General features: G+C 38.0%; 3 protein-coding genes across 3 annotated transcripts; all 3 read right to left on the bottom strand.

The window, feature by feature from the left end:
* Positions 1-22,406: 22,406 nt before the first annotated feature.
* Positions 22,407-67,772, bottom strand: LOC139134432 (transient receptor potential cation channel subfamily V member 6-like). The gene is made up of 4 exons (XM_070701292.1): positions 67,520-67,772; positions 65,118-65,335; positions 23,448-23,655; positions 22,407-22,780 (listed from the first exon to the last, which is right to left on the bottom strand). Exons 2-4 carry the CDS (start codon positions 65,322-65,324, stop codon positions 22,407-22,409), a joined length of 789 nt encoding a protein of 262 aa, XP_070557393.1. The 5' UTR covers positions 65,325-65,335; positions 67,520-67,772.
* Positions 48,489-61,829, bottom strand: LOC139135441 (transient receptor potential cation channel subfamily V member 6-like). Its single transcript, XM_070702823.1, has 13 exons — positions 61,664-61,829; positions 61,242-61,357; positions 60,634-60,747; positions 60,313-60,417; positions 59,602-59,753; positions 59,009-59,118; positions 58,622-58,722; positions 57,466-57,483; positions 57,028-57,127; positions 54,968-55,029; positions 52,825-52,940; positions 52,155-52,305; positions 48,489-49,008 (listed from the first exon to the last, which is right to left on the bottom strand). Exons 1-13 carry the CDS (start codon positions 61,809-61,811, stop codon positions 48,898-48,900), a joined length of 1,404 nt encoding a protein of 467 aa, XP_070558924.1. The 5' UTR covers positions 61,812-61,829; the 3' UTR covers positions 48,489-48,897.
* A 28,517-nt stretch (positions 67,773-96,289) lies between the features above and the next one.
* Positions 96,290-119,271, bottom strand: LOC139135442 (organic cation transporter protein-like). The gene is made up of 10 exons (XM_070702824.1): positions 118,792-119,271; positions 105,940-106,043; positions 104,987-105,141; positions 104,119-104,290; positions 103,141-103,303; positions 102,568-102,644; positions 102,104-102,312; positions 100,607-100,715; positions 99,933-100,142; positions 96,290-99,496 (listed from the first exon to the last, which is right to left on the bottom strand). The coding sequence occupies exons 1-10, from the start codon at positions 119,170-119,172 to the stop codon at positions 99,391-99,393; spliced, it is 1,686 nt and encodes a 561-aa protein (XP_070558925.1). The 5' UTR covers positions 119,173-119,271; the 3' UTR covers positions 96,290-99,390.
* Between the last annotated feature and the right edge of the window lie 24,908 nt (positions 119,272-144,179).

Consider the following 144,179-nt stretch of genomic DNA (forward strand, 5'->3'; position numbering starts at 1 on the left):
CAATTAATTGCAATACTAACATATCTCATTGTATGCTATCAGTGCTCTGTGTTACGAACATCTTAACAAAGTTTCATGGAATTTAGTGCAGTCGCTCTAGAAACAGAGCTCTTCTTCAAAAGTATTGTCAATGACATAGTCCCCGCTTTTTAAATAAAATGATCGTCATACGGCCATATTTGATCTGATCACAAAACAATTGACGCGCATATGTATGACAAGGAGTAATCCTTGTACCAAGTTTGAATAAAATTGCTCCAGGCATCTCTGAGATATCTGCGTGAACGGACGCACGCACAGACGCACGCATAGATGCACGGACATGACCAAACCTATAAGTCCCCCGGACGGTGTCCGTGGGGACTAATAATACAGGTACTTTCACACCCAAAGGCATCAACACAGATCAGATGAGAGTGCCCCAGCCTCTCCTACATATGTGTATACGATTACTAGTATATAAAAACATGATCAACAACAACTTGGTTCTGTCACTCAGAATTTTACATCTCATTTCGTACATCATGTTATCAGGGTGAGCATGAAAAAATCAGAACAAAATGGCTGCCTGGCGGCAATATTAGATCTTATGGTGAAGAAATTTGACTCGCACGTTAAGGCATAGTGCGTAGTCCTTGTGATAGGTTTAAAAGAAATCAGTCAAGGCTCTGGACATGAAAAAATCACTAGAAAATGGCCGCTATGCGGCAATACTGGATCGTATCATGAAAACATTTGACTTGCTTATGTAAGTCAACATGCTTGTAAGTCATGGACTGTTCTCCTTGTGCCAAATTTATAAGAAATTTGTCAAGGCGTGTCTTAGTAATGGCTCTGGGCATTTAAAAATCGCAAGAAAGCAGTTGCCTTGTGGATCGTATCACAAAACAAATCGACGTGCATATGTATGCTCAATAGCATTATCCTTGTGCCAAATTTGAAAGGAATTAGGCCCGATATGTCTAAGATAAAGCGTAGACGGACGGACACACGTACTGACGTCCGCAGGGACTTACAGGACATTATTCAATTGGCCTAGTTACGAACTGCTGTGGTCAGACTTAGGTCAATCAAAGATTGGGTATTCGGCAGATTACAAAAAAAATTATCAATGAGGACATGGACTTCTTTATCGACAAATTATATGACACTATGGGGACAGATACGTTGAGTCTTGTCTGTAAATAATCATATGTATAACAATTATCAAAGAAACGACGTTGCTTGTTAGATCTAGTCCTTAAAGGTCGATCTGTATATCTGTGTTTATGGTTCATTCGAATGTTCAGCAAATTCGTCGAACTCAAGTTAGATCCGCTCTAGAAGGCAATTGTTGATTCAATCTTTACAAGACACGAACTTGCGTCTGTTTGTTTGCTCAACTGTGTATACTTCCTTCTATGGATTTTTCAACGAACCGCCTTGAATACGAAAGATTTGTATTTTGCGTGCAGTCATTGACTCATATAGTTATCCTACTATTTGACCCTTTGGTAACAGGAAAACTCCCCGGTATGTACACAGAGGTTATTAATTAACTTACCTTCTGCTGTAGTAGTGTATGGCACTCTGCTGCTGTAAATACTGTTTAGGCTTGATTTTAGTAAACACTCGACCCCACTTGATATACTTACTGAATTTTGAGTCAAAACGTGGAATAGATACGATTTTCGACGAGCAGCAGTGACGCTAAATGTTCTGATTTGTCTCAAACAGACCGAAAGAGGTATTATACGCACTAACCACGGATTTCAAAGAGAAAATAGGCCCTTTGTCTAATCGGAGCATGTCTCTAATATAACAAGTAGACTATTTTATCAGATTTATAGTCTCTTTTGGTTTAGCCAATCTGACCACTAGAGATAGACCTTTACAATCTGGAGACACTCCTTCACCTGACGTCAGACCATCGCAACAAAAAACACGTCAAGTTGCCATGGAAGCGATGTGGGACACTTTGGCATTTTGATCAAAGCGTAGGCAATATCAGCGTTTGGAATTACTGCCCGTCTTGCACTACAAGCCTTGGGCAAATGTGACGTGCGGGTTAGTAAAAATTCAACTTAGGACGTTCTGAGCATTTATCTTTCTGGATATCCAACATTTTCGGTGGATCAGTAGACAATTAATGAATAAACATGTATTTTAAAAATGTATTTTAGACATTTAAAGATGATGGTCAAAACCGAAAAATCATCTGGTTCCATGCATTCATCTTTGTTCCAGCTTATACGGTAGCTTTATGGTCTCGACCTTGATAATCTTCTCCTGCTTAGAGACCCTCTCATGTTACTACGAACCATTAAAGCAAAACATACACTGCACAGTTGGTATGGGCGGTATGTGAGTCAATAGCACATTGGCACTGTTTGTATATAGTCGCTTTACTTTAAAGCGCCCCGTCAAGTTACCTGCCATTGGGTCTGTGCTCGAAGAAATCAGCGTGCGCTCGCAGGCACGATCAAAATTCCAGTCGCTGAGGCTGATTGGAAATAATTTTATCCTCGCCGTCAATATGTTATCATTTAAATATCACACATAATATAGTCTTATATAATTATAAGCTGTTTAGCATATCAACTCAGTTTACTTCCGCAAGGAAAGTATGTTGTACTGTCCAAATTTTGCTTCATAAGAAGAAAATCACAATTATTGTTGCATGGTAATTCGGATACAAATTTCAAAGTTGTCGAAAAAAATCATATTAAATTCGTCCTTTTCTATATACGCAAATTTATTTTACTAAAGTTGGTGTTTTTTGTAAAAAGTAGAATCTTAGCTTTCAAAAATGTAAGTTTAATGTCATTTCATGCGAGTTTACTCAATCTAGGACAGGATATAGTAACCTCTACACCTATCCATTTTTCACCTTATAGAGCAGTATATGCAAATCAAAAACTATCCCAGAGAGGTGGTGCATCCCAAAATATAGTGTGAACACTTTTTTCTTGTTCAGCAGGTTCTAAAGAATAATGAATACTCATGAAGTAGGTTTATGGAGGTGCCCGATGGGCCCCTCCAGCCCACTGACTACAGGAGAAAACATTCGCTGCATATTGCTAGAAAGACTTGGACTGCCAGTGCTGGAAAATTTTAAAAACCTGACTTCTATAAACCAGATATTGGTACAATGTCTTTTCTGCTCTATTAGCTGTTAGCTGTTGAATTATAGCTGTTATATTTCCATCTCTCTCTCCCTTAGGATGCACATTATACTTTTACACAGAATACTTTGATGGTTTTATTCACAATGAAAAGTGGCATCCCCTCTACTTCTGGTTCTACTTCGTTTGCCTCAATGGTTTCTGGATCATCATACCCTTCTGCATGATTGTCCAGGCTGCCAACAACCTCAGTGCTGCCCAGGCTAAGTACGATGCAGGGATGAGAAAAAGCAAAGCCCAGTGAGAACAATGTTGTACCCAGTGCCTACTTAGTCCAGTAATCCAGATATGTGATTTTCAGGATGGAAGAAGAAAATACTATACTAAATTATCAAGATGCATGATTTTAATGATGAAGAATAGATTACATAATTGTGTTTAACTTAAAGCCTGTCCCATTCGATGAAATATAAGATTGGTTTTTTTTTAAATATATTTGTTTTGCTGATTGTCAATAAGTACTGTGATATGCCATTGTTACTGTAAAATAAAGTTGAATAAAGAATTACAGTTCCATCCAGTATATGATTTTCAGCAATCTCCTTGGATCACTGGGATAACTGTCTGAACATATTATACAGAAAACTATTTGATAAATGTCAATCTATTTATATTGTCAGTCAGGTGGTCTGAACGCTTCATCCATATTAGTTATGAGTACTGATCAAGATTCATTTTATTCACTCTGACCACAAGGTCTAGGGATGTTGGCGTTGTGCTCAGAATGATAACATGCACATCATTCAAATGACAAGAATTTGCATAGTTTTTCCAAAGTTGGTGGAATGTACAAACTTGTTTTGCCAGAGGTCCTCATTTTTTACAGTTTCAAGTCATATGATTTTCATAAAAGAAGGAAGGATGCATCAGTTATTTCCAGTGGAGATCATGGCCTCTCTCAAGATCTGATGGTCACAACCTTGCTTGACAAGCTCATAGACAGTGGAGTGGACTTCCACTGTCTATGACCAGCTCCGCTGTGATGTAAATGTATTGTGTGACATGCAAATCAACAAATAAAATTAAAAAAGGGCATACAGCCAGGTACTTCATGATATTATATTACATATCTTTGGTATGTTTATAAAAAATATCTTAAAATTCTTTTGATTACAGAGAGGTACAAATAAGAAAAGTTGCTGGTATCTACATTTTGAAGTCATTTTCAGTATGTCTATGTGATGTTACATTCCAGAACAGGCAATTACACGCCTAGGGCTATTTATGAATTTGTATTCTGTCAAGATTAAATATGTTCAACAACACCTTGAGTGAATATGTTCTGCTTTATGCAATATTGCTGGTAACAAGTCTCATGAATCAACATTCTACACATCATGCTTAGTCTTAGTTTAGAGGTGGCACAGGTGTTTAAATGCGCATACAGTTGAAAGTTTCATTTACCTTCTGAAATGCAGTTTGTGTGTTTGCTATCTTTTTAAAGGTGCATTTAAAAGCTTTTGGCCTATAAAGTATATATTGTATAGGAAGAACCCATATGGGTCATACATATTGATACTGGGAACAGCCCTCATGCAATTACAAGAATTCAGCTGATATCAATTGATCTGATACCATATGAAATTATGTCACAGATATACAATAACGTACCCCTGAATACCTCTCTTTGATATTGTAGAGTCCACTATGTTGTGGCCAGGTCTGAGAAAGCAGTCAGAAGACACAGTCGCCTAATACTATAGATGACTACTTTATTACTAAGCTAATAGTATCTACATTCAGTGAAGCATACCACTTGGGTGAGAGACCGTGAATAGAGTCCAGTGATGTGAAGTGTCTCTGTTGAGGGTGGAAAAGTCTTTGATTCGGGAAGGGGTGGTTTTTCTGTAAAGAAAGCAGTTTTGGCAGGAACGGACCACAAATCAGGAGAAAGGCACATGATGACTTTAACACATTGTCTCAGCAGATAAAATCTGATCGAATCTCTGGTTGGTAAAATAAACAGTGATAGGAAGTGGTGCCTCAAAGCCAAAAGCTTAGAAGGAATGCTATCTGAGTATCTATAGTAAGACACTGCACTTATAGTGACGTAATACATGAATATATTTCCTAATATTCTCAAACAAGTAATATCTACTTACTGTAAATTCAGAAATTCACAATTCAGAATATACAATAGAATATTATGATTATACTAAAACAAAATTTAGAAAGGGGCCCAGACCACCAGGTTTATCATTTTCATTATTTCATAATATTCATCCATGTCTATTATGTATGAAAGCAGGAACATGCAGTTGACATGAAAATGAATTGTTAGTATGTGATCGTGGTGGTAATACTCTCAGGGAAATGCATGTTCCCAAAATCATGGTGTGTATATACATATACCGGTATATATATATATATGGTAGGTCTCACCGTCTGTGGCGTGTGTGTGTGTGTATGTGTATGTCTGCATCAAAAACTCAAAAACTGCATCAGCTATCATCCATGTATTTAGTGTACAGGCGAACCCAGGGATGGAGATGTGATTTGTTGAAATTGATATGTAAGTGTCAAAACTATGCAAATGAGGTAAACAAAGGCAGGTCCTGCAACTTACTAAAGTTCGGTAACCACTGGCTAGATTTGGTTGGAACTTGGTATGCAGGTTCTTTTAGGTATTTAGGTAGGTCTGTCCAAATTGTGGTGAAATTTTCATATTTTTTTTTTCCGGCAATTTTTTCCATTTTTGAAAAATTAATCTCTGAAACAAGTTGTCCAATTGTTTTGAAATTGGTATGCATGATCCTTGGATTAACTTCTGTCAGATTTATTCAAATAAAGGTGTTTGGGGGGCAATTATTTCCATTTCTGGTCAAAAAAGTTCTCAGAAACCAAGTGTCTGATTGCTTTGAAACTCGATATGTATATTTCTACGGTCAACCTTAGTTAAGTGCGTTCAAATTAAGGTGAAATTTCATATTTGTATTTTGGGGGCAATTTTTTCTATTTTGGGCAAAAAAAAAATCATTTTCTCTGAACTGCTTGTCAAGTTTCTCTGAAATTGGTACAGCATGCATGATCCTAGTTTTGATCGCTGTCAGATTTGTTCAAGTTTTGGCAAAATTTTCATATTTGTTTATTTTTAGCTCACATTTGGTTTTACCAATGTGAGTTTATCGTATAGGCTGAAGTCGATGGCGTCTGTATGTATGTGTGTATGTATGTATGTATGTATGTACAGTATGTCCGTCAACATCAAAAACACGCAAACCGCTGCACGTTTCAGCTTGGTATTTGGTGTGTGGATGCATCCTGGGCTATAGATGGGATTTTGTTCAAATGAAGTCTGCATTGCCAAAATTATGCAAATGAGCTTACAAAATGTGAAAATGGTTAAGAATTAATAACTCAAGAACCGCTTTTTTGATTGCTTTAAAATTTGTCTGCAAGTACCTTAGGTGAACCTTATACAGTTTTATGAATATTGTGCAGATATCCTTAATTTTGTATTTTTGCTGAATTTTTTTGTGATTTTTCTCATTTTCAGTAAAAATTCTTCTTTTCTGAAACCGCCAGCCCAATCGCTCTCAAATTTGGATTGTCTCTTTGCAAGGGTGTTACTCTTCTAATTTGTTGAAATTATGACAAAATTGGGAAAATTACTATTTTTGTGCAATTTTGTCATTTTTGGTCAAAAAATCTTAGACAGTATTTCCTTTTTAAAACCACTGGACAGACAGCTTTCATATCTGGTACACAGACGTACAGAGATGACAATAGTTAGATATGTGGAAATTGTCCTGAAATATAAAAAATTGTATTTTTAAGACAATATTGTCATTTTTGGTCAAGAAAACTTTATCTCAAAATTACTTGTTTGATAGCTTTGTAATTTGGTATAAAGTCCCTTGTTTGATAGCTTTGTAATTTGGTATAAAGTCCCGAAAAGATGTTATCAGATAAATTTTCTGCTCAAAGTGTTGGGAAACCCCCAAATTTGTATATTTTAGGTACTTTTCTCAGTTTGTGACCTTAAATGACCTACACCAACCCAGGATATGTTGTGAGACAATTTTGAAGGCTGTGAACATAATTTTGTCATATTTGGTACCAATTTGTAAGAAAATTTGATCCAGAAAACAAAGCTGAGGTGATTTTTTTCATTTTGGACCAATTTTGCAACTTTTCTATGTAAGACATACAAGAACTGATGAGAAATTTTGATCCAGGATAATTCCAGATGTTGTAATCACCGCCCACAGTGGAAGGCATTTCACTATCTGTAACTAACTTAAGTGCTGTTTACATTAGAATGATAACACTCATGGCATTAATTAAAAATCTCCAAGGTTGTAAATGTACTTCCTGTCATTTGGTCTTATGTAATACCAAGGGGTGGAACATTTGATATTCAGGAGGGGGAGGGTCATAGAAGATCGATGATGCAGCATTACTTTTTTACCAGATCCCTTGTGCATTTTTGCCCACTCCTACCTTTTCTTTTTTATCTAGCCTTCTCTGTTTTTTGTTGTTGACATTTGCTTATGTATTTAGGATCTGCTTCTCCCATTGCTATAGAAGTTGATATGCATGTTCCTAAAGATGACCTCCAGTACCTAAGTTGGAGACCTTATTTGCTTTTGTCATTCTTGTTTTTCTGGTTTAAATATTTCTTGAATGGACCAATTCAAACCGAATTTGAGCACATAGTGTCCTTGACGGTATTTTTTCCCATTTGGTCAGAACATCAACTCTGAAACCACCTTGTCTGATTGCTTTTAAACTTGATAGGCATGCTTTTAGTGGCATCCTTAGAATAATGTCTTCAAATTGTGAATTTTTACATATTATTGTTTTTGGGGGTCAATTGTTTCCCATTTTTGGTCAAAAAACCATTTCTCTGAAATCATGAGTGCGATTGCTTTGAAATTTGGTATGTTCCAAGGGGATGAACTTCACTGAGTTTGTTCAAATTGTGGTGAACTTTGCATATTTGCATTTGGGTTATTTTCTCCCTTTTTTGGCAACAAATCTGTTTTAACATCATTGGTCCAATTGCTTATAAATTAGACCTGAAGGTTCTGAGGAATGATCTACATTATTGGTTCAAATTTTGACAAAACTACAATATTGCATTTTGGGACAATTTTTGCTGTTTTGAGTCCAAAACACAATGCCAAATAGTTCATTTTGACCAATTGCAAAAACTTGAGAACCTCTACACATTTGATTTTTGTATTTGATGTGTAGATGCGTGCTCAAGTGCAAATGGTAATTTGTTCAAATGAAATTATGATACAGCAACAGTATGCTTCTGAGGAGCAAAAGTGCTCTCTCAATAACTGTATCAGGATTTACAAATTGGTGGTGATTTGTACAGAAACACGACAAAGACTATCAAGCCTATGCAATAATTAGCTGTTTTCTTAAACAACTACTTGATGAATTACCAAATATTATTTATGTTAATTCCATGCAATACAATATTACAAGACATCTTTACTCTTTTGTATGGTAAAATATATCATTATTTCGATGTACCAGCTGCATGTTGTGTTTATGTGTGTGTCCATTGCATAATTTGTCGACCATTACTTACTATCCGTTAGTACTTTATGGACTGCATCAAAATCTGTTCAAATGCACTTCACATTATGACTATTATAAGATAAGGCCCGTAGAAGCTATTTAATATCATAGGTATATTAAGATCAATTCACTTGGGCCTGATTCATTTAATCCAATGTGAGCAAATTGTCATTGACGGTATTTTTTGCAAAAGATGATCCGTGAAAGCACTATAATACCTCTTTGAAATCTGTTAAATGTACAGCCATGTCAAAGCTACATTGAAATTAAGAAATAAATAAGGAGGTCATTAAGATCATCTTTCCCCAAAAAATTATCATGTTGCTCCAGATTGTAATATGGGTAGGTTGTTGAGACAACAATAATAATAGATTACATTGATATGTCACAGCAAGCTCGTTGCTCTGTACAACATCAACGTGGTTGTAACTGTATTTGCAATTATCTCACCCACTCCCAGATTTATTTTGCTCCAATATTTTTCATCAAAAAGTGTCTTTTTTGTCGGAAAATTCCAGATAAGGGGTGTTGAGAAATTTTGTGGAACAAGTACGGGTACACAGCCTTCTCTGTGAGTGCCACCTTCGGATTTACATGTACCTCCAAATTTAGAGTACCATTGCTCAATGGGATTTAGAGGCATTAGAAAAATTTCAGCACAAAACAATTTCTTATCATGTCAATGTGATTGCTTGTCATTGGATGTAGTTTGTCATGATGTATACCCAACGGATCATAGTTGGTACCATTGTAATGTTACTAATGAGTATTTTACAAGACCTCCTTACCCCTTTTGTTTAGCCTATTCAAGTTTTAAAATCCTAAGGATGCTTTCAAAAATAATGGTCAGGGGAAGGGGCTGGAGAAATCGTGATCGAAATTTTTTTTCCCCAGATCCCCTCAATACCCTAAAAATTTCAAGTCCCCTATCTGTTTGATCAAAAAATTTCCTTGTCCAGTCTCCAAAACTTATCATATAGCCACATATTTATTAGGGATGAACACACGGAAAAATATTATATATTGCGCAGTTCTGCTCGCGAATGTTCGATATTACGTGTTATCAGCAGTTTGAAGAGTCATATTGCTAAGACAAATTCTTAAGCTAATTCATTTTTAAATGGATCAGTAAACGTTTTGGATTATCAGTCTAAGCGACTTGAGTGAATCCATCTTTAGCCAGGTGAATGATACCTGCTTAAAAGCACACTAAACGGCGATCACGAGAGAGTTTGCAAATTGTGAATTCATGGCTACAGCGACCTATAAATTTTTTTAGTTTTCAAAAGTACAAGACATATATGAAACAGTTTTGCAAATTGACTGGAAGGTTGAAACATTCAATCAAATAAACGCATGTGAGTATGCGTCACTGTCATGAGCGTCATACGACCCAAACTCTTAAGGGTCAGAGCTGTCTCTGTCACCGCCGGTATGCAGTCACAGTTACACTGCCTGTTTACACTTCTGAGTAACTGTGCAAATTATGCGACAACACTTTCTCTCCCTGTATAAATGAACTGCTCCTTCGACATAGGTATCAGGATGGCTGAAGAAGACGTTGTTTGGAGTTAGGATGTTGTGGCGTCATCACTTTTTGGCACATTCTGTGACTTCTTAGTGTTCGCGGCTGTTTTTGGTAAAGCAGATCCCGGCAAATAGTCACTCCACTTTATCACAGTTTTCTTTTCACTCCCGGCACCTGGTCTTTTCTGCTCTATCAGTTGTTTTCTGGTGGTTTTCGGTACCACCTGTTATGACAAGGTAAAATATTCTTGTATTCAGACGACATGAACAAGTCGACATGCTTTCCGATAGATGCATTTACAATACAAATTGAAGACAATACTTGATACTATAGTTCATACTGTAGGAAGTTTAATAGAGTTGACATGAAGCCTAGTCGGTGTCAAAGCTGAATGAGAACCGGATAATTGCACCTGAATTAAACAACACTGGATTATAAAATCAACGTATCATATGGCTCCCAGGCTTTCGTAAAAGTTTCCCTAAATGGCTTTTTAAAATTTTGTATACGGCATTCAATATAGAAAGCTCGCCATGAAAGAGGGCACTTGCGATCATTCGAAATAAGGAGCACTTGCAAACATTGCTTTCGTATACAGAGTCAGAGTGCCACTATTTGCATTGAAATTATTGCAATTATTCCTCTTAATTCTTCATCTTTAGATCGATGAGCAATTCACAAGGGACTAAAAAATTGTGAAAAATACCTACCATCCACTTTTGAAGGGAGAGTCTAGTCCGTCTGGACGAGTCGCCAGGCAGCCTCTGAGGATGTACCCAAAAGTTGGTTTTAAAATCATAAAGGAATCGCAGTATTCGCTACTATCCTTAGCATGGGTGACTGAGGTGTTATCGACTGAAGGTTGGTTCGTACTTGATGTCCTCGATGTGTTGCTGAAATGATCATTTATATATATATATATATATATATATATATATATATATATATATATATATATATATATATATATATATATATATAATATTTGATTCCGTAATGATCAACTCACGTTGCCACTTAGCTGATAGTTACCTCCGACAGTGTTGAAACATATTTAGACACTGTATATTTAATATTTAGACATATATTATAGTTTGTCTATTGCCGATGGGTGAACGCACACCATTGTATGTGTGAGTATATATATATATATATATATATATATATATATATATATATATATATATATATATATATAGCTATATATATATATATATATATATATATATATATATATAATATAGAAAGCATATATATATATATATAGAAAGCCATAATTAGATGTTCAGTTCGTGAATTCGTTTTTACCTGGTCCCTTTGAGCCAGTAGTTTGGTTTGACTCCTGGTACGGCATAGGCCTTGCGATATTTCTGCAGGTCTGCTTTGCTAGAGGAAAGCTCCAGAACCATTATTATTCGCGCCCACTGTAAGATGTAAATGAATTATGTAATTTGGGCAATGCGTCATTCAACGTCGGTTGAACTTATAAGGTAATTATCACACCAAAGTACGTCGATTCTCTACACTGTGTGGTAACACTGCTCTGACATTTTCAAATGTTTCGATGCAAATTTCGACAACACACATCATTCTTCGCACCATCACTTTAGGGAGTCATCTGTCACCGTGTATGCCACGATGTAAAGTGAAATATGTTTAGAGACTTATCTTTGAACAAATTCATCATAAGGCAAGGAGAATACACGATTTTCTGGGAAGATAAGATATTCACATTTTTCATTCTTTTTGTTCTACTCTTTCGAACTTTTTTCAGATTGGTAATTATCCGCAAATTAGGAAACTCGGTCATGCTTGACATTTTTCCATACACTGGAGGACCCTAAAAGCATATCTTGGCAAGAATGTGTAGAAAACCGACAAAATTCAGAGAAGTAACGTCACAGAGAATATACCCTGATTTGTAGTTTTTGCCCATGGTACCAAGTTCTGTCCAATTTCTCTTACCTGCCTGAGCCATTCTCTCCAGGCCCTGCGTTTGATGGTTTGGTAGGTTTGTGCCATTTTAGCTGTGTTCATATAAACAAATAAATGCGTAATTGTCAGGACTGCGAATGTTAATACTATGGAACAAATACCTTAAATTTACCCTAATTTTTGTCTATCTGTGCTGTGCTGTCTGTGTTTGTTACATCGACTTGTCACTTTAGAACTTAATTGTGACTATGATGGAGCTTATGGCTTGTTCACTGTGTTCTGAATTACTTATATACAGTGTTAACTCTATGGAGACAAGCACTTCGATTTAACACGAAAAGAAGAGGATGAACACTTTAAATTCGTCAAAGAGCTACAAAGAAAACCCACAGAAGCGGTCGATTGCAACAGCACTGTAAAAAATTGAGAATCTGAATAGCTGCCACCGAGATGCACTCACCTTACCTAAGGATATTTCATTTACACCTGTTCCATTGGAGTAGTTGTCAAATCCAATTGCTTTTAATGCCCAGTTATTATTTTTAATGCAACATGCTTTACTCAATGTTCAGAATACATAAATCCATAAATAGAAAGTGCAGTGATTTAATCATAAGGCGATACCACACATTATTTCCCAATCGATTTACCAAACTATTTTGACCTGCTAATTACAAACATTTAATGACAATAAGAACATTTCTGGCTGACCATCGAGTTGTTTGAAGTCTGGTATGTCGACTGCAAAGTTCCTGGCACAACACTTATCTTATGCCTGTTGTTCATACCCACAAGTCTCCAACGCCAAAATTAATTATCATACAGCTGACATAGCAATTTATATTAAAACTTACAGTGTTGTGCGTTTACCCATTGGCAATAGATGAAATAAATATATTGTCTAAATTGAAGTGATTGTCAACACTGTCAGGCTTACAGGCGAAATGGACGTGAATAGTCTGAAAAAGTGATATTATCTTCGTAATTATTGAAAATAAGCCTCAATAAATCAAATTATGAAATTTTGATATCACCAAAACAAAGTTTGCAATTCATCCGGGTTGAGTTTTCTTTCTGTGGAGTATACGTCCGGGGCGTCCAGGTACTAGAAGTATACGACCGGGGCGTCCAGTATTCTAGAAGTATACTTCTAGTAAATTGGACGCCCGGCCGGCCGCCTATGTCACACATAACTCATACACGTACGATTTTATAGAGTGCTGCTCCGGAGAAAGGAAAATCAACCCGGATGACATACAAACTTGGTTTTAGTGATATCATGATTGTGATTTATTATTTTTAATATTACAAAGATAATATGATATATTTTTGGACTATTCACGTCTATTTCGCCTGTGTCAGGCGTAACTATCAGCTAAGCGGTAATGTGAGTCGACCATAAAGGAATCAATTCTGCAAAAGTTGAAGGTCAGACATAACATAATGTCTAAAAGAAGATCAGACACAGTGAAAACAACACTAAAAACGCACAGCTCGCTAACTGCCCAAGACATATCACTTGCACTCAGGTGTAGTTATTAGTCCCCACGGACACCGTCCAGGGGGAGGGGACTTAAAGGTTTGGTCATGACCGTGCGTCCGTCCGTCCGTCCGTTCACGCAGATATCTCAGAGATGCCTGGAGCGATTTCATTCAAACTTGGTACAAGGATTACTTAATAAGTCATACAATGCACGTCGTTTTGTTTTGTGATACGATCCAAAATGGCCGCCATGCCGCCATTTTATTACGATTTCTTCATGTACAGAGCCATAACTCAGATATGATTCAACCGATTTTATTCAAAATTGATACAAGGACATTGATCTATATCATACATATGGCCGCATGGTGGCCATTTTGTTTCAATTTTTTCATGTACGAAGCCATAAATCAGGCACGTTTAAACCAATTTTATCCAAAGTTTGTACAAAGACATTGACCTATGTCATGCATATCCACATTGATTTTTTTGTGATACAATCCAATATGGCCACCGTGCAGCCATTTTGTTATAATTTTTTCATGTACGAAGCCATAACTCAGGCATATCTCAACCGATTTTATTCAAAGCTGGTACAAGGACATTGACCTATATCATACATATGCACTTTATTTGTTTCACGATATGATCTAATATGGCCACATGGCCGGCCATTTGTTTACAATTTTTTCATGAACGGAGCCTGGCATAACTCAGGTATGTCGCAAACCGATTTTATTCAAAGTTTGTACAAGGACATTGACCTATGTCATGCATATCCACATTGATTTGTTTTGTGATACGATCCAATATGGCCGCCGTGCGGCCATTTTGTTACGATTTTTTCATGTACGCAGCCATAACTCGGGCACATCTTAACCGATTTTATTCAAAGTTGGTATAAGGACATTGATTTGTATCATACATATGCACGTCAATTTGTTTCACGATGTGATCCAATATGGCCGAAAGGCTGCCATTTTGTTACAATTTTTCATGTCCTTAGCCATAACTCAGGCACGTCTCAACCGATTTTATTCAAAGTTGGTACAAGGACATTGACCTATGTCATGCATATCCACATTGATTTGTTTGGTGATACGATTCAATATGGCCGCCATGCAGCAATTTTGTTATGATGTGTTCATGTACAGAGCCATAACTCAAGCACATCTCAACCGATTTTTTTCAAAGTTGGTACAAGGACATTGACCTATATCATACATATGCACGTCAATTTTTTATGATATGATCCAAAATCTGCAATATGGCTGCATGGCGGCCATTTTGTTACAATTTTTTCTTGTCCTTAGCCATAACTCAGGCACGTCTCAACCAATTTTATTCACAGCTGGTACAAGGACATTGACCTATGTCATGCATATCCACATTGTTTGTTTTGTGATACGATCCATGCAATATGGCCGCCGTGTGGCCATTTGTTACGATTTTTCGTGTACGAAGCCATAACTCAGGCACATCTAAACCGATTTTATTCAAAGTTGTTACAAGGACATTGATCTATATCATACATATACACGTCAATTTGTTTCACGATATGATCCAATATGGCTGCCTTGAGGCCATTTTGTTATGATTTTTTCATGTATGGAGCCACAACTCAGGCACAGCTCAACCAACTTTATTCAAAGTTGGTACAAGGACATTGACCTCTCATGTCATAAATATGCATGTCTATTGGTTTCACAGTCCAATGCAATATAATGGCTGCCTGATGGCCATTTTGTTACGATTTTTTCATGTACAGAGCTATAACTCAGACATATTTCCACTAGTATCATTCAAAGTTGGCACAAGGACATTGACCTATGTCATACATATGCACATCTATTTGTTTAACGGCATGTAGCAGTATCATTTCAATTATTGAATTTTCGTAATTAGTCTGATATGTCAAGAAATACTGCATCAAATTTCATGAAACTTGGTACAGATGTTAAGTTCACATTGTTTTAACAGTGAAAAAGACATTTATCAGTGTCAAGTTAATTAATTTGTAATTGCATATGTAATGAACTTTCCTAATTAGAGTGATATATCCACAAATACTGCATAAATTTGATGAAACTTGGTACAGATTTTGATCTCATAGTGTTGTAAATACAAATCAATGACACTTAGTGGTATCATTTATATATAAATTAATTGCTAGTTTGCATTTACATAATGGATTTTTGTTTTTAGGATGAATGTCCAAAGTACTGCATCAAACTTTATGAAATATGGTACCGGTGATAATCTGTCAGTGTTAGGATAGGATGCAAAATGTTTGGCAGCATCCTGTCGATTAAGTACTAATTGATTCATTTTAATGACCTTTTGTAATTAGTATGGTGGCTTACATTGGTTTTATGTTTTCACCACCATTGAACACATTTTTGACCATTAGGCCCATCCGTATCGCAGTGTTTTAATCACAGACCTAATTAATGACGAGGGCTCTTTCCTCGAAGGAATTGTAATTAAAGTACAAGTTGGGACTGTGTCATCGTCAATGACTTGTTTTAACTACATTTGACCTCCCGCACGACAGTGTTTCAACTTTTGCAGAGTTGATTTCTCTGTGATCGACTGGAAATACTGCTTTAATAGCTGATAATTATACCTGACAGTGTTGGCAACACCTCAATTTAGACAATTGATATCTCTAGTTTGCGTAATGCCAGTACTTACAAATTTCTTACGAATGAATGAACGTTTTAAACTAAACAATTATATGACTCCGACTAAAATAATAAACACACTTATGAGCTAGCAGATTCAGGCGCATCATTTAACTAATGGCTAATGTCTTTATTTTACAGATTCATAGAGTTATAACTTACCAATTAACATATTCATTAGTAAAATTGGAATCAATGCCATGAAGACAACAAATATGATCTTGGTCATTGCTGGTAATCTGCTCAATTCTATCTCGTCATCCTGAAATTTCACAAAAAATCCAGACAGGTTACGTTGACTAATGGTTCAGTAAAGGATAAAGTTTTCGAACAGACTTTGTATTTTTTATGACCTTACATTGTCATCGGTCTTGACATTGTACTTTTCCATTTTCTATATGAACAACACTCACTTTTGATTTTTAATGTCGGTTTGTCTCAAATGTTGCCAAACGCTTTTCAGGAAACTATTTTGCAGCATCGTTGGTTTCGTTGTTTGCTTCCGTGTCAAATAGTTATTAACACAGGAAGTTGCTGCGCCATACTGGCAAAATGCTTACCACTGGAGTCAAAACATAGTCGACACTCACCTCTCCACTGATCAGGATCTGAAATAAAAAAGGAAGGAAAGTTATTGTTGAACATAGAGACCAAATGAGAATACATTCAACTAGAAACTTTTTCCGAATTTTAGGGCTGAATGGAGAATGCATTTTTAGAGAGGTCTTCAAGTTTACGAAATATCATAGGCTTCATACAATATAGAGTAATCCTTATTAGAGAACATCTACAAATACAATCTAAAACGTATATATTTGCTAATTAGGGAAATCCTATAGCTAACAAACAGCTGGTTCCTCATGTCAATGTCTGTAAATAGAAATGTCTCGTCTTTGACAATTAAAATTAATTCGCGGTTAACCGAGACAAAGTCTGCAAATAGAAGCGTCCTTGTCTTAGACACCTTAAATTATTTCGCGGTTAACGGAGGCAAAATCTTTACAGTGTAAGGAAAAAAGTGAAGTCTCATTTTCAATTTTAATAGGGGCAAAGCAAACGTGTTCATTTCTCGTGACATTCTTTCTTGATAGCCTGTAATTTTTGCAGGACATTTTCGTGCAGAACATTTTACATATATTGTATCCAAAATTAATTTTTGCTACACATTTTCTAGTTTAAAAAATAAAGATCTTAATGCCAGATGGGAATTAGCACTTCGCAATGACATCTGGAAGAAGACTATGGCCCTTTTGGGATTTTTTTGGGACAGAGATGATATTGGTCGAAGAAGTGGAAATTATTCGGGACTTTTCCTTCATGATGATATAGAACACCAGTTGCAACATGGATTATCAGGCACGATGTCACTGTGTATGGTAACTGAAATCAGCGATCGATTGCTGATTTCTCGTGAAAAGAAGCACTACATTCCAAATGTTCAATGTTTTGAAAAACGCCATGCTTACTTCAAATTCACCGAAGGTCATGTGGAACAGATACATCCAGCTGCCGTATAATGTACCAAACGATTCAATCCCCCCCATGTCCTTGAACGGGTAATAGAACACTATATATAAGAAAGAAGGACATCGTTTGTACATTTCTGAAGTATGAAACGTATACGTAGATAAGATAATGTAAACTTGTTCGATGAATGTTATGACTTTTTTATTACTTGCTTAAGAACCTTTGCTCCCACTGTTGCTGTGTTTGAATTGCCATAACATAATTGTAACACAGCGATAACAGGCATGGGAAACTTAAAAGAATTAGTTAGCCCCAAATGTCGATGATGACGAAGTGACAGGTACATACCAGAACAGAGGATAGCGATTATTACGACCCATATCAGACTAAATGGAAGGAGATCGCCAAGAGTCATCTTGTAGATAATGGTGACAAAAGGCCCGAGTTCTTCTGTGCCCCTGTAATGCAATACACACTAATACCAATGTTCCAGTGCCCTGAATCATGCAGAATTATGTGGATGAAATAAATGATGGAACTGTGATGTAGGAAAAATCCAAGGTACATTGTGGAAGGTGAATATAAACTATGGTGATGTCATGTTCCTGGATTAATTAATTCAGATAACATTGAGGCTACCATTATTTTCATAACTTCCTGCTCTCTGAGATGGTGTTAAAGCGAAATTTTGGTGCCCAACGTCTTACTGCAGCTTTTAAATATTTTCATGTACTTAAACGTACCCGGAAAATTGCTTTCGAGTACATATGTTTCATTAAATCAGAAATATCCTATTGTCATCCACATTCCCACACTAAAATGCCAGGAGATTTCTTTCTGAGATACTTACATTTTAAATAAGAAAGATTCTATGATTTATGTGACGTGTCAAAGAAGCAACTTGCATGACGACTCACCTGAAGAAAAACAACAAATAGCTCCAAGCCATGGGGACAGCTAGTGTAGTCAAAATATCCTCCACAGAACGCAGTGATACAAGTCTGAACGGCAAACACAGGAGAAATAGCATACAGGACACCAGAAATATTGATTTTGCCGGTATGTAAATCTGCAATATACAAATTAAGGTGGAGCTGCATGTTGCAGACACAGATTTTTTCAAAGCAATATTTCTCATCAAAGATGACAAGGAAACCCCCATATACTATATATTTTCAAAAAGCAGAGACTGTACAGTTTAGTAAGGTAGCAGTACTTTACTCGAAGGAAGAAGTGGGTGTATATTTAGGGTGAAAAACCTCAATTTTGGTATAGATGATAAAAATTTTGCATTTTCTATCCTTACTCTACAATGGCAAGGGTTGAAAGACAGACACTCAAAAAAAGTGATTAAATCATGATTAGCAAAATGTAAGAACTTTATTGTCAAACAAAATAGTCGTTTGTGTTATATAGCATTTAAAGAACATAATGTGAAAATTTCAGAATTGAAAATGTGACCCAGCCAGAGTGGAGATAAATTCTTAAGAAATTTGAAATTGGGAGGAAAAAGAAGCCAGGAAATCGGGTGATTTGCATACATTTGCATAAATTAACATTCTTTATCACGCAACTTACGACTGCTTGACATGCTAAGAGGCGAACTCAACCAATATTTAGCAAATTAATTAAAATCTAATGAATATTTGCGAAAAAGTGATTTTTGAGCAATATACGCTGTGTTGGGTGCAGCGCCCCCATAAGGTTCATTGATTAGAAAATGAAACATTCTTTGATGTCCTGTGGTACGAAAGCTGACTATATTTTATTGCATGCGAGAAATGAAGTGACAACTCGATAAATAATTCAGATCTCCCATTTAGTTGTTACCTGTTCTGAACGCTATCCATCGATTAAGTTTTTGCAAACTAAATTATCACCCCGCATGTCTGTTACAGTGTTGCCACTCAACAGGTCTCCTTCGAGTCTTCTAGGTATCACCTAAGTGACATTCGTTTTGAGCATTTCGATGAATGTCAATGAAGTTTAACAAGCAGTCTTCATTACTCGCTGGAAACATGAACAAGCTATCATTGTCATAATTTAAAGAAACACATTTATGGGTGAAGAACCTTTGAAATGATGGTCAATTATAGAAACGCAGCGTTTGTACCGGCCGGTACTGTCCGCGGATATCAAGTGCAATATATTTCACTATTGGTATTGCTGTTAAAATGGCGAAATCAATTACTGGTACGAACCTGCACTCTCAAGTATCTGCTTTTCAAGGCTGCGATATTGATGCGTTCAAACATCAGGTATAGCGTTGAGTAGATAAACACGATCACTTCGGCAATATATCGGACCTGTATGGTGTGTGAATATGTTCATAAAGTTGACATCATAGATGCAAAGACTACCTTCACTGCTAGCAATCTTGAAATTAAACCAATGATAGCATCGGTACCAAACAAGTAACGTCGTCGCCTTTATAACAAGAGCTTTCCATTCGGTTGTTAGTAATTCTGTTTAGCAATTTCTTTTTATAGAGCAAGTTTTTGCGAACTAAATATATCACCTACTATGTCTGTAACAGAAGTCCCACTCAAAAGGTCTCCTCGGGTCGTAGATACACTGCTATACTTAACATAGTGAGATGGAAAAGTACCAGGATGAAATGGGTTCTTAATTTTTGCTGTAATTGAACATGAACGAAAGCAATTTTTAATTGTTACTTGATAACGATTTACTTGCAATTGCAATGCATAACATAAAGACAGCTTTCTGTAATCAAGCGCTCCCTTATCAAAGTAAAATGCGCCTCTGGGACAGCTGTTTGGACCCTCAAATCTTTACCAAATCTGCACGGTGACCCCGAATATTTATTCTCTCCTTTTAAAAGGAATGATTTGAAGTTCCATAACGAAAACTTGTGACCAATTTAAATTTATGGTACTATGCGCCCAGAAAGTGAAAGACCTAAATTTTTGCTCAAATTTTCCACAAGGAATCTTTCAACCATTCCCTTCCAAAATAAGATTAAAAATCGGGGCCACCATGCAAATTTTGGTACTAGAGAAACAAATCACTTAGGGCTTACCTGTGTTAATGTATGGAGAAAAATGAAACTTTCGATTTTCGAAAAAGTAAGACGGTGAAAATTTTTCTCACACCAAGCACTTTAAAATGAAACCACAAGTGGTAGATCAGAGGTGAATAAAGTTTGAGAGTCCGAATATCTGTTCCCGGCCGAGGCGCATTCTACCTCATAAGTCCCTCAGTGTTGAGGCGCGTGCCCTTTAAATCGCGAGTGATGGTACGTCGACTGACTAAATACGTATCTATTCATTCAGCTAAATGACATTAAATATTATTCGTAATGAAATCATTAGGTCGAACATGTCGATAAAAACCGATGAAGTTCATAAGTAGTCTGTCTAAGTTGTTGTTGTTGACAACTTTTTACCTTGGCAAATTCTTTCCATTTCTCCTGTAGCAAAAGATAGATCACGCCACTCTCCAACATATCTAAATGTCCATCTTCGCCACCAAAGACAGTCCTCCACAAGGCTGACTTCAAATCTGTCCCGATAGGAGTGTGTATTAAAACGTCAAAAGACTACAAAAGTACCAGATAGTTTACATAAAAACTCAATAATAGCTAAAATATCAGAGATTGAAGCAAAAATCTAACCAACACAAGTCCACACCCCTTTAATACAATTCAATCTAAAGGCTACTGATTCAAAACAGTTGTATAACTTTCAGCTTGTTACATCTTTTAACATGACATATTGCATTGTAAAGATTGTGGTTATCCGCGATAAACCGCCAGTTGTTAAATATCAACCGATTGTGTGAACTTGAATATGATAGGATAGGCTTACCGAGTTCTCCATCTTCTTTGATGCTATCTACTCCTTTCAGGGGATAAGTAACACACTTAAGTGGCCCAAACTCCCACGCCGTGTCACTGCTATCGTCAAGTATGACTTCGAAGATTTTACTGCGTCCTTCTTCAACGGCAAGTCCCATTACGGCAAGGCCATTATTGTTTTTGGTAAGTCGATCGGGAATTACAGTTTGTGACGCGTAATATTCTTATACATGTCCTATGGAAAATAATTATACACTGCATGAAAACCCAATAATTCAGATAAATTCACATTAATGAGTTGCCTGTATTATAGCATAATACACGTGAATTCACATGAATCCACATGAATACAGGCTTGCTGAATACAAAAAATGGATTCTTGACTGTATTCATCTGTATATGCACTCTTCAGCTAAAATACAGGCAATAATCATGTTAATACATTAAGTATTATAGGGTTTCTATGCAGTGATACAAGGATGTAATACCTAGTACAGTTGCACTTATCTGCATGGAGACTTCTAACAACATGCCATATACTTATACACAGATCAAAACTTATTTCAAAGATAAATTTCCAAGGAGAAAGTTTTTGGCTCTGTTTCACCACCCTTATTTCTGCCTTTGATGTCGCTGAAAATGAATTGCTATGTCAATCTATTGGGAAAATACTCTTTTGCAAAAAGGTGTGAGATGCAAATGGCATAAAGCCGCCAGGTTTAGAATCATGGAGTATTCATGAGATATGATATAGAGAGTTGCAATAAGCAATCATATGCAGGACTGAACTTCATTGTAGGTAGCCATCTCCAGTTATTGGACTCACCAAGTTGTTATGGATTACTGCCATGTGAAGGGCGGTATTACCATAGGAATCTTGTGCGTTCGGATCAACCTGTCCTTGTTCACTTGCCCTAGGCTTTTGATCGACAAGGTAGTTGTAGATGTCAATATTGCCGACCGAAGCAGCAAAGTGAAGAGGGTATTCACCATAATAAGCATGGCCACCGTAACCTGAGTGTTTCACTAATAAACCGCCCTTTTGATTGTTGCGTTTGAAAAATCTGCCTGTAGCTCTCTGGTCAAGGACTGCCTTTTTCTCAACGAGCATTTTCACAGACTCCAGATCGTTATTTACGATTGCCAAGTGCAAACAGCTTTCTCCTGCGAGAACAAAATAAAATTTATGTGAGTTTACTTATATCGAATGTTCAATAACTTTATAAAATCCATGTAAACTGATCAATTGATTGGTTTACATTTAGGTAAAATGCGATTCGGGGACATATATTCCAACTCTCACATTTTTACAATGCTTTTCTTAACTACCGCTTGTTTGGGCAAGATTTAAAGCTTTTGGAGTAGGAAGTAGTTTCATCATCTTAGTTTTCGAAAATCGAAAGTTTTACTTTACCCATGTAGTTAACAAAGGGATGGTGGCCATTTTGAATTGCAAAGATCACTAAATGTCAGATAATTTTTATCTCTGGAACCAAACTCTGCACAGTGACCCCAGAGTTTCTTCTGTTTTGGTGAGAGAATGGTTTAAGATTTCATCATGGTAAGTTTGAGAAAAAAGTTTCAGTCTTTCACTTTCAAGGCGCACACTACCAAAGGCTTAAGGAATGTTTTCTCAATCAGATACTCTATTTTAAAAATTTAGCCACATACGTATTCAGGAATAATGTTACCCGAGATTTTTGAAGGATGATCTTCTTCTCTTGACCGCAGAGAATGTATGGCGGTAAGCCATATAAGTTTTGTTTTGCAAATATCTGTGTGGATAATTAACTTTGTCTTAGCTCGTTAGGAAGATATTTATCCTTCTTACCATAGTACTCGTCCTCTTCATAGATATCCAGAACCAGATTTGGATAGCATGCTAATATACTTTTTGCGATTTCTTTGTGATCTTCTGTGCCTTTTAGAAAACAGACATGTAAAATAGTTTCTCCAACTCCACCACGCAGTTCTTTTTCCTTTTTCCAGCATGCTTTGTGCGTTTCATTTGCATCTAAGTCTTTACAGTTCTCGTAGGGCTGTGTAGAGGAAAGTACGTATTGAGAATTTGTGTATGAGGATAATGACTACACTCTGATTCTTAGTCTGTCACCTGATTTTCAACTTCTGTTATGATTTCGAATGTTAACCTCGGTTTTCACAAGAATTATTGGGTGGCAAGGTAGTTTATTTATTTAACTATTCGTCTGTGACCTAAATGATACTTCGATATTTTTTCATAGTTTATAACTTAAGGTGTTTAGACACGACAGCCAATGCCCTGCCTGTGTCTGTGTAAGTGTCTGTCTACTGATCAGTGTATCTCCATGCACTTGTCTTTTGGTTAACAACAACGATTTGAAATCAATCGAAATTATATTCATTCGGAAATTGCCAGAACTAATTAGAGTTTGGCACCTTTAATAGTGTATGAGATTACTTATTTGGGACGTACAGAGAGTTTTGATTTTGACAGCTGCCTACTGGCACAAGACCACTAATTAATTTCCCATAGGCCACCACAGTAGCGTTGAGCTCGATTTTCCTATTTTAAAACATTCAGCGGCACAAATCCTCTTAACAGGTGTTAGGTCAATGTCAGCTTGACTACTGATTAATTTTTCGTGTGGGCAAGTCCACGGAAATTTTGAGATAGCGATGAAAGTAGCGCCCTCAGTGGTGTTTTTGACAAAATTCAAGCTTATTGTTATGATTTCTATTAGCCCTAGAACTCCTCATATTACCAACAAATGCTTCAGCCATTATTCACAACAGTCTGCATTTTGATTCAGGCAGAAAAATATCTTTACAAAAATTCTTGACGTTAAAGTTCAAACTAAACAAGCATCCATGCAGATATCAAAACGTCAAGGTCTGCACTATTTTTCTTCCGAACTATCTTCGTGGGTAACGAACCCGGAAGTGAATTAGTGGGCTTGTGCCTACTGGAGCACTATTCCATAAGGTTTCTCTTGAACATGAAGGTAACATGAATTCCACTACATATAGTGCTTTCTGGTTGTGCACCGTGTTTCTATCATTCCATTGGCTACGGCCACTAGGTATAACAGTGTTACTTTTTCATGCCTGACGCCATTTTTAGCGCAGAGAAACTACGACACTTTAAAAAATCGATTTACAAATTTATGACTATAGAAATTTTTCTTTTGAATCTAACTGGTAAATGCAAAAAATCGTACATTTTGCTCGACACACCTGAAAGGATGTATTGCACAGGACAAAGGGGTTTGTAAGCGTGTAGTGAATGTGTTTTTAACTTATCAGTGCTTGATCTTATACGTCAATCCTACATGCAAAATGTGAGTGAATATCAGTGCATTGATTTGAATAGGAACATCCGGGGAGTTAGCGGGCCATGTGAATGATGTAAGGACCGGTTTCCATAATTATCAGATCCATTGAAGCCCTTCGACGTTTTCGACGTCATGTTAGACGCTTAACGCTAGGTGTAAGATATCTATCCCACACTGCTATTTTGACTTTCTTTGAAAGCTGTTTGATGATGCTGGTCAATAAAGGTAAAATTTTTTGAGAATGCCCTGCTTGTAACTAAATCTCATATAGCGTTAACTGTCAACAGGCAGTCCGTAATAAAAATATTATTGCTTTCACTATGGGTTTATTTACCATCGAGAATAAGACAATTTGCCCTGCTGACGTCAGGCAAATTTTCACCTGCTTTTGGGCACTTTAACTCATGTATTCAGGCAATAATATGTAAAATTGCTCCAGGGTCTAAATAACACTGCCAGGGCTTGTACAACAGATGAATGTTTCCTTGGTCAGCCTTGGTGATGGCCCCTGAAAGATCCCTGGCTCAGTGAAAATCAACACTATGGCTGCATCGGTTTGACATGGGGTGCATTGGGTTTGGACAGTCTCGCACCAGGTGGCCCACATCGCCACATCCAAAACAACGTCGAGGTGTTTTGCGGCTGGCCGCATATTGTCTATCCTTTTGTTGCTTAGTCTGGGTTGGTTGGCATTGCTAGCGGAGCTTGAACCCTGTGTGCCATACCCCAAAGTGGAATAACTTTCACCTCTAACATATCCAGGCGTTGCATAACCGAAATCAGAGATGGCTCCAATTGTCTGGCAAACTCCCTACCTGTCCCGTCTATGATCTCCTCTTCAGAAAGCAGTGTCCTCTTTGAGTTGTCTGCCATCTGTTCGTCTTCCTCAGCAATTATTTGGTGGGCAGCAGCTGATCTTGAACGTAATGTCGAAGGATGGGGCTGCCTCCACTCATGGACTTCTTCCTCAGCCTCTCGTGCAAGCCCTACCATTTCATCAAAATCGTTAACTTGGCTTACGCGATGACGAATACTGTCTCTTACACTATCATCTCGTAAACCTGTCCAGAATGTGTTTCTAAGCCATTCATCTATCGCTGACTTGGGTATACTACCCTTTCACTGTACCTTATTTAATTCTTCCTCCAAGTGGTTTGCCATTGGGCCTTAGTTAGTGACCACTACCTATCTGACTTATAGATTTATATATGGCGGGTGCCACATGTGGGCAGGATGCGCTTACTATTTTCGAAACACCTGACATCACTTATTGGTCTTCTGGCCAGAGGTCCATATATCTTTCTTTCATGAATATGACTTTGTTTGTGTACCGTCTATTTACTGTCTGTGCCGTCTGTTTTGTGTCTACGTTTACAATATTGTCTTACGAATTCTGACCTACTATCATTGGATGATGGATTTGTATGATTGCGAATATTTTGCAAAGTCAGCTATACTCTCATTGTCTCCTTGAAGACGTTTACTATAAAAGTTCGCCTGTAAGGTTTCTGCTGACTGAACATTACCATAGCGTTTGCGTAATTTTCTCAACATTTGGTCAAACGTGACTGTCGTTCCCATTCCACCAACTAGTCAGACCGCACCGCCTTTCAATGACGCTCTGACAGTTCATAACATCGACATGGCAGACTCTTTATTTCCCTGTATGTACGTCATGACTTCCCCTTCCCATGTCTGGAAGTCTACATCAGACTTTCGGTTGACATCACAAGAAAATGTACCTAACTTGTGCTTGTCTCCCAAGTACACTGCTGTATAATTAACATCGCTGTCTCTGTAACTCATAGGTGTAGCGTCAGCAGTTTGCCACTTCTTACCTTAAGGGCCTATGGTCGTCTTTTCTTCCTCTAATGCACTGTCTAGATGGGCGATTTCGTCTTCCTACAAGAGGTGGGTGTGTTGTACTCTCCTGTACTCGGCCTTGTTGATCTGGGGCGCGAAGTCTCCCCTGTAGCACATGTGAAATTGGGCGATCTGGATCGATCTGGTCGCGTAGGCATACTCTCTGCAACACAAGCTCCTCCTACCGCACCACCACTGACTCCACAATCAGCATCCCTGTTTTCTTTCGCACACCTGTACTGTTCTCTATGCTCCCAATCGCGCTGTTCAATTTCTCGTTGTCTATACCTCTCTTCTACTTCTTTCTGAAATTGGACATTCTTCTCATTCTCTTCTTCCCGCAAGGCTCCCTTCCAAGCCTGTCTTGCTTGTATGTCTTTCATCTGACAACCATTGCTCCTTCGCCTGGTTTAAGCCTTCACTCTCTTCGACCCTCCATCTTTGTTCTCTTGCTCTAGCCTGAGTGAAATCTCTCTCTATATATTTGTTTGGGTAAGGTCTTGTGGCTCACCAGCTCTCCGACCAACTGCTGTATCTGCTGAAGGGACGGACGACACTCCTGGTAAGCTCCTCATCCCTGGCCAGCCATGCCCAACGAACGAGGGGTTGTTTCATCCAATGCCATTCTATTCGTTGTGCAAATCAAAGTTGCGAATACAGGCCACACGCATAGCGACATACAGAGCACGTGACTTACAGTAAATCACCTTGAAACTTATGCAATACTTTACACTTGATAATGCTATGAAATGTTAATATTCTTAACAACAGACAAAGCTGGTTAAATAATTATTTTATCAACTATTCACCACCTGATCTGGATACTGGGCACAACCTCTTTTCAGTTGAGTCAATGCTCCACGTTTGGCGCCATTTATATGTCACACCTGAGAGTTGACAAAAGTTTGTTTAAGTTGTGCCAGGTGTAACTATAAGAAAATATTTTGTCAAACGGCATGAAAGTCTGTGCCTAATCTGACAATCAAAATGTTCCTAACTTTTGTTCAACCGAGACCTCTTAACCTGGTCGTGATAGTTCGCTCAGATAGGTGGTATTTACTTCTAAATGTACAACAGAAAGCGATCTCACAATTATATCAGTTGGCATAACAGTTCCGCCAACAACAGTATTTATTACCCATGGATAAATCAACAACAACAGTGAGTATTCACAGGTACAGTACAATGATTGACAACTCGCTAACAATTGTAGCAAAGACTGACAGTAATACATCAACGAAATTGTTTCCATGATGTCACAATTTGCTGGAATAATACTGAAAATATGATAGCCATGTGCTAGTAAGCCTTAATATCTTTAAACTTGCTGTACTCACAACACATAGAGATACACAGGTGTCTCAGTTCACATGGTTTGCACTTACAAAACTCAGAAGCTCAGAAGTGACAATACAGTATTTCCGGTCACTATGGCAAACTTTGAACACACTGCAGTTATTTTATAAGTGTACAGAAAATAACAGTAGCCTTTAAAAGCTAGGCTTGGCTCAAAACTGATATTTGAACAATACAACAGTTTGGTGAAATTCAGTAAGCACTTAACGTTAATCTGAAATTGGTTGTAGTTCTACTATACTAATACAACAGTATTTCAGTGTCAGACAACTTATACAAACACTCATACAATTCTAAGCCTTCTTGTCGGGAAATAACAATCGCCCACTTTTCGAACCAATTTCACCCCGATCCAATACTATAAACGTCCCTCCAAGCGGCAAAGAATCACTCATACGAAATCGACTTACACTTGTGTGTGTGTGAGATTATTAAAGTACGATTTCAATTCCGCCGGAAGTTCGGATTCGTAAGTAAAGTTTACATGGTTCGAAGGATGAGGACAGGATCCTTGTTATTCTACAAGCATTTATAGATAATAAACCTGATCTTTGCTGTTCCTGACGTCCAGTCCGGTAGCGCGGCGTAGCGTTGAAGGTGCACAGAAGTTCCATATAGGCGAGTGAGTTCCCATTCGCACCAGAGCTTCCGGTCTGTCCTTTCACTTGTAGCTACGTCACTCGCCCACATGTGGTTGGGGCTCAATGGATCGTTCTGTCAGAAAATGTCTCTCTTACCACAAATGAATGCTCTCTAAATGTTCTTGAGTCTCACCCATACTAGATGGTGTGATGTTTGAGTCAGTTCTGACGTTCACAACGTCAAAACAGAAAGTTTTAATTCGACTGTACACAAGTCACGTCCGGCCCCATGCCGTCTTCCAGCTTCTTCTTGTACGTCACCAGACATGTGACATAATATACATCATAGCGCGATAATCACTGTCGCTGAGCGGCCCAAACTTTCTAGGCTAGTGTTCTGTTTGCTGGCTACCGCAAAAGACCAGCAATGTTTTTTAATTCATCGTCTCCGTCCAAATGTAGGAAGATTTATAGAGTCTATATCTCCAGTAATATAACATCGCGCAACCTCAGAACAATTCTATAATTATTGTGTAAGTGTACTGAGTACACAAAATACATTCACTCAATCATACGTGTAGAAGCCGTCTGACAACATATGAAAGTTATTTTTTCTCTATTGATAATAACAATGAGTGAAATCACACACGTGATACCTCCCTCCAAAAAGCATGTCATCCAATCTCCCCAATTCCACCATCGATGGATAATCGGCTGACTGGGAGTGTAAGGGAAGACATGCCAACAACTCTCCCTGGAACTGCCCCTACATGTAAATATGTACCACACAACTCTTTAAAGTGGCTTTGACTACAATAGCTAAACTTCATCTTAAACTTCTTCATTACATTGCGGTCTAATAAGGATGTATTTGCTCTTCCTTGACAATCTGGAGGTTCTACCTACAAGTAACCACCCTAGTACGTAAGGTATACCAGGTAAGCCCCCTCAAGGGTGAGGGTAAATACATGCAGTAAAACAGTTACATAATACGAATGTTGACAGATGTGACCAAGGGTCATCCAAGGACAATACAGGTGGGCACCGTTGGGGTGACTCTACAACATTACACCAGTAACCCTGCAAGCAAAAGAGATTGAAGCCATATAGGTGATGAATGACTGACTCCTCTGCTGCAAACAGTCAGTGCTGACTGCACCTAAATAAAACAAAATACTTTAAGAAATTCTGTTAAGATAAAAGAACAAAACAAAACATAGACTTTGGCAAACACACAGGCTAGCGACTTGACAGGTTGCCGCCATCTATATGTTTGTGCTGCACATAATTTGTTTGACCAATGTCCAACACGCCTCCACATCCAACCCATACCAACACATCTCTGGTACTCTTTGCCTACTCGTGCCATGGCCAACTATCTCTCCACCACATGTCACACTGTCCCAACTTGCTAAGCCATATGAGATGGATAAATGTCAACTTGAAATATTGCAATTACGCTAAACTATAGCGTGTATGGGATGGCAGGACCCTTTGAAATACTCCATCACAAACGGGTTCCACCTTACATGGTAGCTATTTGGCACACACACATACCTGTAAATAAATTGGCGAGTTGAAGCGGTGTACACATAATTTAAAATTTGTTTGGTAACATCACTCTATAGTCATCCATTGTTGGCCATCGGTAATGGCATATATCGCCAGTCTGATAGATATGAATTGTTTCCAAAAATAGGTGGCTTCGGCTGTGCAGTCAGCATGCGACGAATCTCATCCCTCTTGCAGACTCCAACATTACTTGGTTTTCTCTCAGAATTTCTCCTTGTAGCCAGTTTTCTCGCAAAAAGTTGGTGACTGTACACATCTCTGTTTCCCTTACCAGGTAACTCGGTTTTCATTCTAGTCCCTTGGACCACAGGGTAGCAAGGCATCTGAAGTGGTTTGCATCCCACTAAATCATTGTTTGGCACAAACACTGGTGCTTCTGCATTCAACCCGTGGTCGACAACATATCCGCATTACTGTAGCCAAAATACTGTGGTTTCTGTCGATTTCTAGCTGGATACCGCCGTTTTGTAGCTGTGTCATCTGCTACTTCTATTCCAACCTTGACGCTAGGGGAATCAGTCACATCTTTATCATGTTTACTTGGTTCTGACGCCTGACTGGTAACGTTCACCACATCCTCTTCGCAGTGCACGGAACTCACTGCATCACTCTGAGCAGTTGCATTCACAGGTGGATTGCTGATTTGAGTGTCTTGCATATCCGTTTACTTAGCACTCTTGTCGTCGTCTGTACCACATGACATCTTAGTTGCATTGTCTGGATGAACTTCTGTACCTGCCATTCCCACATGATCATCGGGTGAAGTGGGTAGCGACACATCGCTATTTAGTTTGTTGTCTAACGATGCTTCACCCATCTGTGTTGACTTGTTTTGTTGTTGATCGTGAGTTGGACTGATGCCTTCTGTATCACCATCAGAATATGACTCTTGTTCGGGTGGATTGGCTTCTGGCATCTGTACTTCTGCGTGTCTTGTTGGACTACTTCGTCGTACTCTTATTCTCTGAGCCCAATCTCCATCACTGGAAGAACTTTCACTTTCTGCGTCGCTTGGTTCTGCAGCTGCCCTATTTGTATGTCTAGTCGGAGTTTGTATGCGGGTATTTGACCGAGAGGGTTTTCTCCTTGGTAAGCACATAGGGCGGTCTGGAGGAATTGCTGGTAGTGCATAGCAGGGCATCAGTAGATTACGATGGACTGTCTTACGCTTCCCTCCAAACTCTGGCTTCAGTACGTAGACTTGGATGTTAAGGCTCACCCTTTTCACGACTATATAAGGACGGTGTTCCCACTTGTCAGCAAGCTTCTGTTTGCCTCGGATAGACACATTGCGCACCAACACATGATCGCCTGGTTCCAATTCAGCTTCTTTTGCCTTCTTGTCATACAGGTACTTGTTCTTCTGCACCTTGCCAGCCATTCTGCTACCAGCTATCCTGTAGGCCTTTGCAAGTCTTTTTGCAACACCTCCGCGTACTGGTCATATGTCCCTCTGCTTCATCAGTATGCTCTAACCCAAGGTATAAGTCTATCGGCAATTTTGGGTGTTGTCCATGCATCAAATACCAAGGGGAATAACCTGTGACCTCATGCGTTGTGCAGTTGTATGGGTGAGTCAGCATTTTGACTTGTTGAGCCCAATTCTGTTTTTGTTCTGGCTGCAATGTACCCAACATGCCTAGTAAAGTCTGTTGAAGCGTTCGACAATTCCCACACCTTTAGGTTGGTATGGGGATGAATGTGACTTCTTCATGCCCAACAAAGTACAAAGGTGAGCAATCGACCGGCTTTCAAAATTCCTCCCTTGATCACAGTGGATCTGGTAGAGATGCCGACTTCCTGCAAGAATGTGTCGATCAAGACCTTCGCAGTTGTCTTGGCAGTTTGATTTCTAGTCGGCACTGCTATGGCATATTTAGTAAAATGGTCCGTCATGACCAAGATATCCTGGTATCCTCCTTTTGATCGCTCAAGGGAGAGGAAGTCTATGCACAGTAACTCTAAGGGCATTGTTGTCATATCGGCACCAAGAGAGCAACTACACGACCTCCAGCGGCAATCTTCCGGCATGTGCACCTCTCACATCGACGGATTCTATCTATGATGTCACCTGTCATACCCAGCCAGAAAAATCGTGACCGCATCAGTTCTATACTACGCTCCTGTCCTAGATGACACATCTCGTCGTGTAATGCATCCATGGCAGTCTCTCTATGGCTGGGTGGTAAGTATAGCTGGTACATTGACCTGCCACTCTTTTCTGTTCTTTGCCTGTACAGCACACCATTACACAAACCTATACTTCTTCCATTCTTGCAATGCTGCAGATACTTGGCGTGACTCTGATGCACGTTGCTGATGGTCAGGCGGTTCACCTCTTTGGACATAGTTGTATATCGTGCCGATCGTCGGATCTGCCAGTTGTAGATCTTTCCACTCAGCACGACTAATGGTGGGTAATGTCGTAGTACCTTCTGGCACCATGTCAGCCAATGTCTGGACATAACATCTTGGAATTTTGCTGATGATTTCAATGGCTGGTACCATGGGGACAAGTTTACTTTCAAGAATTTCCACGACCATCTGGCTTCTCATTACTGTTGTTTCTTGAGGGGTTGGAGGGACCCAATCAAGCCAGTGAGGACGTGCTTCTGCATCTGTTGAGTATCCTGACTGTGGTTTCCTAGAGAGCGCATCTGCGTCTCTGTTGAGTACGCCACGCTGGTATTTAATCCGAAAGTCATAATCTACCAACCTTGCCACCCAACAATGTCCAGTAGCATCTAGCTTGGCACTGGTGGTAGTGTACACTAGGGGATTGTTGTCAGTCATACCCAGGAAATGCGGCCCAGCAGCATGTCAGAGAACTTATCACAGCCCACTTTAGCACTAAAAACTCCAGCTTGTGGGCTGGGTATTTCCTCTCAATTTTTGAGAGCTCACGACTGGCATATGCCACTACTCTCTTTACATTTCCTTCGTGTACCTGGTATAGTGCTGCTCCAAGCCCGAGTAGGCTCACGTCAGTGTGCAGCTCCAAAGGCAGTGAGTAATCAGGATATACGAGGACGGGTGGGTTTGTGAGACGTTCAACTAAGGTGTTGAATGCCACCTGACACTTTTCTGGCTTCTGTCATACCATCTTTCCGCCCTTTGTCCTGTGCTTTATGTAGAGTCCCGTGGTCAAGTCATTCAGGGGCTTTGCGATTTTTGAGAAGATTCTACGAATCTGCGGTAATAGCCACACACTCAAAGGAAAACTTTGACTTCTTTAGCGCTATGGGGTACAGGCCAGGTCTTAATTGCTTCAGTCTTCGCTGGGTCAGTCTTCACCCCCTCATGCGACACAATGTGTCCCAAGAAGCTGACCTCTTGCCGGAAAAACTGGCACTTAGAAGGTAGACTGTACACGTACGATTAACAAAGTCTCTGAGGCACTTCTCCATTGCACGTTTAAAGCTGCTAGCACTGTTACACAGCCCCATGGGTAAACGGAGACACTCGTAATGCCCAACTTGAGTCACAAAGGCTGTTTTCTCGATATCATCTTCATGCATCAACAGTTGCCAGTAGGAGGACTTGAGGTCAATGTTGGAAAACCAATCAGCTCCCTTCAAGCCTTCCATACTTTCCTCGATCTTTGGAAGCGCATAGGCGTCCCGGATCGTTTTGCTGTTCAGGCGTCTATAATCAATACATAGCCGGGTTGTCCTGCCTCTCTTTCCAACCAAGACAATTGGCACTGCATACGGCTAGTTGGACTCCCTTATGACGCCACAATCCATCATGTCTTGTATCAATCGATGAAGCTCCGCGTACTTTGCTGGCGTCAGTTGACGATGCCTTTCTCGTGTAGGTATGTTGTCCGTGAGTCTGATGCGATGTTTCACTAGGTCACATTTCCCAAGATCTGTATCACCAGCAGAAGACGTACTCAAGTTCGATGAAACAAATCACGCACAACTCCAAGACGTTCCTTGGTCAACAATGCTGGGTCCAGGTCAAATTTGACACCCTTTATAGTAGTGCCTTTAATGTCATCACATGAGTCACTGTTGGTATCAGCCTGTATACTGTTTACAGTTGCATCCGGTCTACTTATAGGGACACTCTCGACAGTTGTTACTGCATTGATTTCCGCGATAACACTGCCAGGTCTGATTGTTATGTTGTGGTTGTTACCATTGTATAACCTGACAGGAACTGTAGACTGATCAACTTGGCAAGGCATCACTGTAACAACTGGACTGGCCGTTGCTGCACAACTGTGTGACACTGCAAGTTCAACACTTACTATGTATTCATCATTTGCAGTTGCACCTGACAATTTGCCGGGCACGATGACGATACTTTCAGGCAGATAATAACTGGTTTCTTCAGAAGGGCACGTGCCAACCCAACACGGCCATCCTTGCTAGCGAAACAGTATTTGGACTGAATTCTATCATAGGCTTGCCTTCCTGGGACGGACATCTTGTCAACTTTATTGTGATTTGATTTCCTGATGACTGCCACAGCTCGCATACATGGTTCTAACACATGCCCAGTGTTATAGGTATCCAGTCTCAGTATTCGGTGTCGGGCATAACTATGGCGTCCATCGTCTGTTCTACGCCATATATCTGTCTGCATCATCCGCAGGGTTAGGCCAGTTGTATCACATCCGATGGTGTCGTGCTGTCATCTCCGTTTGACGCATGATACCATTTTCTACATTGTAACCGCCTGCGCTGATACCTAGCAGGTGGGTCACGTTCTGGTCGAACATTTTTGGTTGACTTACGAACCTTGTTATTTGACTTGCAATATGCCGATGATGTATGTTTAGAGTTGTCTTTTGTATTTTTTGGACAGTCCCGGGAGAAGTGTCCTTCCACAGCGGTAGCATGTTGTACTCTGTTGCTTAGGGTTTGGACAGTCTCGCACCAGGTGGCCCACATCGCCACATCCAAAACAGCGTCGAGGTGTTTTGCGGCTGGCCTCATATTGTCTATCTGTTTGTTGCTTAAGTCTGGGTTGGTTGATGTTGCTAGCAGAGCATGAACCCTGTGTGCCATACCCTGAAGTGGAACTTACTTTCGCATCTAACATATCAAGGCGTTGCATAACAGAAATCAGAGATGGCTCCAACTGTCTGGCAAACTCCCTAGCTGTACCGTCTATGATGTCCTCTTCAGAAAGCAGTGTCCTCTTTGAGTTGTCTGCCATCTGTTTGTCTTCCTCGGCAATCATTTGGTGGGCAGCAGCTGATTTTGAACGTGATGTCGAAGGATGGGGCTGCCTCTGCACATGGACTTCTTCCTCAGCCTCTCGTGCAAGCCCTACCATTTCGTCAAAATCGATAACTTGGCTTACGCGATGACGAATACTGTCTCTAACACTATCATCTTGTAAACCTGTCCAGAATGTGTTTCTCAGCCGTACCTTTCGCTGTACCTTATTTAATTCTTCCTCCAAGCAGTTTACAAAGTCAGCTATACTCTCATTGTCTCTTTGAAGACCCTTACTATAAAAGTTCGCAAGTAAGGTTTCTGCTGACTGAACGTTACCATAGAGTTTGCGTAATTTTCTCAACATTTGGTCAAACGTGACTGCCATTCCCATTCCATCAACTAGTCGGACTGCACCGCCTTTCAATGATGCTCTGATAGTTCGTAACATCGACATGGCAGACTCTTTATTTCCATGTATGTACGTCATGACTTCCCCTTCCCATGTCTGGAAGTCTACATCAGACTTGTGGTTTACATCACCAGAAAATGTACCTTACTTGTGTTTGTCTCCAAAGTACACTGCTGTATAATTAACATCGCTGTCTCTGTAACTCGTAGGTGTAGTGTCAGCAGTTTGCCACTTCTTACCATAAGGGCCCATGGTCGTCTTTTCTTCCTCTAATGCACTGTCTAGATGGGCGATTTCGTCTTCCAACAAGTCTGGACGTGAAGAGGTGGGTGTGTTGTACTCTCCTGTACTCAGGCTTGTTGATCTGGGGCGCGAAGTCTCCCCTGTAGCAGGTGTGAAATTGGGCGATCTTGATCGGTCTGGTCGCGTAGGCGTACTTTCTGCAACATGAGCTCCTCTACCCCACCACCACTGACTCCACATCAGCATCCAAGTTTTCTTTCGCACACCTATATTGTTCTCTATGCTCCTAATCGTGCTGTTCAATTTCTCGTTGTCTATACCTCTCTTCTACTTCTTTCTGAAATTGGACATTCTTCTAATTCTCTTCTGCCCGCATGGCTACCTTCCAAGCCTCTCTTGCTTGTATGTCTTTCATCTGACAACCATTGCTCCTTCGCCTGGTTTAAGCGTTCACTTTCTTCGACCCTCCATCCTGGTTTCTCTTGCGCTAGCCTGAGTGAAATCTCTCTATATATTTGTTTGGGTAAGGTCTTGTGGCTCACCAGCTCTCCGACCAACTGCTGTATCTGCTCAAAGGGACAGATGACACTCCTGGTAAGCGCCTCATCCCCCGGCCAGCCATGCCCAACGAACGAGGGGTTGTTTCATCCGATGCCATTCTAGTCGTCGTGCAAATCACAGTTGCGAATACTAGCCACACGCACAGCAACATACAGAGCAAGTGACTTACAGTAAATCACCTTGAAACTTATGTAACACTATACACTTGATAATGCTATGAAATGTTAATATTCTTAACAACAGACAAAGCTGGTTAAATAATTATTTTATCAACTATTCACCACATGATCTGGATACTGGGCACAACCTCTTTTCAGTCAATGCCCAACGTTTGGCGCCATTTATATGTCACACCTGAGAGTTGACAAAGTTTGTTTAAGTTGTGCCAGGTGTAACTATAAGAAAATATATTGTCAAACGGCATGAAAGTCTGTGCCTAATCCAACAATTAAAATGTTCTTTACTTTTGGTCTACCGAGATCTCTTAACCTGGTCGCGATAGTTCGCTCAGATAGGTGGTATTTACTTCTAAATGTACAACAGAAAGCGATCTCACAATTATATCAGTTGGCATAACAGTTCCGCCAACAACAATATTTATTACCCATGGATAAATCAACAACAACAGTGAGTATTCACAGGTACCCCTGTATTGTACAATGATTGACAACTCGCTAACAATTATAGCAAAGACTGACAGTAATACACCAAAGAAATTGTTTCCGTGATGTCACAATTTGCTGGAATAACACTGAAAATATGATAGCTATGTGCTAGTAAGCCTTAATGTCTTTAAACTGGCTGTACTCACAACACATAGAGATACGCAGGTGTCTCAGTTCATATGGTTTGCACTTACAAAACTCAGAAGCTCAGAAGTGACAATACAGTATTTCCGGTCACTATGGCAAACTTTGAACACACTGCAGTTATGTGTGTGAGATTATTAAAGTACGATCTTTCAGGTATTTACTTTGATTTGGAAATACAACTCCATTGAAACTCACTGGCATATTTTTGAAGTGTAGGATCTATATCTCGAAGTAAGTCATCAACATCAACCGGACTGACTCTAGGCGATTTAAATTTCTTGGAGACGGAATGGCTGAATGACTTGGTTTATTTTGTTCGCTGCTTTTAAATGAACTGAAACCATCAGATATCAAGAAGTCATTAATGTGGGCGGTGTGCAGTGTGGATTTAATATTCTCTTATGTAATTCGTGCCTATATGTAAAGTTCCGACAGAGTGAACCGTTGAACGGAAAATTGCCATTGCACTTTTTAGTTCGGAAATTTCCAATTTATGAAAAGATTCGAACTTTGATTAGCATCTTGGCAGAACAAACTAAGACTTTTACCTCAAAATGACCATTTATTCTCCTTAAAAAACAATACTTTACTTCAATAAAGTAATACGATATATCTACAAAAGTTGCTAAATAGTACTTCAGTATGGTGCCTAATCGATGTGATTATGTCGACGGCCGAGCAAAGTCTTTTTATTTTAAGAAATCAAGCCCTGCATTGTTATCTTTTTAGCGTTTTGTCGGTATCGAGGCCACAAAGATTCAAAGAAATTAATAAACCTGGGCTACTGTTAATCATGGACAGTAGAGGGTCTTCCCCTCTATTGTCTATGTGTTAACGAACGGGTAGGTTTTTTAATTTGACTACGACGACCAATAACTACAGTCAGTATGCAACCTCGTTACTGGCTACTATGTTTTTCAGTAATTTTTACGTTGACATTGGGCAATCTTTAAAGTTACAGTACACCGGATTAGTCTTTTAATTTCAATTTGAAACGGGAACTGAAGTGGCAAATATCTTTTTTTTATGTTTTTTAATCTAAAGATACTATCAGACAAAAAAACCTACCACTTTAAAGATTACTAGTTTTTTTGTTAAACAACCAGCATTATTGGCCTTGGATAATAAGCAATTAACTATCGTATGACAAATTATTTTGTCATTATTGACATGCTAAGCAACCACAGTTTTACGTAACATGAAAATGATTATGAACTGGTGCTAATAACTGTGAAATGTCTGTGAACGTTTGCATTACAAAATTGATAATACTTGTTCACTAACAATTCATTCATGAAGCAGAAATAGCTTTTTGAACTACTTCATAGTTCTTTAAACAGCTTAAACTCTTAATGATGATGATGATGAGGGTGAAGGTTATGGTGTTGGGGATTTTTATGATTGTGATGATGATGACAATTAGAGGTTATTACCCAATATCGCCTGTTCCTGTGTCGTATCAGCATGAGTGTCATTTGTGCTGCGTCAGACACGAGACGAAGTCGAGTGTCTGACGCAGCACAAATGACACGAGGAACAGGCGATATTGGGTAATAACCGATTATCATATACCCATGCCCATAATTTAGGGAATTTTTACTAATAGAACGAAAAACCTTTAATTTTGAGGCTTTACTTTATTACGCCTTGCGCATAAATATCAGAATGTTTATGTGAACAGGCTTCATTCATAAAGTATACGACGAAGATGTCAACATCACGCGCGACATCGCTGCAAGTCGTCCATATCTCAATGAAACCCAAGAAGAAAGACACCGGGATACAAAAATCATCATACAGAAGGAACATTTTAAGGTGCAATATGCTATTACAACTGTAACCGATCAAAAACTGCTCAGCTTTAAATCTATCCTGATTTCGATCGTCGTACGGTACGGCACGGAGTTCGCGCGGAGGAGGACGCCATTTTGTTAGTTTACCTTTAGAGTTGCCATGTCAACAGTCGTCGCGCGCGCGACATCGCTGTCACGCCACGCGCTCACTACCTGTTCGGTGGAGACCGTGCACAGTGCCAGTGCCGTGCGAACGGCAGAATGTTTGCTAGAACTTGACCAAAAAAATACCATGGGAAAACATTTCAAGACTCAACGTGATATTTCCGTATTTTGCAACCAGAAATACCCGTGTTCCTCGAAACCCTTCAAGTTTTTACGTCGGCGACATTGCTTCGCAGGCGGGGGGCCGGCAGCCATTTTGTTGTTTACGTTGTTTACCAACAAACTGCTAATGTAGTTCGGGAAAACTCTAAAACTGATGACGTTCATCGTGCATATCTCGACGTTTACCATGAAATATCACGGCTGATATTTTACGTTGAACGTCACTAGGATGTAGCAATATGGGCATGGGTATGTGATAACGACGATTATCATCATCATTATCATCATCATCATCATCATCATCATCATCATCATCATCATCATCCAATATTTGCGATTACCTTTATCAGTTTGAGACTTCCGTTTTCATGGTAAAGATATTTTTTTAGTCTTTCTTTAGCCGTTTCCTTAAAGCAATTCTTCTCGGGATCTTTATCTTTAATAAACGAATCATATAAAGTTCCGCCGCCTTCAAGATTTATCAGCTGATAAATTTCATAATTTTTATGTTGCTCCTTCCAGGCCATAGTTGATTCTGTGTTACCTTTAAACATTGTGCCTGAAACAGGAAAGGGAAAGAGTGAGAGAGAGAGAGAGAGAGAGAGAGAGAGAGAGAGAGAGAGAGAGAGAGAGAGAGAGAGAGAGAGAGAGAGAGAGAGCAGTCAAATATGTAAAATTACATTGTTTAAGGCCCTTGACAGCCATTAATAATAGGCTTACAACATAGATGAGAGATTTATATGCACATGGTAGAAATATTTTTATTGTCTTAAGTTTGAATGAATGAAACGTGAAATGTTATTTGCCCTGAACTCTGACGCTGTGAGATTTTCATAGTTCTCATGAAATCCCATCATTACCACACACTAGGTATATATTTTCTAACTATCCCCTGCTATTTATGGTGTTTGTGTACAAATGGGAACCCAAAGAAGTAACCGATGAGCCCTATTCACCAGCTGTCCAGTCTCAACCTGGTCCAATATACAGACAGACAAAAATGTCACTTACAGATCAACAAGAAGTAAGGGGTCTTGGAAATTTAAAGATAAAACTTTCTATAAAATTTGAAACTGTAGTCGCCCCTCTACTGTCTCAGCTTAACCTTGTTGTCTAAGTGGTCCATAGGCTCACAAAGGTAAAAACTCACCCTGAGTTACAGAGTTACTCTGCATTTGCTGTGAGTGTTACATAAAGCTTGAATGACAACGGTGTTCACTCATAAGTTAAACGCTGAATTATAGGTCGCTACTTGACATCGATGTAATTTTTACAGGCATCAGTGACTTCAAATATTCCGAGTTACCGCAAACAGATTGAAGCATTATATTCAAGAATTGTGGATAGAATCTGGAGACAAGTCTGTCGCATTGAAAAATGTGTCCGCCATCTTACTTCCGCAATATTTCCTGTGTAGGGACAGTAAATATAGAAAGGTGTAGATAAAGAGGGCTTGGAATAAGAAAGACCAAGACGGAAGTTACTGCTTTATAAATAATAATGGCTAGCACGACACTAGATTCAGTTCAACAGATAGAATTACAACAGACAGCTAATGTTAAGTGGTCAAAGTAACAGCAGATGTCATCATACTGCTAAGGAGCTTTGTATATCAGTAAAGTTGATACATTTCGGTCTATCGCGGAATAATTGGAAAAAATAAAATCACATTAAATATTGAAATCACACGGTTTAACTTGGCGATCTCTCCTGCCGAGTTGACATTATTGGCCTTTACAGCCTTTACTGCTAGTACAGCCGAAGAGACCCTTCATGTTCGCGATTGAAACCAACGTATTTCATGTGACGATAACTCGGGACAGCAAACATATGCTGTTACCTTGTGATAGACGCTGGTTCACGGCACGTTTGAATATTGTGTGTTGCCGCAACATATAACATTTTTAGCATACGATACGAAATAGCATTCATGTGGCAATCGCAAAAAATTATATTATTTATATATGTAAATGTTTCTATTTGTCCATTGTACTATTCCAAAAATGTCACATGAAAACCCATAAATGTCATTGTAAAAACGATGTCGAGATGATTTGTAAATTGTTGGTCCGTGGGAACTCTTAAAAAACCACAAGTTGATCGGTATGAATTGTGGTAGGTTCTGAACGTTGATTGACTCGGACAGTGGCAGTCGATCTTACGTCAGGTTCTCTTGTCTTTTACTCTTTAGCAAAATGGGAAAAAGCAATACTATTTTCAAAATCTTGGAAACAAAAGGATTTTATTACAGTGAGATTTCGACAATAATCTGCATGATTTGTTCAACAAAATCAGTTAGACCGGTTTCAAAAAGGAACTTCCAGGACATTAGGATGTTGAGCTGAAATATCGCAATTATATTGAAAACATGCCATCCATGAGACTAAATCGACAGTTATTGCTAAAAATGCCTGTCATGATATCACTATCAAAGCAAGAAACAAGTATGGAACACTATCTATCTATCTATCTATCTATCTATCTATCTATCTATCTATCTATCTATCTATCTATCTATCTATCATCTATCTATCTGTCTGTCTGTCTGTCTATCTATCTGTCCATCCATCCATCTATCCATCCATCCACCCACCCATCCACTAGTGTGTCACTACATTTCGCACTGTTTATGATCCTGTGTACACAAACTCTACATACAATGTCTGCGAATGACTTATATTTGCGAATATTTAAAAATCACAAATAGAAAGACATTTCAATTTCAAAAAAGCATCTTGAACTTGGAGCCTGCCTGGTAAATATCGTTTCAGTATCAGTTATCACAAATTGCTTAATGACTTAATTAGCCAGTGACAAATCTCTGTGGTTAAATCAAGGTAAATCAAAAGATAGGGCATTTGGAAATGTAAAGAGAGAATCGGCTGTCTTTTAGAAAAATTATATGAACTTCGGTATAATTAAACGTTAGTGTTATCGGTAAAGGTCATTCATATATTGCAGTGTTCGCAAGCGACCTAATGCTCAGTACATCTAATATGTATAAGGTTTAAAGGTAGACATCGTACAAACATACATGTGTTTGTGTCCTGTGTGTCGTTTCATTCGAAATTTCAGTAAATATTGAAGAAAGCTTGGACCCACTCCTTAAAATGTATACATTGGGATAGATAGATAAGATAGATTGTGCCTGAGCTTGGACCCCTCCTTAAAATGTATAAGATAGATAGATAAGATAGATTGCGCGTGCTTGTTTACTCTGATGTATACACCTCCTTCCGTGGATTTCACAGTGATCCCAATTGAAGTGGAAACGTTAGTCTGCAGAAAAGACTACGACTCTCGTGCTTTCGTTTTGTATTCGGCGTTCAGCATCTGGTTGACTGATGCAGTTACCTTACTATTTGACCCTTTAACAAGAGGAGCACAGAAGCTATGAACCTACCTTGTGCTGTAGTGGTGTGGGTCAGGTGCAGTAAATACCGCTAAGTCTTGACTTTAGTGAGCACTCGAGTTTGAAGTCACAACACGGAATCTGTGCGATGTTCGACAAGTAGCAGTGGCGAAATATTCAACTGTGTTTCAAACAGAAAAAATATACGCACCGACCACAGATTCAAACACGAAAACAGACGCTTTGTAATGTCGAAGTATGTCCCCAATGTAACAAGTAGGCTGTTTTGTCAGATTTAGTCTTTTATAGTTAAGCCAATGCGATTCCACTATCCTTTACAACCTGGAGACACTCGACCTCAAACAAGTGCAACAAAACACATTGTAAGGTTGCTATGGAAGCGACGTGGGACATATTGGTATCGTGATCAGAGCATAGGCAATGAAATATCAGCATTTTAAATTACTGCCCGTACTCCCGCCATGGACTGTTAACTTCTGCGTCGGGCTGGTAAAAATACAATCTTACTAGACCAGTGGTCGAGACTTAAGTTTTGAAAATGAATGAAATAACGTCTAAATCTTTCTGGATAGCCAACATTTTCGATGGACCAGCAAACAATAAAACATGTATTTACAGTAATTATACTGTTGCGAGTATAGAAGTTTGTCGTCGCGACGTCTGGTTATCACGTGACAAAGACGTAACGCGCGATTAAGATACTATGCGCCTCGAAAAAGAAAAACTTTTGCCAAAACTTTACTCCAGGAATCTCTCGACCATTCTCTTTCAAAATCAAGAATAAAAAGCGGAGGTAACCGTGCAAAGTTTTGTACTACAGAAAACAAATAACCCAAAACTAACCAATATTTAAAAATCGAAATGGCCGCCATCCCTATGTTAACTGTAAGGGGGAAAAATACAATTTTCGAATTTCGAAAAACTAAGCCAGTGAAAAAATAATCGCAATCATACCAATCCATAATCCAATAACACTAGGTAAGAATTCGTAAGACAACAGTTGTAAACATAGACACAAAACAGCACAGAGAAGACAGTAACTAGACAGTACACAAACAAAGTCAAATTCATGAAAGAAAGATATATGGACCTCTGGCCAAAAATTAAACCAAGAAATGAAAAGTTTTCTTACAGCAAGAGCTTCAAAATAAACCCCACAAGTGGTATACCAGCAAAGAATTGTAAAAGTTTGAGAACCCGAATATCTGTCCCCTAGACACGTACTACCTTAATATTTGGTGAAACAAAACCTTTGTAGTATAAGCTGCAGTGTAGCAGTCAACATGTCCATAGCTGATTACATTCTCCATGCATGCATTTAATCTGATTTTGACGAATACTAAACTGCCTTTCCTCACGAAGTACTCAAAACTTATTATTTTTTACTTAGACAAAACTTCTTGACACACAAGCGAGAAATAAAAATAATGTTCCTACCAGATAGAGCTTGCCCCGCTGCATTCAAACGTCTATTCCCAGTCATGTCTTCAAGTAGTCGAGTTCATCGACACAGTAACCAGAAAGCAGATTTGGAATGGCAACTTTGTCGATTATATATTTCTAAACTGAAATTATTTTCGTTGTTTTTGTCATCCGTGAAATATGTTGTTTAAATTAAAAATTGCAAGTTTTAAAAATTCTGTCGGACATTTGACCAATTAACTGCAGCCTACTTTTGAGACTCCAGAAGAACTTCGATCTAGCTCTGTGCTGCAAGTAAAATTAGATCTAGACAAATTATCGAACTGCCAAAGCAAGACAGACATTGCAACGTGAGTTTGATTCACCATAACCTGAGATCACAAAGTCATGACGTAAAGTTTGCAAACATTTATTGTGTTAATAACGCGTACTTGTCCACCACGTACGACGCAGTGGATCATCGCTCGAGTCGAGCATCATCCATAATAAATTATTGGACAACGATAGATACGACATTTATTTGGCACGCTTCCATCGGCCCTCACTTTATACATTTTCTCTGATTCTATATGTTGTCCACATTTTTCAGCTTCGGTTATTGTATTTCATAAATATTTGCAATGTAATGTTTTATTAAAAAGTAAATTTCAATTGGTTGTAAAGTAAAAGTGGGTTCACATCGCTGTTACTGCCATCGCATACGGCACTGGTGAATGCAATTTTCCGTAACAATTCAAGTATAACCAAGCAAAGCCGAATTCCAACTATACTAGTATCTACCAATTAATCACTGTATTACATTTATAATAACCAGATGTGAACTGAATGTGCTCACGTCTTTTATAACAGGTTCATTAATAGTCAATAAACAGACTAGAAAATTTTAGCATTTACTCAACAGAACAACTTGACCTACTAATGTGACCCCTGAATGGAAGGAATGACTTTGAATTTGGCAAAATCACAAACTTAGTTATCAAGCATTGAAATTGACTGCTGATGACTCAACATGTATTGACATTCATCAGACACTACTGGACGCATGAAATAATACAGATGACATGAATTACTGCATGCTTTTTGACTGTTATGAAGTTGTGTAAAACAATTGTACCTTTGTCCTGTCTCATGTTAAAGTGACAAATCAACGAGCATGGAGATGTTATGCAACATTTGCTGACCTCAGGATAATCACTAATCACAAGATCAAAGACAGACATTGTATCTTCTGACAGCAGCTCAATTGAGCACACGAGGCGAAGTGGAAGACAGACTTCTGATAAGACTAGACGTGTATACGGTCTACTGCCAGAGTAACTATCTCTGATGAGGATTTATTGTATTATGTTTTTCAATATTCCTGTCAATAAACCAAATTCATACCAATACCACAATACCATAATGCTGTAATTTTGGAGTAATATAACTAATTACAAAGTTCATTAAATATACAAATGAACCCTTACTTAACTCCACACTGTCGGATCAGTATCAGCAGCAGATTTTATCACATTTGGTGAAGTTATTTCGGAGTTATATGACCAATTACAAAACTACATAAAATATGCAAATGAGCTGTTTGTTAACTTGACACTGCCAAATGCTTGCCAGTACAGTTAGATATTTATCACATCAATTTCTGTACCAGATTTCACTGACTAAGATGCCATAATTTCAGAGTTATATACCTTATTACAAAGTTCATTAAATATGCAAATGAACCCTTAATTAACTTGACACTACTAAGTGCTTTACACCACAGTTAGATATCAGTCAGATCAGTATCTGCAGCAGCATTCATCAAATTTGGTGCAGTTATATCGCAGTTATATGACTAATTATAAAACTTCATAAAATATGCAAATGAGCTATTTATTAACTTGAAACTGCCCAATGCTTCTAAGTATAATTAGATATATATCAGATCAATATTTGTTGCACGTATCATCAAGTTTTGTGCAGGAATTTCAGAGTTATGTCACTAATAACAAAAGTTCATTAAATATGCAAATGGGCAGACAATTGACATGGCACTCATAGCATCCTCATAATGTTCTGAGATCGTCATCTTTGAAAAGTTTCATGAAATTCTGTGCAGTATTTCTTGATATATGTCTACACTGTCATTACCGTCTCCATAGGGAAACAATTGTAAGGAAAAAATTATATTGCATAACTAACCAAAATCTAATCAGTTCTTGCAAGTAGCATATGGTACCTTTGTACTAAATTTGACTTGAATCTGTCCAGGCGTTTTTTGAGTTATCGTGTAAACAGACACACACACACACACACACACGGACAGACAGACAGACAGACATCGCTATGACATTAGCCCATGTGTGAACACGTGCGCTAAAAATTGTTAGTTTTAATTTCCTTTCTTTTCCATAATTAACCGTAAGATTAGAAAGAAAATCTAGAAAAAGTAACTTGGTAGTACATCGATGTCGAGAGGCCAAGGCCGCAGGTCATTTGCGTAACGATGGGCAGCTAGCCAGTAATTTCAGGAAGTTGCACCTTTAAATATGGTATTTTGCGGGACAAAATGAGGGAGATGATAAAGAAGAACAAGGTTCAGAACTAATGTTCAATGCCATGCACATATATAAACCTGCGCTAGACTCAACACGCAACGAAATTCCGATTTCCCTAACTTTTGATGATGATGATGCTGAAAGTGACGAAAATTTTAAAAGGCAGATGATGTTGTTGATTTTTGTGAACTTAACATGTAACTACATCACATACAGTTTTTACGCAGTTTAATTATCAATTCTGAATGTAAATTCGCACTGTGTACTAAGTCTTTAAAAATACTAGTCGGGTATGGTTTCTGACCTGACAAATAGGCATATTATTCGGACTGGCAACTTTTTAAGGGACAACTGACTTTTGAAAGTTATAATCTATCAACAACTTTCAAAATCTGGGTAGAATACATGAATGCAAAGTTGTACCATTTGAGATCAGGACAGTGTAGTTGAAGCAGATTAAAGGACCTTATGTTCACCTATATCGGGTTGATGTTACACTTAGTCAAACAGTATGAAATTTGAACTCTATGGAAACTAGTGTGTCTGGAGCTTAAGGTACCAGGTAAGGAATAATCTAGCAAATTATTTTTTTTTTTTTGAATATTCTACTACAGATCCTTACATTTAATGATCAAGGTTTGTTTCAATTGGTAGGACGAGGCCAGATCAGTGCGACAGACATACTACAACGATTTTGCCGCAGTTGCTAAAATAAACGCAGGTGTTATAAAGCTATAAATATCAATGAGTCAACAACGGCCCGGTAGAAATCAATGCCCAGCTAAAATCGCTGCTTCAACGTTCAATTTAATCACAGCACCACATTGGTGAAATGTCAAAAGGGAGGGTATAGGCATAACGCTAGTTTTAAAGTTCTTTCATATGAATATTTTTAAACGTGTTAAAAAAAAATGATGGACAACAATAGAAAATCATCCGGTTTCATGCATTCATCTGGTAGCTTTATGGTCTCGACCTAGATAGTTTTCTCCTGCTTAGAGACCCTTTCATGTTGCTAAACACCAGTAAAGCATAATAAACGCTTCACAGTTGGTATGGGTGGTATGTGGGTCAATAGTACATTGCACTGTGTGTATACGTAGTCGCTTTACGTTTAAGCGCCTCGCCATGTTACCCACCATTGCGCCTGTGCCCTCGTTGGGCCCCGGCGCAGGCACCATCAATATTTCCGTCGCTCATGGGCGGATTGGAAATGATTTTGTCCTCGCTGTCAATCTGTCATCATTCAAATATCATGCATCATATTCTTATAAAATTATAAGGTGTGTAGCATTTCAAGCCAGTTTACTTCATCAAGGAAAGAATGTTGTACCCCTACCCCTAGCTCGCGCGTACTCATACGATACACTCAACTCAAAATTTGACTCCATAGAAATAGTGCATTGTTAAATATCTAATGTTAACGCTTTTTTCTTGTTTAATATATAGGAATAAATAATCTAAACTCATACAGCTGTCCAAATTTTGCTTCATAAAAAGAAAATCAAAATTGTTACATGGTGTTTTGGGTTAAAAAATTCAGAATTGTCTCTAAAAAATCATTTTAGAGTCGTCCTACTCTGTATACGTAAGTTGGCGTTTCTATAAAAAACAGTTTCTGAGCTGTCCAAAAATATAAGTTTTATGTTATTTCATGCTAGTTTACTTAATCTAGGAGAGGATATAGTACCCCTAGCTCTACCCATTTTTGGCATTTAGAGCGGTATATGCAAATCAAAAACCACCCCAAAGAGGTAGTGTACCCGAAAACATCAGGTGTTAACATGTTTTTTCTTGTTCAGCAGGTTCTAAAGAAGAAAAAATACCAATGTAGTAGGTTTATTGGGGTGCACGATGGGCCCCTCCAGCCCACTGACTGCAGGAGAAAACCTCCGCTGCACATTGCCAGACTTAGACTGCTAGCGCTGGAAACTGTGTCTGGTTCTATAAACCAGATCCTGGCAAAGAGTCAATCCAATTTACGGTTGTCTCTTCAATCTTGGCACCATGTCTTTTCTGCTCTATTAGCTGTTTCCTGGTGGCTTTCGGTACCACCTGTTATGACAAAGTAAATATTCTTGTATTCAGACGACATGAACAAGTCGACATGCTCAGTGATAGAATCATTTACAAGACAATTTGAAGACAATATTGCATGGAAACTGAACATTACACTGTAAGAAGTATAATAGAGTCGACATGAAGCCCAGCCAGTCTCTACGAGGCGCCAAATGTAAAAAAATTAATTTACACAATCAAGCTCTTTTTAGAGATAGAAGAGGTGGAAAATGTATATATAGAGAGGAATTATGTATATATATATACATGTAGAATACATACATACATACATACACATATACACACATATACACATACATACATACATACATACGTACGTACGCACGTACGTACGTATACGTACATCGGACTTTGATACAGCTCGAAGATTTTACATTAAGCCTCGTTTTCGAGGCTGCTGCTGACTTCTACAGTATCTGACAGCGCTGCAAAATCTTATATCAGCCTCGGTCTGATGAAGTATCGCTGTATCAGAACGAGGTTCTATATGTAAGAAACTTACTCAGCTCAGCACAGCTGCAAAAAGTTTATATCATCCATCATTGTGCATGGGTTTATTGCACCAAGATTTCAGTATTAAATTTTTGTCTTTATTCTCGTAACTGTGTAGACCGCGAAAGTTCGTTGCACAGCTGACGGACTGCAGCGGTCTCAGTGAACGATCGGTGTATGGTTGACGCCGTTGTATGGTTGACGAGTAGCCCTGCGTACAGGTCTGTGTGTTCCCGGCCGTATAACGCCGGGAACACACCCGGGGAACATACAGACATGTACACAGGGCTAGGCTGCGAGCAGCCCAGATCAGTGGTGATCTCACCTGATAGCAATACCACGATCATTGTTGTGGCTATACCTTACTAGATCAAAAACCGGAAAGTTCAAATACACTTTAATAGCACAAGCGCCAGCACTATCCCAGAGCACTATGCGTGTATTGGCTTTCGTCTTGCCAGGGTCTAGCCGCGTACGATACCGGGCAGAGTTCAATCACGCTTTCTGAGCACAAGCATCACCAGGTATTACACTCAATCCAAGACGAGTCTGTATTTAAAAGTGTCCCATGGAGTCTGTGTATAAAACTTCCAAGCTAGCTGTATGTAAAATTTTCCCACCGAGTCTGTGTATAAAACTTCCCAGCTGGCTGTATGTAAAATTTTCCAACCGAGTCTGTGTATAAAACTTCCCAGCTGGCTGTATGTAAAATTTTCCAACCGAGTCTGTGTATAAAACTTCCCAGCTGGCTGTATGTAAAATTTTCTCACCGAGTCTGTGTATAAAACTTCCCAGCTGGCTGTATGTAAAATTTCTAACCGAGTCTGTGTATAAAACTTCCAGCTGGCTGTATGTAACATTTTCCAACCGAGTCTGTGTATAAAACTTCCCAGCTAGCTGTATGTAAAATTTTCCCACCGAGTCTGTGTATAAAACTTCCCAGCTGGCTGTATGTAAAATTTTCCAACCGAGTCTGTGTATAAGACTTCCCAGCGTGGTGTGTCTTCAGAACGAGTTTGTATATGTAAAATTTTTCCACCTAGTCTGTGTATGAAAATCCCAGCGTGCTGTGTCTTCAGAACGAGTTTGTATGTAAAATTTTCCCACCGAATCTGTGTATAAAACTTCTCAGCTATAGCTCTCTTCAGAACGAGTCTGTATGTAAAATTTACCCACCGAGTCTGTGTATAAAACTTCCCAGCTATAGCTGTGCCCTCAGAACGAGGCTGTATGTAAAACTTTGCTGTGTGTAGTTGTATTATCAGATCGAGGCTGATATATATAAACTTTTTGCAGCTGTGCTGAGCTGAGTAAGTTTCTTACATATAGAACCTCGTTCTGATACAGCGATACTTCATCAGACCGAGGCTGATATAAGATTTTGCAGCGCTGTCAGATACTGTAGAAGTCAGCAGCAGCCTCGAAAACGAGGCTTAATGTAAAATCTTCGAGCTGTATCAAAGTCCGATGTACGTATACGTACGTACGTGCGTACGTATGTATGTATGTATGTATGTATGTATGTATGTATGTATGTATGTATGTATGTAGTATGTATGTGTATATGTGTGTATATGTGTATGTATGTATGTATTCTACATGTATATATATATACATAATTCCTCTCTGTTCATAAAATTTATATATTTCTGTCATTATTGTATACTTCAAAAAGAACCCTTCTGCACTCGAATCCTGAATGACGATTAGTTTTCATGCCAAATTCACGCAGTTATACTAAAGACCCTGTTATAATATACTTATGATTACGAATATTCTTAATAAAAAACAATATTTCTGTCATTATTTTACAAAAGTACCCTACAGCACTCGAATCCTAAATGATGATAAGTATTTATGCCAAACTCAGGCAGTTGTAGCACAGACCCTAAGAAATATGTCAATATAGTTGCAGCAGTAGCATTGCACGGTAACTTGATGGGCGCGGTCACTGTACAGCTGCCTCGGTAGACTCTCTGAACAGTAAATAATGAGAAGGGGGCTTACTTGTATGTATGTATGTATGTATGTATGTATGTATGTATGTATGTATGTATGTATGTATGTATGTATGTATGTATGTATGTATGTATGTATGTATGTATGTATGTATGTATGTATGTATGTATGTTATGTGTATATGTGTGTATATGTGTATGTATGTATTCTACATGTATATATATATATACATAATTCCTCTCTATATATACATTTTGCACCTCTTCTATCTCTAAAAAGAGCTTGATTTGTGTAAATTAATTTTTTACATTTGGCGCCTCGTACAGTCTGTGACAAATCTAAATGAGTGCACAGATAATTACACTTCGATTCAACAACACTTGGGTACTCCTAGATAAAATTGATTTTATCGTATGGCGCCCGGGCTATGTTTCACCTAAACAGCTATTCAAACTCTGTGTACGGCATCAATATAGAAAGTACCAAGTACAAGAGGACACGATCATTCGAAATAAGGAGAACTCGCTCTGCTAAATACTGCAATCAAATATAAGGTCAGACTGCTATTAAATTTGCTATGAAATTATTGTTGTAACCCTTGCACCATATTCCTCACATTAGATCAACGAGAACTCCACTGGTGACGAACAAATTAATGAAAAAATCCCTACCGTCCAGTTTTGAAGGGAAAGTCTAGTCCGTATGGACGAGTCGCCGTGCGGTTTCTGTGGTTGTACCCTAAAATTTGGCTTTACAATCATCAAGGAGTCGCAGTATTCGCTATCCTCAGCATCGGCTTTAGAGGGTGAAGGTTGGTTCGTACTGTAATGATAATTCAAGAAGTAAAGGCACGCTCATTTTAAAGAGACATGCTCGTACCGCAGAGTCATGACCTCAACTAAGAAGGGATAACTTTTTCGTAAATATTACCATGATCTCGATACGAATGGAATAAACTCGAAACTTTATGCGTTATATATTGTCAGTAAATTTTGAATGTTCCGCAATAAACGAAATTCTTTTTCCGTCTATAGAAAATTTACGCTTTGGTTACGGTATTAAAATAAAAGGTGTAAAATCCATCCTTTGATATTTACTTCGGTAAATCTACGTGGAACAAAACATTAAAGAGCACATGATAAATGTCAGTCCGACAACATTGGTAAGTGTATATATATATATATATATATATATTATATATATATATATATTATATATATATAATATATATATATATATATATATATATATAATATATATATATATATATATATATATATATATATACTTGTAATTAAAATGTGTTTAGATCTACAATTGATTTCATGGATTCGATTTTACCTGGTCCCTTTGAGCAAGTATTTTGGTTTGGCTCCAGGGACTGCATAGGCTTTCCGATATTTCTGCAGTTCCGCTTTGCTGCAGGAATGCTCCAGAACCATTATTATTCGGGCCCACTGTTGAGATTTAAATGGATTATCTAATTTGAGTTACGCGAAATCTCATCATTTCAATTCGGTTTGCGATATAAAATCTCTATGCCAAACTTACAAGGTATTTATCTCACCAAAATACGTCGATTCGCTACACTCCACTTAGGGACTGGTCAGTTTCTTCGGCCTGGGGGGGGGGGGGCGGTGGATTATTTTTTGCCGATGTCAAAAAGTGGCTGACCCCCCCTATTCCAAATTTTAGGTAAAACAAAAGGTGGACATAAATTGTATATATATATATATATATATATATATATATATATATATATATATATATATATTTTACATTTTACATATATTTATATTTTAAATAGTCATTCTATGTTTTAATGAAATTGTTGACATGTCAGTTGTAAGATAGGAATTTCAAAGTGTCAATCTTAAAGTTTGAATACAGTACATTTTGAATGAGTTGTATTTTGAATGAGCTGTGAATGTATTTCACACTTTCTATGCTTAACCAGATGTCCTGAACTGTTGTACAGAAATGGATGTCAATCATTAATATCAACGAGGAAAAAGCAGTGAATCAAAAACTTTGATGGGTGTTGAGACTAATGCCAACCATATAATTAAATCTCTTGAGGAGCCATAGAGAGCTTTTTTAGCCAAATCTGATGTGTACAGTGTCTGAGAGGACCTTTTCTTGCAACATTGAAACCATAAAAGCACAGCTAATAATGACAAAAACTGCCTTTTTAACTGTTATTTTGTTCATAAAAAAGCATCTTTCTACAGGAAACCTGTGACACAAAGGAAAATAATTGCATCAATGAGAAGGAAAGATATCTTGTCATTTTTCTATCTCTAAAATAAGTCACTGTATCAAATCTATATTGTGAAATATCTGTGCATGTTGCTTTCTCATACTGAATTCTCACAGAGAGAACAGAAAAGTATCAGGAATTTGTCATCCTTTTCATATGGAATGCAGATTTCATAATGGTACACTTTCACTTAGCAAACATCAAGATATCTCTGATTTAATAAAGTATGGCGCCCGAAGGGCGCGCCGAAAAATATGAAACATCCTGTTTCTGATATATATGCCTTGTATATTAAAGTCATGCACCTGAAGGGCATGCTGAAAAATGTCTGATATATTAAAGTAATGAGCTTGAAGAGCATGCTGAAAAATATTGAACATACAGATATCTCTGATGTATGTACGCTTGATATGTTAGAGTTGGGCGTGCTAAAAAATATAACTGATTATTAAAGTTACGCGCCTGAAGCGCGCGCCGAAAAATACAACTGAATGATGAAATTTGTGGCTGACACTAGCATTTTAGGCAATGATGAGCCTGTGTCAAAATTCAAAAACACACTGACCCCCTATTGGGCATTTCAAAAACATGGTGACCCCCCCCCCCTATCACCAAAGTCAAAAACAGGGTGACCCCCCCCCCCATGAATCCACCGCCCCCCCCCAGGCTGAAGAAACTGACCAGTCCCTTACTCAAGAATTTGTCCTTTGCAAGAATGGTTCACGTGTTGCATATACTGGTACAGAGACAACACAGAAAATTCCCTGAACTGCAGACGCAAATCGATAGTCGCTGTGTGGTGTTATTGTTCTGATATGTTAAAACTTTTACATGAAAAGTATTGCAACGTACATCATTCTTAGCAGCATCACGTTAGAGAGACATCTCGAACTTTTCACGTTACGGTGTAAAGTGAGATATTTTAGGAGATTTATATTTGAACAAGTACATCATTAGGCAAAAATATTACATGATTTTCTGATATAGGTAAGATATCCTAATTTTTTATTGTCTTCATTATTTTATTTCGACTGGGGATGTTTTTCTCAGCCTAGTTATTTTTCCCCAAATCGGGAAAGTCAGTCGGGTTTGACGTTTTTCAATACGCTGGAGGACCCTCAACGACTACCAACGCAAAATGATGTACATAAACACACGAAATTTAGAGAAATGACGTGTCTTCATTTTTTGCCCATGGTACCAAGTTTATCTGATTTCTCTTACCTGTCTGAGCGATTCTCTCCAGGCCCTATGCTCGATGGTTTGGTAAGTTTGTGCCATTTTAGCTGTGGTGATAATACACAAATATAAATGATGAATGTGTACTTGCCAGGAGCTAAAAATTGCATTTACCCTGTGAGTATTTGGGTAGTGTAGGCAATTGATCGATAAGACTTAAGGTAGTATGTGCCTCGAAATTGAAAAACTTAAACTTTTGCTCGAAACTTCTTAAGGATACTTTAAATTTACTAATACGTGTATATAAAATACTAAAAGGACTGGCATTCATGCATAAACTCTAGGGAGAAAAATTAAAGTTCTATTTTTTAATGTAACATGGTTTACAGTAATTCAATCAGAAGATGGTACGATATATTCTTCTAGATTGATTTATCGAACTATCATGACCTACTGATTAGAAATATTGAACATTTCTGGCCGACCAATCGACTTATTTGAAATCTGGCATGCCCATTGCCAAGTTCCTTGTCCAATATTTATCTTACACCTGTTATTTATACCCCCGAGTTTCCAGCCACCAAATAAAAACTAAAGTAAAAATTAAATTCAAACTTAGCAATGAGCGTTTTTCTGAATATTTCTAATCTGTCTCTAAAGAAGGTTATCACTCACTTCAAAAGTATTTTGTGACATGGCAATGACGGAACGATGTTTCAGTCTAAGCGACTAACAAGTTTCTAACGAACCAATCAACGTTTTAATAAAAACTAACCGATGTTTCCGATTAAAATAATAAATACATTTATGAGCTACATGTAGCAGATTAAGACAAATTATTGAAATAGTGGCCAATGAAACCAGTGGACATGTGTAACCTCCACAAATGTAATAATCTCCACAAATGTAATATCAACCACAATTGTAATAAAATCAACCACAAATGTAATAAAATAGTCAACCATAAATGTAACAACCCACAACCACAAATGTAATAAACAAATTAACCATAAATGTAATAAAACTCAACCATAAATGTAATAAACTTGAACTTGCATATGTGATCATTTGTTTATCAATGCCCTGAGTAAATAATAACTTTAATAAGACTAGTGTAATGTTATCGCATACTTTCCTGAAACTAGGTTTCCTTTCCGAAACACAGAATAGAATACTTTGAGAACGCTAACAGAAAACGGCGGTACTGATCTAACCGTTAGACAATGGAAGTGGAACAGCAGTTCTAGACACATAAGGAAGCGTCAAAATAACTCGTCAACCAGTGATACCACACAAAGTTTATGACAGATGACTCAGAACAAATAACAGAGAAATATAAAACCTTATAACAGAAACTTACGACATGAAACATGTTGACGAGAACATATATTTCAATCTAGTAAAAAAACAATACGAACACTACCTTGAACACAATAGAACAAAATTAGACATCCTGGCATCCCTAGTGAAGGAACAAACTTCAAGTAGGACAACATAGGAATACAGACAATCTATCGATTATTCCACACAATTTATCCACTGAAGACGAATTTGAGGCGACTGATTAAGAAAGTACGGCAATTTTCGAAAAAAAACGGCGTTAAAGGACCGTAGTGTTATACAGTCTTCCCCACTCTGGAGTAGAGACTGCACTGACACTCATATTACAGCTGTGTCTCGCCATGGCCAATCAATTCTGTACACAAAACAGGGAAACGTAAAATACACTTTCAACAATACAAAACACACTAAACGCAAACAATTAAGAAATGAATAATGTGTGGAGTTGCTTTCTTTATAACATAGATCAATATTTAAGGGCTGATTCCTCAATTGCAACGATCAAATAGATTTATTACATTTATGGTTGATAAGTATTACATTTATGGGTGTTTTTTTATTACATTTATGGTTACCATTTATTACATTTGTGGTTGGTGTTTTTATTACATTTATGGTTGATTTTTGTTACATTTATGGGTGATATTACATTTATGGGTGCATTTTATTACAATTGTGGTTGATATTACATTTGTGGAGATTATTACATTTGTGGAGGTTACAGACGTGTCTCTAATTTACAGACTTATATAGTTCTAACTTACCAATTAACATATTCATGAGTAAAATCGGAATCAACACCATGAAGATAACAAAGAGAATCTTGGTCAAAACTGGTAATCTGCTCAATTCTATCTCGTCATCCTATAAATTTAAAACAACATCCAAACGGGTGGAATAACGCAATAAAGGATGTTTAATACATCGTTTATGTAAGTTTGCGAACACACTTAGTATTTTATGATGTTACATTGTAATAGGTCCAGACACTCTACTTTCCTATTTTCTACATGAACAACCCCCACTTTTCATCTTTACTTCCGGTTGTCTCATATGTTGCCAAACACTTTTCAGGAAACTATTTTGGAGAAGGGTCCATTTCGTTGCTTGCTTCCGTATGTAGAGTTGTTCATTAACCAGAAAGTTCTGTGTCATACTGACAAAATGCTTACCACTAAAGTCAAAACAGAGTCGATACTCACCTCCCCACTGATCAGGGTCTGAAATGATAAAAAACACGGAAGCAATTTTATGGTTGAACATAGAGACTAGATGATAAGACAAGAAACTGGACGCTTTTTCCAAATTTTAGGGCAGAACGGAGAGTGCATTTTGTAAAGACGTCTTCAAGTATACGAGATATCACAGGCTATTTGCTTTATTGAATAATTCTCATTAAATCATACATCTTTATAACATAAACAAGTTATTAAAGGGTTTCATTGTGAAATAAAATCTACAATCTAAAACGTATATTTGTGCTAATTAGGGAAAACTATCCAAGATAGTTTTTATTCTCTGCGGTTTGCAATATTTTATTTCGATGGTCGGTCAGTATTTTACTGTATTTGTTTTAACTTGTTGCAGTTTTTATCCTCTGCTTTTTAAGAAGTATTTTATCTCTCGCTGGTCGACCTAACTTTTACTGTATCCAAGAGTTAGTTCTTCATGTCAAAGTCTGTAAATAGAAACGTCCTTGTCACAGACACGTAAAATTATTTCGCGATTAACTGAGGCAAAAATCTTAAAAGTGTCAGGAAAAAAGTGTAATCTCATGTTCAATTTTTAATTCGGACACAGCAAATTCGTTCATTTCTCGTGGCTGTCTTTCTAGCTAGCCAATGATGTTTTTTGGTTGCTGTGTGCACAGCATTTAACAGTTAATTGCATCCAAAATTTATCTTTTGCCAAACATTTTCTGTGTTTAAAGGTATACAAATCTAACAAATCACAGATTTTAAGCGGGGGGCCGCTTTTTAAAAACAGCGCCCTCACATGGGCATTTTGAATACCAAGGAACGCCCCTTTGATCATATATGGGCATATTTGGATTACAGATGACTGTACACCTTTAAAAGTTGAATATGTGAATGCTAAATGGAATTAGCACTTTCCAGTGACATTCGGCAGAAGACGCTGGCCATTTTGATAGATGTCGGGGAAAGAGATCGATATTGGTTGAAGAAGTGGACATTCTTCTGGACTTTCTCTTTATGATGGTAAAGAATACCATCTGCAACGTGGGTTTATCGTGCACGATGTCGATGTGTATGATTACTAAAATCAACGATTACAGACTTTCGGTGAAAAGAAACAGTGCAGTTCCAATATTCAATATTTTAAAAACGCCAGTCTTACTTCAAAGTCTTCGAAGGTCATGTGAAATAGATACATCCAACTGCCGTAAAATGTATCAAACGATTGAATCCCTTCCATGTCCTTGTACGGGTAATAGAACACTGTAAGTAAGAAATAAGAACACGGTTTGCATATTTCTAAATTGTGAAGCGTACACCTACCGAAGATTGGCTATGCATAGACTTTTAGGTTTCAAAGATTGTTGTAATGTAAATTTGTTCGGAGAATGTTGCTTTCTATTTACTTGCTTGATAGCATTTGCATTCATGGCTAACTCGGTTTCTAATTGCTATACCATAATTATAGCAAAGCAATAACAGACAATGAGAAACTTCAAAATCTTAGATAGCCCTAAATATCCATGATAACGAAGTGACAGGTACATACCAGAACAGAGGATAGAGATTATTACGATCCATATTAGACTAAACGGAAGGAGATCGCCCAAAGCCATCTTGTAAATGGTGGTCACAAAAGGCCCGAGTTCTTCTCTTCCCCTATGATGCCAATTAAATTAATACGAATGTTCCAGTGTCATGAATCACGCAGAAATAATGTGAATGGAGTAAATGAGGAAAGTGATATAGGAAAAATCCACTGTGAAGCGTTAATATAATCCTTTGTGATGATATTTTTCTGGATTTAGTTATTTCAGATAACATGGACTCGAGGTTGTCAGTGTTTTCATAACTTTCTGCTCTCAGAGAAGATGTTCAACTGATAATTTGGTGTCCTATTGGTTATAAGAGCTTTTAAAAGTTAAAGCGACATATGTCCGTATACGCAAACGCAACCGAAAAATTGCTTCCGCCTCTATTTATTTATTAAGTCATGTAAAGTAAGTCAGAAATGTCCTCTAGTCATCCATATTCTCACATCAAACATACTAGTAGAGGTCCGTCTGCAGTAGCTTAGACTTTAAAAAAGAAGTATTCCATAAATTATGTAACTGTCAAAAACAACTTTCATAGCCCACTCACCTGTAGAAAAGCAACAAATAGCACCAAGCCATTGGGACCGCTAATGTGGTCAAAATATCCTCCACAGAACGCAGTGATAAAAGTCTGAACGGCAAACAGAAGAGAAATAGCACACAGGATACCAGAAATGTTGATTTTGCCGGTATGTAAATCTGCAAAACAAAGATTCATTGCTTAGTAAATGAAAACGATGCTATTCTAAACTTTGTGTTTGACATCCTGTGGTATGAAAGCTGACCATGTTCAATTGGGTGCGACACTGAAGTAACAACTATAACGACCCCTTCACAACTGGGGCTCTCCCGTCTGGTGATCGATTCTGAACACTTTTCATCTATCTTAGTATTAAGTTTTTGCGGACTACAATATCACCTATTATGTCTTAACATTAGTCCCACTAAACAGGTCCCCCTCGGGTCGTCGAATATCTCAATCCGTGTCTGCTCATTCAGCTTAATGATATTCATTTTTCGTATTTTGATAAAAGTCAATGAAGTCTCACAAGCAGTCTTACAGTAGTTACTATACGCGCCGAAATTATCATTATTATAATTTGAGGAAATGTTCTTTATGAGTAAAGATTCTTTAACATGAAGGAATCAACTACGGAAAAACAGCGTCTATACCGGTACTTGTGCGGATATCAGGTGCAATATATTTCTCCATGGCTATTGCTGCTTAAATGGCAAAAGATAAATAACTGTCACTAGCCTGCAATCTCCAGTATCTGCTTTTCAAGGCTCTGATATTGAAGTATTCAAACCCAAGGTATATCGTCGAGCCGATGAGGACGATAACTTCGGCGATATATCGGACCTGTGTGGTGCATAAATATGTACATAAACCAGACATCACAGATGCAAAGTAACATGCATGAAAGCAATTTTAAAATTAAGCTAATGAATGCATCGGTATGAGAAGTTAATTGTTGACAAAATAATGCCGCCTTTACAACATGTTTGGTTGTTAGCTATTCTGTTACCAATTCACGTTTTATAGATTAAGATTATGCTAACTAAAAATATCACCTACTATGTCTGTAACAGTAGTCCCACTCAAAAGGTCTCCCTCGGGTCGTAGATACACCGCTACACTTAACATAGTGAGATAGAAAAGTGCCAGGATGAAACGGATTCTTAATTTTTGCTGTAATTGGACATGAATGAGAGTGAGTTTCAGTGTTCTTGTTACTTGATAACGATTTACCAGCAATTGTAGTGCATAATATCAAGACAGTTTTTTTTTGTAAACAAGCGCTTCCTTTATAAAGTAAAATGCGCCTCTCGGACAGATATTTGAACTCTCAAATCTTTACCAAATTTTGCACGGTGACCCCGAATTTTTGTTCTCGCCTTCGAAAGGGAAATGATTTAAAGAACCTTTACGGGAAGTTTGACCAATTAAAGTTTAAGTCCCACAATGTTGAGAGGCATACCTTTTAATTCGCAAGTGAACGAACGTCGACTGACTCAATATGTATCTGTTCATCCAACTTAATTACATTTATTTTTAAACTGTTACGAGGAATCATCGTTTAGGTCGATCGTTTCTATAACAGTCAATGAAGTTCACAAGCAGTCTCTCTAAGGCGTTGTTTATCAACATTTGGGTGGTCTTGGCTGTGTTGACAACTTTCGTACCTTGGCAAATTCTTTCCACTTCTCCTTTAGCAAGAGATAAATCACACCACTCTCCAATATATCTAGATGTCCGTCTTCGCCACCAAACACAGTTCTCCACAGGACTGAGTTCAAATCTGTCCAATTTGGTGTTAAAACATCAAACGACTACGAAATTACCAAACATTCATTAGGTAACAATGCCGGAGATTTAAGCAAGAATGGAACCAACAAAAGTCTAACCCCAATGTAATACATGTCAAATCTAAAAGGCTACTGATTCAATACAATAGTACAATTTAAAGCCTCTTATAACATTAGACCCGATATCTTGCGTCGTAAAGATTAAGCTTATGGTTATCCGCGGTGAACCGCCAGTTAAAAATATCGATTTACGACTAATATGATTGTGATATATGAACTTGAATATAGGATAGGCTTACCAAGTCCTCCATCTCCTTTAATGCTGTCTACTCCATCCAAGGGGTATGTGACACACTTAACTGGCCCAAACTCCCACGCCGTGTCACTGCTATCGTCAAGCATGGCTTCGAAGATTTCACTGCGCCCCTCTTCACAGGCAAGCTCCATTACGGTCAGGCCGTCATTGTTTTTCGTAAGTTGATTCGGAGATAAAGTTTTGTTACGTGTAATATTCTTATACATGTCCTACGAAAAAAATCATTACACGAGGATGACATTGTATGGTTGCGCCTATTCCTCTGTATAAAATCCCTAACATCACAACGTATCCATACTCTGAAAACACGATCGGAACTAATTTGGGATCATTGGATAGTGCAGTAATGTTGGTTTAATCTGCATATGTAAGCTCATCTGGTTTTCTCTGTTTTTATCAGTCATTTGTAATATTGCAACTTTTAGCTATTTATGAACCTAAAACTTTTGATAAAAGTGAACAATTAAAAGATCCAATCATCTCAAATTAGTTCCAATCGTGTTTTCAGAACAAAATCTCTCTCAAAGATAAAACTTCCACAGGGATTGGAAAGTTGTGGACTCTGTTTCACTTCCCTTATTCCTTCCATCGATGTCGCTGAAGATCAATTGTCATGTCAATCTATAATGAAAATGTTTTTTTGCAAAAGATGTCAGATGCAAATGTCATGAAGCCTTCAGGTTTACACAGGAAAATAATTTCCAGGATTGAACGTCATTGTAAATTGCCATCTACAGTTATTGGACTCACCAATTTGTTATGGATTACTGCCATATGAAGGGCGGTATTACCATATGAATCTTGTGCGTTCGGATCAACCTGTCCTTGTTCTCTTTCCTCAGGCTTGAGATTGACAAGGTAGTTGTAGATTTCGATATTGCCGACCGAAGCAGCAAAGTGAAGAGGGTATTCACCATAATAAGCATGGCCACCGTAACCTGAGTGTTTCGCTAACAAACCGCCCTTTTGATTGTTGCGTTTGAAAAATCTGCCTGTGGCTCTCTGGTCAAGGACTGCCTTTTTCTCATCGAGCATTTTTACAGATTCCAGATCGTTATTCACGATTGCCAAGTGCAAACAGCTTTCTCCTGCGGGAACAAAATAAAATTTATGTGAGTTTACTTATATTGAATTTTCAATAACTTTATAAAATCCATGTAAACTGATCAATCGATTGGTTTAGATTTAAGGTAGAATGCGATTCGGGGACAGATATTCCAACTCTCACATTTTTACAATGCTTTTCATAACTACCACTTGTTGGGGCAAAGTTTAAAGCTCTTGGAGTAGGGAGTAGTTTCACCGTCTTAGTTTTCGAAAATCGAAAGTTTAACAAAGGGATGGCAAAGATCACTAAATGTCAGATAATTTGTATCTCTAGTACCAAACTTTGCATAGTGACCCCAGATTTTCTTTTTGGTTTGGCGAGAGAATAGTTTAAGGTCTCATCGTGGTACGTTTGAGATAAAGTTTAAGTCTTTCACTTTCGAGACGCATACTACATTAAGAAATGTTTCCTTAATCGGATACTCTTTTTATAAAATTTAGCCTCATAAGTATTCAGGAATAATGTTACCCGATATTAATGGTGGAAGATCTGCTTCTCTCTGACCGTGTAGAATGTATTGGCGGTAACCATAGAAGTTTTGATTTGGAAACATCTCTGTGCGTTAAGAAGATATGATATTTGTATTACCATAGTACTCGTCCTCTTCATAGATATCCAGAACCAGATTTGGATAGCATTCTAATATACTTTTTGCGATTTCTTTGTGATCTTCTGTGCCTTTTAGAAAACAGACATGTAAAATAGTTTCTCCAACTCCACCACGCAGTTCCTTTTCCCTTTTCCAGCATGCTTTGTGCGTTTTATTTGCATAATCTAACTCTTTACAGTTCTCGTAGGGCTGCAGAGGAAAGTACGCATTGAGAGTTTGTATATGAGGATAATGACTACACTCTAATTCTCTCGTCTGCCACCTATCTCCAACTTCTGATATGATCTAAAATGTTAACTCCGTTTATACACGAATTATTGGGTGGCAAGATTATATTTATATTTGTTTTTAACAACTCAGCGGTGACCTAATGATACTTCGATATTTTCCCATTGTTTATCAAGTGTTCAGACACGGCTGTCAATGTCCTACCTCTGTCTGTGAAAGTGTCTGTCTGCTTATCAGTATATCTCCGTGCATTTGTCTTTTGGTTAATTACCGTGAGGCAGTTGCTCGAATCCCAGAACTAATTAGATTTTAGCATCTTAGCATGTGAGATATTAATACGTATTTGGAACAGAAAGTTTTAATTTTAATGTTCGCATATTTGAGCGCTATCCCATAGTTTCTCTTGTACTTGGTGGTAACACCATGTACTAATGCCTTGCGGTCGATTTTTATTTTGTTGGGAGAGGTCTGTTATGTTAAAGTGACAATGGCATAATGCCTGCATTTGATAAAATTGACGTAATTTAAGTGCAAGCCCGATTCTACGCCCTTGTATAAACTTTTTAAAGTCTTGAAGGGATTCCTTTGAAGGAAAATATTCTTGTGTATTTACTCATTTTCATTTCTACAGAATAAGTCACCTTTGTATCACCAACTTGTTCAACAGCCTGTGTCTGAATCTTTGAAGAATCTACTAGTAGCTGTAAATACGCAGCGGTGTCGTGGCGTATCAATCTCTCTCAGATCAGAGTTCATCGCCTCAGGACTGCTGCGAGCCGACCCATTGGCTTTTTCGGTAGCTTACTAAGACAATGATCGATGTTGCTGATTTAGCTCACAAAATAATTAAGTGTACTAGTATTTGAATAAATCAACCTGTACCTGCTTTATCATTGACTGTTTATCATTCATTCTCTACTCCTGCTATTACTTCCTCGACAATAAGAACATGTCAGTTCTAACATTTTTTGTGAGCCGTTGATGGCTTCTGCGACGTTCGCCCTCTCGTGTTATACACATTGAATATGCGGAGGTCAAAAGTTCAAATTCGAGCACATCAGAAAAGCACATTGATATATCCCCATATCCTTTGCAGCATTTAAATTGACAAATTGAAGGGGCCTTTTTCGGTCATGACCTCTACATGTTTATTTACACAGGGGGTCTTTTAAGAGTCATGACCTATGAGACTTGAGGACAAAACAAGCCCCCTTGCGCAGAATGAACCATATAAGCCCTTGCCTTAACTATTCACCCCCTCACACTAATAATACGGTAAGAATAATGGCCGCCCAGAAGTAAAGAAAAATTTCATGTGAACACCATATTTCCTGGATGGCATTACTGGCTGCATTTTTTTATCATCAAGAACGAGATACGCTTCACTTTTACTCCTTCATACTGGCCTGATAGGCCATCAGAAGTCACTCTGCATTATCCAAGCAACGCAGTCAGGTACGATACGAAATGATTCATATAATGTGCGAGTACCTCTATTTCTTTTGTTTCCCCATCTTCAGGTGAGTAAAGATATTCTTTCAATTTTTCTTTGATAACTTCCTCACTCAGAAACTTGCCTCCTTTTTGATAATCATTTAACAATTCTCCTCCTCCTTCGATCTTTATTAACTGGTATAGTTGGTACTTATCATGCTGTTTCTTCCATTTATCTTCTGATTTGCTGTTGCACTCCCCCATTATCACGTGATCTGGTCGGAGAGAGAGAGAGAGAGAGAGAGGAGAGAGAGAGAGAGAGAGAGAGAGAGAGAGAGAGTTGAAGGTGAATTTATAACAATAAACACGATTGGAACTAATTTAGGATAATTGGATGGTGAAGTAATGTCGATTTCATCTACAAATGTAATCTCATCTGCTTTTCTTTTTACGTTACACACTTGTTTTTATGAGTAATTTGCAATATTGCAACATTCAGCTATACGGCACCTAACACTTTTGAGAAACTTGAAAAATATGAAAATCCAATTATCCCAAATTAGTTTCAATCGTGTTAATAGTTTAAAGAACTAGAACGAAGTATCAAGTTCAATTTCAATTTCATATATTGGTTGTTTGTGTTTACTGTATTTTTGTTTCACTGTCTTGAGTATAGAGCCGACTAGGCACGGCGAGACACAGCGGTTGTAATCTACGTGTCAGTGCAAACTGTGCTCCAGAGTGGAGAGACTGCGTACGACACTGCGATCCTATGTTTCGAAAAATTGCCAGACTTTCTTTATCAGTTGCCTCAAGTTAATCTTCAGTGGATAAATTGTGTTGAATATTGGAAGATTGTATTTATTCCTATGTTGTCCCACTGGAAGTTTGTCAACATCATAGGACGACACAGAAACAGACACTGCATGAAAACGCAATAATACAGATAAATTCACATTAATAAGTTGCCTGTATTATAGAATAATACACGTGAATTCACATGAATCCACATGAATACAGGCTTTCTGAATACAAGCAATGGATTATTAACTGTATTCACCTGTATATGCACTATTCAGCTAAAATACAGGCAATAATCCATGCTAATACAGTAAGTATTATAGCGTTTTTATGCAGTGAGAGAAACAAAATATGCATATCACGTCAACAAGAATGTCGCATTACCAAACCAAAATGAACATTGATACACATAGCAGTCTCGAATTCATCTGATTTCACCTTTCAAAACACAGAATACAATACATCTCATGTCACAGGCACGTCATAAGAACACTGTCAGAAAACGGTGAGATGCCAATCAAACCGTTAGATAAAGGAAGCGGAACGACATTATGTACAGTAATGGTTACATAATAAGAAGCTTCAAAAATCACTCGTCAACCAATGATTTCACACAAAGTTTACAACAGACAACTTATAACACGGAAAAAATACACCGTTTTGACAGAAACGCACAACATAAAACATGTTGACGACCATATATATCTATCTCTCAATCTAGTAAACACAATACGAACACGAACTTTGAACACAATAGAACAAAATTAGACATCCTAGCTTCCAGAATGAAAGAACAAACTTCCAGTGGGACAACATAGGAATACATACAATCTGCCAATTATTCCACACAATTTATCCACCGAAGATAAACTTGAGGCAACTTATAAGAAAGTCTGGCAAACTTTCGAAATATAGCGTTGAAGAATCGCAGTGTCGTACGCAGTCTCTTCACTCTAGAGCGCAGACTGCACTGACACGCAGATTACAGCTGTGTCTCGCCGTGCCTAATCGGCTCCATACACAAGGCAGTGGGAGAAAAAAATCACACTATCATACTTTAAACGCAAACAACCAATATGAACGATGTGAGGGGTTGCTTTCACTTTACTAACTAAGAATGTCATTCAAATTTTGGAGAAGGGCATTGAACAATATGTGAACGATGTGTGGAGTTGCTTTCACTTTACGACGTTCACTTAATTTGACTGATGCACAGGAAGAATATGCCGGTCCATCCCCAGACACAATAACTGAACGCTCCCTGTGTGTTGTCTGTAAATAATCATATGTATTTCAATTGTCGAAGGAACGTTGCTTGTTGGATCTAAGCTGATCTGTATATCTTTGTGTCCCATGTGTTAGTGTTTCATTCCTAAGTTCAGCAAATTCGTCGAACTCAAGTAAGAGCCACACAACACTTGTTGACACAAAATGGTGATTGATGATTCGATCTATAAACGACACGAACTTGCGTCTGTTTGTTTGCTCAACTGTGTACACTTCCTCCTGCGGATTTTTCACTGAGCTGCCTTGAATACGAAAGATATGTATTTTGTGTACAGTACTTGTTTGACTCATAGTATATATATCCTACCATTTGGCCCTTTGGTAAGAGGAAGAATCTCTGGTATGCACACAGAGGCTATTATTTAACTTACCTTCTGTTGTTATGGAATGTGTCTGCTGCTGTAAATACTAAGGTCTGACCTTAGAAAACACTCGACCTAACTTGATAAGCTTACTGAGTTTGGAGTCAAAACATGGAATCAATACGATTTACGTCAGCAATGACGCCAAATGTTCTGATTTGTCTCAGACAGACAGAAACAGATGTTATACGCACCAACCATGGCATGGATTTAAAGACGAAAGTAGGCCCTTTGTGATATCGAAGCATGTCCCTAATATTGCAAGTAGACTATTGTGACAGATTTATAGTCTCTCATACTCTAGCTGACCTGACTACGAGATTACTATACCTTTTACAACCTAGAGGCACTCCTTCACTCGACGTCAAACAATCGCAACAAAACACGTTGTAAAGTTGCCATGGACGCGATGTGGGGTACTTTGGCGTCCTGATCAAACCGTAGGCAATACAATATCAGCATTTGAATTTAGTGCCTGCCCTCCTGCCCTAGACGGGTAAATTTGACCTGCGGGCTGGTAAAAATTTAGTCTTACCGGGCCGCAGGTCGAGAAACTTTTATTTTAAAATGAGTGTAATGACGTTCCCTCAATTTATCCTTCTGGGTACACAACATTTTCGATGGATCAACAGACTATTAATAATCAAAATTTGTGTACCGTAATTGATGCGGCGACACAAATAGAATCCACACTGCGACTTTCTATGCTATATCATTGCGCTCGATCTTTTTAGCAACTTTTGTGTTTTCCAGGTGTACCGTGACCGCAACCCTTCTTTGAGTGGTGAATGAAACAAGAAAGTAAAACATTCCCGCCTCATTGACTTTAGAAAATGGGGAGAAACTCCCACCACCGTTGCATTGGCTGAATTTCTTGATAAGAGTACCCACGTAGTTCAGAGAAAACTTCGTCAGAGAGTCCGCTAAACGTGGAGTGAGACAACAATGCTGTGTGAACACGGAACTCACTTGTTTACAGGTAATAATGGCTGTGCGTTGAATTATGCCGTCTAGTTATCACGTTACAAGGTTGTTACGAGTGCTGTTCGAACAAAAGGTAATATTATGTGCGACTAGACCTCTGTAGTTAGCCACAGGGAAACAAACACCATGTCGATCGCTGGTCACTCTATCCATGCATGCGTTTAATTTGATTTTGACAAATATTAAGCTGCCTTCCTTCACAAAGTACGTAAAGCTTATTTTTTTACCTAAATACCTTATAGACACTTTCAGATTTTTATTTTGTTCTCAGTTATAGAAGTCCCAAACCCCTTTAAAGTATATATTTTCAGAAAGCCTATTTTGGGAAACCCAACCATGCATAGAACACAGTCATAATTTGCATAATAGTCACGTGACAAGCGTTTTGCTGACCCTTCCAAAAATCGGCTTTTCCTCCCTATAGCGAACACGCTGCACGATTTCCCGTTGAAATTTATGCATTGACAAACCTTAGCAATACCCTTCAAATCTACGTCTGCGATTTTTTCTCCGAGTCTCCATTCAAATTATATGGCGCGACAATTATAATTCCTTGAAAAGCACCTTAGTCTAACACCTTTAAAAGTGCATAACAAAAAAACAAAACAAAAAAAACCCGGCATATAAAGGAAATCCCACACACTGATTTTAAGGATATTACCTCAATGCACAAATTTCAACCGGAAATCGAGCAGTGTGTTCGCTGAAGGGAGGAAAACGATTTTTGCAAAACGCTTGTCACCTGACTATTATGCAATTTATGATTGTGTACTGTGCACGGTCGGATTTCCCAATATCAGGGCTTTCAGAAAATATATGCTTTATTGGGTTTTTTTGGACTTCTATAACTGAGAAAAAATAAAAATCTGAAAGTGTCTATAAGGTATGTATAGCTACCTTAAACCTCGACAAGCGACAGAAATAAATGTTCCTTGTGAGAACAGAAAGAGAGTACAGCTGGCTGCATGCAAACGGCGATTCCCAGCCATGTCTCCACGTGATCGAGTTCATCTACACAGTAGACAAAATGCAAATTTGCAATGACAAGTTTGTCGACGCATATATTTCAAACTCACGAAAATATTTTTGATGTTTTTGTCTTCGTGAAATATATTGTCTAAATTTTAAATAACGTCAATTTACAAAGTAATTACAAGTATTAAAATATTAGTCCATCGGAACTTTTACATGGTTATTGTAGCTGTGCTGCTTTGAACTGCCAAAACAAGACATACTTTTATTTTGCAATATCAGTTCGGTTATCCCAAGCCTGAAATCACAAAGTCACGACGTAAACATTTACAAATATGTATTGTGATAAACATGGGTATTTGTCCACCACACACGACGCCGCCGGGAATCATCACTTGAGTCTTGGATTATGAGTAACTTATTGGACAACCATAGGTACGGCATGCATTTGTCACGCTTTCATCGGCCCTCTCTTTACACATTTTATCTGATCTATATGTTTTCCACAGTTTTCACTTTTTTTAATCGTATTTCTTAAATATTTGCAGTCATATTTCTGTTTTATGAAAAAATTAATTTCAATTGGTTTTAAAGTAAAAATTGGACTCTTACTGTTACGTCCATCATATATGGCACTGGAGATTCTAATTTCAGTACAATTCAAGTACAACCAAGCAAAGACGTCGTCCAACTGACTAGTATCTACCAATGGATTAGTATATTACATCTATAATAACAATGGTTCGTTTTAATTACCTTTATTTTCCATAGTGTACCATAGAGAGAAAGAAAGTCAAGAAAACAGTAACTTGGTAGAGCATCGAATCGATGTCGAAAAAGCCAATACGCAGGTCATTTGAGTAATTAGCAAGTAGTTAGTAAAAGTCGTTTTTTTAAATAAGTTATTTTGCGGTACAAAATTAGATATCTTTTTGATGTGAAGAAGCAAAGGTGCAGAACGATGCTCAATTGCTTGCAGATACATAAATTGCGCTGAACTCCACACGAAATGCAATTCCAATTTTCTAAATTTGGATGATGCTGTTGAAAGCGACTAAAATTGTCAAGGTCAGATGATGTTGTCAATTTTTGTGACATGTTACTACTTGACTTACAGTTTGATTATCAATTCTGAAAGTAAATTCGCACTGTGTAACTTTAAAAGTACTGGCCTAGAATGTTTTCTGGCCCATCTAATAAGTGAAAATTATTCGGAATGGCAACTTTTTAAAGGACTGCTGACTTTTGCTCTTTGTATTTAATGATTAAGGTTTGGTTACACTTGGTAGGACGAAGCCAGGTCAGTGCGACAGACGTACCTTAACGATTTTGCCGCAGCTGCTAAAATAATCTCAGGTGTTATCAAGATGTAAATATCCATAAGTCACGGTGACAGGGCCCAGCTAAAAAACGGTGGGCCAATGTTGTATGGAATCAAAGTGCCACATTGGTGAATTTTCAAGAAGAAACGTGGGGGTATGCACAATGCTAGCTACATGTAACGGATATATTGTTACACGTTTTAAATCAAAGATGGTTGTCAAAACCGAAAATTATCCTGTTCCATGCATTCATTTGTATTCTAGATTAATACCTGTACCTTTATGGTGTCGGCCTTAATAATCTTCTGCTGCTTAGAGGCCCTCTCATATACTAAAACAAATCAAAGCCCCTGTAGCTGTAACTCTTGAAATTTGTCGACCTGAAAAATGCTTTCTATTTTCTCTGGTTTTCTTTAAATTCTACAGATTTAAAGGATATAGTCTTTTACCACTGAAAAATTGGACAAGTAAATTTAAATTTTAACCATTATTTTGATTTCCCGCCATTTAAAAAAAAAATTGTAATATAACAAAGAAAACATAGCGTATGGTGTCCCAGTAGAAAACATTCGGCACTATGCATTATATCAGACTAATCTGTTGTTTCTGTGAAGATTCCAATGCATATATGCACTGCATACAGTGTTTTTGCTCTATTTACATGAGGGCGCCATTTTATGTTTGGGCAAACATTTATTATTTATCTTGCTCAAAATTGCACATGTAGTCACAGTGGACAGTTTATTCTACCTGTATAAATACCCCTCTATGACTACACTCCGATGAACTTTTTTTAGTTTGGAAGTAAAATCACAAAAATAATGATAAAAGATACAGCTATCGGGCCTTTAAGCAAAGCATACGCTGCACAGTTGGTATGGGTGGTATGTGGGTCCATAGCGCATTGGCACTGTTTGTACGTTGCCGCTTTACGTTAAAGCGCCTCGCCAAGTTACCTGCCATTGGGCCTGTGCTCGTGACAGAAATCAACGTGCCCTTGATGACAGGCCCCGGCGTAGGCTATATCAATATTTCAGTACCTCATAGGCTGATTGGAAATAAATTTGTCCTCGCTGTCATGAGTTACCATTCAAATATCATGCATCATCATATATTCTAAGGGTCTCGTGATTTGTCGATGCATTGGCTTGTGGTATTGAGGAAAAAGTGATATGAATGATTAGGCAACAGCGCCACCAACATAAAAAGAGTGAGGTGAATGACACACTTTCCTGTGACATTGGTTTTGAGACCAATGATTTGAATAAACTAAAGCCACATTTTCAAAATGACAGCAACTATTAGCTGTTTATTTACGAGCAAACGAGATACTTTGGCAAGCAAACCTTTAATTGGTAGTGTTTGAGTGTTTGATGTGAGAAAAGATAATCTTGTGTATGCAACACACCCTCTAACTTCGATGTCGCACACAGGCGCGTCTTCTTGACAACTCATAAAAGTCCTCCCTTCTAGAATCAGATCTACATTGAGTACGTTCGCCTGTACTTTTCGTAAGTGATTGATCTTTTAATATCAACAAATATTTCAATAAAGAGCAGATGAGGGAAATTACATGAACTGTTATCCTTGTCCATCCTATAGGCCTAAAACAAGTAGCTGCTGAATTACGTTTTATTCATACTCTCACAAAAAGTCCTTACTTCGTGTGTTCATGCAATATTTTATTATACACTCATCCCCGATCACTGCGCTGCGAGATGAGCGGATACCGGCCGAAATACTCCAAGAAACGTTGATATCACATCTCCGACATTTATCCTAAGGAAGGTCATCTCCCTCAATTGAATGGGGAAATTTGCAGTTCTTCTTCAATTCAAAAATGACTCTTTGGCGTAAGTCTGGACGTCGTCTACTTTACAGTAGTAGTCGGCTGAAGCACTGTAGAAGGTATTCCCAGTCCGGCCGAAGGCGGCGCTACTTCCTAAGATAGAGAGAAGAAGATATTGCAGTTTCTGATTGCGACCGAAACCGCCAACAGCGTTGATCACTTCAATGGTTACGCACAGAGTAATGTCTGACTCCCGTGAACAATGGTCACTGACTCGGAGATAGATGGCCATTCCGATAGCAGAAGGAACAATGAACTTTGACATGTTTCATAGTTTTTTGAAAAGTGAACCCGAGTATAGGGCTAAGGGACCGTTCAGTTTTTACGGCCTGGGTGGGGGGGGGGGCGGCAAAATCTTGTCGCCGGTGTTCAAAAAAATATAGACCCCCCTGCATATTTCGCGAAAAAATGATGACCCCCCCCCTTGTCAGACGAAAAAATTGATGACCCCCCCCCCGCTAAAAAATAACCAAAACTAATATGTCAAATTTACCCGCACGGTTTGGATTTAAAGTCCGGTACGCAGCGCACTTTATTCGTCTAGCAGAGATGCCAGTGCACAAACTTCTCAGCCACATCCATGCAAACGTCTGTTACTTAGGACGACTGTAAGGCAATTTTAACTTCATTTCCATAGACAACTCATGTCCATGGACATTGTATAAAGTAAACTTTCTTGGAGTGGTTCGCCAAAGGCAGCCCTCCGGTTAAGAGGGTCATGGGCCATTACGTAAAGTCAACTTTATTCTAGTGGGCAACCAAAGGTAGCCCACTGGTAAAAAGAGGGTCGATCATGGCCATTGCACGAAGTAAACTTTACTAAACAGGGCCGCTGAAGGCGTCCGGCTGTTATGATGGTCATGGGGTATTTCAATAAAGTCAATTTATTGTAGTGGGCCGCCGCAGGCGGCCCGCCGGTAAAGAGGGTCGATCATGGCCATTGCATGAAGTAAAACTAATTGGAGTGGGCCGCAAAAGGCGTCTGCCCGTTAAGAGGGTCATGGGTAATACATAAAGTATATTTATTGTAGTGGGCCGCCGAAGGCGGCCCGCCGGTAAAGAGGGTCGATCATGGCCATGGCATAAAGTGAACTTTATTGTAGGTATTATGTTTTTGAAAATGTGGTGACCCCCCTTGGGCCTACCAATATAAAAGTGATGACCCCCCCCTTCGCGGATTCCAAAATTATGATGACCCCCCCTGGATTTTGCCGCCCCCCGGCCGTAAAAACTGAACGGTCCCTAACCTTTGAACCAGCGGGCGAATAAAGAGTCGGACGGTTCATTGGTGTAAGGAATCACTTGTTTTAGAGGCAATATGTAATGCATTGCAGCAGTTCTAAATAGCATAAAATATAACTCTTCCTCCTATGTTGTCCCAACACTATAATTAATTTCAAATCTTTGTTTAGTTCATAGAAGATCAAATAGTACGTCCCTTTTCTCTACAGATATCACGTATACAATTTTGACGGAGCGGCGTTTTCTTCATGTCAAGTGTGTTAACTAAAGATCCAAGTCAGAGTTTAAAATGATTTACACTGGAGTCTTTGTACATATTCAATGTTTACCCTATCAGTTAATCGGACGATATCGAGTTTCATATCTTGCGTTTAAGAGTATTTACTGTATCACCGATTGGTTTGGGCCGCAATTGTTACGCATTGTTTCCTGTGCACCCTTTCACCAACAAAATATAGAACGACACTATTTTCAACACCAGGTTCAAATCTGATTTCAGCACGGCAACCGTTAAAGGAGAAGGTCCAGCTGTGTCAAGATGCATGGCTTGACCTATTTTCTTCCAGAACAAAATCAAGGAAAATATGAAAGAGGATTGATGGTGGAGTATGTGATTGCTCTGATTCTCATGCCCACTGGTCATGAAGCCATTGATGATCGTTTGAAAGATATCAAATAGAAGTCATATACTGCCATGCCAGAAAAAATCGTTCCTCTGAAATTTGGAAATTTCGGGTTTTTTTAATCCAGTAAAAATATAGACTCATTGACAAGTAGTCATTCATTGTCTCAGTCTCTTTCACAACAACAGCCGATTCCATAATGTGCTGAATGCAGGCTATGATTTGCATCAATCCAACGAAGACGACCATCAACAACTATACATCATTCAAAGTAAAGGCCCTGTCACACCTTGAGGATTTAGACAGCGTATGCCAACGTATGGTAAATTTGGCGAATACGCGGGGTACGCTGGGCGTACGTCGAATGGATAAGTTTTGTATAAGGTAAGAGCATGCTGAACGCTGGTATACGTCGTTGTACGGCGAGGTCGTCGAAAAGTTTTGTGCATGCACAAAACTTTTCGACGTATGCCAGCGTATGGCTCATACATCCCGCATACACGGGCAATAAGTTGTAGGTGGGTTATGTACTCGTTGACACACGTTGACACACGTTACTTGTGACTTATGAGTCGAAATGCATCAAGATAATTGTCTAGCGTACCCAAAACATATTTTTAACTTGTGAGTACGTTATGAATACACTATGTATATGCCCAAAATTGAAAAATACATCGTAGTTCAGCGTTATCCAGAGTTTTAGAGAATTTTGTAGGTCGGCATACGCTGGCTAAATCATCAAGATGTGGCAGGGCCCTAGGCAGTTCCTATTTTACACTGAAAGGCTGCCTCCTTGTTGACTGCTCTGTTAAATGACTCGGATTACAGTGTAAACCTTGCTGGGACATTTGTAATGAGGCCAAAACATGGAGTCAAAGTGAAATGAAAAAGCTCAAAAATTACGCTCCTGCATTCAGGAAATTTAGGAGAAAGGAGACAAAGGAGTAAGCTTAGGCCCTATACTTTTTCGTCGCATTTGACCTTTTGAATTTTTTTTTCACATTTCCTTGTTCTTTCATCGTAGTTAGACATTGTTAAACATGGAGAACTGATAAATCAAATCCGACCAAAACATCGCCTATTCCCCCAAAATTAACGAGGCCTGCGACTGCTATGTCGATAATTTTGTAATAATTGTTATCTAAATAACACAACATTAAAAACTTAATGAGCGCCAAACAACTGATAAACGACCCTCCACATTTTTAGAGACGGGCTCAAACCATATTTGAGCACATCGGTCGCAGATTCATGTAAGGTATACACGTCTTGTCAGCGGCACACAGAATATCCCATGAGAGTACACATGAAAGTTGCTGAGATATAATTCCCCTCTACTGAAGTACAACGTATAAATTGAAATGAATCTAAGGTGACTTGTTTTAAAATAAATGCTTTTATATTAATCATGCTCCTGATATGGGCAAATTATCAATCAACCCCTGAAGTAGATTAAAGTCCGTATTATTGAACTGCTGGAATTCTAAAGATTGATCACATTAGACGTTAGGAGTGTTCTTGATAATGAAGGTCATGTAGTAACAATATATTGTCACTTCATGTATTCAAATTGTCATCAATCAAACCGCAAGTAGGTTAAGGCTGGGGCGACAAAAATTATCATGAATATGCATTAGGGCTCATGGATGTTAATTAAACAACACTACCAACATATGAGATAACAACAGAAAATCTCTGAAAAATCACAACACAAACAAAATTCGCAACTAGAACATCATCGAGCCGACGAATTAACAAAGAGCATACTCGTGTTCACAGCAAAGATATCCCGTAAGCACTGTGTGGAAACTTTGAACACATAGAAAAGTGCGAAACATTAAGGAATTTGTTCCCCAAACAACCGATCATCGCACACAAACGAAATCCAAACATCAGCGATACACTGATAAAGGCCAAAGTCCACGGCATTAGGGAACAAGGCGACAAAATGTCAACGAACAGAGTCGGACACAAAACGATCTAAACATAAGTATTCTAGCTTCTCTTCAAGAGGAATGCGGAGATCAACAACATAGATACAATATAAAATTACGCCAGGGATATACTTATATCATAGAGGTACATTAGCCCTGCGTACGATGCTGTGTGTTCCCACGTTGTACGGCATCCTACCACAGCTCTGCTGACTCTTACAGGAAAATACGGCGACAGCGCTCCCAATTTTGACCGCGCACGAAAACTACCCTTTCTAACTATTTTCGGCCGAAATCAACTCGCTTCTGCTCTATGCGTACCAAAATAACTCAATAGCTCGCAAACTGCAAAACCGTTAACGTTAGTTGTCACAACGATTGTCCTGAACCTACTCTGTTATCATATCTGGAAAAAAGTTTGAAAGTTGTTTAGAAGTTGGAATATGCCGATAGATAATATAATCGATTATGACGGGGGAAATGTTGATACAAAAATCACGTTACTCCATTTATGCAACTTAAATGACATAAACTGAAAGGGCTATCAAAACTACGTATATGTCTCGAATTTCATCAAAATATATATGACCATTAGTTTTTGAGAAATAAATTACAGCCCGAAATTCGGTCTGGACCCCTGCCTTATCTCACTTGCGATCGAGAAATAATTCATACATCATTCAAATCCTTTGTTTATCTCTCCAGATCTATCATCTTCGCTGAGCGTAATGTGAAGGAGCTCTGTTCCGCCGGGCAGTTTACCAAGTTCATTGTCCGTTTGCTGTCCTTTGTCCATCATGCTTACTTTTCCTCTTTTGCCCCGATATCGTTGCTGAAATGAAACAGATCAACAGATATCGAGATGAACTATTTCGAAGGATCGAAGATATATTTTTTGTGCATTGACAATGCATGTGCCGATTTTGTTACAATCGGATGCCCCAGAGCTGCTGAAACTGTAATTGAAAAACTGTGATTTACATTTCCGCCAGTTCAATTACACTGGATTTTTCATGGTCTGATCATATTGTACTTATTCTATTTATGCGATATAATCTATTTGGCGTACTGACTTTGTAAAACACAGTACATTCTTGTATTGAGACCATTACAGTCATTGCCTGCATCCTAAATATAAAGTATCTGTGTATTTTTGAATTAAATTAGCAGCTTTGAAAAATCATTCCATGTAGAATTGACAGCATTTTCTACAGTCAGACTTCTTGTCATGCTGCATGTACACAAATACAAATTACACGAATGTTTCGAAAAAAATGAGATCTCCGACTGGAAGATCCATGCCTCGAACAACATTCATGTACTCACGTCCCAAATGTTTGACCCTCGTACAGTGTGTTGGGTAGTCGCTTATTCCGAGTTTCTGGTAGACTGAGAGCCAGCAGTCCGGCTATTACTGACGTCACACCCATGACAATGAACGGCAAGGGACCCCAGTACACGTCGAGTAGAACAACGAAGGGAGATATGATGCTACCGATGCGAGCTGATACAGATGACAAACCCATACCCGAGTTCCTTTATGAAATTAATTGAATTCACATGAGAAAAATATAGTTATATAGGGTGCGAAAATAGAAAATCCCATAAACAATGCGTGGTTCATCGTTGTTCTTTGCGAACTTTAAAAGATTCAGAGACAAAATATAATTGGCCTATTGGTATACTATGACAATTATACTTATTATCTGAACACAGTCTTCGAAGCAATGAAGAGAGAATTATGGAAACACATATCTTCCATGGTTTTCGAAACCAATGGTAGCCTACCTGACAACAGTCGGGTAAAGCTCAGCACCATACACAAAAACAGTGACAAAGACTCCGCCTATACACGTTTGAGCCGCCATTGCTACTGCAACTGTGAGTTCATCAATTTCTGTGAAGGGAAATAAATCGGGTGTACGTTACTGCGACGTCCTTCTGTGCAGATTTAACAATCATTGATAAAGCCACATTGAAAAAATTCAGTAGCTGCATGATTGAATTTTGTTGGTCGTTGCAATGGATTTAAGATAAGTCATTTGGAAGAACCTGCGGTGTAATGTTTGATTTTTTAACATTCTATTGCTGTCTAATAGGGTTTCATAGGCTATTTTTTCATGGCATTTTGTTTGTGTAGGATGATCTTATAGGATTTTCAACATAAATGTATGCCATTAACGACTGAAAAAACGTCTGTTACCAGTGAAATGATAGGTAAGTGCATGCAAACCTTTGACGAACTACATTTATGACCTGGCCTCACTGGATTCAATAGAACTAATCGCTTGGGGACAATGTAGTTTCAAAATTGACAGACGCTGCTGCCAGCATACCACACCAAATACAAAATTTAGGCTCTCCTCACTTCATCAGCCTAGACGGCACTTTAATTTAGCGTTGTAGGATTTCAACATGAAAAGTTTGCCATGAAAAACAAAAAACCCAACACATTTTTTTTGGGGGGGGGGTAGTGCATGAAAGATTTTGACGAACTACATTTATGAGATGGCCTCGCTGGATTCACGTGAACTCAACGCTTCGGGAAAATGTATTTTATTATTGACCGACGTTACTGTCGGTACAATAGCTTCATCAGACTAACATTGTAGACCGTGTTCTTTTTTAAAGCGGTCTTTTCTTTCCATAAGCCATTTTTTCCAATCATCTTTAATATTATACTGTATATGTTTTTAACACATTGCAACAACACTGAAAGCATGCTTACTTGGTAGAACACTCAGCATTAAAGCGACCCCACCGACGACAGCAAGTCCACACAGTGTCCAACGTCTCCCGACCACCCTCATTAGCAACCATGATAACAGGATTCCGGGAAACCGACAGAACCAGAAATGATGAATGTCACATATGGATTACTACCCAGTTTGTCGGTATTCAGAGCTATTCCATAATAGACCAAGCTGACTGAAAACCTGACAGATTATAAATGGAATTCAATGTACATGTAAGTAAGTAAGTAAGTATGCATGCATATGTATGTATGTATGTATGTATGTATGTATGTATGTATGTATGTATGTATGTATGTATGTATGTATGTATGTATGTGCATGCTTTCGTGCGTGCCTTCATCTATCTATCTATCTATCTATCTATCTATCTATCTATCTATCTATCTATCTATCTATCTATCTGTCTGTCTGTCTGTCTGTCTGTCTGTCTGTCTGTTTGTCTGTCTCTCTGTCTATCTATCAATTGATCGATATCGATCGATCGATCAATCGATTGCTGTTGGGTGACACAGATAGTCTAATGTTTTTAAACGGTTTGTCATCTTCCCAAACAATATTAATCACGTTTATTTATGTCCAAGATTGCATGCTTAACATTTGAAGTAGCAGCTTATTGCTTCTCAATTTCGAACCATACTAAAACAATGTGCGTATATATTTCTTTAATCTTTTGTTGAGTCGAATAGCAAAGTCGTTAAGAGTGATGGAAATTCAGTCCATACCAGTTAAAACACATGACTATGGTTCTGAAGCGTAGGGTTGGAGTCCTAATCAGATCTAGTACGGTATAGCGTTTTGTCTGCGGCAGAAAAGAGCAAAAATAAGCAAATATAGTTAAGAAGGGATGTTTTTACAAAATACTGGCGATGACATTCCGTCAATAAGATCTTTAACCCATGAACACCCGAGATGAGTGTAGTAATATTAGACGACTTACTTAAAAGACCGGTTTCTACAAAACATGCAACATTGTTGCCTTCTACATGAACAAAGCACCTTTACTCAAAATATCTCTTGCTTCAAGTAACTGCTGTTGCTACGTTTCTTTAATTTTTCATGAACGAGTGATACAAGATTTCCATGGCATAACCCGTCTAAGATCGGTTTGCTATTTACATGTATCAACATTCATAAAGTATATGTCAAAGAATGAAAAAGCTTCGAGGTATGCTTTAAGCAAAGTCTAAGAAAATGAGATAGAAGTGAAAATAGGTAAGATCAGTCTCTGAAGTATTAGAAGAGCGTTTGAATGGCAGCCTAGCCTCATCCCACAAAAAGGTAAAATTTATGTTAGCTTTAAAATTTCGAGGTAGATTTGTCTCAATGTACTGTTGGTTATACGGATACATGTGCACTTCATATGCTCCTTAGGGGAATATTACTGTGTGCAAGCAATGTCACGGACCTTTTTAACGTACCTCTTTTTGAGATGCTTCGCCTTCAGATTTCGTGTTAGCTTTACTTCCTTCGAATACATTTTCCGGTAGCGTTGTCTTGTTGAATTGTGCGAATCGCTTGAGTACTTTCTCGGCTTTCTCATATTTACGTTTCCGCATCAACCAGACCGGCGTCTCCAGAATAAAACTGTGGAATAAGAACTGAAACAATCAACACAGTGGTACGTCATATGCTTCCAGATACGTCCACATTACATAGAAAGATTTTCAACAAATGAAAAACTATGAAACCCTCTGTTTCGTAGAATCAACTGTGCTACACATCAATGCTTTGATGGATTGCATAGAGTATCCCCTAGAGATGTTTCCACATTGGTAATTTTTGCTGTCAAACAAACAAGAGTATAGTTGCAAATCCATTATTTACGTGTGATCAGACAAATGGAGAAAGCGTTACGTACTAAATAATTTAACCCTGATCGATAATGTGAAAGCTGCGTGTCGGTACTGGCTGCTGTTTTCCTATTCCTATTTTCTGCTTGATAAACCATTCTTCGCAGAATATGTTTTGATCTCAAAAGTTAAGTCGACACCTGAATAACATTGTTTCTAGCTCGTTTTGGCTTTTGTATTATAACTCATGAAGTGACAGACTCGCTATGCATTACTCTAATAAAGCTTACGGGGATATAACGAGTGGCAGATCCAACAGAAATATGCTACACGTCTGCTAGGTATTTGATACTGCATATATATCGCATCTTTCTTTATATTACAGTGGGGTTCCCTTTCGTGACGTTACTTCTTGTAGAAGTCACCACGACTTTTTCTCTTTGCACTTACAAAAAGAAAGGCACATAGATTATCCAAAAAAGACCGGCTGTCAATAGTAAGCGTCTCCAGTCACCTCTCCATAGTAATGCTATGATACCAAATAGAACGTAGTGCACTGTAAAGCCACTGTGTACCAGACTGCCACACATAGTTCTGTGTCGAAGTCCAACCGTTTCCATAACTGTGGATGAAATAAAGCGAATGAGATTAGCCCTTCCCCCATCCAACAACAAAGCAAAACAAAAACAAAACGTAAAAAACAAATGAAAGCAAACGAACATAAAAGCAAATATTCAATTAGAGCAGCTAGAGTTGGGGCAAATAAGACTCTCTGTCTCCTTGGAAGACTGAGTCCATCTATTTGCTTCCAAGCGTAAGTTCAAAACGAATTCGAACTCAAAACTAAAAGTCATGAATTTGAGAAAACTTCAGTGAAATATTTGGTTGTACACCTTGATCAATGGCTCAAAGAAGAGTCTATGGCAGGGAATGACCTGAAATTAATGCCTGTCTAAATTACTTTATCAGAATTTTCAAATTCTTGGATTGTAACATAACACGTAACTTCCCTAATTCAATACCATTACGACATTGCCAGTATATTTTGGTTTTCAAGTTACACAACGCGTAAGAGTTCAAACTTACAGTGCTTCCAAAATAAATTAGTCAGAGTTGTTCTTAAGGCATACCAAAAACTAGGCTGGCTGTCTGTTGAACAAAAAGTAGACCTGCTTAAATTACATCAAGTTTACAAAGTGGACAAGCCCCAAATATTTCTCTGAATATTTCATTTAACAGTAACCTGTCATTCACAACAGACCACATCAAGTTCGTATTTCATTTGATCACCGGCTTATGGTTCCTGGACAACATTCATTCCTGATTTCAAAAGCTAAATTGTGGAATTATATTCCATGCATGGTAAATATAACCCAAGTCATTGCTTAAAGGCTTTCAAAAAGGAGGCTGAAATTTACCTGTACAAAAAAAACCTCGAAGGCTGATCAATGTGTGTTTTGCCCTATTACTTTATTGTTTTGGTCTTTTGAAGTTTCGTATTGTCTGCTAGTTTTAGTCAGAGTAGCTTGCATAACGTGGATTTTTGTCTATAATAATTTGAGGACCACAATGGAAATAAATAACTTTCTTGTGTTGTTCTCGACAAGTGTTTTTTTGTGAATTTAAATGTTGTTTTCTTTGGGGTCTCTTTTGCTTCCTACTTTTCTTTGTATGAATAATATGCCAAATAAACCAAACCAAACCAAACCAAAGCATTGTACATCACCGTTTGACGGTAAACTTACCTATTACATTTCCTGTAACGAACAGCGAATGCGGAAAGGCACCCAGGAAAAACTGACCAACCACAAACACGGCGTAACTGGGAGAAAACGATGTAACTATCGCGGTAATGATTGTGAGAATTAAATTCACGAAGAATATTGGTTTTCTTCCGAATCTGTATAAAATTGAATCCGGGGAAAAATGATTTCATAATTTATCCTGCTTGTAAGAATTCAATTCGAAAAGATAAACAGACGAGAACACAATATAAATAACTCACCACAAGAAAATAAATAGAATGGACAGATTGAAAATATTCAGTATTACTACCTTTCTTAAAAACATTTAACATAGTTTTTGATTGTCTAAGCGTGCACTTTCCCCAATATTCAAATTGATTCACTCACATTGAAATTGTTCGAGCTGGTAGATTGTCGATTGCTCTGATAATATCCACTCCGTATTATAATAGTAGCTTACTTTTTGTATATTCGCCTCTCACGTTCAAAGATAAAAAAGTACAAAATATATTATAGAAAGGTCCGTTGTCAAACGTTTGACGAAAGGGATTTAAACTATTCTACAGGTTAAATGGAACTTGTATGAACATTTATTCTGAAGTGGGAACGTTTGCCCTCGTTTCATTTTGTTCGCACACTTTCTAACTTCGGCTCAAGTGTTGTTACATGACATACTCTACGTGATTCTCCTGAGAGAAAAATTGACGATATCGAAATTACTGTCATTTTATTTTTAAGACGTTGATAGTGTGGTCTGGAGTTCAAACATTTACTCACAAATCTGCAAGTTGCCCGAAGATGAAAACACCAACGAGGTTTCCAAGGGGAACAATGGACTTTGTCAACTGTTTCATCCAGTCTTTTGTGCAGACCAAGTCATACTATTATAAATGAATAAACTGCATAGTTATATGCGCCTGTTGCGAAAAGATACTACATGCATTTGAGAGCAGCACTGAATCATCAAATTTATTGGCCTCTCGAACGGAATGACAAGCAGTTGATAGTCACGATTGATAACAATCAAGGGTAACCAGCAACACTGAAATAAATGAGATATGCAATCTTTGTTTACGAGAACCGTACGGAAGCGTATTCGTGCCATTTTTTTGAAAGAAAAAAAAATTAAAAATCTCGTAATTACGAGTTTTTGATTCTCGTAATTACGAGTTTTTGGTTCTCGTAATTACGAGTTTTTGATTCTCGTAATTACGAGTTTTCAATTCTCGTAATTACGAGAATACAAAATCGCGATTCTCGTAACTATAAGCCCTGATTCTCTTAGTTATCAGACAATCCTTAACAACTCAGTCCTTATATAGTCTTGAGCTTTTGTTTCTCATACATATTGTTGCTTATTGTTCAACGAGAATATGGTGTTTTCAATATGGTGTTTTCAATATGGTATTACCTTGATTTATAAGGTTTAGTAAGCAATTATAATTCACTCGTAGATGAATAGATAAATGAACGAACTTTGGACTGTTGCATGGCTACAATTGTAGATATTCAGTATGTTATCCATTACATTAAAAGTCAAGCATAATAGCGCGTAGATTTTGTATGGCTGGATAAACAACAATCCGTTTCTTTGCATCGCTTCCTCCTAATGTAAAAGAATAGTACACAAACATTGATTATGATCTAGATGTCATTGAATGACCGAATTGAAGTGCAACTCATTTCAAGAACCCAAGAAATGATTGAAAATGGCAAATAAAAGCGAATAGATGTTTATTTTTATCACAGGTGTTATCAAGTAGAAGTGGAAAGGAAATCTCAAAATAGACGACGAGTTGAAATAACGCAGTGAAAGTTAAATTTTCATATGATTCAATAAACATTGAAATTACAAAATCATCATTATGCAAACATTCTGGCAATTTGAAAACCTCATAATTTTGAGATTTTAGAAATTTGCGACTACTTGACTGTAGTTTTGACCATGTATTCATTTATTCGCAATGACAATGACGGACTATAGATTCTCATTACAAGATAATTCTCGTAATTACGACTTTTTAATCCTCGTAATTACGAGTTTTTGATTCTCGTAATTACGAGTTTTTAAATCTCGTAATTACGAGTTTTTAATTCTCGTAATTACGAGTTTTAAAATCTCGTAATTACGAGTTTTTAATTCTCGTAATTACGAGTTTTAAAATCTCGTAATTACGAGTTTTTGATTCTCGTAATTACGAGTTTTTGATTCTCGTAATTACGAGTTTTTAATTCTCGTAATTACGAGATCTGAATCTCGTAATTACGAGATTTGAAATCTCGTAATTACGAGATTTAAAAACTCGTAATTACGAGAATAAAAACTCGTAATTACGAGTTTTTGATTCTCGTAATTACGACTTTTTGATTCTCGTTATTACGAATTTTAAAATCTCGTAATTACGAGTTTTTGATTCTCGTAATTACGAGGTTTTGATTTTCGTAATTACGAGTTTTGATTCTCGTAATTACAAGATTTCAATTCTCGTGATTATTAGTTTCTGACTCTCTTAATTATGAGCATTGATTCTCCTACATATTATGAGACTTAAACTCTAATGACTCGTAGTCTTTCTATGGTGTTTGTGCTCTTTAGTGTGAACCTATAAATTGCTTATACATATTGCTATTGATCATAATTCAACGAATACAACCGTTAACGTGAATCTTGACTTCATCAGGTGTAGTGAGCAAGTATAGTAAAATCGTTAATGAATAAAAGAATGAATAAACTTTTGGGTTGTTACATGGCTTACAATTGTAGATATTCAGTAACTTATCCATCAGATCAAAATCCACGCCAAGCACATGCCAAGCATGGCCTATAGATTTGTCTGTCCGGATATGCAATACATTCAGAGCTAGAGTTAAAGATGCATAAGTATGCTATTATGCCAATACTTCAGTCCTATAAACACCTATATTTGGGTCTTCTCCGACAAGCTTAAATATCTCCGCTCTCAGGAGATAACACCGATACTACATGTGCCTGCCAAAGTGATGTTAACTTTTACATTTAGCACAGACCGTCAGCCTTTTCATGTTGTGTCTGCACTAGAAATCATGATGAGAAACCAGCATCTTCTGAAATATTTGAACTATCCTACTGTATGATTTCTATGTATCTGTCCGACATCCCCCTTCATATATGAAAAACATATCTTAAAGAGCAGTAGACCTCAACAAGGTTTGAAAGATTTCAAAGCTTCATTGCTCGCAAAAATAATCTAAGTATGCACATAGACAGATAAAGAAAAGTATGTGTATGATGAGTGTCCTTGCATTGTTTCCTCTCAACATAAAATAACGAATGTTAAAATAACGAATGTTATGTATTTGATGACCTAATTGAAATTTATATTAAATCCCTTTCAAACACATAAATGGCAAATAAAATGGGAAATAAAAGCAAAAAAGGTGTTGATGAAGTGATGATGTTTAAATAGAAATGAAAAGGACATTATGAAATAACACAATGAAAAGTAAATTTTCACTTGACTCGTGATATTACGACATGTTCATTACGCTCACATGCTGGCCTTTTTGATAACTACACAATTTTAAAATTTTAGGAATATCCAATCAGCCTACTCGACAAAAACTTTTGATCATAAATATTCAATCATAACGACAATTCTCGTAATTACGAGTTTTTATTCTCGTAATTACGAGTTTTTATTCTCGTAATTACGAGTTTTTGATTCTCGTAATTACGAGTTTTTGATTCTCGTAATTACGAGTTTTTAAATCTCGTAATTACGAGATTTCAAATCTCGTAATTACGAGAATTAAAAACTCGTAATTACGAGTTTTTATTCTCGTAATTACGAGTTTTTAAATCTCGTAATTACGAGATTTCAAATCTCGTAATTACGAGATTAAAAACTCGTAATTACGAGAATTATAAACTCGTAATTACGAGAATCAAAAACTCGTAATTACGAGAATCAAAAACTCGTAATTACGAGATTTCAAAACTCGTAATTACGAGAATTAAAAACTCGTAATTACGAGATTTTAAAACTCGTAATTACGAGAATTAAAAACTCGTAATTACGAGATTTTAAAAATCGTAATTACGAGAATCAAAAACTCGTAATTACGAGATTTCAAAACTCGTAATTACGAGAATTAAAAACTCGTAATTACGAGATTTTAAAACTCGTAATTACGAGAATCAAAACTCGTAATTACGAGATTATTTTACTTTTTTTCCTATAAAAATTGCACCAATACGCTTCCGTAGTTTACGAGAACCGTACACAAATATTTATCCCTAATGACTGTATGTATGTATGTATGTATGTATGTATGTATGTATGTATGTATGTATGTATGTATGTATGTATGTATGTATGTATGTATGTATGTATGTATGTATGTATGTATGTATGTATGTGAGTGTGTGCGTCTGTGTATGTGTTTGCGTGTGTGTGTGTGTGTGTGGGGGTGTGTGTGTGTGTGTGTGTGTGTGTGTGTGTGTGTGTGTGAGGCGACAACACGTTCCGCGGAGAAGGTACGTACGCAGAAAATGCATCCTGCCAATGTGTCCTGTCGGAAGTTCGACGAGGTGGCACAAAAAGTAACGAAAAAGTTTAAAGAGTCCGAAATCACTGCGCAAAATACCACCAGATACAGGTATGAGCACAATCGAGACTAGCGTTAAGATAATGTAAGTCTTTTTTTATCCTCAGGCAAATCATAATTGGGTGATAATTTATAATTAATATAGAATAATTAATAAACGCACAAGTTATACTTACTTCTAACACAACGGTGTTTTCATACCATGTTTGATCATACACCCATCCCTGATCACAACTGACTGTCTCTTCGATTCCTGATGGACATAGACTGGTAAAAATTCCCTGAGACACATTTAAATCATACCGCTGGCATTTATCCCAAGAAATGCCTTCTCCTTGCAGTGAGTAGGGAATGGTGCAATTCTTCAGCGGTGACTTGTCAACGAAAGTTTGATTGTCGTATACCTTACAGTAGTGGTCAGCTGAAGCGCTAAAGAAGGTATTCCCTAACTGGAAGAAGGCGGAGCCACCACCAATCAGCCATATTACCATGAACTGAAGTTTCTGATATCGACCGAACTCACCGACGGCCGTGATGATTTCTTCGAACTGTTTCATGGTTCGGCAGACGGGTGAGAAAGTTAGAAAACAGATTTTCTCCATCTGTTTATTTGACCTTTTATTGAAACCGCTCACCACCTTCAGAATCAGCTGATTCTTCTGCTGATTAAGTCATCGTAATCTTATCATTGGCCTTATATTTCATATTTTATCAGTTTTCTTTATCAAGTGTTATCAATTTGAACCTTTCAGCGATATCAAAGAGAGAGAGACCTGCAGCTTTATACTTGAAAATATCGCTGTGATCGTATTCACCTTGACCTAAAAATTATATGGTCTTTCAATCGCCGTTTCAGTGATCTTCATACATTTTCGTGAATCACTTCCAGAATCTTCCAAAGATCAATCCCTTTTACTTAATGATATTTTTCATGCAACTGACACGTTAAAAAGAACGAAAGGTGATATTCCTTTGGGCACACACACACACGAAGTGGTCACCGTTGAAGGAATTTTGCAAATGTCACAACGACTTTGAAATGAGCAGATCAACTCTGCATGAGAATGAAATTGATCAAGAAAGTAATGTTCACATTAAAGTAAATTAGCCCTATTTTCAAGTGAGACTTTGAACGAAATATCGTTTGAAGTAATCCTGGTGATGTGCATGAGTAGGCAATGTTGTCAAGGTGACACTATAGTGAGTTTAAGCCAGTGTATGTGAGATCTGACTCATAAGCAAAGTCTGCTCAGATCTGAGGTCAGCTTTGGTGTACCTGTCAACAATCTTGACTCAAGTGTCAATTTCTTAAGGGGACACATGTTGTAAGTGGTAACCTTGAAATGATAAACCAAAACCATGTATTAGCTACGGTGTACGACGTCTTTCCTTATATATAAAATCAACGTTTTCAAAAGAATGCCATCTTGGCACGCGGACTATTATCTAGAAAAAATAATAACCATGGAAATCTAGGCCTCGAAGACACTTTTCGAGATTATTCCTATCGACAATGATGTGTATATGTCTGGAGGTTTGTCTTATGTCTACACAACCTTTAAATTCTTGACTGTACACAACAGGTACCTACATAGGGTCATAAGGCGTTACCAGTCATAGCAAGAGTGCATAAATTTAACATTATGAATACTGTTCATAAAAATTATATATTTCTGACATTATTGTATACTTCAAAAAGAACCGTTCTGCACTCGAATCCTGAATGACGATTAGTTTTCAAGCCAAATTCACGCAGTTAACTACAGACCCTGTTATAATATACTTATGATTACGAATATTCTAAATAAAAAACAATATTTCTGTCATTATTTTACAATAGTACCCTACAGCACTCGAATCCTGAATGATGATAAGTATTTATGCCAAACTCAGGCAGTTGTAGCACAGACCCTGAGAAATATGGTCAATATAGTTGCAGCAGTATAGCATTGCACGGTAACTTGATGCACGCGGTCACTGTACAGCTGCCTCGGCAGACTCTCTGAACAGTAAATAATAAGAAGGGGGCTTACTTGTATGTATGTATGTATGTATGTATGTATGTATGTATGTATGTATGTGTGTATGTATGTGTGTATGTATGTGTGTATGTATGTGTGTATGTATGTATGTGTATGTATGTATGTGTGTATGTATGTGTGTATGTATATGTGTATGTATCTATATATCTATGCATATATGTCTATGCATATATATATATATATATATATATATATATATATATATATATATATATATATATATATATATATATATATATATATATATATTACCATGAACTGAAGTTTCTGATATCGACCGAACTCACCTACGGCCGTGATGCTCTTATTCTTGACCAGTGTTTGACTCTTTTGTCTAATCAGTGTCTTCTGCTGATTAAGCATCGATAATCTGATCATCGGTCTCATATTTCTTATTTTATGAGATTTTTTTATCTAGCGTGCACTTGACACTTTAAGCGATATGATCGATAGCTATCCCCTGACTTTACTTGAAATTCTTTTCGCTGTGAAAGTCAGTATTTGTCTTTCCATAACCCGACTATTATGGTCTATTCATCACATTTTCAGTGATCTTAATACATCTTTTAAACCCCTTCTTTAAAAGTATATATTTTGCAACTAACACGTACTCCAGAAGGAAATTGAACAACAAGCTGGGAATAACTAAATTAACCTGAAACTTACCTGGGCCTTTAACATGAAACTGGATGTACGATCGGAAAAAGTAAAAGTAATGTCAATTTTTTCAAATGGGGATTTTTGAATACCTACATATGTGAATAGTCCAAAACTGGGAAAAAACATGGGGTCACCGCGCTTGTTTTTTTACAAAATGACAGTAAAAATTCACGGTTTTTCACAAAATCACTGAAAATCAATAAAACGGGTCATCATTTTCATATTTATATCATGATTGCATTTTTCACGTTTACACTGTAAAAGAATAAAGAAATTATACACTGAGCTACTTTGAAGATTTTACTTACATTAAAATTGAGTAAAAAAGTCATCATATTTATTTTTTAACCAAAATTGCAACAAATATGCCCCAAATTTTAGGAATGGGAGAGGGTAATTTATTAATTATTGATAGTTTCTACTAATGTCAATTTTCTCAAACTTTGCCAAATAATAGCTCTTTTTGTGAATTTTTCAAAACCACATTTTGTTTAGTAGGTCACCGAGCTCGATTTTTCACAATTTTGCAAAATCTAACTAGGATTTACAGGTTCTGGCGATAAACCATGCTCTCCCGAGTTCGTCGCGCGAGGGCGCTCTTCAAATGCTGCTGACCTGCATGCAGTGGCTACCTGCAGTGGCCTTGTCATGGTCATGATTCAAGCCTACCTGTAAACTTTAATGAGAGGGAAATGACAGAACAAAGCAAAGACTTTTAGCTTCTTCTACTTTTCAGAGTCTATATATTAATACAGCATACAAAAAATCACGTAATATTTATTGCCGTGACGTTTATCGGTGGGGATTAGGTTGACTTCGCTGCAGGCTAAGTAGGCTAAGTTGTCACACACTACGTGGAGCCAGGAGCCGAGGCCGTGAACTTGGCGTTTCTCCAATACACGATGACAATCGTAAAGGCAAGCCCACAACTGACACAAGTGTAAAGATTTTCTGCTAGTCCACTCAAATCTACAATGCGACGGCCATTCTTCCCACAGTTACGAGTGGAGTGATACGTACCGGCCGCCGCGTACATTCTTCCATTCTCCGGTAGGTCTACTAGCGACACTATCATTGGAATTATAACCACGACGTGTTCTTGTATAGCGAATCAGACGTCACACTTCTGACTTACGCTGTACAGGCTACGGTCATGTTGCATTTTTTTATCTCTTTGCTGAATTCTCGTACCTTCCAGCGTGTTTTGAGGGCACGCTGAACATTTTCTCGACGCGATTTTCCTTTACCTGCAGACAACATTTTGTACAACGCAAAAACGTTCGGAACGTCACTATGCGCGCGTGGTTACTATGGATACATTTCTGCGCGGAAATCGGCGCAGTACGCTTATATTTTTCCGATCGTACATCCTTAACATGAAAATATAAGTAGCGTCTTCTAAAGGCTGTGGCGTTAGCCTACAAACCAGTTGCCGGTCTAATTTGATGTGACAGGAAAGCAATTTGAGGATGTAAAGGGACTGGTCAGTTTATTCAACCTGGGATTCCCGTTGTTTTTGACTTTGGAGATAGGAGGTTAACATGTTTTAAATAGGGAGGTCAGTATGTTTTTGAATTGAGGCACAGGCTCATAATCGCATAAAATGCGTTACACCAGCCACACATTGCATCATTCAGTTACAGCTTTCGGCGCGCCCTTTGGGCGTAACTTGAATATATATCTGAGATATACATGAGAAATATCTGGGTGTTTGAAAATCAAAAGTCTGTTTTGCAAAGTTTACAAAGCGTGCTCATCATTATGAAAAGTGAAGTTTATATACAAATCATGACAAAATATATCTGCAAAGGATTTATCTGAGGGACTGAGTGAATTTCCAGGTATTTCCTTTTATATTTTTTGTATATTATGGAAATAACGGGCGACGCGCTGACCATTAACGTTTATTTGTGGGCAAGGGCGAGAGGAAAGCCAAAAATAAACGGGCAAGGCTCGCCGAGCCCGTTAATTTGACTTTCCTCGAGCCTGCGCCCACAAATAAGCGGAGTCTGTTATTTCCATTATATTATCAGTGAACCCATGAAAACCGTCAAAATTTCCGAAAATTTCAGGAGCGAACGACAACTGGGCCCCAGAAACTGAGCAATACGTGACGCACTGTCACGCGCGCTGTAAAAAATTGGCAAATCCGGGGATGTTTTCAGAAAAAAAGTATCTCAACTTGACCTACAAGTGCTCTATTTTATTTTGTGATTGATTATGATTTACGTTTCAGCTGTAAAGTTACGATACTTTGAGTTGTTAATCTTATTATTTATATTCACGGGCATGTAAACAGACCATTACTGTGTATTTGTGGTCAGTCACGTGGTTCAGCTCGACCAATCAAAATGCGACAGGCAGGGCATGGTAATATAATGATATTTCAGTCTGAAATGAAGTACTATCATAATAATAATTAAAAATCTGATCCTTTACTGCTTTCTCAGTATGAGAAAGCAGCATGCACTTATAGTTCATAATACATTGACATATTTTACGAAGGCAAAGACATTTTTTACACGGTGACATATTTTACGAAGGCAAAGACATTTTTCATTATCACCGATGCACCTTAAAGAGAAATTATTTCCCTTCCTGTGACAGGTTTACAAATAAAAGTTTTTTTCAGTAGTAACAGGAAAGTTAACACACGCGTGCGCGCGCACACAGTCACACAGACACAGACCGTGACACAGACAGTGACATAAATACAGAGACAGACAGACACAGACATGCGCGCGTGCGCGCACACACACACACACGCACACACACTGTTGACGGTATAAGTCTTCATCCGTTGAAAAGTAAGGCTGCCAGGCCGGGGTGTCATTTACTACAAGGCCAAAGTCTCAACATGAGGCGATAAGGAGAAGGTTTACATAGCTCTGAGCTAATAACACTAGTACTTCGACACGCTTTGCTAATCACATGCAATCGTTTCGTAATAAAACGTATTTGGTCTGAAAACAAGGACCAGGACTTTGATATATCATGGTCAATTATTGCCGGAGCTTTAAGTTTCTCTAACATAAGTAAAGAATGTAATCTTTGTCTATCAGAAAAACTATATATAATCAATGGTGATAAATTTACGCTGTTAAACAAACGCTCTAACTTGGTATAATGTCACCACCTAAACCGTAATAGTATTTACTGAATTTTCAACGCCTCCTTTAAGACTGTTGCGAAGTGGTATATCTCAGTTAGAGTGAAACTCTGAGAGAAACTGGACTAGATTAAAACACTTTTCCCGCGGCCAATTTGCAACACATTTTTTTACGATTGCACACGGATCGACTAAGGTCATTTATGGCAGTCATTTATGGCAGTCATTTATGACTTTTTGTAGCGCCCCAGGAGGTCATTTTATTTGCACAAGTAATGTAGTACAGCTTAAATGGAATATTTTTGATGAAAGGCGAATTTCCGTCCTTCTTAGAACTTTTTTCATCTGGAATCAACTCACTGGTAGAAAGTGCGAGTACAAATTCCCCATTCAACGTAATCAGCGTCTTCTGCGCCAACCCCGTTCTTCTTTTCTTCCCTTTTTCTCATGAACAGACAAGATGTATCATCTGGAATCAACTCACTTTTCCGTCTTGTGGTGAGATTCTGGTGGTGGTACATGCACCGTCTCTCCCTTCTTGTGGCGGTCAATTCCGTTTCCACCGTTCTGTAGGACCGCAAACTGGTCCTAAAATAACCCATAAGGGAAAACTTTAACATACATTTCATAAACGTGCATATCGCAGTCAGTTTGCAGAATTCTTCTGCCCATACACAAATACTTGATTGATTGATTGATTGGGCATTGAAGCTTGTCTATTGTTTTGTTGATTTCGATTTTGATGGGGACAGTGTCGGAAATATATACATTTTTGTTGACTCATGCAAAAGAGCGCGAATGATCGTCTTGCGCCAACTATTCATAGTGTATGATGACTTCCGATGTGTAAATTTGGATGATCAGAAATCTGGGTATTCTTATTAACCAACGTCCTACAGTTTGATCGAATATTTTCACGTTCAAACATACACTTTCCAATATTGTTGGAGTAAGTGCCCGAAAATATATGAACTTGTTGACTCGGATGTGACACATAGTAAGTAATCTTGTGTGGAAAAGAGGTGAAAGGATGAAAATCTGTCTCAGCGTCTTAAACCTGTTAAAGGATTTTAACATCTGAAAGGGTTTTCAGAAACGACACGTCTTCAATTGACAGTCAGGAGAAGAAAACTTTCCCTACCTGATGTGACCTTTAATAAGCAATTATCGGTGAAACACTTGACACTAATTTTTTACTAAAATTACAATGTTGTTAACTTGCTGTTGACATTTCCGACTTGAATCACAGACTTTGCCAGAGCATAATCCTAGTGTTGTTTGAAACTTCGTTTTTTTCTTCTCGAATCGCGCAAAGATGGTAGATAAACAAAGAGAAAATTTCGTGTTCTTTGCGTATAACATTGCCATCTGCCGATGGCGGATGACGAGAATTGTCCACTCGCCTCAACAATAAGAGAAAGAATTAGTCCGCCCGCAAAGAAATTGCTCACAAATATTCTTGTTTGGGGGAAACAGTTCCTTTGGCTGCTTCTAACACAACATACCCAGTGAAAGTTTCAGAGGTATAATTCAATTCTCACTGTGCATTTTTCTGATTTAAAATGTTTAGACTCTGCAGGTTGAATATATTGGTGCAAATGTCTGACGACAGATTGTAAGGCCATGTGGTATTCGACAACGATTCAAAATATGCATTGGTGTTTGTGATTGAGCATTCCGTTCCTGTGCTTGTTGTTGGTGGCGCTGTCGTAATTCATATACCAAAGGACATCCTTAAGGGCCAATTGCTGCAACTTTCCAAATTTTTTGACTGTCAATTACAAGTTATTGTTCTGCTCGTGAAAGTATGTTGAAACTCCAACTATTTACTTTGCAAACACAACGTATAACATGTAATATATACACGTGTAAAATGCATCGTTGTTTCCGCTTGAATTCTGTCCCTGATTAGAATACACTTAACAATGCAGTTTACGCTTGTACAGGTCGAGGTGTCTATCTGAACACTGCAACTCAACGTGCTTTTGCAATTGGGAGAAGAATAAGAGACTTTAAAATCGTCAAAAGTAGGGCTACTGCCCCTTTATAATGGAACCCTTTCCTGCTACGCTAGCATCGCTGAGAGTTGACATGCACACAAAACATTAACTTATACAACCCATTGTTGCACTGAATAGATGTCTTCAGTGTTCATTCCTTTTCATTTAGACAATGCTTTAACTGTCAAGACTTTAGACCTCTGCATGCTAATGTGTGGCACCAGTGGCGTCATTTAGACAATGCTTTAACTGTCAAGACTTTAGACCTCTGCATGCTAATGTGTGGCATCAGTGGAAGGTGATGAATGTACTTTGAACAACATATATGTGTGCTGAAGGCTGTTCTCAGGAAGAGTAATAGGCCACTTGAGGTCGTTGGCAACTCTGGTTTAACAGATATATCGGGGTCAAAGCGCATAGTGTTCGCGATGACGTCTTCTAAGAGTTCCAAACACGACGATTATTCCGTGATTAGATTGTACCTAGTCAACCAGGAGCGATGCAACAATTTCATATGAAGAGGCTTCATCAAAAGTTGCCCATTCATGTTCAAAGTGCCAAGAGTAACGCTCCGAGGCAATGAACGACTAAACTCTCGTCTCACTATATAGAGAACGCACGGTGGTCATCTTAAATTGAAAAACTACAACGTTGGAGGGGTCACTTGATTTTCAACAATGTCCATCCTATCAAAAAACCTTGTTTTAATGTCAAAAGCTTAGTTAGGGAAAGCCTACTTGACATGGCTTACCCTACACCTTAGGTTTTCGACGCATATAACGGAATATATATACTTGACACAAATTATTTTACTACGTGGCGGACTTGTATTGTTAGGTCACTTGAGGCTAAGCATTTATAGCACTAAATTTACTTGATTTTACAATGCGCTGCAATAAAGTTTGGGAAGTGCGGCTTAGCCTACACCTCATAGTTTGGGGCCTATAAAACAGAAAACATATATGATACTTGATACAAATTCTTTTTACTCCATGGTGAGTGTCCAGAGTAAGATCTGTTTCAGATGATACGTCAAGTACCGCATTTTATTAGAAGTTGTAACATTAACAGCTTCCTAATAAAAGCTTGAGGAGTGTCTATCTATGAGACGTAGCTGAGCCTACACTCTCTCTCTGGATATATGGACCAATATTGCGCATAACGTTTGATAATTGACTCAAAGTTATGTTTATTCCATGGGTGGGCGTGTCTTAAAGTAAGACCTATTTCAGATACATTTATTAAAACATAATATTTGAAGTTGCAATACCGACTGTTTCATAAGAACAAACTGGTAAAAGTAAGGGGTCGTGGATAATTAAACATGCGCACGGTAAACGAAACTAAGTGCGTTTGTCCGCAACATCCCTCCCCTAAACGAAAGTTTGGAAGGGCGAAAATCCAACCAAGCCTCATTCTGTATCTGCATCCAAAAATCGCTGATTACGTCGCTATGAAATCATGCACACGCTACCGAGCGCCCCCCTCGCATACCCCCTCTAAAATCAATCTCTGTTCAGTGCCAACCTAACAATGACGCAACCGACAGAAAGAAATGAAACAGTGTATCCAAAATGATTGTTAGGTTATTTTACTCGTGCACTGATTCACATGGTGTAGCGCCGCGCTGGTGCCGTACTGGCCTGGTATACGCTAAACAATGTAGTGCGATTTTTTGCGATACAGAAAAACGTGTACTGAGATGTTGCGATACGAAAACTTGTAATGCGATTTTTTGAAAACGGTGATCGAAATACGCCAAAACCCCTGTTTACCGTGCGCGTGTTATCCACGGCCCCTAAGCTATTGAGCAAATGCTACGCTAAACATGTGATGTATTTGTCAATATAAAGTATATTTGTCGAGGTAGCACCCATTATATTATTAGCAATTAAATTTAATTCTAGTTTAAAATAGACTGTAGAAGATACACTGTGATTCAGCATAAAATGGTGCTCATTGCAATATATTTTTAATTAAAGGCCTAGTAACAGTATCTATTGACATATGTTTTTCAGGTTCTTTATGTATGTGACAGCAAGAGTTTCTCTATTTACTTCCCACAGTGCATGGAATTTCGTACTGCTATTCAGCTTGTTAGTATTTACTCTGTATCTCTGTCCTTCATGTATGTAGGATGATGACCAAATTCAGGTCCTGATAATGCACATCGCACACTGACAGGTTGCAATGACAAGTACAAAAAACCAAGTACTGAGTATCTAAATATGCTGTATGTACTGAACTGTATGTACTTAATACATGGAAGAAACATACCAAAAAATTACAAAAGTTAGAGGTAGTTTTACACATAGGAAAAAACACATTGAAATAACAACATATCAAAATTTCCTCTATCAATGGTGCGCATGGGGTCATCAATTTTATCATATTATAAGGAGGGTCATCAAAATTATTCATGGGTGATGGGTAAGCTCCACAGCACCTGCAAATGCAAATATGGATATTCAGGTTATCTGCAAGAATAGACTGTTATACATGTCCCTAGACATCCCATTTTTAGAATTGAAAATCTTTACAAAAGAATAATGAGTGGGTTTAGGGAAACCTTTACGACACATGAAGTACACTGTCGTAACTTTTAATTCATTGCACATTTTGTTGCAGTACGAATAAATCATTTCAAAGGTATAAAACTCTCTTCTCTTATCTTGTCGTTTCCGCCTTGTGTAACTAGAAGATAAAACATTTTTAAACAACCTGCAGTAAATGGCTGACTGTCTTGGGAGTGTCTTATACTTTGACACGTTTGTACCCCGAAACGGTATCACAGAAATTTACACGGAACACCATGGCCTCGCTATGTCACTGTTCAGGAACATTTGACATGTGCACCTTCTCTGTACAGTGGTGTAGTCGAGTCTTAGTGGCTGATTAATAACTTTTCTCGATGAAATTCATTATCAGGATTTTATACTGGTAAGCAGGAAACTTGTCGGATAGCGATTCCATCATCATCATGATGCATTGTCGACCTCGACTGTTCTCTTCAGCAGCGCCACGTGGGCAAACCATAACCTTAGTATATTATTTTTTATTGCGCTTATATATATATATATATATATATATATATATATATATATATATATATATATATATATATATATATATATATATATATATATATATATATATATTTATACACGAAAAATGGTTTGCTTGTCGATGCAGGCAAAGTATAGTGCTCAATGCAATTTACACAAATACTGGAAGGGGATAAACTGTACTAACTTGTAGAGATTTAGATTCAACTCCTTAAGACAACGGTGCACATTGAGAGATGAAAGTATTTTCTATAGAAAATTATTGTAACAGAGGAATCGATGTCTATTATGCATGCAATGTCTATAATACGCGATGTGTTTTCGTGTTGTAAATCCACAAACAAACAAACAAATAACAAACAAATTAAACCAAATCAAACAACATGTACAAATTTATATGACCAGTCTTACTTTGCTTTTCTCAATGATTGGAATATGCAAAAATGAAGGAAGTCTCTTCGAGTGTCTCCGAGAGAACAATCAATTCACAAAATAGTTAAACGCTAAAGACACTTATGTTTCCTAACAAACGCCCCTGTGACCGCCAAATATGATATGTCTCCTGATTTGAAAGACTAAAATGATCCATGACAACACCGTGAATTTTGTTTCGTATCTATCGTTTTCTATTTGACACACACCATTGCGTGTGTCATGTGTTGTCAAGTATAAAATAGAAAGTATTCGGTAGCATAAGTCAATATAAATGGGTAGAGGAGTATCTTAACTAGTTCCCTTTCGTTCAATCATGACTCACCCATTTTATGCGACTGTGCGACCAGGCCTATTAAACCCTGTTGACAGGCTACATCGGCGCACTATGCTTTGTAATGGTCGTTTGAAACCACCATTACCTGAAGCCTGAATGATTTGTGTAAAACATTGCTTCAAAAAAAAGTTAACTGTACTGATAAATGCCCCGATGTGAAAACATTTCACTGCACAGGTTTTGCCTATAATGTCTCTTACATATACAATATTCCAAGTACACTTTGCAAAATTCCTCTAAGTCAACCCCCTTTTTGGCGACAAGGCCTTGCATTGTAAAAACTTTATATGGCTTCAGAAACAACCTCCATGGTAACGTTATTTGGAAAGACCAACTGCGCATGACATTAATAGTTCATAGAGTCATGTGACTCGAGAGCTATCATCAATATTTATATTCGTGTCCGTCCAAATTGAAAACGTAGGCTTCCATTATTCGGTTTCGTTTAGTTCCGTGTAGGCCTTCGGAGCAGATCCAGATTGGGCAGGCTGTTCGTCCATTTCAGTTTCATCCCTGTCCACCTTCTGGTAGTGTTTCCTGGGATGTAACGTAACATAACATTGCACAAAGTGTTGAAAAGGAAATTCTCTGATTGTAATGCAGAAACAACGTCTTCAAGGTCAAACTGCTGTAATGTGATACAAAGCGCGCCATTGCAAATTATGGTTTTCATGCATTTTCAGTTGTTGCTCTAATGTTGTGGAATGAACTGCCAGTAGTCAATCATGTATTTTAATCACAACTTAAAAAACTTGTATTTTCAAAAGATTTTGGCTAACATTTCTGTACAGAGCGCTTTGACGGAGTGTAGAACGCAGTTCAGAAACGCATCAATCGTGTTGCATTATATATTTGTGAAATATTGCCGTAAACATGGATCTTCATTAATTAAAAAATTCCCTCATAATATGTATTTTGGGGATAACATTTTCCTTTCCTGCGAAAGGTCTAAGGGCAAGAAGCTGAAACCTACGTGCCAAAAGTCTCGCCGTCTTCCAATGTCTCGGGAAGTTGTTTATTTCTTGTCTCCGGCAGCAGAAGCGCCAGTGATCCCGCCAGCACAGACGTGGCACCCATGATGATGAAAGGCAAAGGACCCCAGTATACGTTTAAGAGCATGACGAAGGGAGAACTGACGCTACCAACTCGAGCTGACATTGAGGACAATCCAACACCGGCGTTTCTAAAAGAAAGAATTGACACATTCTGCCTACATCAGTCGTTTCACATATTATCGAACACGCCATTAAAACTGGCAGAGAATGATCACAGTAAGATGGAAGAAATATATCATTCGAACAACGATTGATTGTTGTAGCGTATATCGCTGTGAGATGCTTCATACCTGTATGCAAAAATAAATGCTACCTTGATATTAACTTGTGTTAGACAACACATATTTCTCTGGATATAGACTTCACTATGCTATTGTTCGGTTGCTAAGGAATACGATAGCCCTTGTACCGGAAACTCGTAAAATTCAAACGGTGTTATGCTTTTCAAGTTCTACTTTCAAAAAGTCTGTCCTTTTTCGACACGACTTCTCTTGTTTTGTCACACATAGATCCAATCCGTGGCTGTTGCTTCCGTTGCAACCGGAATCCTACGATCACTTTGAGGTCGATTTGAATACAATGGCGCCCTTACCTGACAACTGTCGGATAGATTTCCGTGCCATACAGGTAAACAATGGCGAACACTGCAGTCAGACACAGTTTAGCCACCATTGCTATGGCAACGGTCAGTTCCACGATTTCTGAAGGTGAGAATGAGATGAAGTAGAACGAAACTTACTCTCGGTCAACAACAGCTCAACGTCACATAAATATGCGCATAAAGGAGACACTCCCACCCACACCCTCAGGTGCTCGGAATTGCCAGTGTGGTACACGTACACTGACACTCCACGCGCCTGTGCCCCCACCTGAGGATGTAGTTGAAATGCCTTCAAGTAAACACTACAATAAAAGCAGTTCGGCCATTACATGTAATAGGAGGGGTCGTTAGAACTGCGGTCAAGGTCGTATTGGTTCATACAACCAATGTAAATACAGTACCCTAGATATGCAAAAGATTAATGTAAGTTAAAACATCTTTGTTACAAATGTACGTTGTGAACTCTAAAATGTTGCAGCTATGTTGATGTGATGTATTTGCTATTAAACGATCTCGTGCATGAAATACAGAAAGTCGCACTGGAGCCCCATTCCTGTAACATGCATTGATTTAGCAATATTTTGCGAAACAAATTCTGGGGGCACCTTTGGCGCAGTTGATAGGGTATGTTACCGGACTCACTATCGGGGGATGGTGAGTCCCAGTAACTAAAGAGTAACGGACTCACTGTCGGAGAATGGTGAGTTCGCGACTCTACGGGTGCAGACAGCGAACAATGCACTTTTAAAGGGTCCTTAGTAGGATAAGATACATTGTGCATGGCAAGTAATGTGAATTGACTAATTTTAAGTCCAGAGGGTAATTAAATAATTAATTAGCTGTTCATAATTTGCCCTCCAAATAAAAAAAAAATCGACTTACCCTCCCGAACTCAAACTTATTACCCACCACCTACATATCTTTGCCTGTTTTCCCTTCCCATTGTGAATTTTTGAAGCTCTCTTACCCTGTGGCGAAAAAATCTTGTCGATTTCCCCTGCCCTGAAAAAAATTCCCTTAAAATTTTATCATTCCCCTGTCGACAGTAAGCTCCCCTGCCTTTTGATGAAAAACCTGTCGATTTTCCCCTGCCCCGTTTTACAAGTAGCTTCCCCTCTCTTCGTTTTTCCCGTACCCCGGTTCCCAGCAGGCCAATCAACCTATATCTGCCCTGCCCGACAAAAAATAACATCTGCTCCCTGCCAGCTAAAAATATGTCCCATGCTTAAGCAAAATTAAACTTTTCCCTGCCCTCAAATAATTGCTCCCGGAATAGCTTTTTCGATGAATAGCTCCGTCGGCTGCACCTAATTCTAGCACGGTGTTGTACCCTTGAGCAAGGTACTTCACTCCTCATTGCTCCCATGGGATGGTGGGTTATGGGTACCTCATCCTGTAATAGGACGTTCGCTTGTTCTATGACGGATGTTCGATGACGGATAAAAAAGATAAATAAATTGTGTTACTATGCTAGTTCCGGCAACTCACTTGGTGGTACGCTGAGCATCAGGGCAATGCCGCCGATAATAGCAAATCCAGCAAGGGACCAACGCCTTCCTATCATCTTCATGAGCCACCAGGCCAGAAGACATCCTGGTATTTCCACAACACCAGCCAGAATAAAAGTTACGTACGGGTTGCTACCAAACTGGTCTGTATTCAATGATATTCCGTAATACACGAAGCTGCAAGAAAACCTGAGAGAGAGAGAGAGAGAGAGAGAGAGAGAGAGAGAGAGAGAGAGAGAGAGAGAGAGAGAAGGGGGAGGGAGAGAGAGATTTTTAACATTAAGCATTGATACACATATCGGAGGAAACACAACGAACACAAATCCTGAAATGGCATTAAGACGGGCGGTGTGTACCTGACTATATACAAACAGCGGAGCCAACATATATGTAGAGACATACCTTTGCTGGAGTGTGCCGTGTTATGCACATGGGAGAACTTACCAGTTGAAACACATGAGCAATGTTTTGATGCATAGTCTTCGTGTCTTGAACAAATCCAACACAGTGTATCGACGAGTCTGTGAACAAAATACCAATTCTAATTCAGAAACTACACAGATATGCCAAATGCTTAATGTGATTTCTATCATCATAAAATCTTGTAAGTTCACTTCAAAGTTTTAAAAGTTTAAAAATTTAAATGTTAGCTTATTAAGTTTAAAATGATTAATTTGAAGGGAAATAAACCTTTCTAAAATAAGTATATCCTTCTAAAGGTTAAGCCGCCGAGGTCATTTTAAAATCCGTTTTCATTTTCATATTTTATTCATATTAGATCATCATATAATCGGTGGAGGAAGCATCTGTTTAAAATTTGCCAGAAAAAAACCGCCCTAGGAAGCATGGTTCAATGATATGAATGTACATTCACGTCACAGTCGGAATGTTTTGCTTCTCTATTGTAGAAACAGTTACATTGTCCTGAGGTGGAGTCTGTCATGGTATTACTATGATGCGTTTTCTTTCAGAGCCAGCGTTAGTCCAAATAGGAATAAATTTTAGCCGTTATAACACCTGTTGATCGTCATCTACGGATACCACTTTAATTTCGCTGGCTTCGTCGAATGTATCGTCTGGTAGGGTAGTCTTGTTCAATTTCGAAAATCGCTTGAGAATTCTCTTAGCCTTGGCATATTTGTGTTTACGCATCAGCCACATTGGAGTCTCCGAGACAACGCTGCGAGGCAAACCGTACAAAATACTGTCACTGTGTCATCAATCAATTGATATTTCAATGGTTACTTCAATGTTACAACTCACACATAAAATTCCTTCAACATCATTATCATCACCACCACCATTTACCACCACCACCACCATCATCATCATCACCATCATCAACATCACCACCACCTCCTCCGCACTACAAACACCACCACCAATGTCATCATGATCATCATCATCATTATCATGATGATGATGATGATGATGATGATGATCATCATCATCATCATCATCATCATCATCACCACCTCCACCACTACCACCACCACCACAATATCATCAGATCATCATCATTATGATCATCATCATGATCATCATAATGATGATGATGATGATGATGATGATGATGATGATGATGATATGATCATGATATGATCATCATCATTATCATTATCATCGTCATCATCACCACCACCACCTCCACCACGACCAACACCACCACCAATATCATCATGATCATCATGATCGTCATCATAATTATGTTGTTGTTGTTGATGATGATGATGATGATGATGATGATGATGATGATGATGATCATCATCATCATCATCATCATGATCATCATCACCACCATCATCATCATCACCACCATCACCACCACCACCACAGATATCATCATCATCATCATCATCATCATCATCATCATCATCATCATCACAACAACCTTCACCTCTACCACCAAAACGTTCAATCTCACAACCAGTATCGTCGAAAGCTTTTTTACCGAGATGAATGGATTTGCTAACTCGAATAACAAGTATAACTTACAAAAACGAAGGTAGAAACAACACCCAAACGAGACCAGCTGCCAACTGGGTATGTCTCCAGTTGCCTTTACACAATAATCCGATGACGCCAAATATCATGTAGAGAACGCTGAACCCAGTGTGTATCATACTTCCGACCATAGTTCTGTGTTTCGCTCCTACCATTTCCGTGACTGGCGGGTAAATCAATGAAGATTGTTACTTATTGATATGCTGACTACCAAATGTGAGACTTTAATAATTACAATGGAATCTAGTCCTAGAATCATTTACATTTGGAAAAGTGCACATAGCACCACTGTACTCTTCTATGATGGATGCAATACTGCAAATTAAATCCTCTGTCGGTGTAACTTAAGGGATAAAGTCGACCATTTTTCATGAATTTTGTTTGATGCGAGATAGTATTGTTTGTCATGTTGAAAGATACTGAATGAATGGGTGACCATGCATATATTCGACACCGGTTGTAGACACGATACATGAAACCATAGCGAGAATGAATAAATGGTCATGACTATTCATTCTCGCGATGGTTTCATTTATCGTGTCTAAAACTTGGGTCGAATATATGCTGGGTCACCCGTTCATTCAGTATCTTTCAACATGTCAAACAATATAAGTAGCATCTCATATCAAACAAAATTCATGAAAAATGGCCGACTTTGTCCCTTTAGGTTCTAGAGGCTTTTGGACGGCGTATATTTTTCATATGACTGATAATGAAAGCTGCAATCAAACTCCACCACTGCAACTCTTTGATGACAGAATGACATCTGGGAGGTTGAGATGGATATTCACCTTTATTAACAAACTATATAAAGAGAAGGTTTTCGAAAGTTGCAACGTCGATTTGCTCAGCTAATTACCTATGACTGCCGACGTAACATACAATGCGTGCGGGATGGCTCCGAGCAAGAACTGACCGACCACGAATAAGGGGTAATTCGGTGCAAACGATGTTGCGATCGCAATCACGACACTCAGGACTAAACTGGTCAAAAATATCGGTCTCCTTCCAAACCTTAGAAAAAAATGGATATCGATCGAATAAGGATTAAAATGCAGAATCGTCGACAATGAAATCATTAACAGCTACGGCATAGTGATGCATGCAGTGCCTGTGTATATCGTCGTTTTACCTGAAAGCTGTTCGTGTATATGATTCATGTACACTATCTTGGAAATAAATTGAAATCATGGTTTTGTAAAATATTTTTCATGTCACAAATTACAAAAGAAAGAAAATAGATAACCATGTCAACCAAATGGTCGTACGAATGAATTCCGCGATTGAAAAGAGAAGAACATCGGGAGAATTTTATTTAAAGATGCAGTGCGTTATTATTATCATAAAACAAAATCACTTATTCGATAAAATATTCAAGATAAAACAAATCATTAACACCATGTAAATAGTCAATCGGAACACGAAATGAGAGAATAGAGGACACAATGGGTTTAGTCTTAAACTAAGGACACAATGACAGTCTATATCTGTATGTTCTCAGCTATAGCTACGATTTTCACTAATCGTGATACGTCGAACACAATTGGCGTGGTGAGCGAAATCACGTACCATTTGTCGTGTGGTATCACGTACCATTTGTCGTGTGGTATCCCGTGGTATATATGGTATCATATTATGAGCCGATTTGTCGTTAAGTTTTTCAAAAGAAAAAATAGCCGTTTCTTACTTCAACAGAGTACTAGTATGCCTAGCCGGTAAAGAATGTTGAACACCAAGCACTCAAGCTTTTGTTAAGTGTCGATGGCAAATAATGCAAATATGTTTGCCATCGTGAACTTTCTTGTTACTCACATATCGGAGAGTTGTCCAAAGATGAGACAGCCGACGAAATTTCCAAGAGGAACGATTGATTTTGACAGCTGCTTCATCCAGTCATTCTCACACACGAGGTTGTACTGTCAAAATATAATAAAATATGTTTGATGGATGGTTAGCAGTGGTTAACATGTCATATGTTAAAATCTTTTATCATATCAATTACAGTGCGACTGTAAGCCACTCAATCTACTCTTCTTATATCACAGTCGTTTATATATGAATTTACGAAGACCTCGAAATGACAGCGTGCTATTATTGTGTGGTTCCTGTACGCTTCGTTATTGATATCTGATGTCTTAAAGTTGCAATATGGATCAGAATTGACCTTCATATTTCGAATATTTAACTTTATAGAAAAATCCATAACAATTTCATTTGCAGATACGACTATTAACAAGAACACGGGGATGGCTGTAATTTGAGTAAATTGATTTAATTACCGAATAAATTGCGTAAACGTACTGTTTGCGATAGTAAAGCACAGAATTTGAAACGTCATTTTTACTATTTGAATATGTACGCATGCGTACTTGGTGCATGGTAACGGTTTGCGAAATTGCAACATCGTGTCTACATGCCTAGCTAGCCTTTAAACTTAAGTGTTCAAGGATAGAACACCAATTAAACGCCTTTTTGTAACTCTTTTGAACGCCTCTAGACGTTCAGAAATTTAACACTACGTGTTCAACCAACGTTCAATTTTTAACACACGTGTGCAGATTTTGAATGCTACGTGTTCATCAGACATTATATTGAACACCATGGTGTTCCATATCTGAACACACGTTGCACATGAAATGTGTTCAAAAAATTGAACGCATTTACGCGTTCAAAGGGCTGTAACACTTTTTGAACGCATGGACGCCGTTCAACGATAAGTATGTTAAAGGCTAGAACACATGATGCGCGCTTGTTGAACACCTTTAATTTTGGGCGTTCAGGGGGTGTTCAAGCCTTGAAATAACATTACAGACCACTAATATTCAGTAAAATTATTTTATTCTAAAAATACACAAAGCATTTCTAGAGTAATATACAATAATTTACTGTAATTTGGGCAAATAAACATTGCCAATTTGTATGTAAAGTTTGTCAGAGGAACATACCAACGGTGTTAACACCCTCCTATCAAAAACATAAGCAATAAAAATCCCCATGAACACTGTAGATCGTTTTAAGAAATATGAACAAAGTAATGACAAAACAGGTTTTACTTAAATATTGTGGATTACGTTTTAAGGTTCATACTTGTTTAAAATGTACAAAAATCATCTGAAAAAGCTCAAAATTTGGCTTACTTATTGTGTTGAAAATACATATATGTATGGAATGCATACTTCATTGTTGTAAGATGGTTTCTTAAGGGGAGACATTTCCTCTTGTATAGACAATTGTAAATTTTGAAGAGAAAAAAGTTAGTCAAGGCTTCTCTAGTGCACATGGTATATAGTTGTCCACATTAAAGTAAACACAACATGTCAAGTTAACAAAGTGTCACAGTAAGGCACAACATGCAGAAAGTGGGGAAAATTGGTCCTTGGCAGGGTAAAACCTATTTCCTTGTCCAACAAAGTCCTTCATAAACAAAAAGGTTTGTTTGTTTGTAATATCTTTACATAAACAATGAAATAAATCGGTGACATTTCAAAAATCTACTCAGAAATTAAAACCATATTGGTAAAGACCTTTCAAATTCTTGTGTACCTTGCTATTAATTTTTATACAAATGTTTTTACCAAAAATGGTAAAAATCACCCTTAAAATAAAAAAAGTAGATTTCATCATAACGTATATATATCACATTCTGGTAATCCCTCATATCTTAAAAATGTCTGAAATGTCTTTAATGTCTTAGAAATACAAAGTTCCAAATTTCTGCATAATTTGAACAATCTGAAAAAGGCTATCAGTAGAGATCTATGTCCTAAATATCAAAGCTGTTCAATTAGCAGTTTTGAAGAAGATTTTTAAAGATCGTCTGACCAAATATGACGAAAATTGCCATGAAATATAAAAATTTGAATATTTCATCACAACTAGCACAAATTTGGATAGGGTCATTCTTAGGGACATGTTTACCACAATATTGAAGACGTCAGGAAAAAAGATTCTGAAGAAAATTTTTGCCAAAATAGCGAAATAAGCCTCAAAAATATAAATTTGCATAGTTCATCATAATTTGAACATATGTGATTAGGGTAATCCCTGGGGACCTGTAATCCAAATGTTAAATGATTCGTACAGGCTGTTTTGAAGAAAAACCTTGGGATGTACAAATTTGAGGGCAATGCTACACATCCACCTATTTAGCTGACGGCAAAGCTAAAAACCACTCGCTTAGAACAAGAGACGTGTTGATCTACAATACAAAATTCTCTTAGGTTTGGTAGCATGCTATGATCAACTAAATGTTAGAAGGGCATAAGCTTCCAAAGACGTGAAGTCTCCTTTATCAGATGCAACGGGGAATGAAACATTGAAGCAGAAAGTGGCAGAAAATTCAGAGTGAAAATTTCAGAAAATTCAGTAATTCAGAGTGGACATTTTTACTCTGAATTTTCCGTCGCTTTCAGCTCTTATTTTTCCTTCCACCCTGCATCTGATAAGGGAGACTACTCGTCTGTGAAATCTTATTCTCTGGCAACATTTAGTTGATCATAGCATGCTACCAAAGCTTAGATTAATTCAGAAGAAATACAGAAATTATCAAAATTCAGTTACTGACCCTCGGAAGTTTAAATCCACATTAGAGATGAACTGAGGTTCTCAAGTTTGTTTCCAGACAGCTACCTGTATACTCATCTTCTTCATTATCTGTACGTACCACCAGCTTCTGTAACAACTCTTCGATTTTCAGTTATATCCAACTTTTTACATCCTGAAAATAATGCAACAATAGGTAATATGGCGAGATGAGACTTTAAATGAAAGACAAGGAGCTGATTAGGTTGAGGAATAGGGGAGACTTTTATATACAGTGCCTCTTTTCAATACTGGTACAAAATATTGGCCTCTTCTTGTCATTAACTTATTAAAATAAAAAAAGCCAATCTCTCCTATGCTGAAACAATACATTGTATACTCTACAATGTTTAATTGATTTTTTACATGCGATTGTCTCTACTAAAAGACATGTGTTAGCTGTGATTACGCAGCGATACTATGCAAGGCGTATCGATCGCGCTCAGGTCAAGGGTTATTGCTACAATTGTGTTGCAATGACCCTTGACCCGAGTGAGATCGATCGATAGGCCATGGCCAAATTACCACTGCGTACAAGTGTATTCACAGCTTCTTGTTGGTATACCAGCCACTAAAAGAAAAAAGGTTTCTTCACGTAGTTAAGCTATTTCAAAGTATAATACGATTAATTTCGAAGGATATTAATATAGATGCTTCAAAATCTAATACCTTTTACTATTTGGAGAGAAAACTTACCCTTTCTGGTCTTGCTTCCGCACGATCACGACTTCAGGGTGCGCTTACAAGAAAAATGTCGCAACTTCCGTTTTGATGCATCATGGGATAGGAAAAAGCACCAAACTTGAACACCAAGTGTTTGAAAATAGAACGCCTCTTGCACGCCGATTTTAAAATTAAAACGTTCATGATGATTTTCTGATTTTCTTTTCAAATTTTCAAAATTTCAACATGTAATAAACGTATAAATTATTTTGTATACTTCCTTCTTTAGAAAAATCATGCTTTCAGCAATTGTAGACCGGAAATATTTTGCACTAGGTGGGAAAGTCGTCACACCTAAATCCGTGTACGTTTGCAGACAGCGAGGCTGTAGTAAATTTAATATAGCCATTGTAAAGTAAAAAAAACCCCAAAAGATTGTTAATTGTTTTACAGTATTGTAAAATTTCTGTGATGCTGAGTTTTTGAACACTTGAAGGAGATGGTTGTTAACACTACGTGTTCAGGTTAAGAACACCATTGTTAATAATATGAACACTAGTGTTAACAATATGAACACTAGCCGTTCAAATTTGAACACCGATACGTACATTTTGAACGCGTAAAGACGCGTCTAGCGTCCGCCATTTTACAGTGTAGCCTTCTCACTTATGTTCTCACGGGCTAGCGGTCAGGTATCTGCCTGGGTCTCTGCTGACTTCTTCAACCTAATAAAAATAGAAGAAATTGGCCAAAAATGTCGGCAAAATAAACATTGTTTGGTCAGATCGAAAGATGGAACCAGAAAAAAGATTGACACGCGACTACTGCACCACGTCGAGGAGGCAGACTGTGACTACAGTTTCTCGCGAAAACACCAACGTCGCCACTGTGTGATGATCAACTTCGCTAGCCAGCGGTGTTTCCTCGGGCAACACCGACCTACCAACACCGTGCGGACCCCACGATTTGTAATGTGAACCGGGCCGTAGTCCCTCCGCAAGGAAATAACTTAGATCTGTTAGCATTCATTGATAATCTATATCCTTCAGGTCAAATATGCATTTTTCGGAAACAAAGAAAAACTGCAGTCTCCATCATTAATGGCATGGTCTCATTTACGACCCGTCGATCGACGCGCTGACATGGCTGGCCATGCAAGACCAGACTGAGGGGCAAGACAGTTGCTGAACTTCTGCAGTGGTGGATGATACTGAAGTGGCCAAAGCTTTCAAATAAATATAGCGTGCAGTTACCTCGCCTTTTAACATGAAAAATGTAACAACATGCAACGGGGAGATGATTGCGGAAACGTTGATCGATCGAACGTACACAGTAGGTGCAAACGGTGCGGCCCTGACATACATGTTTATGGGTGAGAAAAATCAATGACACGATCTAATGTAGAGCTGTACTTTATCATATCGACATACTTACATTTCTGGAACATTGTGATGCTACCAAAGTTAGGCAAACGCAAAATTTACAATGAATTATCATCATATATGTCAAGTTCTGTCATCGTGGGAACATCGCCCCTCAAACGTGCACTCTATTGAGACGTCATCACTCTTGGTTGTACTTGTCACGTGCACAGCAGAAAACGCCAATGTTTTTGTTTTGAAAGTTTGTTTACAAAATAGCTTTTCTAGGCGGCCGCAACGTCTCAAAATGAACGTATTTGTGTGCCGGGATTGGCAAGAGGCTTAGCTAAGAAGAGTACTTCAACGTAGTATGGTCTATTTGCTTTAGTTTTACGAAAAAAAATCGACAATTTTGATCCATATTGCAACTTTAACTTACCATAATTCCTACGTCAGCATTCGAAGAAAGACAGGTGAAGACAAAGGGAATCTTATATATGGTATCATATCATGAGCCGATCAATAAGCTTAAGTGTAAGCTCTTTTGGCAACTTTGGAAGTAATAAGTTTAAACAAGAAGTGAAAAATGAGATGGAAATCTTGAAATCAAATTTGACCGTATCGATTGAAAGATAGGAGAATTAGCGTTTATGTCTGTGGCATACCGCGGGCAGGTGATCCCTTTTCCAGCTTGATATTAATAATTGGCAGTAAGTCTTATATTGTTCTAGACGATGATTTGTCGCATTTCACTGTTTACTGTTCAGACTACTGACCTAAGTCTGTGGATTAGTCTCACTGAGAGGACATGAGAAAGACCATTTTCATAGATTGCCTGCATGTAGGCGAAGAATTTTGCTTTCAATTCATAATATTCATGGTTGCATTATAATAGCGGGCGATCTGTAATGTAGTTCCTGCCCTTCAACTTCATTACATGTACACTATACATGTACCTTCACCAATGAGTAACTTATACTTTGAGTTATAGCATGCGTATATTGAAAGAAAAATCGAAAAAGAAATCGTCTGTATCAGTTATAGATGATTTGAATGATACCACACGGGGCAAGTAGTGAATCTAGCTGATTGGTATGTGACCCAGCTTTGGCCTGAGCGATGAACAATGGCATCATGATGTAATTTCGATATAAATAGATCTGCATTGTTACTACCCGAGACAGCAAAGCATTCAACAGCTTCTACATGTACAAAGTGCAAATTCTCAGCACAGAAGCATTGAATTCTTTTGAAGAGCGCGGCTCTACTCAGTGAATGAGTGGGGTGACATGAGAAACACCCTCGTCAAGGATTTTTTGCGGCAAGACGCGGGATTTAATTCACGAAAAATTAGTGTTTTTTAAAGTTTGAAGAACCAATATAGTGAATGCTACATTATTTTTTTCAACCTCTGAATTAAAATACGAGAGAACAAGCGTTATGCAATAGACTTGGAAGTTACGATGTAAACAACGCGGAAACTGTTTCCACAGTTAGCTGCTGACACCTATACATATTTAAGCAAGTCATTATGGGAGTGTAGTGACCTCATTTGGTACAACTTGGGGACACTCACTTGGGGATAAGGCAACCAGTGCATTGTTATGCATTTTCTTGACCTTTTGCACCAGATAATGTCAACAGTTCATTCAACGTCTGACCTTGTTGTGCCCCTGCACCTTTTCCGAGGCTTACTTTGCGACAAGTGTTTGTTAACAGCTGACATAATCATAAGGCTGTCTCATAATATAGGAGAATATTTAGGTCAGCTGCACGGCATTCCCTCTTTGTTGGGCAGTGGATGGCATCTCATCCATCCAACATCATTTCTGGCCATAGCCTTTTTTCACAAAATTGAATGACAGCATATAATAACGACGTTCACAGGACTCGGAGGGCACAATGCCAAAATTAGTATGCCTAGTGTGTGGAAAAGAGGACATCAACTACAACTTCTCCAACAGGTATTACATTAAAACTTATCAACAGAAAGCCTTTTGACAGGGCCGAAGAGAAATCATTCATGCAGATATTCCCAGAAAGCTCTGTAGTACGAGTGCACATTAAACTTCTGCAAATGAAGTGAAAATGCAGTCTTTTTAAATTGTCCGTAAGCGATCGAAGTAATAGTAACTCAATGCGTATTTCATGACAGCTGACAAGAAGCAAAACAACGGGCACGTGTTTCTGGGATTACTCATGTTGCTATCTGTAGTGACACTTTAATACTTTATTTCAGGTCAGAGATTGTTCGTGTCATTGACATATAATGAGCAGAACTCTGCATTAACGTCTAGCAAGGAACTACTTTGATGACCTTATTTCATATTCACACCGCCAATCGGCCGTCAGCAAGTCTCTAGCAACCGTGACCTCTCACTTATGGCAGTAATCAGGGCCTCGTCTGGTAGTGCTTTTCTGAGTAATAAATACATGCGTATCCTTAACGATAAAGGTGGACTGCACTGCTTAGCATGGGTCCCAGTATTGTTCAGTATTGTCAATTGCTTCCAGCCACCGTTGCCGTACATGAACGACTCGGAGGATGGGTAGAGTAGAGCTTTGACATCCTGTAACTCATCTTGTATCATTCTGCAGACTGAATAATAGACTATTCTGAAGATTATTATTCAGTTAAGGGGGGGGGAGGGGCTGCACCATACATGGCGTATTTCACTCAAAAATCACTTTTTTGCAAATATCCATTCCATTTTAATCAATTGTTAACCCAAGATTAAAACATTAGTTGGGTTCAACTTTTAGCTTGTCAAGCAGTTGTAAGTGGTGTGATAAAGAAGTGTTAATTTATGCAAATGTATGCGAATCACCCGATTTCCTGGCCTCTTTTTCTTCCCAATTTCAAAATTTCCAAAGAATTTAACTTCACTCTGGCTTGGTCAAATTTTCTGAAATTTTCACATTATATTCTTTAGATGCTATGTAAAAAAACGACTATTTTGTTTGGCAATAAAGTTCTTACATTTTGAATAAGAGGCATTTTAATTTTGCTTATAGTGTCTTCAACCCTTGCTATTGTAGAATGAGGATAGATGATGCAAAATGAAATAGTCGGGTTTTTTTTGTTTTTTTCTACAATTTTCAGAAAATTGTCAAGTTTTTAACCTTAATTAATTTTTATCATTAATACCAAAGTTGAGGTTTTTTACCTCAAATATACACCCACTTCATCCTTCGAGTAAACTACTGCTACCATACTAAACTTTTGAATCTCTGCGTTTTGAAAATATACAGTATGAGGGGGTTTCCTTGTCATCTTTGTTGAGAAATATTGCTTTGAAAAAAACTGTGTTGGCAACATGCAGCTCCACCTTAAGGTGGAATGCACCGGGGGGGGGGGGGAGACATTCGGATTAAAATGTTTGGTACCTCTTGTAGGTTTCTTCAGCTCGTGAAGTAAGTAAAGTGTTTACCTTATTTCTTTGAAAATCATAATTTTGTTGTTTCCCATATATCGTTAACACGGGGATGGCAGCCGTTTTGAATTTCCAATGTCGGTAATATTAAGGTAATGTGTTCCTCATGTACTAAATTTTGAGAGGTAACCTCTGAAACTTACTTTTGATTTCGAAAGGGAATGGTTTCAAGTTTCCCTGAGGAAAGTCTGAGAAAAAGCTTGAGGCGCACTACCTTACAGTGCGTTTCACCTAGGTACCGCAACTCAGCGTATGAGACAAACAAACTTCACGTACAAAACACACGATTAGCTTGGGTATCACGACACATTTCGAAGCCACCGATTCATCGATTAATTTCAGTACTAAGAAACCAGCGTGGGGCAGCCGCTGTCTGGACTGGGAGATAAACAGTTGGCTAGACTTGTTCTACTATGTAATTGTTTTTTACAATTTCAGCTAAGAGATCAAGAGGTGAAGGTTTTCACAACAGAAACTAACTAAAAAGCCACACATTGTATAGATAAAGTGTATCTCTCAGTCTAGACGGAGCGGCTGCCCCATGCTGGTTTACTGTAATTAACCAATGAGTCAGTGACTTTCAAATGTGTCGTGATACCCAAACTAATCGTTTGTTTTGTACGTGGATTGTGTCCGTCTCACACGCTGAGTTGCGGTATAACCAAGTGAAACGCACTGTAATAACCCGTGACACATTATAGTCGCCATGATTACTGGGACACCGTACAAAGCGAGAGGCTCAAAAGTATACTCTTTCAGGACGTAACCATAGGTTTTGGTAGTCTGGTCTTCACTTGCTCCTATAATAAAATGAAAAAGAAAACAACCAAAGGGTATCAGAAGATGATGCCCTTGTCTCTGCATAGGTACACGACAAAACTTCTTCTTTGACAATTCGCAGCTGCAAATATTATGAATGAGTCTGCCTAACAAAGCAACGATAAACTAAGCATTTGACTGTAAGTAAAATATCAAGGCACAGTGTGTTTCCGGGTTAGTCTTGGAATCCTTTCACTACGTAAGTTAAACGAACGAAGTGAGGTCTTCATCGGTGTTATTGAAATTATGGTTGTGTAGAAGTTGTGTTTCATAATGAAAGAGAACGTTGTGAAGGATGCTTGTGTCGTAATTGTCTGAATGTTAGTACGAAAGCTTGAAAATTACTTCCGTAAACTGTTTCTCTGTCGACTTTCGGAATTTCATAAGAATGTAGGTCAGTGGCGCTCATTTTCTTAAACTCGTGACCAAGAATGAGATAGCCATTCGTGTGATGATGGTCGCACTAAGCCTTTGACCCCCTGACTTGCAAGCCAGCCATTAATTATAGTTCAGACAGACAAGCCAAAATACTTCACTCTCAGTTTTATCACAACGTATATGTGGGCGAAATCAGGCGGCCTGGATGGCGGTACCGGGCTCTGGGTACCGTGCATCGTATACCTGTACATGCTCGTATAAATGTCAGCACAGTTGTTAGGTCTATTTTAAGTATGGTCTGATCACTTAGTCTTTGTGTGTTTACAGTCAGTCATACTTAGTCATCTTTATAACACTTCTATTTGTCCTTTTTAAACATTGACGGCATACCTATATTATTGAAAATTTTGTTTTGCGATGTGATATTTGAATATGAAAATAGAAACGATTGATTTCTCGATTGTTCACTCACTCACTCAGTCAAAACGTAATAGAAGACCGTAAAGACAACATAATAGTACCACAAAATGTGGTCTTTTATGCGGTATTCTGGAACATTTCGACGTACACCGTCAATGCTGCCTGTATCTTCTCATGATTTGGGATACACAAATTGTAACAAGTCTGATTGATATTGTTAATGAATGATATGCATCTCAGGACACAGTAAATTGTACATCTATGGCTTGTATCCACCAGCTTTCAGCTCAATATGGTAGTTTAATGGGTTAAACCTGTCGGAATCAGTCCACATTGAGGCATACAGTTTACATGTATGTGTTTTGATCTAGTTTTCATGAAGCCTTCAGAAGACATTAATCAATAAAAGACTGATTCAGCAACGACTTAACGATTTGTCAACCGAATATTTTACATCAATTTATCATTAGTCAATATTTATGGCGATATTAGAGAGGGGATGAAACAGCTTTCCAAATTCGCTATTCACCTAAACTGTTGCTGTTGAAATTTGACGACTACAGAAATTTCCAGATTTCCAGTGGCCAGATTTCTAAAACCATTACAATTTTACTTGAAATTGCCGAAAGTTTACTTGAAATTGTAATCACTATCAACAACTTCTATAGCTTTGCCAAGACTGCCAATGAAAGCACCCTTCACATCAGGGCACACGAACATGTGTGTGAAGTATACCAACTGCGGTTTATATATGATGGTACTCCTTGAAAGTGTCCTCTGATACCTGTATTCTGAAGTGTGGATATGTGCAAAAGACATAGTTTGTATATAAGGCCTGCTTTGAAGAGGTTTTCATGACGACTGCAAGTCCTTGACAGCTGAATTCACTGACAATTGCTACGATTTCAAGTAAACTGTCACATCAATTTCAAGTAAATTTTAAAAAATTTTCTTTGGCTTGCTATGATGGCTATTTGTGCTGCACGGTAACTGAATGTCTTGCACCACTTTGAACAGTCACAGTGCATCTTCCCGGTGGTATGTGACGTATATTTGCTGTCTTTTGCCAAGAGGATACTTACAGATATTATTCATAAATTTACCACATAAGATAAGAAATTGCATAAGTAAAACTCCGACCTCCTCCCCCCTTACCACCACAGTTGACAATATATGGATTTTTGTTTGGGCCCCACAAGATTGGGCAAACATGAACTGAGTCACCTATGTGGGTGAATTCTTTCTTAGACTACTAATTGGTCACCTTTTTTGTGGCCCACTTTATGTATTTTACAGTTATGAGCAAGTTAATCATTGTTAGGAAATTTGTTCTGTGCGACAATTTATTGGCCACCAATTTTGTGGCCTACTTGGTGCGTCGCTGGAATAAGTTGGTTAGTTATTGTAAGGTCACACGTTTTCTGCTATGTTTGTTTGTCATCAATTTGTGGCCTGCATGATGTATTTCACAGTTACAGTTTTTCATTAAATGGTCACCCATTTGTTGTCCCATTTAATTCACAAAGACATGAGTTGGGTATTCCTTATTTTCACCAGTGTTGGAGCTGGCCGGGGCACCGCATCACTACCATTGGTGTGGGGACTTGGCCAGTATTTACAGCGTTTGCAATGGATAAAAGAAAATTAAATTTGGTCATAGAATTAGAACCACCTTGACATTTGTATCATGCTGTCACTTTTCCCGTTTAAGACTGCAAGAAATTCAAACACATCATTATGCTCGACGACCCGATGACGGTACAATGTTGCATTTTGCTTGTGCTTGTACATGTTGATTTAATTTCATATTGTGTTTTTTCATTTGATTCTTCATATAAACACAGATGAATATTTTGTGCAGGATGTCGATCAATTTTACAGGAGACAACATTTGACCGTTAAGGACAGGTATTGCTGCCCAGAATCGTTGTTTCGTGTTCAACCAGTCAACCATAAAAAATACCTAGACGACCTTTCAACTCTTTTCCCTACCCCATTCACTGAAAGCCTCATCCGTTGTGAATATACTGTGCCTATTGCCTACTAAAAATGACAGGTCATTCAATCCATAAAAAGACTATTTACAGCCTGTATAATTTCCTGCCTGTGCATGACTGGTACACGATTACCGTCGCTATACACATAATAACTGTATCAATGCAATTTTGACCGACTATACAGGAGGCAATTTGTGGTATACGGAATAAACGGAGACGGATTGAAATGAATATATTGGCATCCTTACATTCAGACCAACTCATAAGCATGGACACCCATATGTTTACGCGAATTCCTTCGACACCAGTCTCTCCGTCAGGCTGTTTAAAACGTCCGTTTGTCTGTCTATCGTCTGTCTGTCTCTCTGTCTGTCTGTATGCATGCATGTAATCACATGTACGTGAACTTAAATTCATTTAGAAGATAGTACAAAACTCAAAAGGGACAATGCCAAACGTGATCGAATCACATAGATTTTAAAGGGGATCAGTGCAAGAATCTGAGTGTTTTATCACACATGAATATAAACTAGACTTGATTCAAGTCTGTGAATGTTTGAGTGGAGTGAACGCAACGATTTGTGTTTTATTTTCATGTGCAACGCGTGAGTGAAGTGGATGCGATGAGTGGGGTGAACGCTATACAGGAGAGTTTCAACCGGAATCACATGAACTCCTCAGGGTGTGGAGGAGTCGCAGTCAGAAAATTGTAACAATAGCTCGGCTATTGAACCACTCTTTTTAAGGGCGGGGATTTGATTTGACCTAGCTGTTTTGACTGTGGCGTCTTCGCTAGGTGACTGGGTGCTGTACGTTGTGAGTTCGAACCAGATCAACAATTTACTGTATCAATACACCACAAAAGTCATCGAATCAAGAGATCGCTGTTGCATTATAAAGTTGTCACAGGGAAAACGCTCTATGTTGTGCAGCTCGGGGTTCCATTTTTGTTTGCCAGCGGCTATCTGCATCTACAATATACAACATGAAAGCAGTAAACAATTAACTTACTTCAAAAACGACAGTGTTTTCGTACCATGTTCTATCATACACCCATCCCCGATCACAGCTGATTGTTTCATTCTGTTGAGACGAGCAGACCTCGGCAGAAATCCCCTGAGAAACGTTGACATCATACCGCTGACATTTGTCCCAGGAAATTCCATCTCCTTCAAGTAAATAGGGAATAGTGCAGTTCTTCAGCGATGATTCGTCAGCGTAAGTCTGATTGTCGTATACTTTACAGTAGTGGTCAGCCGAAGCGCTGTACAGCGTGTTCCCAACTTGATAGAACGCTGTACCTCCTGAAATTACCCACAATACCAAAAATTGCAGTTTCTGATAACGACCGAACGGTCCGACAGTGTTTATAACTTCTTCGTACTGTTTCATGATGACCTGGGAAAGAGAATGCGCCAGCGAGTGCTGCGTATAGTCCCGCTGACCTCGTACACCAGTGCTACAGTAGGGCGCCGACAGGACACGCCCCAAGAAGTGAATACTTTATAGCAAGAGACGCGGCACTCATAGATGTCGTTGCAATGGCAGAGGGCACGCGTCCTTGACCACGGTCTTTGTTCAGGAAAACTAGGCTCTATATTATTGTCCGATGCGTACGCCAGTGTTGAGTTGATATCACAGCAAATGTAAAGAAAATCATGTAAATAATATCTTCTTCTGTCCCGTATGGATATTTTTCCACCATTCGCGTTTGAAGTGAAAAAAGTTCCAGGCACGTTGTGCCATCCATACATGCAGATAGAAAGTTAAAAGTAGGATCACATAACAGTATATAAATTCAGTAAGTTAGTGCCGCAAAATTCGGTACCATGATACGAAGTGAATGTGTATAAGTGCATTTCCACCGTTCAAATCAACAAATGAGATATTAACAAATCAGTGATGAAAAATTTGGCCTCTGAGCGAGAGTCCTACTTAACCTACTTCCGAGGATAAGCATTGTCGAGTGTAATCATGCAAACGTATATATGTGAGAGACGATGAATGCGAAAACAATCCCGAAGGACATCACTTTTGTCTGGCATGGCAATTGGCACAGATACACGACACTTTTAGAGTAATCAAACCAGAGTCATGCCATGTATGTAGGTTAAATGCAAGGACTCAGAAGACTTTGGGATCAGAACGTTAAATAAAGGCAACAGTTTATGAAATAGCGGGACAAATTTCTTTCAGTCAGATTTTTTCTTCATAAAAATGTTCGCAAATGATCTGAAGCGTCTTAATGGATTCAGCAAATCTCTCTAATTTGGTTTGCATATATAAAGTGCAACTGGCCAGTCCGTTGGACGTACTGGCATTGGAATAGTACCAGGTTAAATGGTGTATACATATTACACGTTACTGTATCCGATCCGTACTGCAGGCACCTTCCTGGGGATTTGATTGGATTGGATTGAATATTTATTTCCCAATAGAACAGAAAAGAAAAATAGGAAAAAATACAGACACATTAAGCATTAATAAATTGGTTAGGGACTAGAAAATAGTGTCATACTGAACGAGTCTCGCCTCCTACCATTCACAGTCGCCGAATCTATTATTTTGCCATAGAGCGCAATGTTGACTATTGTGGCCTGGCCTCGCCTTTTGAATAAATTCTATATCAATGTAAGTACATTCATTGTAAAACTTTGCAGAAAAGAAACATGTTAGATCAACAAGAGATGACGTTTCAAGTCTTTTTAATTTTTGACTTAGATCTCACAGTTCTTATACTTTCTGGGATTTAGTTCCGGAGTGTAACACCAGAGTATTTCATTGAACTCTGTTCTATATTAGTGGTATATTTAGGGATGAGACGATTTTCCTTATCTTTCGACCGATAAAAATGTTGAATACGTGAAAAATAACAAGGAATTTCTGGAGGGAAATTTCCACTTATGTTATCTTAAACAAAAGTACAGTTTGATAAGTATATTGGTTAAAAACCATCAAGAATTGCCAACTCATGAAGCAATGGTGGTGTGTGCTTAAATCTGTTGGAGTTTTTAATGGTACGTTCGTTTTTGGGAAAGATGTATAGGCTTCACCCTTTGAGCACCAAAGTCTATTATATCCCCTTTATAAAATAAACTCCAGTCAAATTTTCCCAGACTTTTGCCAAAATTTTGAGAAAAAGTGTAGCCAATGAAACGTGATGTCCATTTGGTCCAAAAGTATCAAAATATTATAGAAACATTCATAAAAATGGTAAAATTTTGCACTATTTGGCGGGAAAAAATTACAGCGCTGAAAAGGTCAAGGTAAGCGGTGTAAATATTCCCCCAAACTTCTAACGAATAAGAGATGTGCAGTAAAATGAAGCAATTATAGAGTAGTAACAATATTGGCTGATGGACAGTGCGCTTAATTTTATAAAATATACCTGCCTTCTAACTTCCCCTTTAATACTGATTATGCATTGAATTGACATTGTACTAGTCTATTTTTACGCCGCAAGACTTACAAGCCACACTAATATTGTTTTAATGGCAGTGGAAAATAAAAACAATGCCGAGGACAAACGAACGGCAACTCCTTTCGTTTAGAGTTTTTCCTACTCAAAGAGCTTTAAATAAAAAGAGCACCAACATGAGGTAGACAAGAAAAATATTGACGACTTTGCAGATCCAAATATCGGTCCCGGAGGCGCATTCTTAATTCTGCTTCTGTCAGTTAACTCTCAACCACACTAACCAGTGTAAATTTAATTTGTTCATTGGCACTCTGAGACGTTATAGCCTTAAAGGGAAGAAAGGGGAAGAAAGAAAGAAGCAATAAATTAAGTTTGATTTTATCATGCTTCAGACGCTTTGAACAGACCAAGTGACAAACATCAACGTGACACTAGGTGAAGCAACAGGAAATGCTCGGATGTGAGTTGATGGCTTTTAATTGAATTTTGCTCGAAACAGGGTTGAAAATACCGAGGTTATCCGGGCGTCAAGTTAAAGCCGTATTGCAACACTCTTTCATGAACAAAATTTAATTTTCGCAAAGTCTGCCATGGCTTTTCCAAATGGACATGGCGTTCGTCTGTATGATGTTAGGCCAAAAAAATGTTTGTAAAATGTTACTATTTAAGTAGCACTCATGGACTCATAGCCAACTTTTAAAAACTGTTGTGTACTTTTTCAGACCAGATATTAAAACTTTATCTTGTCAACATGAACTTGATATCAGTTTAGGCAGAACAACTTCAAAGTATGGTACTGTGCAAATCAGACCACTGTCATAACACCCACACCTACCGGAACATTCTCTATTATACAGCCACATTTTTCAACTCTTGACAACTTTCAGCAATAGGATATGGATGCGCTAAGTGTCATCTTGTTATTCCCACCCCATTCTCTTGGTGTATAGATCTACTTGGCGAATTATAAATTTCCTGTCCCCATATATGACCTGCCTGATATGAATCCACATTTGGCCTGTTGTATGAGTGTCAACTGAATCGGAGGAATTAAATTGTTTGATCGTTGCTGCTTGCAAATAGGTCCAATCTTGCATCATTCATATGTATAGCTGTACTCGTTCTATCACACATGTATTCAATTTCTAAAACTGCATGACCCTCATCAATGGCTGATGCCGGTTGTTGGGTGAATGTTCGACAGGTGTCAGAGATATCCTTAAAGACATTCCATGAGTACCATGAAGATTTATTTCCCTTGCCTTGGAAAGTAGATACAGTATGGAAAACGAAATGAATTGGCAACACACAGTGTTTCTACCCTTCTTAGTGATATGTTATGAGAGTAAACCAATGTTGGGTTTCATGACAACGGTAAACATGGTAAGAAACCAGTGAATCGATTGTGCTTTGTCCCTCGTCATGTGATCTTGGTCCCCGGGCAAACAATTTTATGTTTGAGTGATTCGTCTAAATGGTGTTTCAGGACCAAAATGAGGTCGCTTCACCGATCGCTCGAATGGTTTTTATATCCCCACATGTTCAGTTTGATGGTAGCCATTGTTCATCAGGGAGACTAGAATCGTTATGTTGTGGTCTGATTGTTGCGTAGTTTGTTGCTCAGACAGTTCGTTTAAACTGTCCTCGTGTTTGCTTTTTGCTCGAATAATGATTTCTTTTATGTTTTAATTCCTTTTGTATGCTGTGATAGGTTTTTTCCTTGAAAATCGGGCCCAGTGTTTGATTGCCCAATTTTCATTTTTCTTGTCAAACATAGTTTGATTAGGATGCGTTTACGGTTGTTGCGTAGAAAACTTTAGCTGGTACGTCATTTCTCTTTATTTGCCAATGAGTTATAGCGAAAGCATTGACCAAACAGCAAAACCAGGCAAAAAACGAAAAGCTTTTCAACATAATGCAGGGAATCTGCAAAAAAGCTTATAAGCTAGCTTTCAAAGGAAAGAAAAATAATCTTCTCTCATGTCAAAAAAAACCCAACCGACCTTCCTATAGGTCACCACACCCTCCATAAAGAAAGCTACCGTCGCACTAAACCACGTGTCTGGCACCACACACACGAAGACATAACAACAAACAAAAAAATTCAACAAATGGAAAAGGCTTCTCAAACAAAGAAAGCAAGAAACTTGAAATCACAGACAAATAGTATAGACAGATTGGTAACGCGGTATGCCTTTTGTTCCATGGTCGTCTCGGTAGACTATTGGCTTTTCATATTAAAATGACTTCAAAGGTGTTAAACTTTTTGAGGTTTTGTTTGTGGTTGATAATTGCACGAGATTATGCGAAAAATACGACGAGATTGCATCGTACTTCCAGTCGCGTAGCAACCATAGTTACTTTGTGAGCTCTCAGGCCAGAAAAACTGCTTCACGCCAATCAAAACATAACACGCCAGCAGTTTCATAAACATGTCCTTCCTTGACGCACGTGTAAAAGACGGTATGACTGACCGTAAACCATTGAGTAAAACCAGACAGTATCGATAAAAGACTTTCAAATTTGGTTCAAACACACTCATTATATATTCATTAAAATATTAGAGGAATTTTTAAAACGGTAAAACTCACTTTCCTGAAGCTCAAAACACCCCCGTTTTCGCCAGCAGGTCAATTCCGCTCAGCACCACACGACAACAACAACACAAACTTTGCCGAACATACTTTCGCTTAACAGTCGGCGAAAATCTGAAAATTACCGAAGAATGCATGGTCGACACTCTTCGGAAAAGAGCATGGATTACGTAACCGCTTCACGCCTTAAAAAATGCCCGTTGCGACTCTGTCTGTGTTTCTCTGTGTTGAAATGCAAAAAAGACACTAAGCCCTTAAAAATGGAAGGATAAACAAAAACAAGAACTGAGAAAGAACCTCAGATATATCAAAAAACCTTTCAAATGAAATGTTAACAAATTGGAATCAAAATATTAGGCGAAGGCTTGAAATATATTCCCACTCCAAAATACCCACATGGAAAAAAACTCGTACGAGATATTAACATATTAATGCGCATCATGAGATTGCGTTATATCATGAGAGTCAATCAATCAGACATATTTTTATAGATAAGTCCATGTGGCCACTTCTGACAATGGATAACCCGAAAAGGGAAAACTAGCTGGAATAACGAAGATCATCATATCAGAAATTCGTTTTGAAACCCACATTAGAAAAAAAAATATGCACACCATGATGGTATCTTCTACCAATATACACAAACCCAACCGGAAGGAACAATCTTTATATGATGTCTTAATATGAGTTGCTGTTTCCAGCCAAAAAAAACTCCCAAACCTCGGAATTGCTAGACTATTTCATAGAAAAATAGTCCAAAGACAGTCAACAAATATCAAGGGCACAAAAGGCTTCCTTAACAAGCTGGAATACCAAAAATACCTGCAATCCCTATTTTTATAATTTTAGACGTCACGGTGCTATCAATGCACACAAACACGCCACAAAAGGACGCCATCAGCGCAGTGATATCGTGGCAATGGACTCTAAAATAGCACTACCCAACACCTACCAAACTACATGAAAGCCCTACTCTCGATTATTCTCAAGCGCAATATATTTGAATTCAACGGAGAATACTATTGTCACGTAGCGTGGCTTGATATAGCAGTAGACGTATAAGAGACGGCACGATACACCGAAATATATTCTAAGTCGTAGTACTTTATTCAGCTGAGTAACATAAGTTACACGGTAAAACTTCTATGTCTCACACTAGTCTAATAATGGGCGTCGGTCACTGTCAGTGTCGTCTCGAGCGTCGCAACATGTTCTCTACTAGACGTGGTCCACCACAGTCAAACAGACTGGGCTTCTCACTAAAGTCAGTACGTCAAAGTCTCAGAGCGTCTACATCTCTGTACAGGAATGCGTCGAGAAGTGAAGTGAAGTGAAGTGAAGTGAAGTGTCTCTCTATCTAGAATGTATACAACTTAAATCGTCTCTAAATCTGCATATTGTCATGCTTTTGGTATGCATCTATAATTAACTAAAAGAGAGTCGGCAAACGTGAAAGACAGGAAGGTCGCTCCCATCAGTAATCTGTCAACATAACGCAGGAGGTCCTGCTTAAGCGTCCGGTCGGTGTTAATGACTTAAGCTGTTGTTAAAACAATACATTCACTAAAGACGGATGAACGGTTACATCAAAGGTCACGAAAATAAACAAGAGAGTCGTTCTCACGATGCACCACGTGCAGAAGGGGTTACTATAGGTCACTGTCGGTCATTCATTGTCAGTCATACAAACTAAATTCAAGTCATAAAATATCATATAATATTAACTATCGAGTGGCTACGTCACACCTCCCAACCAAGATCGAAAGGCGTCCTCGCTCGATCTATAAATCAAAAATTAACAAAAACAATAAACAAAACAAAACAAAAATCAGCAAAGTCCAAAATCATAAGAATACAACAGAAAGTAATCAATGAAAACAAGTGTTACAAAACACTGTGAACTAGAGTTCGTAAGAGGTCGATGTATATTCGCTTTTAAATTCAATGTTGTCAATACTCTCAAATGATGATTCAAATTCAAAATCACAGAGTCCGTTCGTTAAGAATAATTACAGAGTCATTGATGATGTTTTCAGTGTAATTATCTCTCATACATACGTGGATTATATTCGCTTCTATCAGTCCACTGGCAAGCAGGTATTTACATAATAAGGGCAGTGCGTTAAGTCGGCAAATACTCGTATTGTCACTACAATATTACACATGTCTTTTATCTTCGTCAATGTCCGTAAAAACGTCGTATTTCCTCGGCATTACAAATTACCTTCGGGTCAACGCCTCCTGTGGCCGGTTGACAGTAATAAGCCTCTGCCGGAACCTCGGTCTTCGTCCACTACAGACCGGAACGTGGGCTGATGATCGTCTCCGCGCGCTGGAATCATCACCCGGTTACTACTGCTACTGTCGTCTACTGCTACACGCGCCATAGTCGTCGTCGTCGGTAATAATGTGAATTACATCAACAGTTCCTTTACAGGTTCAATTTCACATGCCTCTTCGTAATATCCACAAATTCTCAGATCGTTAAATGTCCGTATTTCTGCTGCCATGAAATCATATCAGTTGTCATTTCCATCTAGTCAATGTTCTTCATCAAAAGATTCCATCCATTACAAAAGTTCAATCTGATCTCTGTCTTCGGGAATAGCACATAACAAACGGTAGAACAGCGAACAGCATACATACCGATGAAGCAATAACGGCGAAGGCTTCTGGCTTGAGTCGATCCCTTCCGCTGCTAACCAAATATGTCACGTAGCGTGGCTTGATATAGCAGTAGACGTATAAGAGACGGCACGATACACCGAAATATATTCTAAGTCGTAGTACTTTATTCAGCTGAGTAACATAAAGTTACACGTTAAAACTTCTATATCTCACACTGGTCTAATAATAGGCGTCAGTCACGGTCAGTGTCGTCTCGAGCGTCGCAACAGGTTCTCTCCTAGACGTGGTCCACCACAGTCAAACAGACTGGGCTTCTCACTAAAGTCAGTACGTCAAAGTCTCAGAGCGTCTACATCTCTGTACAGGAATGCGTCGAGAAGTGAAGTGAAGTGAAGTGAAGTGAAGTGTCTCTCTGTCTAGAATGTATACAACTTAAATCGTCTCTAAATCTGCATATTGTCATGCCTTTGGTATGCATCTATAATTAACTAAAAGAGAGTCGGCAGAAGTGAAAGACAGGAAGGTCGCTCCCATCAGTACATCTGTCAACATAACGCAGGAGGTCCTGCTTAAGCGTCCGGTCGGTGTTAATGACTTAAGCTGTTGTTAAAACAATACATTCACTAAAGACGGATGAACGGTTACATCAAAGGTCACGAAAATAAACAAGAGAGTCGTTCTCACGATGCACCACGTGCAGAAGGGGTTACTATAGGTCACTGTCGGTCATTCATTGTCAGTCATACAAACTAAATTCAAGTCATAAAATATCATATAATATTAACTATCGAGTGGCTACGTCACACTATAAACATATATATGGAGGCAGAACGGTTCCATTTTAAAACCCACACAAAACTGACTGACACTTTCCAATATTTATTAAGAAGATTTTCCTGCCACCCAAACAACATTTCAAAGGATTGTTGAAGATGAATTCTTTAGATATGCTCACACATGCAGCAACAATGTGGACTTCATAAAAGGGGTCAATTCTTCACACGATAACTTCAACAACGAAATTACAGGAAAACAGAAATATTTTGTATCAGAAAAGAAGTTAAAAAACGTCATCAGCTATATTTCACTGACAAAGATAAGAATAATGTCGTAACAACAAAACCTATCCACAGAATGACCTTTTTTCCATTCATCAAAACCATCCTAATCAAACAATATTTATAGGAAAGTGAAAATAATTATGGCGATCAAACACTGGCCACAGTTTTTCTGAAAAAATATCATAGCATAGAAAAGGAATAAAAACATAAAATACATTCATTTCCAAGAAAAACGAAGCATGAGCACAATTGAAACGAATGGTTTGAGCAACAAATAACGCAACAGCCAGACCAAAACATAAAGATTCTCGCAAATCTGTTTTATAAACAACGGCTAATATCAAACTAAACAAGTGGGAATACAAAACCCTACGAGCAACTGATGAAGGGACTCCAATTTGGTCCTAAAACACCATTTAAACGAATCACACAAACATAAAACTGTTTTCCTTGGGGTCTAGATCACATGACCAGGGTCAAAGCAATATCGATTCATAAAAACAACATTGATCCACTCACTATATCGTATCACTGACAAAGGTAGCCCTTTAATCATTTGTTCAGCTCTCCCGGGCTGGCTCTGATCCTGTCAATTGAAGTGCAACTAACTAACGGATAATAGGGCTGATGGTTAATTAACATTTTACATTTTCCCCCATCGCTTGATGTAAGCTAAATACACTTACAGACAAACAGAATGCTGGTATGTCGTAAAAACATAAAAAAAATAGCAAAAAGGTGGTTGGGAAGTGAAGATCCTTTATTACAATTTTATTTTTAGTTTTTTAATACATTAAATGTATTTTTTGTACTGTAATTCACTCGTAGAGCAATTTTCTAACTCACAAGTGGACAAGATAATAAAATTAACATCAGAAATAGACTCCACACAGTTGAAAACATAGGTATAGCCACTAAAATTGTTAAATTCAGATGATAATGTCCCGAATCATTAATGATTTCATTTTTCCAGAAGTCGATTTGGCGGCTATCTTGAAAAATGGCCGCCATATTGGATTTTTCCGTGGCTAGCGTTTTTTTCTTAAAAGGTGCCCTGAAATGAGCCTACATGCCAATTTTCATGCTTGTATCACAATTTAAATATTTTCTCACTTATTCGCTGTACAAGATCTGGGATTTCCGTTTAGACGAAAACTTACAGGAAATTCGGACAACCTTTGAGCATCGCCTGACAATGAATCGAAACAGTCAATCTTCCAGGAAAGCGGTTTTCTCGAATCAAGCAATTAATGTTAACGTTCAACAGAAATGTCTTTAGACCTAAAAAATAATGCATTCATATGCACAATTTATATGCACAATTTATAGGAACAACCCGCATCGGTGTCTTAATTGGAAAAAAAAAACACACACATACTTTATCCTTTAGGCCAAAAAAAAATTGTGTGTTTCCTGTAACATGCTCTTCAGAAATAGGGTAGGTAGGTAGGAAAAAAAAAAATTGTTTTTGTTTTTCTCTGCACAAAAGAAAATGTGAAAATTTTAATACCCTTCGACAAGGGTCGAGGCATCGTCATTGTCAACACAAAAGATTACATACACGAATGCAAGAGACAATTACGCAACACTCAGTATTATACACAACTAGACAGTGAGGACACAGAACAAACAGTTAACAAAGTACACGAACTATTAAACAAAATGTACGAGAACAAACACATCGACCATGATACTTATAAGTGTCTCGATCTAAAAAACATAAAAATCCGTACCCCGCATTGGTACTTATTGCCTAAAATTCACAAACCGCCACCTGAAAACTCAACGTTTGCAGGGAGACCAATATTTAGTGGCTGCTCCAGTCCCACAAACAGAATTTCAGAATTCCTGGATTACTTCGTAAAACCACTGGTCCAGCAACAACCGTCAAATATAAAAGACACAACAAACTTCATACAAGAAATAGAAAAAACAAATTTCCCCCAACATGCATTTCTTGTAACACTCGACGTGGTGTCGATGGACACAAACACAATTCACGACGAAGCGATTCGGCTAGTCAGTGAAACATTAAACTCACAATCCTCGCTTCAAACAAATTACGGCATCAAAAAACCACCCACGGAAGACTTAATAGAAATGCTTTCACTAATTCTAAAACACAACAGTTTTGAATTTAACAAGCAATATTTCCGCCAAACCTGCGGCTGCAGCATGGGATCGAATAGCTGCAATAATTGTAGCCCTTGGTTGGTGTGGGGATCGGGCTTCTGTCGTGCGGCTCGCGCCTTGCCCCAACCAGGGCTACAATTTCTCCCTATACCTGCTAGTGTAAAAGCTGCAGTGCGGGTCTACACTGCATGGTCAAGGCACACACGGGGCCGCATTATTAGAGAATCTCGCCTTACCGTGTGCAAATTTCACTATAATCCTGCTTCCGGATAATGTTAGAGCCCTTGTAACTCCTATCGATGGTCAACTTTACTCCTAGCTGAAAAATGACAGTTTAATGACTCAGGCGCGAAGTCCATTCGAACTGGACCGCCGTCGTTGAACTCTGTACCCAGCCGACTTGTACCATTACATTTTAGGGGTGACCGACAGGTGTGAGGGACTAATGAAAACGGTGGCACCAGCAGTACAGTAGCGCGCTAGTGGCAGTATAGTTGTTGTTATTTTAACGCTATCTTTTCGGAGGATTGAAAAAGATCATAGGACCGTTTGCTCCATTTCAATTACTGCTAGAATACCACTATCGCTGAAAGCAAAGAGAGACCAGTGACCATTGAAGAACTTGCCATCTTTATTTCCTAAGAAGTGAAAGAGATATTCACGCCATGCAAAGTCTGTCGTCTCGTCTTTGCCATTTTATACAGATGCTCTGACAACAAGAGGACACCGCAATATAATTATAAAATATCCAATCGATATTTACGGCTACTATACTATACGATATAGATCTCTAAGGCTACAAAATCTTCGATATATATCGGATATTTACCCGCCTAATTAACAAACTCTATTATCATCTAGTAGCGAAGTTCGAGCCAGACTAGCGCTTGGCCAGAGCTGTAAAGTGGTGAAATGTCTGACAAATATTCGCGACTCTTTTTAATCTTGAAGCTTATAATGGTACATTTTCCGACTGTTTCAAATGTGCTGAAATAGTTCCGATTCATAAGGGAGGCTCTAAGAGTGATGTTAACAACTATAGGCCTTTCTCCCTTCTACCAGTTCTATCTAAAATACTAGAAAAACATGTTTATATTAGTTTTTACAGTTTTATGCATTTAATCTTTTTTGTCACAACTCACAATCATCAGACAACATCACTCTTGTCACATTGCTTTAGTCAAGTTAACTGACCAGGGTCTATACTTTTACAGAATATAGATTAAGATAATTGTTTTTAGATATACTTAAAGATTTTTTTCATCGTTGATCATAACATTTCGCTGAGCGAACTTTCTGTGTACATGTTTTCTGATTTGTCACTGAAGTGGTTTCGATCAGACCTTACAGGAAGAAGTCCATGTTAGCTATTTAGGTGTACACGCTCATGTTTTGTCGATTGGTGCGGTGTATCTCAGGAGTCCATTTTTGGTCCACTTCTGTTTTTGATCATGTTATGTATGTCATTTCCCCCACACTCATCATGACATGAGTTTAATTAGTCTGGAACATTCTCAACTTTGTGTAAAAATGGGAAGCTTAGATACTACTACTACTGTGACTACTACTACTACTACTACTACTACTACTACTACTACTACTACTACTACTACTACTACTACTACGGTGCTTCAAATTTTATCAGATTTATTCAAAAACTGCTGAGCAAAATCAAAGCATGTATGTAAAACATGCTGATTACAAGGAATTTGTTACAAAAAGAAAGATGTATCCATGAAAAAGCACAGATGTGAAAACGATTTAAAGAAATCCTCATACAACCCGGCCTACTTCATCTAAAAGATGTATGTTGACAGACAAGAAAATGCCGAAATTTTAAATTGATAAACACTGCATTATTGAAGTAGTCATGAGCAAACGGATGGAGGAAGTCCATCTGATTAAAATCAGGTGTAGAGTACGGCGACGTCTTCTTATGCGTACGCGGTCACCTCTCGCTGTGCCTCTCACTACGCGACAGCGAGAGAATACCGCGTACGCATAAGAAGACGTCGCCGTACTCTACATCTGATTTTAATCAGATTGGAGGAAGTCGTTGCTGTATTAGGCTATTTCCATACTGAGTTCATTATGCACACTGTAAAGTTCACTATGGTTCGAAGCGAGACTACATAAATGTCCTGTGAGAAAATTAACCTGGAATGTAATCCGCGTTTGTGTAATGAGTTAAGAAATGCTACGACCGTACAAAAACAGTAAAATACATACGTGTTGTATACAAATAGCAAAGTATTTGGCAAAGCTGCACTATCGGCGATTTCCCAGACCCGGCGTGCCGTGGCACAAGGCTAGTCATTGTAGTATCGTCTAGAGTCCGGAAATCGCCGATAAATATTCTGTAAGTATAGGCGATTTCACAGACGCAGAGTGCTGAGTCCAGTGTCGATCGGCGATTTCACAGTAATCCCGAAATCGTCGATATGTCAAACTTTGATACTAGATGGAAAATATCCGATTTAAAAAAAAAATGTTCAAAGTCACGCCGTCATGGACAAGAATGCCGTTTTGGCACCCCACTTCACACATTGTGACCTTTTTAGTCGAACAGATTTTGCTTGGAACCTCTCTTTCCACATTGAACAACAGCAGCATCTTGTTAATGTAGTTGTACCATGGAGGTGGATGGTTGAACTTGTGAAAGTTGAACTAGTTATGGAGTTTAACTTAGGCACACGCCTCTGAACAATGTGCATGGACACAAAGTTCTAACTGCTTCAAATGACCCGCTCCCGTGTAGGATTTATTGAACTAGTACGTAACTTATTTGAGAAAGTTGGGAAGATAGAGCACAGGATTTATTGAACTAATTAAAATGAGTAGTTGAACTTCGGCAAAAGTATCTCTCTTTATTCACCAAGAGTTATATATTGTCATGAAAATTACCCACCCCTTTCAGTCCTACGAGTATGGCAAGAGTGTCCGGCTTTGGCTCCGGAGGCATGCAGTGTAGGGCTCGTAGGGCTACCCGTGAGCATGCTCATTCAGCTCCCTCACACCTGTCGGCCACCCCTAAAATGTAATGGTACAAGTCGGCTGGGTACAGAGTTCAACGACGGCGGTCCAGTTCGAATTGACTTCGCGCCTGAGTCATTAAACTGTCATTTTTCAGCTGCTAGGAGTAAAGTTGACCATCGATAGGAGTTACAGGGGCTCTAACATTATCCGGAAGCAGGATTATAGTGAAATTTGCACACGGTAAGGCGAGATTCTCTAATAATGCGGCCCCGTGTGTGCCTTGACCATGCAGTGTAGACCCGCACTGCAGCTTTTACACTAGCAGGTATAGGGAGAAATTGTAGCCCTGGCTGGGGCAAGGCGCGAGCCGCACGACAGAAGCCCGATCCCCACACCAACCAAGGGCTACAATTATTGCAGCTAGGGATCGAATGCCTCGCCAGAGATAGCAGACATTGCTTTTCATGAACTTGAAAAGAAAATAATCGTAAACAACCACAACAACATTCACTTCTGAAAAAGATTCAGAGATGATGTCTTTTCAATCTTTCTGGGAACACAAACCGAACTCACTAACTTCATTCAAAAAATCCACACAATGCACCCAACGTTTAAGTTTTCATTTTTTTAATTTTTTTTTTACAAAAAATCATTTTTATTCATCTCTCAATTATTTTTAAACTGTACACATCTTTCCCAAGACAATTCAATTGGAAAAGTCCGCAAGGGGGAAAAAAACCAACAACAATAGCAATGTTCAAAAAAAAATACAACGCGGCAACGGTATTATTCACAAAACTAATCCATTATAAATACTTTATCATTTCTTCTATGTATTTACTCTTCTTTGTGATTTTCAGATACATTAGTTCTTCCTTCAGAAAACGTTCAATACATTTTTCATTCAATATCTTTGTCTTGTATACTACAAAGGTAGCAATATTTATAACTATGTTCATCTCTTTAAGCGTATCAATATCTATCATATAACCATACACCACGTGTTTCCACAGTATTTTAAGGTTCGTTTTCCACACCATATTAATAATCTCATTGACTTTTTGCCAGAAACGGATTGTAGTAGTGCACTCAAACAGGATATGCTCACAATCGTCCTTCTTATGGCATGTCTTACACTCAAAGTGGTCTTCTATTTTCCATTTCCATAAGTTATACCTATGCGGTAACTTATCATGTAACATAAAATAATTAAACTGGGCAATTTTCTTTATATACATCACCTTCAGCTTAAAACACCATATCTTTTCCCACATATACGTCTCTCCACAAGATCTTTCCAGATTCTACAAGCATATGATTTTTCTGATTTTGCCTTGGCAAAGTTAAAATAGTAATCTTTACAAGAGCAGTGTAATATATTTCTATATTTGCCATCATCACATCTCATCAACATGTCTATTCCTTGTCTTTTTACATGTATCTTTCTTTGTACTTTTTCCATCTCCTCAACCCACGTCTTTGGAATAGCCGTTCTCAACACTTTTAGTTGTGAAAACCACTTTCTTTTACATTTCAAAATCTCAAATAAACTTACAGGCGATATAAAGTTCCCATTACTAAAAACATCTGCTACGTAAATTATTCCAGAATCTATAAATTCTTTGAAAAACAGAGCCTTGTTTTCGAATTTAATGAACTTATTTCCCCATATGATCTGCTCCCCGATGCTGTTTGGTGTTAACTTCATATGAACCGTTCTTTTGTTTCTTACCTCCAACCAGTTACTCAAAATCTCTTTATAAAAAGTAGGTAAATTCTTCGTTATTGTATTAAGCCCAGCTTTGTCTAAATCATATGAAAAAACAAGAGAACTACCTCCAAATTTACTCATATAAGACTCAAGAATGGTTTTCCAAATTCCATCCCGACTATTAGTGATTCTTGATACCCATCTACACGTGAGGGCTTTAACCATAGATTACACATCAACCATCATCAATCCCCCCTTTTCTATTTTGTTTATCACAATGGCTCTATTAACTTTTCCCCTTTTCCCCTTCCATAAAAATTCATAGAAAAGCTTACTAATTTTCCGTGACACATCTTTCGGCATGACTATCATCGACGCACAGTATAAAATTTTAGACAATGCCAAACATTTAAGAGGCACTGTCTGTAAAAACCTGCAAAAGGTGGCCAAGGTCAAATTTTCAATTCAGACGAAACATATCACATATGATAGGGCATAGTTTAACTAAGAAGGAATGAATTTTAATTTTTGTTTAAACGGACCCATTTTGATGTTACAGGCCATGTCACGTGATATGGTGAGGACCTAATATTTCCTTACGTTTTCCCCTTTAACAAGTTGAAAATTCTGGAAAAATGCAACATATTCACTATATTGTAGATTTTTAACTAACAAAAAGTGATGTTTTAAGTATATATATTTGTCATGAGTAAGGTCCACTCAGCAAGTCCGTAACCTTATATTGACCTTTGACCCTTCTCTGCCGTAGAGGGCGCTCTAATGCCGGAGAAGTGAAATCTGAGCAAATTTCAGCATTAAAAACTTCCAATTTTTAAAATTAAAAATGGTAACCCTTGTGCGAGATCCCGTAGTGACATATACATCATGTTACATAACATGACTAATATTTTGTGAATCACTTTTAAAACTTGCGGGCAAACAGTTATTTTTTATGTTATGCTGTCATGAAAAGTTATGAAATATTGCTACTTTCCTATTTTGATTTTTGCTAAAGCCTGTCTTAATCATTTATTAACAAGTTTGTTTTTTATACCATTGATAAAAAATAAACAAAAAAAAAACATATTTCAAATGTACAAACAACAACAATAACAACAACAACACAAGTAGCAACTTCGTGACACGTTTTATTTTTACCATACGAATACATATACTCCAGGTATAAGGGTGACGAATTCATAAATTAATTTCTTTGTTATTATTTTCATCATCAGTTTATTGCTAACAGTTTACTTTCGAAAAAATGGAATATGACATTTAACACACACAAAAAAAATAGTTTGAACAATTTAAACTCCAAACTAAACAAAATACGATGACACATTTCCTTGTAAGCTTGAAGTAGCATTGAGTACTACAAATAATTGTTAGACTTCTTGTATGTATTGACTGAAAGTCTGTCGCCTTTGAAAATATTTGACATTAGGAAGTGTTTAGATACAGCAAGCAAGTAAGCACTGCTTCTACTACAAGTATAAAAATATTTACCGTCATTGGAACTGCTAGAGGGATTCTTTGACGTTTGTAAGTTTAGACATAAAAAGCAAATAATACAAAGGTTTCAGTCACTATGAGGTCAAAGGTTAATGACATTACGTAACCATACCTGCAACACGCAGTCCAACGTAAACAATGGACCCGCTTGCCGCAATCCGGAAGCAGCCGCCGGTGCACTCCGAGAAAATTGGTGAGTATTGGCATTTTTATCCATGATATTATCAATGAAAATAAATTCGACACACCAAACAGTTTTGCTTTTTAGTTTTACAAACTTCGGAAGTGAAATTCAGTGATAAAATCCAGGCAACCTGCATCGGTCGAAACAGCGGGAATTTCAAATTGGTTTATAGCGATCCCGGTGTGTTGACTTGACGTTTATTTATCAAAATATGAGTCAATGTCAGTCAATGTCATATTTCAGCTTGATGACTTGATGAATCCTAGCAATGTACTGCTATCTTGAACTGCTGTGACATTATCAGCAATCACTTTACCTGGAAACATGGAGGCAGTAGGGAAAACCCTGGCTAGCAATGCCCTGAGTGTCGAATGTTTATACCTACCGTCGCATCACATTATCAAATGCTGCGTATGAGAGCTTCATAATTCGAAATAGGCGAATGTGTAAAAGTGTCTGAGAGAGGTACAAGCAAATAATCATTAGGAACGTAATTTTGTTTTCATTCTCAATTCACAATAATTTCAGATCTACCTGTTGTCATGAAATGGATATCTCTGTCACAGCTGTCGGTTGTGATGTCGGCATTGCTGCCGGAAAAGCAAGTGAATGCCATGGATCGCTAACAGCCCTTGAAGTGTGTACTCGAGACATCACTGCACGTCTCAGAAGAGTTTGTCAGTCTAAAAATCTTGTCACAGAGTCTGAACTTATTCTCTTGCGAACTGGTATCGACCATGATGACGTTTCTGTAGAAAATGTTAGCTGCTATCATAGAGATACTCTTGGCACGCACTGTACAGTGAAAGTTTCATGTCAACATCCCCACCACGCAGTGTGTGAAATTAACTTGAAATGCATGCTGGTTCAAAGGACCAATAGCAAAGAGAATCTGCTGTTCCTTCTTGATGTATGTTGGTCCAACAAAAAACTAACAAAAACCTCTTCAAAAATGTACTTTCAATTGAAAATAGCTGATAATATGGTGAATTATCAGTCTCTCCTACTCTGGTGTTGTAAATATAAACTTGATACAAATAAATGGACAAATGTGTATTTTAAAATTTATTTTTTTTGCTCAATAATATATGCCATGATTAGAGGTAGGTATCACCCAGTACCAGATCCCTATGGGAAAAGTTTTAATAGTTCATTCCAAAATTAACATGGGGAAAAGTCTTTCAGTTTTCATTCCAAATTAATATGAGAAAAATTCTCTCAGTCCTCATTTCCAATTAACATGGGAAATAGTCTCAGTTTTCATTTCAAATAAACAAGAGGAAAAGTATTTCAGTTTTCATTCCAAATAAATATGAGAAAAGTTCTCTCCGTCCTCGTTTCCAATTAACATGGGAAATAGTCTCAGTTTTCATTTCAAATAAACAAGGGGAAAAGTCTTTCAGTTTTCATCTCAAATCTCTACTATATTGGAACAAGTCTCCAGTCAGTTTCATTTACACCATCAGCTATTTCAAACAGATCATAGGCATCATCATTCTCAGAGCAGCTAGAGTCTCCAAACTCAAAGTCAGATCCATAGTCTGACTCTACATCAGTGTCCCGATCTGCACACTCAGTAGCAACTGCATTTGTAGTATCTGCCTCCTTTTGCAGAGTTTCCTGTTCTTGAGTATGCAGATGCAGTGACTGTCACTTTTTACGTCGAGTGAAGCCATCCAGACAAAGTCTTTTGATAGACGGTTATTCATACATATGGCATGGGCATTACGGGACAGATACTGAGATAGCAGAGTTTTGTGAAGACCGCACTGTTCATTTTTACAGTGTTGCCTCAGCTGTGGCGTATTACGGTTCTTAGCGTGTTCCACGGCGATTTTATGAAACTCTGACTGACTGTGTGAGGCTAAATTTGAGTGTCTAAAGTTGTTAGTGCCAACCACAAACGGACCCTTAGAATAAGTTGAGAAAACAGACTTACAAGATATGCGGCTACCTTACGGGCAGAGAGATCGCCGTATGCTCGTCGGCATGGCATACAGTACATACATCTTCGACTTATCAAATAACAACCAGTCGCGGAACTCATTCTGCCATGCATGCTGAAAAGATCGCGGTTTTCCTCTTTCTCAATCAGGCAAAAAATAAATAAATAAATTGTGCTGTTCCGATAAAATGGTTTTCGCAAATAAGGTAGGTTAGTCTGCAGGAATTTTTTCCAATTCAATATTTTTATTTTCAAATATGTATTTTTCAGGGGTTCAGGGCGGTCAAACACTGGCCAAAACATTTCCAGAAAATGTATCATGCATATAAAAGGAATAAACATAAAAGACATCCATGTTCAAGTAAAAATCAAATGCCAAGTATTACGAACACTTGATTTTACGGGTTTTTCTTTCTTTTTTACTCCCATGTTTACGTAGCTCTAATGTAGGGTCAGCAGGCAAAAAATAGGGTAGGTCGGGTTATCGGAAGAGCACAATTTTTTTTCTTTGGCCTCATATTTCCTTCGTGCCCCACATATTGGTAGAGTGATCCGAAACAGCGTAGTCAAGTCGCGCGAGTGGGACTTGCAAGACCTATGACCTTTCTAACAAACTTTGCTAGTATCAAGAATTGTGATAAGTCAAAATAATAGCCTGCCCTTGAAATTGGCCAATTGCGTGCGTTATTTTAAAAAAGTTTTAGCTGTCGTGGCTGTCGTTCTCTGTCCAAAGAGTTTGTAATTCGTTACGTACTGCAGTAGCAAAACTAGGAATAACACTCATGCAAGCGGGGATCGGACCGACTAATAGTTGGATACATAGCCAAACAAATTCGATTTTCAAAATTATTATGTGAATTTTCTGGAAAAACTGCTGGTCCGTCGGGGATTCTGTTGGTCTCGGACCAGCGGACCAGCGTTAATTTCCCACGCTGCCTCCACAGTGTGCGAGTATCAAAGAAAACGTGTGATTGAACGATTGGCGTTGATATGGTGATGCAAATAAGATTCGCCTGGGGTGTACATGTTCTGTTTGGTAGCGGTGAGTACCAGAGAACTAATACTCAAGATAAAATCCATGAGTATGGTAGTACTTAATTTTCATAAATATCCTGTATATTTTTATATGCAGTTATTGTTCACTAACCATCAAAGATGGAAAAACATTATATTTTGCCGATTTTTTTATAATGTTAGCTCCTTTGAGAGATAAGGGAAAGGTACAAAATAAGCGATGCGAATTTAGAGTTTTATTGCAGCGTTTTCGTATAGCGTTCCGTTGTAAAATACTCCACACACTGTTACTCAAAACAAACTAGCGGCCGTGTTTTGCAACCAAGAAGGCCTTACACAATTCTTTTAAGTTTTGTCTCGCACACGTAGATGTATTAGCCCTGTCAATTTGGGAAGTACATTTTTATTTTTATTTTTTTGGATCAGGAGTATGTAGGAAATGTCGTGAAGCTCATTCCAGTCGGAATAAACTTTTGTTGAAACTTTCAGAATAAATTATAGGGGATATTTGAAAGAAAATAAGGCTAAAAATTAGGGGGTCACAACGTAAATTTTTAAGGTAGAAGAAGTCAAATATAGACTATATGAATGTTTTTATAGCGTTTAATGATGCCCGCTAGTTCGGTTGCCATGGTAACAAATGATGATATGGTATGGGAATATCATGGGTGTATATAACAAACAATAATTGCTTATTGTAAACCGCATCATAAACAACAGAGCGAAATTAAAGGCTACTATTCAAATGCCAATTTACTCTAAAAGTTCCACTGTTAGTGCGTTATTACACAGCATGGGGCATATTCTGCTCCTATGCACTCACTGTCTTTATGATAAAACACTTCAAAATGCTGCCATAACTTCTTTATATGATTTAGTCTCCCATAATTGGACTGGTTGAATCATATTTGCAAGTGATAAATGGTGGCGATAGAAATGTGTACACAAACATCGACAGAAAGGGTTGTTTTGGCATACCGGAAATGAGCTGTGACATACTGCGCAGAACTATGCGCAAAATTCAAAAATAACAAAGGTGCAGTATACCTTAAGACTTAATACACATTGGATTCTTCCAAAACGTGTTATAATATTGCATGTGTTCGATGACATAAGGTTGTATATGTTTGTGAACAACAAAGTACTCCTTTTCGCCAAATACTGGTTTCCCCACAGATCCCCAATAAAATCAAGCATTTCTATTGGTTTAACGGTGACCTTTGACCTTTGCCCTTAACTGAAATTTAGTGCCATATCGAATAAATAACACAAATATTTTTTGTGACGTGTGTAATATTTATTCATATTAACAACTATGCATGCAGCAGAATTGTTTGTATAATATAATTTAACTTATTGTATAGTTATTGCAAGAATGTAGAAAAACATTAATTAATAATTTCAATCATTTATACTAATCTGATCCACGGTCCCTCCACAGGGAGGGACCGTGTCTGATCCATATCAATGGAAACAGAAATAAAGGCAGTACAAGGAAATTTAACAACTAAAATGTACATATTTTAAGAATAATAACATATGAGCACTATCCATTCCGACAGGGACATGCGGGACTGTGCTAGAATCAGTGAAAATCATTGAAAATGACGAGAAAACGCCATTTTTAGGAGTGTTGCCATGGCAACAAACCTTGCCAAATTAATATGATTTTTAATATTTTTGATAGAACTGAAAATGATGTTTCATAGTATACAAGATATCACAAATCAATTTAGTTTTTCTCCACAGAACAGTTTTTTAAAAAACGGGAAGGCTTAGTTAATATTTCTAATTTTCCATAATTTTAAAATAAAATTAAAGCAAAAAAACAATGAGTGCCCGCACGTTTTTAATCGGATTATTAGACATCGGTCATGGTTTAAAGTAAATATTATATCAACTTATTACGGTCCCACTTCCTTTTTGAGTTAAACACGTTTGAATTTGAGAAGTTTTCACTCTTTCCACAAATCTGAAAAACATGACCACTTGAGGGCGCTATCAAGAACCTAAGATGGGGTCAAAGGTCAAATTTTACCCATTGTCTTAATTGACTTGACCATTCGCGTAACTATTTTCTGTTCTTGTACAATTGAAAAATTAGACAAGACAAGTAATGATTGGTGAAATATTGGTATATTTGTTATATAGAAATGTTGTTTTGACCGTTTGATGTAAAATTTGCGCCATTGACGTCTTATTTTCAAACGCTGTTACTATGGTAACAGAAGGTAGCACAACAAAATTATTATACTGGTACTTTAGTTAGATCATGGCCTATCTTTTGGTATATAATTATATGTGTTTTGAAATTTACCCTTGGCCACCTCATATAGGCGCTCTGCAGGTTTTTACAGACAGTGCCTCTTAAGTATGGCAATTTTCCCAAATACAGAGAGGTGTCTTTTTTTCCATGAATCAAGCATTGATGTAATATTTTCTACCTTTTTTTCCCAATTCAGTTTTTTCAGCTCGTCTTCGTCATATCCAAAGTAGATGCCTAAGGCTTTGATCGGCTTGTTTGGCCATGAAATCATCCCTAAATCTTTTCTTCTTTTCCAGTTGCCCAACTTCATACCTTCGGTTTTATCTTTATTTAGTTTCAAACCTGCATATTTACCGTATTCATCTATTAAATTGAGGACCCTTGCTAGTGACTTTACCCTACTAATATATATTTGTGTATCATCTGCAAGCTGTGAGATTTTTAAAGACTTACTGTCTTTCCCCACTTTAATGGTGAAACCTTCCAATTCTGGATCATTTCTAATTACATGTCCTAAAACCTCTACGACCACCAAGAAAAGTAGTGCTGACAGTGGACAACCCTGCCGGATGCCCCTCTGCACTCTAAACTTTTTTGAAATACATCCATTAATTATTAACGCGCTGCTACAATCATTGTAAATTGTTTCTATCCATCTAATAAAATCTTCTTCAAAACCAAATTTCTTAAGTGCCAATAACATAAAATTATGTTCTACGGAATCAAACGCCTTAAAAAAAATCTAAAAACAAAATAGCTCCCCCTTTCTTCTTCTTTTCAGCAAAATCAATAACGTCTTCTATGAGCCGAACATTTTGTCCCACAAAGCGCCCTTTTAGATATCCAACCTGCCCACTATTGATAATATTTGGAAGCACTTTTTTAATCCTATTTGCCAATACACACGACAAGATTTTGTAGTCGTGGTTTAGCATCGAGATCGGTCTCCAGTTTTGCAAATTTGTCCTTGTGTCTTTCTTATGTATCAAGGTAATCAGACCAACACACTGAGATTTTGCCAGACATCCCTTCCTATAACCTTCATTAATCGCATTAACTACAAGTTCCCCAAGCTCATCCCAGAAAACTCTATAAAATTCAATAGGTAATCCGTCTAACCCTGGGGATTTTCCCATTTTCATTTGCCATATTGCTTTCTTACACTCAACATTGTCAACTAATCCTTCACAAGCTGTACTTGCCTCCTGATTCAGACCAACATTGATACCAATATTGTTTATGTAATTCTGAAAACAACTATTATCTACTCTTTTTGAGGTGTATAATGCCTGGTAAAATTCAACGGCAGAATTGAGAATTTGTTCTTGATCTGTAACAATACTGCCGTCGACCAAGAGCTGATTGATTTGCTTTGATCTGCACGACTTTTTCTCCAAACCAAGAAAATATTTGGTGTTCCTCTCCCCCTCCTCATACCATTTCACCCTCGCTCTTACTTGTGCTCCACGTAAATTACTAAGATACAGCTTATCAAGCTCTTTCTTCTTTTCCAAATATCTTTCTTCTAGCTCTATATCCCTCCGCTTACATTCATTCAAATCTCTCTCTAAATCCCGTATCTGTTCTTGCAGTAGATCCTTTTTGTTCTTTATCTCTCTTGCTTTATTCTGTGCAAACCTTATGGTCTTTTCCTTCACCTTTATTTTAAGTAAATCTAGCACATATCTCTGATTATTTTCTGATTTATATTCCTGTATTGTATTACGTATCACATTCTTTACCATGGTTTGATAATTTATATCCCTTAAGAGACTGGTGTTCAATTTCCAATATCCACCTCCCTTACAATGCGAGGTAAAATCAAAGACTAGCGAGATGGCATTGTGGTCAGTTCTTACTGCTGGGCGGATATCTGCCGATTTAACACCTGACAGAAGATGAACAGACATTAACCAAAAGTCCAAACGACTTGCAAGACCCATTGAGACTTGTCGCCATGTGAACTGCTGTTTTGATGGATTTACCTCCCTCCAAATATCACGAAGCCTAAAGGATTTAATCAAACTGAAGACTCTGCTTGTCTTTTCTGGAAGGCACTTTGGAGGGCGTTTATCTAAAGTGTGGTCTAAAACACAATTAAAATCACCTCCAATAAATATATTGTTCTCGTCATCTACATGTTTGTAAATCCAGTGTTTCAAAGAAACAAAAAAATTCTCTCTGGTAACTTTCTGATTTGGTGCATAAACGTTCACCAAAGTTAAATTTTCGCCATTCAAATCTACATTAACAAGTATTTTTCTTCCATCTTCACCATATTTAACCTTCTTAATTACAAAGTCAGTATTTTTATCAAATAACATTGATACTCCTCTGCTATGATTATTACCAAACGAGTGAAAAGCTTGCCCTTTCCACTCTTTTTCAACAAAATTAGCCAAGTTTTCATCCCAATACGTTTCCTGTAGAAAAATAATTTGCGCTTTTTGATATCGACACCAACATAAAATTTGCTGTCGTTTATCCTTTCCTCTTAAACCTCTACAGTTTAAAGACAAAAAATGCATCTAATAAAAAAAACCCAGAAAAATAAATTATTTCAGAAAAAAGACAGATCAATTGTATCTTAACTCTTTACTGTTTCTTTCTTCTCTTCCCCTTCTTTCTTTTGTTTTTCTTTACACTCTCTCTCAGACTTGCTCTCGATTCGAATGCTGCGTCTTCTCCCTCGGCAGAAGAGAGTTCCTCACCAGATATCTGTGTACCGGCTGATAATTCAGTTTTACGTTTAAGTTTTCATACGAAAACTCAACACAAGCAATTACATTCCTAGATGTAGTAGTTTGAAAGGTGCCAGATACCACAAAGAAAATATCTTCGACACCAAAACACATACTAAACTAACAGACACATTCCAATTTCTACATAGAGAATCGTGTCACCCGACAGCAACATTTAATGGCTTCATCAAAGGTGAAATCCGTAGATACGCT

Source organism: Ptychodera flava, chromosome 6 (genome assembly GCF_041260155.1).
Source record: "Ptychodera flava strain L36383 chromosome 6, AS_Pfla_20210202, whole genome shotgun sequence".
NCBI lineage: Eukaryota > Metazoa > Hemichordata > Enteropneusta > Ptychoderidae > Ptychodera > Ptychodera flava.

Coding starts and splice junctions, on each gene's coding strand:
- LOC139134432 (XM_070701292.1), bottom strand. CDS start 65,324: ATGGGGGAGTGCAACAGCAAATCAGAAGATAAATGGAAGAAACAGCAT. Junction 23,656..65,117: donor GGGAAACAAAAGAAATAGAG/GTACTCGCACAT, acceptor TCCTCTACACAG/CCCTACGAGAACTGTAAAGA. Junction 22,781..23,447: donor TGAAGAGGACGAGTACTATG/GTAAGAAGGATA, acceptor TTGTTCTCGCAG/GAGAAAGCTGTTTGCACTTG.
- LOC139135442 (XM_070702824.1), bottom strand. CDS start 119,172: ATGAAACAGTACGAAGAAGTTATAAACACTGTCGGACCGTTCGGTCGT. Junction 106,044..118,791: donor AAAACACTGTCGTTTTTGAA/GTAAGTTAATTG, acceptor ATATTTTGACAG/TACAACCTCGTGTGTGAGAA. Junction 102,645..103,140: donor CCGTAGATGACGATCAACAG/GTGTTATAACGG, acceptor TTTTGTTCACAG/ACTCGTCGATACACTGTGTT.
- LOC139135441 (XM_070702823.1), bottom strand. CDS start 61,811: ATGGAGCTTGCCTGTGAAGAGGGGCGCAGTGAAATCTTCGAAGCCATG. Junction 60,748..61,241: donor AGTGGAAAGAATTTGCCAAG/GTACGAAAGTTG, acceptor GTCCAATTACAG/CAAAAATTAAGAATCCGTTT. Junction 59,119..59,601: donor TATTTGTTGCTTTTCTACAG/GTGAGTGGGCTA, acceptor TTGGCATCATAG/GGGAAGAGAAGAACTCGGGC.